Source organism: Chenopodium album, chromosome 9, assembly GCF_948465745.1.
Source record: "Chenopodium album chromosome 9, dcCheAlbu1.1, whole genome shotgun sequence".
Taxonomy (NCBI): Eukaryota; Viridiplantae; Streptophyta; class Magnoliopsida; order Caryophyllales; family Amaranthaceae; genus Chenopodium; species Chenopodium album.
In genome coordinates this window covers 62,184,778-62,328,211 of record NC_137842.1, presented here as the reverse complement: position 1 = coordinate 62,328,211, position 143,434 = coordinate 62,184,778, and the positions used below count along the sequence as shown (strand labels likewise).

General features: G+C 35.6%; 11 protein-coding genes, 1 non-coding gene and 1 pseudogene across 16 annotated transcripts; 7 read left to right on the top strand and 6 right to left on the bottom strand.

Annotated features, from left to right (window-relative positions):
- Window positions 1–14,618: 14,618 nt before the first annotated feature.
- Window positions 14,619–16,592, bottom strand: LOC145557889 (uncharacterized). The gene is made up of 2 exons (XM_081619067.1): window positions 15,545–16,592; window positions 14,619–15,439 (listed from the first exon to the last, which is right to left on the bottom strand). Exons 1-2 carry the CDS (start codon window positions 16,590–16,592, stop codon window positions 14,619–14,621), a joined length of 1,869 nt encoding a protein of 622 aa, XP_081475193.1.
- A 14,795-nt stretch (window positions 16,593–31,387) lies between these two features.
- On the bottom strand, window positions 31,388–33,169 carry LOC145557888 (uncharacterized). Its single transcript, XM_081619066.1, has 4 exons — window positions 32,984–33,169; window positions 32,460–32,646; window positions 32,207–32,343; window positions 31,388–31,507 (listed from the first exon to the last, which is right to left on the bottom strand). The coding sequence occupies exons 1-4, from the start codon at window positions 33,167–33,169 to the stop codon at window positions 31,388–31,390; spliced, it is 630 nt and encodes a 209-aa protein (XP_081475192.1).
- A 3,691-nt stretch (window positions 33,170–36,860) lies between these two features.
- LOC145557887 (serpin-Z2A-like) lies at window positions 36,861–39,296 on the top strand. Its single transcript, XM_081619064.1, has 2 exons — window positions 36,861–37,358; window positions 38,463–39,296. The coding sequence occupies exons 1-2, from the start codon at window positions 36,861–36,863 to the stop codon at window positions 39,294–39,296; spliced, it is 1,332 nt and encodes a 443-aa protein (XP_081475190.1).
- Window positions 39,297–44,602: 5,306 nt separating this feature from the next.
- LOC145557886 (serpin-Z2B-like) lies at window positions 44,603–47,626 on the top strand. The gene is made up of 2 exons (XM_081619063.1): window positions 44,603–44,968; window positions 46,829–47,626. The coding sequence occupies exons 1-2, from the start codon at window positions 44,603–44,605 to the stop codon at window positions 47,624–47,626; spliced, it is 1,164 nt and encodes a 387-aa protein (XP_081475189.1).
- Window positions 47,627–49,713: 2,087 nt separating this feature from the next.
- TRNAT-AGU (transfer RNA threonine (anticodon AGU)) lies at window positions 49,714–49,787 on the bottom strand. Its single transcript has one exon. It is a non-coding gene; the product is annotated as a tRNA-Thr (tRNA).
- Window positions 49,788–51,563: 1,776 nt separating this feature from the next.
- On the top strand, window positions 51,564–64,762 carry LOC145558673 (golgin candidate 5-like). The gene is made up of 20 exons (XM_081619981.1): window positions 51,564–51,804; window positions 51,926–52,131; window positions 53,882–54,849; window positions 54,957–55,028; window positions 57,025–57,099; window positions 57,456–57,570; window positions 58,379–58,440; window positions 58,535–58,582; window positions 59,575–59,859; window positions 59,977–60,036; window positions 60,146–60,229; window positions 60,334–60,399; window positions 60,470–60,568; window positions 60,667–60,885; window positions 60,990–61,104; window positions 61,172–61,392; window positions 61,967–62,026; window positions 62,105–62,218; window positions 64,182–64,256; window positions 64,348–64,762. Exons 2-20 carry the CDS (start codon window positions 51,987–51,989, stop codon window positions 64,381–64,383), a joined length of 2,919 nt encoding a protein of 972 aa, XP_081476107.1. The 5' UTR covers window positions 51,564–51,804; window positions 51,926–51,986; the 3' UTR covers window positions 64,384–64,762.
- Window positions 64,763–67,661: 2,899 nt separating this feature from the next.
- LOC145560073 (uncharacterized protein At4g06598-like) lies at window positions 67,662–73,479 on the top strand. Of its 2 annotated transcripts, XM_081621332.1 has the most exons (6): window positions 67,662–67,805; window positions 67,893–68,116; window positions 69,931–70,666; window positions 71,498–71,577; window positions 71,697–71,819; window positions 72,734–73,479. In XM_081621332.1, the coding sequence occupies exons 3-6, from the start codon at window positions 69,951–69,953 to the stop codon at window positions 72,943–72,945; spliced, it is 1,131 nt and encodes a 376-aa protein (XP_081477458.1). In that variant the 5' UTR covers window positions 67,662–67,805; window positions 67,893–68,116; window positions 69,931–69,950; the 3' UTR covers window positions 72,946–73,479. The 2 variants fall into 2 exon arrangements, with proteins under 2 accessions (XP_081477458.1, XP_081477457.1); XM_081621331.1 differs by having other exon boundaries at window positions 67,662–68,116.
- Window positions 73,480–74,580: 1,101 nt separating this feature from the next.
- On the bottom strand, window positions 74,581–81,110 carry LOC145560072 (magnesium transporter MRS2-4-like). The gene is made up of 4 exons (XM_081621330.1): window positions 80,606–81,110; window positions 78,822–79,264; window positions 77,368–77,646; window positions 74,581–75,038 (listed from the first exon to the last, which is right to left on the bottom strand). The coding sequence occupies exons 1-4, from the start codon at window positions 80,940–80,942 to the stop codon at window positions 74,760–74,762; spliced, it is 1,338 nt and encodes a 445-aa protein (XP_081477456.1). The 5' UTR covers window positions 80,943–81,110; the 3' UTR covers window positions 74,581–74,759.
- A 1,575-nt stretch (window positions 81,111–82,685) lies between these two features.
- On the bottom strand, window positions 82,686–89,684 carry LOC145560071 (cleavage and polyadenylation specificity factor subunit 3-I-like). Its single transcript, XM_081621329.1, has 6 exons — window positions 89,481–89,684; window positions 88,655–88,816; window positions 88,458–88,555; window positions 88,064–88,109; window positions 87,833–87,982; window positions 82,686–84,492 (listed from the first exon to the last, which is right to left on the bottom strand). Exons 2-6 carry the CDS (start codon window positions 88,805–88,807, stop codon window positions 82,855–82,857), a joined length of 2,085 nt encoding a protein of 694 aa, XP_081477455.1. The 5' UTR covers window positions 88,808–88,816; window positions 89,481–89,684; the 3' UTR covers window positions 82,686–82,854.
- Window positions 89,685–91,630: 1,946 nt separating this feature from the next.
- Window positions 91,631–105,969, bottom strand: LOC145557885 (protein FAR1-RELATED SEQUENCE 11-like; annotated as a pseudogene).
- Window positions 105,970–109,364: 3,395 nt separating this feature from the next.
- Window positions 109,365–119,308, top strand: LOC145560070 (putative plastidic glucose transporter 3). 4 transcript variants are annotated; one of them, XM_081621328.1, is made up of 15 exons: window positions 109,365–109,673; window positions 109,847–109,967; window positions 110,859–110,967; window positions 112,369–112,436; window positions 112,654–112,786; window positions 113,141–113,240; window positions 113,320–113,432; window positions 113,542–113,635; window positions 114,251–114,404; window positions 114,547–114,690; window positions 114,889–114,962; window positions 115,377–115,465; window positions 117,978–118,092; window positions 118,463–118,656; window positions 118,824–119,308. In XM_081621328.1, exons 2-14 carry the CDS (start codon window positions 109,877–109,879, stop codon window positions 118,640–118,642), a joined length of 1,464 nt encoding a protein of 487 aa, XP_081477454.1. In that variant the 5' UTR covers window positions 109,365–109,673; window positions 109,847–109,876; the 3' UTR covers window positions 118,643–118,656; window positions 118,824–119,308. The 4 variants fall into 4 exon arrangements, with proteins under 4 accessions (XP_081477454.1, XP_081477453.1, XP_081477452.1 ...); XM_081621327.1 differs by having other exon boundaries at window positions 109,805–109,967; XM_081621326.1 differs by having other exon boundaries at window positions 109,795–109,967; window positions 118,463–118,647.
- A 5,446-nt stretch (window positions 119,309–124,754) lies between these two features.
- Window positions 124,755–125,429, top strand: LOC145557884 (zinc transporter 1-like). Its single transcript, XM_081619062.1, has one exon. The coding sequence runs from the start codon at window positions 124,755–124,757 to the stop codon at window positions 125,427–125,429; it is 675 nt and encodes a 224-aa protein (XP_081475188.1).
- Window positions 125,430–128,107: 2,678 nt separating this feature from the next.
- LOC145560069 (zinc transporter 1-like) lies at window positions 128,108–131,344 on the top strand. The gene is made up of 3 exons (XM_081621324.1): window positions 128,108–129,013; window positions 130,676–130,825; window positions 130,963–131,344. Exons 1-3 carry the CDS (start codon window positions 128,387–128,389, stop codon window positions 131,266–131,268), a joined length of 1,083 nt encoding a protein of 360 aa, XP_081477450.1. The 5' UTR covers window positions 128,108–128,386; the 3' UTR covers window positions 131,269–131,344.
- Window positions 131,345–143,434: the final 12,090 nt, after the last annotated feature.

Genomic DNA, 143,434 nt, shown 5'->3' with positions numbered 1-143,434 from the left:
ACAATTTTATACTCAGTAACATAGAAAGTTCCTTTGACAACTAAACACTTTTTAAGAGTTGAAGATGATCGTCCAACAAAATTTATATATAGTGTTAATTTCATTATTTTGCTCATGTATGAAATCTTACATTAAATAATTATTTTAATTGAAAAACTTATCACTGCTAAATAATCCATATTGTTTACAACTAATTTCATGAATTAGCATCCCCTGTTACTAGAAAAAACAAGTTATATATTCTACATTTTTCCTCTAACATATATACGGTTACTAATTAATGTACTAACCTATTGAACAAATTAAGAAAAATAATTATTTACTTGATTACCTTTACTTTTTCACCATGATTTCTTATTACTTTTCATTAATGGTGTGTTTCTCACGTTATCTAATTCTCAAAAGACTTGTTAAGTGGGTTTTTTTTCCTCAAAACATGAATTTATTTTAAACAAATACGTACAATTACAAGGTCAACGCCGCTCTAATATTATAAATTCCTTTTTTGTAACCTTTGGAAGTTATAATTACCAAAAAAAATAATTACACAAGATCACTGTAAAGGTAACAATAAAAAAAAAATAAAAGGGAGAAACATTGCTTTTAAATAATCACGTAGCTCGGAATCGATATGTGCTTACCAAATATACTTTCTTATGTTACTATAAATCATAGTATGAATTTTTGTGTCGTTTTCAAATTTGTGCGTACCAAATATAGTTTCCCGAGTTACTAAAAAAATTTCTAATAACATTGTTTGAATATTTTGGGGGTTTTTCCGCCATTGTCGACGACCTAACACCATTTTCAACCACTACTGCTGTTGTCGCCCTTCAAATCTCCTAATTATTTATTAATTAATATGCCCTCGGTTACTTGTGTGCCTTTAACAATTATAGTATTCCAAAAAAAAAAATCCAAATCCATTTGAAATCAATAGGAAAAGAAGACCGATTTCACTACTTCAACTGAAAATGGGTATATTTTGCAAACATACTCGTTTACGAATTGAGGACGATTAATGGAGGAAGAATAAGTCAATTAAACCGTAAAATATTTAACACGATATATTTTGCAAATAATATATACACGTTTACATAATTAACTAGAATATACTGTATTTGAACACCTCCAAATCAAAATTTCATAAACTTAATTAACTCAAAATTTCTCAATATTCTCAAGTAAACAACGATTACTTTGTTCAATTAAACCGAATAATCCTTGCGCTGGATGTAAATTTAAGCTTCTGCAACTACAATGCAGCAGCTTCAAGGTTTTTTTGTTCATCTTCCATCAGGACTCCATCATCGTCCATTTCGGCCTTTCTTTTCTACCCTGTTCATCGAGTGTTGCAGAAATTAAAAAAAAATTAAATTAATTGCATTGGAAATGACAATTAATTTGAAATTCAAATTTCAAATCTAAAATTTCATTCAAAATTTGATTGAAATATCAAAACAAGTGGATTTTGGGTCCCTTTAAAAGAACCAATGAAATTCTGCCATGTCATAATGTATGCGTAGCTTTTTTCCCTAGTCAGGCCACCCGCTTGTAAAAGAACAAATTGACGCTCTTTATCACCGATCAAATAACTCTTACAATACATTGAATGAATTGTAAATCATGCTTCCCTGTGTCCCATACTTGGAAATTATTGTTTTGATTCTTGGTATATGATAATGAGCTTTGTGAATTTGTTGATCGTGATTTGAAGTTTAATTGTTTGGATGCCTAAACATGCGTCAATTTTGCCAACTATTTGTGAATATAGTGCTTGACTAGTTGATTTGGTTAGGAATTGTGTGATAGTTCCTGGTATGTCAAGGAATTTGAGTATTGGTTTGCAACTATTAGTAACGTTTGTATGGCTCAATATTATGCACATTGAGGAGGACGAAGGCATTTGTTCTCTTAGGTAGCCTTCAGACGATATTAGATACATTTGTTCCCTTCTTGCTACCCATATTGTTGCTTGTGCCCTTGTTATTGAATATTTAGCCACATTACAAGCCTATATGAGCCCCATTGGTTACTAGTCCCAAGCTTGGCTTGGGGGAGCTATTAGTTGGTGAGGTGAGGGAGTTGTGGTGTGCACTCTATTTGCACAATGTGGTAATAAAAGAAGAGTGATTGTTCTTTTGATATTATGATTGGAAAATATTGATGGATTGTGTTTCAAAGTTGAAATTTTCCAATGTGAGATAAAGAGAAAAAAAAAAGAAAAAAAAATTTGTTTCACATGTTCAAATGTTCTATGTGAAGGTTGCTCAAGAAAAAAAAAAGTTCAAGTTTGAAAAAAAAAAAAGTAGTTCAAAGTTTGTTTTAATTCACTCTATTTCCTATTATCATAATTTGTGAGTGAATATGTAAGTGTTGGGATTGTTGTTATGTACTGTAGGGGATTGCTTGGTGAATTTTTGTGGAGTTAAGTTGTGATTGGAGATGTTTTGGTCATTACTTGTTTTTGACCTTGAGCTTATTTAGGATATGGCTCCCTTAAGCATGACTTTTCTCTCACATTTTCCTAAATTTATCCTACCCTTTACCCTAGCCTTACATTACAAGCTTTAAAGACCTTCCGACCTTTGTGCATAAGAGTTGTATGAATGTGAAAGTGTTGTTTATCAATGTAAGTTATGATTTGACATATTTCGAGTCGACTAGTAGGTTGAGCGTTCATTTTTTTTTAAAAACACGCGAGAGTGTGAGTTGGGAGGGCATTGTTCACATATAAAGGGGTTGGTTGGAGAGCGATTGAGTACATCTTTTACTCGCCGCATAAATGAAAGTTGAGTGTGTGAGCACTAGTCTTGAATTCTATATGCTCATGTGGTTTGCTCTACTTGAACATTGTTGGGGAGGAAGAATGATTAGATGAATGAGATTGATTGACATTGAAGCATGATCATTAGATATGTCTTTAATCGTTTGTGCTTGATTTTATTTACTTGGGATGAAGCGTGTTTTATATGTTCATTGATGAGCTCTTTGCTTAGGGACAAGCAAGGGTTTGGCTTGGGGGAGTTTGATGTGTCCAATTTATATAGTGTTTTACCCCCGTCCCTTGGTCATAATTAGTAGTGTTTTTGGCTCTTTAGAGCCACTTTTATTACTAACTGGTGTTTTCTAATGTTTTTGTAGTTTTGCTTGAGTTTTGTAGGAAATTGCACATTTGGAGCGTTTTCGGGTTTTTCATGGAGCAACTACGAACATTAAAAGGACACGACCACCTTTGAAGCCCAGGATCGGTTAGAGCCGGTGATTAAGGGCTCGGTGTGTGATACCGGGGCATTTGGACCAAGTATTCAAGACCCGAAGAGAAAATCCGGATTGGGCCGAAGAATCAAGCCCAATCGAAGTCCAAGCCTCGAGGAAGAGACCGGGCCCGATCGGGCAAGCTTGCGCCCGATCGGGCGGGCGCGCAGAAGAGGGCACCAGCAAAAGGCGCGCCCGATCGGGTGAGCATTAGCTCGATCAGGCGCGGCTGCACAGGAAGACCTTGAAGAAAAAGGCGGGCCCGATCGGGCGGCCCTTCACCCGATCGGGCGCGTGTTTTTGGATGCACCTGATTGCCGAGATCTTAGTTTTCAATTAGGATTTGTTTTAGGGATGTTTAAGTACGATTTTTGTACGTAATTTTGATTTACCTTCTCTTTTAGACTTTCTCTCTCTACTTAGAATATTTTCTCTCTCTAAAATTCTCTCAACTTTGTTCTTAATTCCATTCCTTAATCCAGATTATTTTTGGTAACAATTTCTTCTCTTATAATTTCAGTTATTTTCTTTAATTCTTCATCATGTCTTATTTTATTGTTTTGATTAGTTTAGATTTAATTATGTGTGAGTAGTTTTATTTCTAGGGTTTATGGGGATCTAATAAATAATATGAATGGGTAATTTGTGATTGTTGATTATCAATGCTTGATTATTTTCCTATTGATTGATTTAATGCTATGCAATTAGGTTTGGCCAGATTTAATTGTATGAGTTTAGCAATATTGATTCGAGATTCGAGAGATGAGAATTGATGTTTAGGCTTAGTTTCAATAGGCAGACTAATTTATAAATGGTTAAGTCGAGATTCGAGAGATGAGATTTAATATCGGTAAATTAACTCTGTGATTGTAATACGTAGCGAAAGCCCTTTATAATCTGATTAATTGATGCATTGATGATTGCTTATTATGATTTACCCTGGAATATTGTTTATTGGTGAACCTATGCCCTAGGCTTTTCCTTCATTGATTTACCCCTTATTTTATTCCCTTCCAACTCTTACCTTTAGTAGTTTAATTACCTTTTTACAATAATTTGGTTACTTGATAATCTAGATTGCTTCTAATTAATTAGGAATAAATTGACTTGTTTCCTGTGGTTCGACCCTTCTTCCCTATCTACGTAGTTAGTGGATTTATGTTTTATTTTTGATTAGGAGAATACGACTTGAGCCTGTCACATTTGATTTTAGGTTTTTGTTCATAAAAAAATCCCAACAACAATCTCATTTATAAGTGTTTGCAAAGGACAAATTCCGCTTTGAATGGTTCTAAAATATGATTTACGTGGACTCAAATTGTGCAATTTTGTCAAATAAAAGAATGAGTATCAAGTTTGTAGAAGATGAAGTGGTCGAATTTTTTTTGTTCACAACCCCTGTTTGATTCAATAAATGTAATTAAGTTTTCTCGAACTTGTTTGTGGGTTAGGTAATGACGCAACTAAATACAGGTAATTACCTAACTACATATAGGTAATTACCTAACTAAATATAAGTAATTACCTAACCACAAACATATTAAAAAAAATTGCAAATCTTGATTCTAGATCAAACAGGTTTGTGAAAAAAAAGCCGAACTCTAAATCGCAGAGCATACCTCGTTATCTGATCCATTGATCGTTAAAAAAACTGAAAGATATGTGTTATCATAATACATGCTCCTAAGGCTAATTTCATCATCAAAACTATCAAATAACTTGATATTTACATAAAATAAAAATATCAATCGAACCCTAAAACGAAATTTGTATCAGATCATGGAAGCAGATTGATTTGAAACCCAATATATCCGATTTTTGGACGGAATTTTGGTCTGAGTTCCGAATAGATTATACCAGATTTTGGAGTACGTAATGAATGAAGACAAATGAAGAACAATGATGATATTTTATTTTCTAAATTTTAATTATAATTTAATTTTCGAAAATGATTTTAAAAAGATAAAAATAGGTTTTATAAAACTATGGTTACGTGTTTTTTTTTTAAAAAAATACATGTATTTACAATTATATGTACATGTATAGTAGTATATATAGTACATTTAGGCTATGAAAAATAAATTAAAAATTGACTAATCATAAAATGACACATCACCATGTTATGGTATATTTTTTGAAAAATAACACAATAGAATAATCGATGCGAAGGGCCATATATAAGAATTTGATTTACATTAGGATTCTTCTCATGAGAAGAGCTTCCTAATGTTTTTTTTTTCGATTGATCATTCAATAGTTCTTGTGTGTCTCTTGAGTTTATTATTATCAATTTCTTTTATTTTCTTGATAAGTTCATATAGAAAAAATTTCAATAACAACAACATAAGCCGGTTGAACATCTGGTTGTGAGGCCATGACAATCTTTTGGATCACACTGTGAATCACTCCTACAAGCTATGCCGCCCCTTGAAAACATCCACCTACTTGTTGCAATCCAACTTTATTGAGGGAATCCATATCAACTTCTTTACTCATTGCACCAATGTCTGTCGTCATATAGAAAAAGGTAAACGGTATTATATTATGCATTTGTCTTTCAAGAATGTAATGTAATTAAAAATAAGAACATTTCTACATTTATAAATAAATATGATTAGAAATGAGACAAATAATTTCATTCATATTTTCAAAGTTTTGACCTCAGATCGGGTCTTAAAGGAAGGGCTAAAATAACCCAAAACCTAGTATAGAGCAAAGCACGAAAATATGAAACTTAACGGAAATATTGAGGTGGTGATATCTTCTTTTATTTTTTTATTTTTTTTTGTTTTTGTTTTTGTTTTTGTTTTTGTTTTGTAGGTGGTTAAATAAAATAAATATGGCTAAATTAAATAAAAATTTAAAAAGTAGTGTTTTGAGGGATGATAAAATACAAAATTTTCTTATAATTAATAATAAGAGTAATTAAAAAAAATTAATAGATAAATCAAAATAAATAAGACCTACCATATGAAGAAATGACCAACATCAACTATAATGAAAAGGGTGACTGAAATTTTCATATTCCCTGCAGCCATATTGAATTTATATTTTCTCTTAAACTTCACAAAGATGAACTTATCAAGGCTTATGAATTGAATTATGACCAGCTTCTTTTATATCATTAGTTTATAATCTTAAATGATTTCTTTCTACTACTTCAATATCATTTGATTTTAAAAAAAATAAAATAAAATAAAGATTGATATCTAAATGATTTTTTTCTATTACCTTAATTAATATCTTTTGATATCTACACAGATTTTATCCATAATTCTACTACTTTAATATCATTTGATTTTAAATAAAATAAAATAAAATAAAGATTAATATCTAAATGATTTTTTTTCTATTACCTTAATTAATATCTTTTGATATCTACACAGATTTTATCCCTAATCCTTTAAAAAGAGGGAACTTCTCCAAATGAAAGGAATAGTAATATGAGTCACAAGTCAATGAAATTCACTATTCCTAAGTTGTAAAATTGCAAGAGTTTGACCAACTTGTATTTGGGTGCAATTTCATTTAATTTGTTGAGTCACCAAATTATACTTTCTCCCTAATTTCCTCCCTTCCATTCATTTCCCTTGAAACGGCTTGGATCTGAGCCTTTTGCTCTCAATTGAATCTTTTTTTTAACACAAAAGGGATAAACTTATACTTCCTCCATTCTTTTTTACTTGACCCTCTTTGAATTTTACACTATTCATCACCCCTCCTTTGACCGTGTTTTGTGAATAATATGTAAGGAAAAACATATTTATATTGGATCATTTTGAATTCGTCTCAATAACTACTATCATAATATATAACTTTTATATTTTTTAATTATGGAGAATTGAAGTTATTAACCGTTAAAGTTTTGCATTGGCAAGCGTGATAAAAGAAACAGGTCAAGTAAAAAAGAACAGAGGAAGTATTATATCATGAAGATGCTGATGATAGACATCATTGTTTATGCTAATTTTTGCTAAGTGGGATTGAGTATCAAAATCTAGGCTACGGATCAACTAAGCAAAATCAAATGTAAGGAAAAAACAAAAAGAGAATAAATGACACGAGGAATTGGTGACGCGGAAAACCCAATGAAGGTAAAAACCGCGGGTAGAATGAGGATCTACCAAACTTTCACTATGCAAAAAATAATATCAGTTTACAAGGTTGAGTGTATGGTGTGTATCGTTGGATGATGGCTATACTCGTTGCTACCTTGCCTTTTATATAGATGGTTTGCTAGGCTGAACCTAGCCGTTGCAAGGAGATAAGATCATGCCCATGATTTTTCGGATGTTGGTTGCTAAGAATATTATCCCTCTGTTTTGAACTCCATCGGACTGGCTTGGCTGAATTTGGACTAAGTCCTTTCTTATCTTCCTCCTAAGAAATAGGGAGCCGTTGTTTGACTTTGTCTTTCGTCGATATCTTCATCGTCGTCGAGCTCACAGCTTCGTTAGGGGGAGTCTTTGTCATTGACCTTCATTGACCGTCGTTGACTAACTCTTGCAGATTTTTACCCATAACAATTTGCCCCTAATTGCTAAAACGTGGATAACTATACACTTTTGGCAATTACATAATAAAAATGCAAAAATCAAAATAAACAAAAAAATCAAATAAACTTAAGATTTTTAAATTATCCGGAGGGCACTTTCGTCCTTTATTACGCACGTTCTTCAGGGCAGTTACTCCACTTCTCCCACCTCCTTACTCTAACCGTCACTTCAGTCTTTATTTACTGCAACACGCTTTGCGCTTCCCCAAACTTCCACTATATTCTACTCTTCTCTCTTTGCTCCTTCTTTCTTTTGCGAAATTTCCCCGGCGGTTTAGCGGCAGCGCACAGCGGTGTTTTCAAACTTCCGGCATCGTCAATTACCAGGTAATTTACTTAATTTTTCTTTGCATTACTCAATTTAAGCACGATGTCGAGCAAAATTCCCAAAATTAGAACTAGGTTTTCTCTTCGCGTTGTTGAAAAAAGAGGAACGGTTGTTTCACAGAAAGAATCAATGTCTCGGCAAAAATCGTCAATGACGCCCAATATGACGAAAGAATTTGTCAAAATGGCGGGCTTTCCTGACACTACTTTTGCTCATATCCTTGGATCTGGACAGTTGGTGGAAGATTGTCCACAGGGTTTCGTTGTGTTCTTCAAGTACCCTTTTGCAGAAACGGGGATTATGTTTCCATTTCCCCCTTTGGTTCGTTCCTTTCTTGAAGTTTTGGGCATTAGCCCCGGACAATTGATGCCGTCTGGTTGGAGGATCCTGTCGCTGATATCGGAGAGGACGAAGGATTGGGAAGACCCTTTCACTCTGGAGGATCTGGCCATAGGTTACGAGATAAAAATGGCGGAAAGTGGGTTTGTTAGTTTGTGCAAAAAAGGAGATAGGTTGGTTCTGAACACTGACGTGAATGACAGGGGTTGGAAGAAATGGTTTCTTTTCGTCAAGAGGTCGTCCTTAGGTGAGGACAGAGCGTGGTTGACGGAAGGATGGCCGGTGAAGGGTAAGTGTCTTTCCTTGAACATGCGTTCTTTTGGACTAAAGATGGCTAAAATTGTTTGATCTTGGTTTTCCTTGTGGAGAGTTGGATTTGGGGTTTCTTGAGACGTCGGAGGCATCTTCGTCGAACGTGAAGAAATTCTTAGCACTTAGTCCTGCAGTAAGAACTTTTGCGAGGAAGAAGAAAACCGTTGGTGATCAGTCGGGGCAGAAGCAGGAGACGTCGTCAGCTACTTCTCCACAAGTCGAAGATTCCGAAGAAACGATGTCGACTCGTAAGTTTCACGTTGTCGTTGCCTTATTGCAGCGTCGTTTATCGTCGTATGTTTACTCACATGTTTGTCTTGTTGGACTTTGCGTTGTGACAGAGTCAGCTGCTCAGGGTAATTGCCGTGGACGGAGCTTAACTCAGCAGGAAGCCAACCTACGGATGAGAAGAAAGCGAGGTCTGGCGTCCCAGGGACAGCAGCCGGCGCCTGCGGTCGAGAAGGTGGAGCCTGTCTTGACTCCGCCATCTAAGAGGACGGTTGATGAATTAGGGACTATCACGCTGTCGGCGACCCCTCCGCGCAAGCAACAGAAGACCGACGGCGAACCCCCAGTTCCCGATATCTTGATGCGTTTTCCTGCCAACTTCCTGGATCGTCGTAAGGACGATCAACACTCTTTGTTTCCCGCCCTGAATCAACTGCTATTTCCTAAATCCAGGGAGGTCTTGGCTGGATCGTCCGTCCCGGACATAGCCTCTGAAGCTGCTTCGGTTCACTTATACGTAAGTCTCTACTTTGGTTTAGCTTTTACTTGTCAAGTGTTAATTTCGTGGTTTGTAATTGAGGATGTGTTTGGCCAGTGTTTGCAAAACTCTTTGGTGTTGAGGGATAGGGTAATCGGGCTGGCTAAGGAGATGCAAAGGCTGGACGGCGCTGCCAAGAACAGTGAGGCTCAGCGCAAGACTGCGGTTAATGTATTCCAACTGACCAAGAAGGAGCTGGACAAGGCAAAAAAGAAGGTGGACGATCTGGAAAGGCAGCTACAGGTTCAATCGAAGACGATGGAGGAGGAAACTCAGATGCTCAAGGATCAGCTGAAGGAACAAGCTAAGCATTTGGAAGATAAGGTGGGGGTTATCGCTGCTAAGGACGAGGCTTTGTCGAAGGTTCAGGATGAGTTGGCATCGACCCAGAAGGAATTGGAGGATGCGCTGGACGACTATGTCGAACTGGATATCAAGGTGAGAGCGAAGCTGATGAAACAGTTTTTGGGTGGAAAGGCTTCAAAATGGCGTCCTCAAGAAGTAATTGATCGTTTCCTGGCTAACGGCGGGACACTTGACGAGCTGGAAGAGGACGCTGCGGTGGCGTCGACCGTGGATTCAGATCCTGGACCTTCTGTCACTATCGCTTCGTCTGTTGCTGCAGTTGGTATCCAGTCTCTCGTCGTCGAGGATCAGCCTGTGATTGCTGACGACCAGCCGTCTATTGTCGAAGATAAGCCTGCTATTGCTGTCGACCAATCCGTCGATGGTGCTGAGGAGCCACGGGTTGAGGTTGTCGATGACAATGTTCGAGCTGATGAGATCGTCAAGGAGGTCGTCGATGGGCTCCCTGCTGATGGTGCTGATGCTTGAAGGCCGTCGTCTGTGACGGTTTAAACTTTTGCTTTGTATGCTTTTAAACGATCTTTTGCTTTTGCTTCAGGAACTTGTATTTTGATTTGGTGACTTGTATCTTTTGTTCCACTTGAGGGCAAGTGGTTCTTTTGACAATTTGCTTTGTTTTTATATGCTAAGTATTCCTTTGCTTTTCGTTATTTGCTCAAGTTACTATATGTGGACGTAAGGCAAAATGTAGTTAAAATCTGTTTGCTGAAAATGATAGGTCAGAAATAAAATTGTTAAATTCCAAAAATTTCGAAAAACTTTTTATTAACTTTTAAGATAACATGTTTAAACAGTAATTGACGTTTTAAATACAGATGTGTAGCTACACAGTACGCTTTGTCGAAGACTTTGTGATTTTAGGCCTATCGTTGCATTGTTTGCCAATGCCCCTTGCGTCCCAGCATCGACGCTGAACCCTGAAGACTGGTTCGTGGCTCAGGTATCGGGTGTTTGGCGTCAGACGCTAAGGTCAGGTTTTGTCCCGGGCTTCGTCGTGCTTCGATTGTCGTTTGAACGACAGCTTTACTCATCTTTTTGAAGGATGTCTAACGCTTTACTCATCCTTAGTCAGGTGCTTCGTCGACCTCTGTTCTGCAAAACAGACATGGTTAAGGCACCGTTGGCCGTTGGCACGGCCAACGACCCTCCGATGCTTAAGTTAGTACACTTAGTCAAAAATAAAAACTTTAAACGAATGAAATAGGCTGAGAGTTTTGTTTAGAGCATTACCGTTTCGTTGACGAACGCTTTCGACTGTCAATTTAAAAGTAGTATTTTCTGAGATGAGTTGCGTTCCAACTTCGTGGAACGGGGTTACCTTGCTGGTCGGTTAGCCGATAAGCACCGTTGCCAATGACTTGGGTGATTTCATATGGTCCTTCCCATGGGGGAGCGAGCTTTCCGTCGGCCGGGTTCTTTGTATTCTGGAATGCTTTCCTTAGTACCCAATCTCCCAATTGAAATGTTTTGGCTTTGACATTTTTGTTGAAGCTTCTTGCGACGATTTGTTGTTGTGCTGCCATCCTGATTAGCGCTGTTTCTCTTAATTCTTCGACTGCGTCTAAGCTGTCTTCCATTTCCTCTTGATTTCTCTCCTCCGTCATGAGACCGAACCTTGATGTTGGGAAGTCAGCCTCGGCTGGTAGAACGGCTTCGCACCCATAGACAAGGGAGAAGGGCGTCTGCCCCGTCACTTCTCTCAGCGTCGTCCGGTTGGCCCATAGGACTGATGGGAGCTCGTCAGCCCACTTGCCTTTTGCTGCTTTTAGTCTTTTCTTGATGGCTTCCATGACGACTTTGTTGTTGGACTCGACCTGTCCATTGGCTTGTGGGTACCTTGGCGTCGACGTCCTCAACTCTATGCGAAATTTCTGCAAAAAAGAACGAGTTTTGTCGCTAATAAACTGTGACCCGTTGTCACAGACGATCACCGACGGAATTCCAAACCTGCATATAATGTTAGTCCATATGAATGTAATGACTTCCTTGTTCGTCACCTGTTTCAAAGCAACTGCCTCAATCCATTTAGAAAAATAATCGGTTAGTGCTAGCATATATACTCTTTGTCCTGGTGCCGCGGGTAGCTTTCCGACGATATCCATTCCCCACCTCATGAAGGGCTATGGAGATAATGTTTGGTGGAGGGGCTCCGATGGCTTATGGACGGTATTGGCAAACCGCTGACAGCTGTCGCATTTGGTCACGTATTGTATTGCGTCTTCATGGAGCGTTGGCCAAAAATATCCTTGTCGCTTCGCAATTTTAGCTAATTTTCTCCCTCCGACATGAGTACTGCATATCCCATCGTGCAAGTGGCTAAGGATGGACTATTGTTCATGCTTTTGGATGCATCTTTGGGATAACCCCGATGCTGATTTGTGGAATAGGACTCCGTCAATGATGTGGTATCGGGAGGCTTTGTATTTTAGTTTTTGTGATTCTGCTTTGTCATTGGGTAGGATATCTTTGGTCAGGTAGTCTATGATGGGTTTGGTCCAGTCGTCGTCGTTGTTAGCGTCGTCGACTGGTAGGATTTCTTTAAAGGATACGAACGACTTTTGCAAATGGACTAAGGGGATATTTGTGAAGGTGGTCTTTTTGAGGGCGGAGGCTAGGTTTGCCAATGCGTCAGCTTGGGCATTCTGGTCTCTTGGGATTTGGGAGATAGTAAAAGGATCAAACTGTTTGGTTTTTTCTTTGGCTATGTCGAGGTATGCTGACATTTTGGAGTCTTTTGCTGCAAAGTCACCTGTTACCTGGCTGACGACGAGGAGGGAGTCGCTGTATACATCCAAGGCTGTTGCACCTAGGTCTTTCGCAACGGTCATTCCTGCAATCAAAGCTTCATATTCTACTTCATTGTTAGTTGCTTTAAAATCACAAGATACAGACCTTACTATCATGTCCCCTTGTGGTGACTTTAGCACCATTCCCAGGCCAGCTCCTCGTTGGTTGGATGAGCCGTCGACGAACAAGATCCATTTACTTTTGCTCTGGACGTTGTTGATCTCTTCTACCTCTTTGTCGGCTATAGCTTGTAAGTCGGGGCTGAAGTCGGCCACAACATCTGCTAGGGCTTGGGATTTTATTGCTTTTCTGGGTTGGTACTCGATGTCCATCGTGCTCAACGAAATGCTCCACTTACCCAAACGTCCTGTCAGATCTGGCTTTCTCAAAACAGACTTAAGCGGATAATTAGTCATCACCACTACGTGGTGGGTTTCAAAATAGTGCCTTAGCTTTTTAACAGCAGTGATTAAAGCGAGGGCTAACTTTTCTAGGGAAGTGTATCTTACCTCGGCTGGGAGTAAGGTTTTACTTACATAGTAAATCGGAAGCTGCCCAGCTTCGTCGTCTTCTCTCGTCAGGACTGCGCTGACGGCTACAACACTGACGGCAATATAAAGCTGCAAAGGCTCGTTAGTTTTGGGTTTCGACAAGAGGGGTGGCGTCATTAGGTATTTTTTAAAATCTTGTAGAGCTTTCTCATGATCGTCAGTCCATTCAAAACCTTTATTTTTTCTCAAAACTTTGTAAAATAGATGACATTTATGTGACGATCGAGAGATGAAGCGATTTAATGCTGCCACTCGTCCTGTCAATTTTTGGGTTTCTTTAACATTTCGGGGGGATTGAATATTTATTAGGGCTCTGACTTGGTCAGGGCTGGCTTCAATTCCCCTTTGTGTTACTACATAGCCCAAAAATTTTCCAGCAGACACTCCAAATGAGCATTTAGTAGGGTTGAGTTTCATACCGTATTTCCGCAATACCTCAAAGGTTTGTCTGAGGTGATCGACGTGGTCCTTTGACTTCTTAGATTTCACCAGCATATCGTCGATGTATACCTCCATCGTCTCTCCTAGCTGGTCTTTGAACATCTTGTTGACTAGTCTCTGGTACGTCGAACCTGCATTTTTTAGTCCAAATGGCATGACTTTATAACAATATATACCTTTATCGGTCATGAAGGCCGTCTTCTCCTGATCGTCGGGATGCATTAGAATCTGGTTGTATCCGGAGTAGGCGTTCATGAATGTTAAGAGCTCGTGACCTGCTGTTGCGTCTACCATGGCGTCGATGTGCGGGAGCGGGAACGGATCCTTAGGGCACGCTTTATTGAGATCGGTGAAATCGATGCACACTCTCCACTTGCCATTCTTTTTACTAACGACGACAACATTTGCGAGCCAATCTGGATACTTGACTTCTCTTATTTTTCCCGTGTCGATCAGTTGCTGCACTTCGTCGTTGATGATTTTATTCCTTTCCGGAGCAAACTTTCGACGCTTCTTCTTGACGGGCTTATGATTTGGGTCGACGTTCAGCTTATGCGAGATGATGCTCAGATCTATACCAGTCATGTCTTTATGAGACCAGGCGAAACAATCTTTGTTCTCTCGGAGAAAGGCTAAGATGTTGTTTTTGAGTTCAGGTATTAAGTTGGCTCCGACACGGACGGTTTGATCAGGCTTTTCGGGGTCTAAAGGTATTTCGTCAATTTCGAGGTCGTTGGGATTGTCTGGTGTCGGGCCATGCTGTAATTGCTATGCGGTTCTCATGGTTGGTTTAAGGGTTGTTTTGTAGAAATGTTTGGCTTTGCGGGGTTCCCCTTTAATTTCTTGGACTCCCCATGGGGTGGGAAATTTGATTGATTGGTGGTAGGTGGAAGGAATGGCTTTCAATCGGTGGATCTAGGGTCGTCCTAATATGGCATTATAAGTTGATGGGCATTCGACGATGTTGAATTTGGTTTGAGGGTTTAGGCCTCCTGCATAGGTTGGAAGGGTTATGTCTCCTAGAGTTGACATGCTTTCTCCACTGAAACCGACCAGAGTCGTCGACCTTCTGGTAATGTCGCTATCTTTTAATCCCATGTCTTCCATGGCCCTTCTGAACAGGACATTTGCGGAGCTTCCTCCGTCGACCAGTACCCTTCGAAGCAGACAATTCCCGACGACCAAAGAAATTACCAAAGAGTCTTCATGCTCTCTGTTGATGTTGTTGACGTCGTCATCATCGAAAGTAATTGACATCGCTTCCAGCTTCTTTTCCAGGGGGTCTCTGATCTCGTCCGGGACATCTGCATTATCTATCGTCGACTTTGCGATCCTCTTTGCTGCAGAGTAGGTTAGTCCACAAATATCGGAACCACCAGTGATAACATTAACTATTACCTTAGGTACAGGGGGCTTGGGAGGTCCAGCTGTCGTCGTTTCTGGCTCACGGTGACCTGCGTCATTGCTTTTCTTTTTCCCCAATAGATGCTTGAGGTTGCCTCTCTTCAGCTGGAAAGCGACCTCTCTTCGCAGGGCATAGCAGTCTTCCGTCTTATGGCCATGATCGCTATGGAACTCGCACCATTTGCTCATATCCTTCTCCGATTCTGGCTTGTTGCTCTTTGACGGCCAGCGCACTTTGTTTCCTAAGGGCTCCAATTCTTTTACTACCGCTACGATATTCACGTCGAAGCCATACTTCGATATCTCGGGGTATTGGGGGGCGTCAAGGATATCTTCGACCCGCACAGCATTAACAGAGCGTGATCTACTTGTTGCCTCGTAAGGCTGATGCCGCTACGATCCTCTTGGGTTGCTTGGGGCCTTTCGATCGGACGAACTTCTGGAACTTGGGTAGGAACTGCGATTGGCGATATCTACGACAAAGCGCATTTGATCCACAGCTCTGGTCCGGACTTCTTCAAATGTTGAGCATGGATATTTGACCATATCTTTGTACAGGTCCGAGTCCGTATGCAATCCGCGGAGGAAGGCTTCAATGGCAATCCTATTGTTGACATTCTTGATTGAGACTTTCTCTTTGTTGAACCGAGACCAATAAGCTCTGATGGTCTCCTTGGGACCCTGGACGATCCGATACAGATCGCTCGTCTGCTTGTCGAACTGCCTACTACTTTCAAAATGGGAATAGAATTTGTTATCTAACATAGCAAAACTAGTTATACTACCTGGTTCGAGTTTGCCGAGCCACTTGAAGGCGGGGCTTGTCAGCGTCGCACCAAACGACTTGCACATGCATGCTTCCAAGCACTCGAACGGGATCGAAGCTTGCCACATTCTCTGCTTGTAGTACTCGACATGCTGCTCTGGACAGGTCGTTCCGTCATATAGCGACGTAAACGTCGGGAGCGACAATCTTCTGGGAATTCGGGCCAGGGTCAACTCGTCGCAGAGAGGGGTTGCTGCGAATCCATCTGGAGCTTCTCGCTGGACGGGGATCGGCACGCCGGGCATCTTTTTCATCATTGACAGGACCTTAGAGTTCTGCTTTTCTAAGGCAACCAACCTCTGGAGCAGGATTTCCGTCTGGTCTGGCTGCGGGCTACCTTGGTCGTCGCCTAAAGTCCGAATGGTCCCTTGCCCAGTATTCCTGACAGGGGGGTCCAAATTCATTTCTCCGTCACTGGATTCAGTATCAGTGTCATGGGGGGACTCAATGAAATCCAGCGATGGCATTCTGGGGATCAGGCCTAGGTGCCTTGGCCGGCGACGACGATTGCTCTGGGCGGACTCCAATTGCTGACGGAGAGCAGCGGCATCAGAATCTGATGCTTCTTTTTCCTTGCTGAGACGCTCATTAGATTCCCTAGTTGCTTCAAGGTCGGCTTGAATTTTCTCGTAAGCAGCTTTTAGCTGTTCTTGGGTCATTTCGTCGGCTGACATATTGAAGGTTTTGGCGAGGAATTTTTAGATTTTACCTAGTTGTAGCCCCACGGTGGGCGCCAAATTGTTTATGCTAATTTTTGCTAAGTGGGATTGAGTATCAAAATCTAGGCTACGGATCAACTAAGCAAAATCAAATGTAAGGCAAAAACAAAAAGAGAATAAATGACACGAGGAATTGGTGACGCGGAAAACCCAATGAAGGTAAAAACCGCGGGTAGAATGAGGATCTACCAAACTTTCACTATGCAAAAAATAATATCAGTTTACAAGGTTGAGTGTATGGTGTGTATCGTTGGATGATGGCTATACTCGTTGCTACCTTGCCTTTTATATAGATGGTTTGCTAGGCTGAACCTAGCCGTTGCAAGGAGATAAGATCATGCCCATGATTTTTCGGATGTTGGTTGCTAAGAATATTATCCCTCTGTTTTGAACTCCAACGGACTGGCTTGGCTGAAGTTGGACTAAGTCCTTGCTTATCTTCCTCCTAAGAAATAGGGAGTCGTTGTTTGACTTTGTCTTTCGTCGATATCTTCATCGTCGTCGAGCTCACAGCTTCGTCAGGGGGAGTCTTCGTCATTGACCTTCATTGACCGTCGTTGACTAACTCTTGCAGATTTTTACCCATAACAATCATCATCCAAAAAGTAGGAAAATATCCGTTGAAAGATAGCAACAGATCAAAAGCATGATAATCAGAGGGCATATCAAACCACTCTAGGTTATCCGAGTTTATCCTATTCCATATAATTGTCCTAATACATAAGATGAAAATATAAATTAAAGCAGTAGAAAGATAGTTGTTGATAAGAGCAGCAAAGGGAACGAGCAGCTGCAGGGGAACACTATGAATTCTGCATATCAGGGATCTCCAAAGCATAAGTCTGGTAGACTTCAGGTGGAGGGTAGGAGAAAGGGAATTTTTCTCCTGTCTTGTACTTTATTCTTCCCATGAAAGCAAGCTTGTCTGCAAAAAAGTTCACACATCTGTTTGCATGGAAAACACGAACATCCCAATTTCGCCATCTTCAAAAGACTTTGGATCTTTCAACATCTTGCTAAGGCTGTCAGCATCAGTTTCAAGCTTCTTGCTCTCAATTGAATCGATTCTAAGGTAAATTGTTTTTTTTTTCCTTTAAAGCATCATCGACTATCAATTTTACAATCTATGGTTTGCTTTTAATTTTATTTTCATTATTTTTAATTTTAGGTAACTGATTTATTAAGGTATTGCTGCAAACTGTCAATTGTAGAATAGTGTTTATCGAACCCCTAAATTAATTTTTATCAGTAGTTTGTTCACTACTTCAATTTGGAGACTAGGGTCAATCGCAATTCTATAGAAGCCACCAGATCTTTTTCTTTCTCCTGTTCTTCTTCGATTTTTTTTTCATTGTTTTCTTTCAATTTTCTTACACCATGCTTTGAATTATGAATTGATTGTTTTTTTTTAAAGAATGAATTGATTGTTTGTAGTCTTGATATATTTGAATTTTATGTTGGATGTTTAAGCCATTTGTTGATGATTATTTGATTTTTTTTAAAAAAAGAAGGCCTTTATATGTTGCTTTTAATTGAAAGTATCAATTTAAAATTGCTTTGATTGGGGGAGAGCAATTGTGTTTGTTGATAGGGAATTTTTCAATCTAATTTTTCCTCAATTTGGGAAATTTCAACTAATTTGCAATTCTGAATTGGTTTCTGATTAGGAGTTTAAGTTTGTGATGTTTCAGAAACACTTTGTTTATGTTTTAAACGTTTTAGTTTGTCTAATTTCAATCTAGAGAGTTGTCCAACTTGGGGGAGTGCAAGTGTGTATATTATTGGTTCATGCTAGAAAGTGTGTTTGATGCTGAATTTGAGAGGATATAACAATCTGTTTTAGATATTGGATCGCTCTTAAGACAATCTGTTTATAGTCAAATAGCCTAATATAGTAGTAGATCAATTTTTGCTACATCTAATTTCAGTTTTCGAATTTCTATGTTTATAAATTTGTTGATTTTATTTTACTGTATGAAATTCAAGGTTTTTTTTTGTTACAGATTAATGTTGCTGAAAATACAAATTTGTTTGTATTTTTGCTATCTCACACTCTTCATCATCATTTCACAAGTATACAACTACAAAACTAAGAATAGTATTAGCTTCTATAAAAATTTGATGTTTAAAACTTTGTCGTCCTCATTCTTTATGTGTCTTGAGTCACTAACTATGGCCTTTTCTTACATGTGACATATGTTTATAAGGTAAATTGGTGTATACTGTGTAGTGCTTATTGCTATGATGTTGAGTTGGTTGTCAACTGATTGGTGCATGAAGAAAAATTATTCCTCTATCTTTACTTTTTACAGGTTTTGGGAATGACTCAAGAAGCTGTAACGTGCTATCAGCATGCTCTTCAGGCACGACCAAATTATGCGATGGCATTTGGTGAGCTTCTAGCTATCTTTTATCTGCCTCAATTACTTCTATCATTTGTTAATAGTTTTGAGATTTTATAAAAAGTTATAACAATGATTTCTTTATTGTGATGTTCTGGTAGTTTCTCCCAAAATTGACAATGCTTTTTACACCCATTTTGTGGATGGAATTACGTTCTTTTTTTAACCCAAGCTTTGGAAGACAATAGCTAATTGCTTCCTACCGTTGGTCTAATGGATAAAAGTCCAATTTTTCTTCACAAACCACAGAGCTTGCAATTTAAAGTAGGCCCTGTCCATTGGTAGAAGTTTGTTGTGCTTAGGAAATTATATTAGCTATGCTCCTATTCCACCTTGTTGCACATAATTGACATTTTGTTATTCTAATTTTTAAATATCTTCTTTCCCATCTATTTTTATAGATTATCTTGAAAATATAGAGGTGGACACTTGAAATATTTTTAGTCATGCTACTGAAAATATCCTTTTATTCAAAGCCAATACCTTTAGTAATGAGTGTTGGTAAAATAGTTGTTGACATCAATAACAAACAAAAAAAAATTAGAACTTTCCTGGATTGAAGATCCCAAACTCACAGTCGCGCCGTGGAACAAAATCCACTGCCTTAGAAGCGAAATACGCCACCACCGGTACAAGTTTCCTAGTGACGCACGCCCCCCAAATTTAACGCAACTCTCTCCGTAATCCGTGCACCCGAACTCGAAGAGTGGGATTGCTCAAGAACTGTTCAGATCTCAAAAGGTAGGTTTGTGTTTTCGGCTAGAAAAGTGAATAAATCTCATGAAAGGTAAGACTCGTATTTATATGAGTCCCGGAAAAGGAAACACGCAAAGCAAACCGACCTAGGAAAAAAGGCGGGCCCGATCGGGCAAGCTGCCGCCCGATCGGGCGCGAGATCGAGTTTCTCCAGACGCAGTGTCGCGCCCGATCGGGCGGACACCGCCCGGTCGGGCGATCTGAAAACCCCATCCCGGGCGAGCCATCGGGCGAAGCCGCCCGATCGGGCTCGTCAAAAACTCGAGTCCGCCGCCCGGTCGGGGGAAGCCCGCCCGATCGGGCGCGAGAGTCCTCGTAGAAAAACTCTTGTCCGCCGCCCCGTCGGGCGAAGCCCGCCCGATCGGGCGCGAGAGTTCCCTATTTTTCCTTGACCATCTCCGCCCGATCGGGCGAGAGCCGCCCGATCGGGCGCGAGTCATCCGTTTGCATTACCTATTTCCAACAATCCCCCACTAATGTGAGCGGATCTTCAACATGAAATCTGAACAGTAAATGAAAGTCTTAGTACTTAAATGCTAGTATCCAAAGGTTTGAACTAACACATTAGTGCACAAGGTTTTCAACACTTCCCTAGTGAGTATCCTAAGATTTGAACTCCTAGGAGCGAGGAAGGGACCTAGAATGCACATACCTTGACTTTAGAGCTTAAGCAACTCCGCCAATCTTGGCCAACACTTGGGCTCTCATGAGTACTTCAGGAAAACAGTACTCCAGTCTTCCCTTGAGAGAGGCCACCTCTCGTACTCACGTAGGTGTTCATCCTATGTGTCACTCACACACGTTCCCAGCAAATTTAAAGGTCTTTCCCTGCAGGCTTAAACATGTTTAAGCACCTTGCAAACCAGAGAATTACATGCAATGGAACTAGAACATTAAGAACATAAGTTCAACCCTTCAACATTAAGAACATAACTCACTTAAGAACCTCCATCTATCCCTGCTCAGAAAACAACTGGGCTAATGACATTAAGAGATAAACTCATCCTAACAGAATCTAACTGGTAAAACTTACCACTCTTATAGAGTAATAGATTCAAACACATGATGCATATATTACAAATCCACATGATTCATGCCAATGAAACAAATAAACCAAAACAAGTTCCTGATTTATTAAGACCAATGTATCATGTCACATAGCTAGAATAGCTACCATTTCAAGTCATTACAACAAAGGTCCTAAACCCATACCAGTTGATGACTCCACCACTAGTCTACGACTTAGTCCTTTAGTAAAAGGGTCTGCCAGAATTTTCTCTGTTCGAACATAGTCCAACGAAATAACCCCATTCACAATAAACTGCCTCACAGACTCGTGTCTGACTCTTATGTGCCTTTTCTTACCGTTGTAAATGCTATTTTTAGCAACACATATAGAGGCTTGTGAATCACAATGCATAGACACAGGTGACGACGACTTCCCCTACAAAGGAATATCAATAAGCAAATTTCTCAACCAATCTGCCTCTTTTGTAGCAAGATCCAATGCGATGAACTCAGCTTCCATAGTTAATCTATCTATACACGTCTGCTTACCAGACTTCCATGAAACCGCACCCCCACTAAGGGTAAACACATAGCCACTTGTAAAGCTTGTTTCATCATTATCCGTTACCCAATTTGCATCACAATACCCTTCAAGAACCAAAGGATGGCCAACAAAATTCAATCCCCGAGACATGGTTCCACATAGATATCTGAGCACACGCCTTAAAGCAACCCAATGTTGCTCACTAGGACAATGAGTATAGCGACTAAGTCTACTAACAGCAAAAGCAATATCAGGGCGAGTGCAATTCATCAAAAACATCAGACTACCAAGCACCTTAGCATATTCAGTTTGAGACACACCGTCCCCCACATTTTTCACCAAAGTTCCAGAAGGATCAAAAGGAGTTCTCAATGGAGGCAAATCAAAACAATTAAAGTTCTTCAGAATTTTCTCCACATAATGAGACTAAGACAGAAAATACCCTTTCTTGGTTTTAGTAACTTTAACACCAAGGATCACATCTACCTCTCCCAAATCCTTCATCTCGAACTTTGAATTTAAATATTTCTTAGTTTCATTTATGACATACATGTTTGTGCCAAACAGGAGCATGTCGTCAACGTACAGGCATAATATCACACATTGCGCACCAAACATCTTAGAGTACACACATGCATCACTACCATTGACAACAAAACCAAAACTAAGAATAGTTTTATGAAATTTTTCATACCATTGTTTCGGAGCTTGTTTCAAGCCATTCAAGGATTTCTTTAGTCTGCACACCTTATTCTCCATCCCAGGAACTACAAAACCCGGAGGTTGCTCCATGTAGATCTCCTCCTCCAAATCGCCATTCAGAAAAGTTGTCTTAACATCCATCTGATGCACAATCAAGTTGTAAGATGAAGCTAAGGCAAACAAAACACAAATAGTGGCAATTTTAGTCACAGGAGAATAAGTATAAAAATAATCAAGGCCAAATTTTTGAGTGAATCCTCTTATCACCAATCTAGCTTTGAACCTTTCCACGGTGCCGTTGGTTCTCATTTTCCTCTTGAAAATCCACTTGCACCCAATAGCTCTGCTCCCTTTTGGCAGATCCACAAGCTCCCAGGTTCCATTTGACATGATTGAGTCAAGCTCACTGTTTACAACTTTCTTCCAGAATGTTGCATCCACTGAACCCATAGCTTCTTCAAACGATTTCGGATCTTCATCCACAACCTGTAGACACAGCATGATCTCATCTAGATCATCTTTGAACTCACCTAGATTTCCGCACTCTGCTATAAAGGCTGTTAGGAAATCAGGTCCAAAGCTTGTCTCCACTCTTTGCCTTTTACTTCTCCTAGGTTGAATATCACTTTCAATCCTAGGGGAAGTATCTTCTGGCTCTGCAGATGAAGAAACTGAAGAAACATTGTTAAAAACTAAGATTTTCTTCAAAGGAAATACCTGTTCAAAGAACTCTGCATCACGAGATTCAGATATAGAGCGATCTTCCAGACTCATAAACCTGTATGCGGCACTATTCTCAGCGTAGCCAATGAATACTGTATCATAGTGTTGATCTTAAGTTTTGATGATGACTCAAGGAACCTAAGCAAACCCATAGGAGCTTTAATTTTTGTCTATTAGCTTTGATGTACTTGGCAGGTTCTTATATGCAACAAGGTTCTAGAGTCAGAATGGAGCATGGAACAAGGTCTAAGGAAGAGCTGTGGATAAGTATAGAAGACAATCAGAAGCCAAGTTCCTTGAGTGAGGAACTGAAGCTCCAGAGTCGAAGCTTCACAGTATTTCAAGGAGTCTATTGTATATCTTTATTGTTTATTTTAGGCTTCTTGTATTTTTGCTAAGTACATTGTTAATTGATAGGATTTAAGTGGATTTAATTTTATAAAAGATTTTATTTTCCATACTTTCACTGGTTTTAATATTATTTCGAAAAATTATCTTTTTAGTCAAAAATATCTTATTTATCAAAGGATATTCTGTTTTGATTTTATCCTATTATTTTGGAAAATCTGACTTGGTAAAAACTCTTTTGAAAACGGATCTTTTACTTGGTCAAGGAGGTTGAGAAAATTAAGGGAGCAGTAAACCACTTCCTTGTATATGCTTCAGCTTGCTGCCTAAGCATCCACGAACTACACTTCCTAAATTAATGGAAGTTGTGGTGTAGTGGGAGTTAAGACAAACGTAAAAGTTTCAACTGCTTTCCTCCTGTATAAATAGGATTAGTTTTCTGTTTTGAAAAGTACACTTGAGCATTACAATTCTTAGCTTTTCTAAAAGAGTCAAAAATCCACTTAAGTCCTTGAGTGTCTTTGTACTTAGCATCTTAGAAGTTTTATCTTGAGTTGTATTGGGGTAGAGTTTGGGTAAACTCTAGAGTGTGTAATTGCTTTGAGTGAAGCAAGGAGAAAGAGAGAGATTCGAGAGCTTATCTGATTGAGGGATCAGTTGAGGGGGAACTTAAGTTCGTTGAGGAACTTGAGTTTAGAGTCTTAATTTGTAATAGGTTGTTTGCCCTATTATTATTAAGAGTTGAGTTTAAAATCCCTTGTGGTCGTGGTTTTTCTTCTTGATTAGGGCCAAGAAGTTTTCCACGTAAAATCTCTCTTGCACTTTGAAGTTTTTGTTTAAGTTTCTTTAAGAATTTCGCAAAAATTACCCTAGTTCCTCTAATACAATTCACCCCCCCCCCCCTCTTGTATTGTTCATTCGAGTCAACACATAGGTCCTATAACCTCATGAGCGCTTGAACGATGGATAGCCCACCATAGCTAGACACCCCCACACTTTCATGTGATTCAAGTTTGGAGCATAACCCTTCCATATTTCATATGGAGTCTTGTCTAACTTCTTGTGAGTTACTCTGTTCTGTACATAATTAGCTGATAGAACCACTTCACCCCACAAATTGTCTGGCAACCCGGAACTAAGGAGAATTGCATTCATCATTTCCTTCAAGGTCCTATTTTTCCTCTCTGCCACACCATTTTGCTGCGAAGTATACGGGGCCGATACTTCGTGAATGATTCCCTCACTTTCACATAAGTCCTTGAGGAAATCGGAACCATACTCTCCACCCCTATCTGAGCGAACTCTCTTTATTTTCCGCACCAACTAATTTTCTACCTCTGCCTTATACACAAGAAACTTGGACTCAGCTTCATCCTTCGTCCTTAAAAGATACACCTTTCTATATCTAGAACAGTCATCGATGAAGGTGATATAGTAGCGTTTCCCGCCTCTACTTTCCAAGTTCTTAAAGTCTGCTAAATCTGAATGAATTAGCTCAAGTGGTGTGGTCTCTCTCTTCGTGACAGATTTGTAGGGTTTCTTCACGAATTTAGACTCCGCACACACTTCACATTTTTCGAATCCATCTAATGACATATTTGGGAGCAAATTTAAACTTTTCATTTGTTTCAATTTAGTTGCACCAACATGACCCAACCTACTATGCCATAATTCAAAGGACTCAACAATATAAGCAGAAGTAGAAATCTTATTCATTGAAGGAACAGTTACAATCTCAAGAACAAATAGGCCCCCACTAAGGTAACCCTTTCCAACATACTCCCCATTATGGGTTAACACAAGTTTATTAGCATCAAAAACTAACTTAACTCCTACTTTGTTCAATAAAGCACCAGAAATTAAGTTTCTACGAAGAGAAGGAACATACAACACATTGTGAAGAGCCAAGGTCTTCCCTGAAGTCAGCTTCAGAACCACTTTGCCCTTTCCAAGTACCTCAGAGCTGCTCGAATTTCCCATGTAGACTTGTTCACCTTCCTTTGCATCTTCCATACTTACAAACAGGTCCTTGTTAGCACAGAAGTGCTTAGATGCACCAGTGTCCACGATCCATTCACTGTTGTTCTCAACCAGGTTGACTTCAGAAACAACTGCAGCAATGAAATCTTCATCCTCATTTTCAACCAGATGAGCATGACCCTTGATTCCTCCCCTCGATTTCAGATTTTTCTTCTTCTTGTTTTTGCATTGTGAAGCAAAGTGGCCCACTTCACCACACGACCAACACTTGACAGTGACTTTCTTCCCAATCTTACCCTTAGCTTGGAGATTTCCCTTCTTCTCAGAGCTCCCCTTCTTGGCATGATTATCACTTGTTTTCTTGTCAGAGTCAGCACCAGATTCAACAAGGTTAGCCTTGATTGCTAACACATTCTTAGGCTTAGAGGAAACATCCTTAAGCCTATTGGCTTCCTCAATCTTCATGTGGCTCACAAGTTCTTCTAGGGTTAGATCCCTCTTTTTATGCTTGAGGTGATTTCTATAATCAGACCAGGAATCAGGCAATTTTTCAATCCTTAAGCCTATTGGCTTCCTCAATCTTCATCCTCATTCTTCATACACATGGACTTGGTCCATTATAGGCTTTGTATCAACCAGTTTGAAATTCAACCAATTTCCAGTCACATACTTCTTTTTCCCAGCATCATTAACACCATATTTCTTCTCTAAAGACTCCCACATCTCCTTAGCAGATTTCATATTAACATACAAATCAAATATGTTGTTTTTCATGCTGTTCAAAAGATGACCTCTAATGAATTTATTATCACGATCAAATTTCTTGATTTCAGATTCATTAGCAATAATAGTAGTGATCCTTTGACTAGAACTAGATTCTTTATTCCCAGGAGCAGGAGTACTAGGAATTTCAATCATGGTATTGGTTTGCTCAATGGGTTTTGGAGCATCCCTAAACAAAATATAATCAATCTCTACTTGTTCAAAAGCAATCAACATCCTTTGTGACCATCTCTTATAATTAATTCCATCAAGAGACTCAACCTTAGACAGATCTAGGTATAGACGAGTTTGAGAATTGCTAGTCATGATATCAACAGAATAAATCAAATTATTTCGCTTCTAAATTGTTGGTAAAATAGCTGTTGAAATCGATAACAAACAAAAAAAAATTAGAACTTTCCTGGATTGAAGATCCCAAACTCACAGTCGCGCCGTGGAACAAAATCCACTGCCTTAGAAGCGAAATTCGCCACTACCGGTACAAGTTTCCTAGTGACGCACGCCCCCCAAGTTTAACGCAACTCTCTCCGTGATCCGTGCACCCGAACTCGAAGAGTGGAATTGCTCAAGAACTGTTCAGATCTCAAAAGGTAGGTTTGTGTTTTCGGCTAGAAAAGTGAATAAATCTCATGAAAGGTAAGACTCGTATTTATATGAGTCCCGGAAAAGGAAACACGCAAAGCAAACCGACCTAGGAAAAAAGGCGGGCCCGATCGGGCAAGCTGCCGCCCGATCGGGCGCGAGATCGAGTTTCTCCAGACGCAGTGTCGCGCCCGATCGGGCGGACACCGCCCGGTCGGGCGATCTGAAAACCCCATCCCGGGCGAGCCATCGGGCGAAGCCGCCCGATCGGGCTCGTCAAAAACTCAAGTCCGCCGCCCGGTCGGGCGAAGCCCGCCCGATCGGGCGCGAGAGTCCTCGTAGAAAAACTCTTGTCCGCCGCCCGGTCGGGCGCGAGAGTTCCCTATTTTTCCTGGACCATTTCCGCCCGATCGGGCAAGAGCCGCCCGATCGGGCGTGAGTCATCCGTTTGCATTACCTATTTCCAACAATGAGGTGAAGGAGTTATTATAGAGAGCTTGCAAAAAATTGTGTAAAAACCATCAGAAGGATTTATTTTGCAGAAAGAGTGATCCTTGGGATATCCACACATGCCTTGGGAGTTGGCACTGGAAACATATTTAAGAGTGGCCCCCTTTTTCTAACGTCAAATGGATTGTCACAAAATCTGGATGTTAATTTAGAGACAAGCAGATCTAAACTAAACAAGTTGATCATCATGCTTATGAATATGAGTCTCACAAGTTCGCACAAGTTTTTACGTAAACTCAAAGAATCAATTTACTCAACTCTTATTTAAAATAGAAGTACATTCCTATAACCCCTTATATAATAGGTATTCTTAAAGTCTTAAAATCTAGAATATTCCCCCAAATATATAAATAATAGATAAATTATACGTAGTACTTGCAAAATGTTAACTATCCTAATTTACATATGAAATTCATCATCATAAACTAAAAAGATCTGTTATGTTTATGCTATGAATACGCAGCTCCTTGTTTATGTTCTGTTGCCTTCAATTTCAAGGTGGGATATTTGATTGCACAAAGATTTTTTTTTTATTTTTTTTATTTTATTTTATATTTTTGGTTTCATTTATAATCTGAACTCGGTGCATATTTTTTGAAATTTCCACCAAAATAACTGTACTGTTTATAACATTTTTACTGTTCTTAAGTTGCAAAACTGCAAGAGTTTGACCAACTTGCATTTGGGAGCAATTTCATTTAATTTGTTGAGTCACCAAATTATACTTTCTCCTAATTTCCTCCCTTCCATTCATTTCCCTCCTTTCACGCTCTTCCTCTTCCTCTTTCATTTGATTAATTAATTAATAAAAAAATTTATCTGTAGTTTGTTCACTACTTTAATTGCAGTTGTAAACGTCAATTGGAGACTAGGGTCAATCGCAACTCTATTGAAGCCACCGGATCTTTTTCTTTCTCAAGAATGGTGGTGAGAAGGGGTCCTCTGCTACGCGCATTGTTGAGATCGAAGAATCACCTTGATAGAGAATATCCATAGAATATTCTCATCCTAGGTTTAGGATATATTTTGTATAAGATTATCTTGATAGAGAATATCCATAGAATATTCTCATCCTAGGTTTAGGATATATTTTGTATAAGATTATCTTTGATATCTGTACATATCTTATAGTTACCTAATATGATTAGGTTTCTCATTGTAACCCTATAAATATTGATCAATGGAAATCACTCTAATCAACGAGTTTATATTATCTCACATGGTATCACAGCTTAGGTTAGATCTTGGGATCATATACAAAAATTCTCACCCTGCCGGTGGGTTAGAAAATTAAACCCACCGGCGGGATATACAAAGTTTTTTATGCTTCCGCAAACACACATATAGATTTTTTTTTCTTTTCTCAAAGTTTTTTTTTTAGTTTTTAGAATCTTTATATAACCTTGCGGCTCCCACCAACAGTAGCAATCGCGAAATCCTCCTCCATCATTGTTGGCAATCGCATACACTACCGCCTTCCACTACTGGCAGTAACCACATCTGCCAACCTACTCCATGTGCCGCACTCTATTTCCACCTCCCCATGACCAACAATGATTCTTACATTGCCTCGTTGGTTTTTTTAACACATAATCACAGATTTTGTTTTGGTGGTGGTATATCACAATAAGGTCAACTTTTGCACATCTCTTTTGCTATCAAGTTAGCTCCTTTTATTGTTGCAGCACTTGGAATCTTTGTGGAGTATTACTTCTTGCTACTTGGTTTCTCTTTTGAGAATTGATTAATTTCAAGCGATGGGATTTAATCTTTTCTTGCGCAATTTTATTTGTTTTTCTTCAACTGTGATTTCACGTAGTAGTGTAGTGTCTTCTCCCCGATGATGGTTTGATCCCTTAACTTATTCTCTGGATCTGCAACTTGGCCCAAGTATATGCGTGACTCTTCTCCTTCAGCCTAAAAGCGCATATCTCTACTATACGTAGGTCCTGGTTGTTGCTTCTCATCGTCATCACCAGCACACGTCTACTACTTCTCTTTTGATCATGGGTTACTATACTATCCTTACCGTTCGATGCGTGATTCAGATCCAGTCTGAGCATCCGATTTTCTCCCGCTCTGACTGCGGGGGTGTGATAGAGAATATCCATAGAATATTCTCATCCTAGGTTTAGGATATATTTTGTATAAGATTATCTTTGATATCTGTACATATCTTATAGTTACCTAATATGATTAGGTTTCTCATTGTAACCCTGTAAATATTGATCAATGGAAATCACTCTAATCAAGGAGTTTTATATTATCTGACACACCTGATCAAAGAGCTGTAGTTTTGCGTCAGGTATAATATAATGTTCTTTTGTGTATACATTTTGTGTTTGTTTGGTTTAATTGAAGTTATGATATAGTAAAATGAGTAAATTACTTAATTTTATTAATTGGTATTTTGAAATGCTTTATAATATATGATTTTGAAGTATTTTGATGGATTGTTGTTGATAATTTGATGAATAATGGTGTTGGGTAATCCTAAGTTGAGTTACTAGACTATGTAATGTAGGTATACTTGTTTTTGCTGTGTTGATATGGTGATCACTGAGATTGAAAGTGATGAACTTCGAATCGTAGATAAGATATTGAGGTATGTTAACTGGTTTTTTGAGATGTTAGAATATCTTAGGTGGTGGTATATGAGATTTCCATTCCTCCAATTCTCCAATATATTTTATACCTCTGTTTAGCAATGCATTTTCTTGTCGTTAGGGCTGATTTATCCCAGTGATTCTAAATGAGATAGCAACTTTAGGTATCATTAAGAGAATATATGGCATCTTATTATCTTGTATTCTTGTATTATGTGTTATTTTAGTTAGGATTCATAAGTCATACCTTAATCGCAGACATAATTAGCTGTTTAGAAGATAAAGCAGTAAATTGGAATGATTTGTTATTATAATATAACCGGTTGTTCATCAGCTTTAGTAACAAGATGTTGCAATTTTCTTTTTTCAATCTAAATTGCTAAGTAGTACATGATTATGTTGAGTCAAGTAAGTGAAGAAGTTACACCGTACTTTTATCTGATCTGAGGCTTGAGCTGGCAAGCTGCATTTGAACTCAACTTAGTTCCACTTGAAGGTTGTATCAGTAACTAGATTATCTTTAAGACAGTATTATTTTCGACATTATATGAATTGTTTTCCATAAAGCAACCTTTGCATGAGTTCTTCAAAATGTATAGGTGTATTCTTTGTGCAGATCATTTCATTGAAATGCATGGCTGAAACATAGAGCTGCCTTTCGTGTGTACTTTTGTCTTAATCATGTTTCATTAGTCATTTAAAAACTTTTAGAATTAAGTTTTTAGCTTTTGATGATTTATCAACAACTACATTAAATAGTAATATTTATTAGGCCCAAATTTCCTTCCTCTGTTAATTAATTGAGGTTTAGTAATATGTAAATATCACATGTAATTTAACACTGAAACTTTCAACAAATTGTAGTGTTTTCTTTAATTTTTGTTGTTAATCTTTTGTTTGGTTTTCTACATATAACAGCGGAAGCAAAGAAAATTAAGAAGTGGAGAGGTCGTGTTTTTGCACTACAAGAAGCACTTGATAAGCTGCTAGAGCTCTGGTTGAAACAGCCATCCAAGGATGGAAAATGTGATACCTAACTTTTAAGATATAGGATTGTGGTTTAGTTTCTCTCTTCCTTGACTTAGAGACAAACCTATCTTCTAAATTTTCTTTCAAAGAGAAATAACATCCAATTTCAGCAGAATGATCTCAAAGCAGGTGATAAGAAAGAGCATGCTAATTGCTAATGGCATGTATAGTACACAATAATCTCTTTAGGCAAGATAGGTCAATTTCTTTTGACAATTTAATATCAGATAATCAACAACGGATGTTTCGGCTTAGGTAACACAACTAAATAGAGGGACACTATGCTATCGTATATATAGTGCTTCTATTTTCAAGGTTAACGTGTCATTGCAATATAGTTCTATACTACTTCCCGAATATGTATATCTACTATCTAATTATGCCTACTTTATTAAGAAATAACTACAATCATTTCCATTTACGTACCCTCATGACATTACATATGTTTTTTTTTTTTTAAAAATTTTATTGTCGTGTGTAAATAAACGAATAATATCTTACTAAGCTTGATTTTAGATTTGCAATTGATATTAATGGACTATACAAAACGAAAGAGAATGTATCAAAACTAATTTTATGAGAATAATTTATTTAACCAAAAAAAAAAATTAATAATAATTTGCATATACATATATATATATATATATATATATATATATATATATATATATATATATATATATATATATATATATATATATATATATATACTTGTGTATGTATGCAATATGCAATTAAACTAAAGGTACAATATACATTACATTACCTGCATGTTTTAAAGAGCTTGTTAAGATAGGCAATTCCTTGAGCTCGTAGTGATGTAATATTGTCAATCATTTCCCATGATTTTTGTATGCGTTCGTAACACTTTACATTTACAATCTACAAAAATATAAAACATTTTTAAGGATGCACTCGCTCGTTTACTAAATAACTTACACAGTTCGTTCATCCAACAAATTATTTATGATTCAAAATAAGCATTTTCTTAAAATATAGGCTCAAAGTCTCAAACGAAGTCCAAGAACATTGTAAAAGTTTGCAGCCCATTAATATATATCATTTACGTAGTATATTATTTGTTGTGTCATTCATTGTTAGTCCAACACTCCAACTATTATGATCTTACATATTAGGTATTAGTGTATTACTAGTTCTATATACGCGTTTCCCTCAAAAAAAAAAAAAAAAAAAAAAAAAAAAGTTCTACATACACGTGAAACAATAACAATAGTAAGTTTCATATATACTATTTTGATCTTACGTATTAGCTTAGTTATTACTAGTTCTATGTACACGTTGAACAATAAATTGAGTTTAGAATATCTTTAGGGAAAAAAAAAACTACTTACCTTAGCCTATTTAATTTCTCCTTAATTGTTTTAAAAAAAAAAAAATTCTCCTTAATTTCTCCATCACTACAATTTACTACGTATTCATTAAGTTTGGATAAATAATGAGACTTATTAGAGTGCCATTGATCAATATTCATAATTGTATAGGATAGTACACATTAAAAAAAAAAAACAAACAAACTACATTATACTCCGTACTAAGTAGAATAATGGTTGGATAATATACCTTATAATCATGGCTCACTGTTGAAAGAAATTTGTTCTCCCATGGCATATTTATATCAAAATAAAACATAGGAGCCGAGGAGGCTAGTGCTCCAACCGTAATATGAGGGTATTTGAGCCTAAACCATGCGGCTAACACTGTGTATATAGAAAATTACATAATTAATTAATATAATGTTTATAATATTATTATAGATTATATCAAAAATGTTAAAAAGTCAAATAATAATAACAAAAGCTAACTAATTACTTACTTCCAGAATAGGAGCAACCTATTACTATAACCGGTGCATGTTGATCTAATAATCTTTTTTTTATATCGATTATAATCTCCGCAAAATCGACTAATGCCTGTTCGGAAGTAAGACATCCCCGTACTTCTGCCTCTCCTAAGGCTATGTCTATAGATCCAAAAGGTATAGACATACCATAAAATCGATGCTGCAAAAATTTGAATTTGTTATATATGTAATGTACTTTTAATTAAAAAAAAAAGGAATAAAAAATATATTCTTCACAAGTACAAATATATAGTAATACTTATTTTACTAAAAAAAATCATTTCATTTGCTATTTAAAAGTGTTAAAATTTTCAAACATGTAATACTCCCTAGTCAATAATTAATTAGTGATAATAAAATAAAATTCCATTTTATTAGTACTATACCTACAACTAATAACATCAAGTGAGCAAAAAAAAATTACTAATAATATATATATAAATAAATTAGCTAATAGGAGTAATCAAATAGAATAAACAAAATTTAAATAAAAATACCTCAATGTATAGGACTAATGCCCTAAATTTTGGTGCTGCTTGATTAATAACTCCAATGTCTTGTATAATATAATCGGTTAAAGGACTTTCACCTCCAAAGTACACTATGAGAGGGTTTTTTGATTGTTGGCCAGGCCAATTAGTTGGGTCTAAATAGTACCTTTGATTGAACATGATTTTACTCATGTTCCCGGTACTGAAGTGGTCTAATGGTTGGGGAAAGGAAAATGGTTGTAGGCCGGTTGACATGAGCCCATTTATACGTATTACGTTAAGGAAGGTGATAAATATAAAAATGGATATAAAATTCTTTGAGATAAAAACCATACTTGATAATTTGGAGGGTCTTTTTTAGCTAGGAAATATTTGGAGAATTTAGAATTGAAAGAAGTGATAACTTTTATTGAAGTAAATTAAGAGAAGGAATTTTTTTGTAAGACTTTGAACTAGTTGTTTAGAAATTTTGTGCAAAATGCAAATGATAAGTAGACTAAGAAATTAAAAACCTAATGCTATTATATATATAGTAATTTAGAAAGTGAGTTTGTTTACTTTAATTATTTGTTAAATAGCATGTGTTTAATTTTCATGCTAAGTAATGTAGAAGGTGATGATTTCTCCACTATTTTATTTCTTAGTTATGCCGCTCCTAAGTCTTACCATTTATGAACTATGGTAAAAAAATTAAGAACAACTTATTGTATAGCGAAAACATGTATGGGAGTAATTAGCAATTAAGTGGGTTTATTTTTACTTTGTTAAATAACATGTGTTTAATTATCATGTTAAGGAACATAGAAAGAGAATTTCTCCATTATTCCACTTAGTTATGCTATTAAGTCTTACCATAGATGGATTATTATTTTTATTAATATGGACTCGTTGTGAAGAAGATCCTTTAAGGTTTAGTCAACACTTCTGTGCACCCTCAATGAAAGATATGGTTGATTATGTATCTTCTTAGTTCAATCCCTCGGTTGCGAGGAAGGATCTTCAAGTGCTTAGTGTTATCGTCACCCCTCCCATGGAAGGTAGCAACAGGTATACGTACGACATATATTATACTCCTTCTGTCTTATATTAAGTGTTTAATTATGTTTGGTATGGTTTAACTATATTTTGAAAAAATTAGGAGATTTTGCAATAAATCACCTTTTAAATTTTTTTTTTTTTTTTTTTTTTTTTTTTTTTTTTTTTGCAAATAACCACCTTTTAAAAAATATGTTGCAAAAGACTACCAATTTTAAAAATTTTGTTGCAATTTACCACCAGTTCAACGTAAAACAATTGATAAATTTGGTTAAAAAAATGGTAACTTGCAACAGAATTTTTAAACTTGGTGGTCTTTTGCAACATTTTTTTTTACAAGGTGGTTATATGAAAAAAAAAAAATTAAAAAATTGTTTTTTGCAAAATTTCCAAAAAATTATAATAATTCTTTTTAAAAGAAAATTTTTACTTTTATTTTATGACTAGTTTTGTACCCGTGCGATGCCCGGGTTGTTTATTGAATTTAAGATATATGTCAAAATTTTAAAATATATCATCAATACAAAATTAGTTAGGAATTGAAGTGTTGTTGTGACAATTTGCTATCTAGTAGGAATCGGTGGAAATGTTCGATTTAATACATAAAAAAAAATATAGCAAAAAATAAATAAAACAAAATAAATGTTCAAAACTCGTTGGGTTGACCCGGCCCGAACCCAAAACTTTGGGATAGGGTTAAACATTTCGTGACTCGTAACTTGAAATGACTCAATTCGAGATGACTCATGACCGAACCCTAATTGACAGAGCTACATAGTAATAATTCTATTAGATTGTGAAAAGTATTATTTTAACCGGTATGGATGTTTTACGCTTTGAACTACTTACTTCACTACAAAAAAATATTATGATATAAAAAATAAGTTTATATGATAATTTTTGTGAATTATAATCTAATGCTTTTTTTTGAATAAAATTATAATTCAATTTGTACATCTGAAATATTGGTATTTTATCGAAAATAAAACTATAAACTAACAATTTTATCCTAAAATTCTATCTAAATAGAAATCTAAACTAACTTTTTTATCTTATGAAATCTATTTAAATCTATCCTACGTGGCGCGACACTTGGCGAAAAATTGGAATGTCAAATGTCGCTGTCTCGTGACCTGGCTAAAAGTTTAGCTTTATATATTAGTTATTATTATTATATATATGATTATAAATTCATATCAACACAACGTAACTTAAAACAAATCCTCCCTCCGTTTTTAAATACTTGCTCCACTTTCCTTTTCCGACCGTTTTTAAATACTTGCTCCATTTCCTTATTTGGAAAGCTTTTACAATATTTAATTATTTTCTCTCACCTAATGGACCCACCATTAATTATATTTTATTAATTTCATGCTCTCTCTCCTCTAATTATCCCCACTACTTTTGCTTTTTACCATTTTTTATTCTTCCACTTACCCCATTATTACCTCCTTATTTTATTATTTTCTCCAATTTCTCCTAAAACTTCGCGGATGGAGAAATGGAGCAAGTATTTTAAAACGGAGGGAGTATCAATAAGGGTGTCACGTATAAAGTTGTGCCAAATAGATTTAAAATTATAAAATAAAATAAAAGTTTTATTTTATAAAGAATAATAATAGTTTTTTAAAAATATGGTTAAAACGCAAACCTTACCGCACCTACGGTTTGGTACGTTTTTTTTAGAAGTGCGGTTTAGTGCAGTTTGAAAAAATTGCATACAAACCGCAATTTTGCGGTTTGGATTACACACAGGTAATGAGAGTATAAATGTACGTACTAGTTTAGAACCCGTGCTATGAACTGTTTTACAGTACAATAATACTTTCATTATTCGTTTATTAAAAACGTATAAAACGAAATCATTGTTATTAAAAAAAAAAACATAAAAAATGTATAATAAACATTATATATATAAAACGAAATCATTGTTCGCAATGTGATCTAGAGAAGGAATTGAAGGCGTATGGTGTAATAATATTTTTAGTATTCGTAATATTAAAGCATACGCTTATTATCAATTAAGTTTTTTCCCGAGTTTTTAAAGAGCCACATAGGTTCTAATTTTATTATTGTGCTATGTAGAATTATAAATTTTAGTAGTAACCAATTAAATAAGAGATTATTAAAAATCTTTTATAATTAAATAATTTAAATACCACGTAAGCAAAATTGGCGAATGAGATTTCCCAATTTAAATTTAATTAAATATAAAATATTATCTTTTGATATTAGGAATTTTATCTAAATATATAACAAATTTTAGCACATAAATTAAATATACGTATAAAAAAAACTATATTTAAAAATTCAAACAAACCGTGCATCGCACGAGTTTCATCTAGTTAAGTAGTATTATACAAAATCACGTAACATTTTTATTTTTTTATAACACTTTTAATTTCCTTCCCTAAAAATAAGGCTAAAACTTAACAAACTTCTTTCAAAAAAAAATAAAAAAAAAAAAAAATAACAAACTTTTTAGCTGGAAAATTTTTTATGAGGTAATAACATGTTTATTGTGGGGATAATTTTGGGATTACTTTAATATATACTTCGTAATATAGTATAGTATAGTATAGAATTATATAGATAGATAGATAACAGTTTATTTTGTGGGCTCCCTTGAAAAAAAAAAATTATTATGCGGGCTATGGGCCTGGCCGCCTGGCCCTGATGTTAGAGATCACTACAAATTTTCAAAATTTTCTTTTAACAAATTATTTTAGGGTTTGAGTCTTCATTATCTCTAATCGTCTATAAAAACAGTTTTTTAGTTTTCATACGTTACATTTTACATAAACTCAGTTTTCTCTCTTTTGTTGAACCAATCTTTGTTCATACAAAAATGGCGAGAACAAAAAATTGTAAGCGCAGCACTGGAGGCAAAGCTCCACAAGGCATCCAAGTAGAAAAAAAGCCGTGCACTACACACCGTCGCTACTCGGTGATCACCGAGGGTGGGCGCCCTATCATGAACTTCAGCTTGAAAGTAGCCAATCATGTATTGCAAAAAAGTCTTACGGAAAACAACAATAGTCCTACAAACATGGTATTATCTCCGCTTTCAATCGACGCCGTGCTTAACATCTTGGCCCTAGGATGTCAAGGTCCGACGCTAGAACAATTGCTTGAGCTACTTGGGTGCAACGACGTCAATGAATTTAATGAGATGGCGTCGGGTTTAGCCGATGTGTTTAGGGAATCAAAGGGTGATGATGCGCCTGAAATCTCTTTTGCTAATATATTGTGGGTTGATAACAAGTTTCCTTTAAAAGCTCCGTTTCGAGAGGTTTTAAGGACTGAATTCAAAACTGAAGCTTGGCCTGTTGATTTCAATAACAAGGTAATTATTGTGTGATTTAAGTTATATTTTTTTGTTAGCCATGTTTTTTCTTTATTTGATTGTCATATACGTAGTAGAAAGATTGAGACTAAGGCCTATTCACATTTACTGAACTAAACCGATTGGAGCTGAACTAAACTGAAATTAAGTAAATGTGAACCGGCCCTAAACCATAAATCTTGAAAATAATGTACTGTATCAAAAAGCATAATATATTTTGGGACCATTAATTAGGTATGAAGATTTATATTGTATTTAATTTTACTAAGAATCAAAGTCTTTAAATTACTGATGGTCTTACGAGAAAGAAAATGTGGTGGGAATATATCCATGGATTGATAGAACCACTTATTTGGAACATTAAAGTCTAACATAATATTATAAATTCATTATATGAAAATTTAAAAGATTACAGAAGATATTTTTTTTAACGTGAAAAAATAATATCATAAATAAATAGCTAGATGATATACAAAATGTTTCATATATAGCAAGTTCACCCATAAACCATAAGTCATAATAATAAGTCAAATACATGGTATCTTTTGATATTCTAATACGGAGTAATTGTAGTGAACCTATGTTTTACGGGCTTAGCTATTCGAATAGCTAGATATTTGCTAATTTAAAGTTAAGTTAAATAAAATTTAATTAATTCTGACCTTCTGGAGCAATTTTTCACTGTATACTAAATCTTCTTCAATACTACCTTCGTTTCCTTTTTAGAAAGTTTTTTTTTTGTTGACACGTTTTCTTTTGGGTAAATTTTTTACCTTGCATTTACAAAATACCCCACTTGTTTTTTCATACTCTCTCTCCTCTCCTTAATATATGTGTCTAAATCAAACGCGTCAACTAAATAAAAACAGATGAAATATATTCCAAGTTTATTTATTTAATAATTTTTTTGTTTGTTTGTTTTGGATTTTATGTTTCTTGAGAGTTGAGCTAATCTAGCAACATTTTTGGTAACTTGATCTATGTATTCCGTAAAACTACAAATTAAATTTTATTTTGCTCTTATTAAACATTAATGTGTTCTTATTTTTTTTTAAAAAAATATGTATTATTAATTTCTTTAACATATTTCATCATTTTTTGAAGGATGAAGTGAAGCAAATAGTAAGTGAAGTGAATATTTGGGCTGAATCAATATCAAAGGGCTTTATCAAACAAATAATTTCGGAAAACATGATTGCTAAAGACACCATGATGCTATTGTTAAATGCCTTGTACTTCAAAGGAACATGGGTTAAAAGATTCAAGGCTGAAGAGACTAAAGATGAAGAGTTTTACTTGCTCAATGGAAACAAAGTTCAAGTCCCCTTCATTGAACAAACTCATAAGAGCTTCGACTATGGAACTTTCGAGGGATGTCAAGTCTTAAGGATGCTATACAACGAAGAAGAAGTCGAAAAGGGTGAAAAAGCTAGGAGCTTTTCAATGTACATTTTCTTGCCTGAACAAAAGGACGGATTGCCAAATCTAATGCAAAACATCAATATAGACGCGTCCATGTTTAGGGACAGGATTAAGCTCGAGAGTACATCAATTGACAAACTCTCCATTCCGAAGTTTAATTTTGAATGCCAAGTTCAACTCTCGGACCCTATGAAAGAGTTAGGATTAACATTGCCATTTGATAAGCATAACAAGGATCTTACGGGATTCGTTGACTTTCCGGTTAAAAGTCAAGGGCTTTTTGTTACAAATGTGGTTCAAAAATGTCGTGTGGAAGTTGATGAAGAAGGAACCAAAGCCGTGGCTTTCACCCGTGTTCATCTAGCCACAAAGGCAGCGCGAAGGTTAACTCCACCACCACCACCAATAAACTTTGTGGCGGACCATTCATTCATGTTTATTATTAGGGAAGATTTTTCAGGGGCTATACTTTTCGTTGGCACAGTGGTTGATCCTCAATCTACAAGAGTAAGATAATATTGCAAGCTTGAACCCTATATTCTCTTCTTGGACTAGCCATATTATAGTTTGTGTTACAATAATACTTTATTAATTGTTAAGAGTTTATTTTAGTACTAATTGTGGTCAGCTAATAATTGATTATTGCATAAAATGCTACAAAGTAGAATGCAAGTATGTAACATCAGTTTACTGTTTACCGTATCATATATTAGAACAAACAACTTAAACAAGTAATGCAGCGTGCATCCTTGCTTATTAAATTAGTACACAAAATGAAAGATATCACCAGCAGAAAATATGATTAGAGAAACTTGCAAAGTCGATGACTGAAAAATCTTGATATAATTAGAGAAACTTTACTATTGGTATTAGGAAATTTTGACTTTTACCATCTCACAAAAATCCAAAAATTGCTTTTACCACCTTCACAATAAATTTTTTTATTTTACCACTCCATAAAAAAATTAAAATTAGGTTTTACCACCATACCTAACTCCAGTGACGGGGCTATTTTTTCAATTTTACCCCAATTTTCCTCGATTATGTTGTATATAAAACCCAGGTCCCTCTTTTTGTCCAAAAATCCCTGAAATCAGCTTTGTTTATGCGAATTTGTTCCAAAATCCTCAAATATGCTCTACCCTAACAATCCTAGCATCCAATTGTTCCAAATTTGTGCTCGTTTAACATGGTTAAGAAGGAAACTGGAAGAAGTTACTCATTTCAGTTCATTTGCAAATACCATGAATTATTATGTATACTTTCACAATTCTTGTCTTAATTATGTTCCAATTGTTATGTTTGATTGTAAGTAGGACTGTTCATCGGTTCGATACCGGCCCAGACCGACTTAAACCGAAAATTAGAATTTTAAGAACCGAAGACCGGACCGATAAAGCTAGGATCAAACCCGGACCGAACCGCTTTGGACCAATTTAAGAATTTTGTTAAAAAAGAATTCTAATTTTTTTTAGTAATTATATGGAAAACTCGAAAAAGTAAAGGAAAGTCTACACTTTATCGTTTTTTTTTTTTTGTATATTTAGTACAAAAAACCTCATAAATTTAAAGTTTTCTAAGCTTATTAAGAATAATTTTAACTATTATTTAAGGTTTCATGCATTTAAAAAAAAATCAATCTGGTCCAATACCGATTTTTATAGAGTTTTGGACCGGAACGGACCGAAGGCCGAAAAAATACATTTCTAGACCCGAAGACCGGCCCGATTAACTCGGTAATGTAACTAGGGTTTAAGAATGATAATTGTGTTCAATTAGAAGTAATGGTTGACGCTGGTGGTTGTCAATTGCAGCCGGAAATGTCCTACATAAGTGTATCACCATCAGAAAATTTTGTGGTGTCACCCAATAGTGATGAAATTCAAAGTTAGGGTTTTACTTTATAGAGAGAAGAAAACAAATTGAGATTAGAGAGGTTAAATTTCAGACAATTTAATAGAGGAAGGTGAGAAATTGATTGCAATTGAATAGGGAAGGTGAGAAAATGAAGAGAGAGAGAGAGAGAGAGGGGGGGGGGGGAACCGGGGTTTTACCTTTTAATTTGGATGGAAATGTAAAATACTGGGGCCCACATCAATTTTTCGTCAATGGAGTTAGGTTGTGGTTGTAAAATCTAACTTTAATTTGTTTATGAGGTGGTAAATTAAAACTTTTGATTGTGGAGGTGGTAAAAGCAATTTTTGGGTTTCCTGAAAAGAAAAGAAAAAAAAAAGCAATTTTTGGGATTTTGTCAGGTGGTAAAAGTCAAAATAACCTTAGTATTAATTGATTGACTTAGGTTAAAATATTAGGCAATAAAAAAAAAATATTCCGTACTATGGACTTATGGAGTACAAAAGGTTCAATGTTTCTCTGAATTATATTCTTTCCATCTAATTTTTAGTTTTTTAACAATTTTTTTTTACATGCACATATATTTTTTCTTGATATATGTATATGCATGATATAATTTAATAAACAACTTTTTTTTTTGAGTTAAGCACACAATTAGGTACTCAATTGTTAAAAATTTCACCTTTTAGGTACTCAATTATTTTTACTTTGCTTTTGGGTACTGAGTTAAGAAATCAGGCCAAAAAAATTAAATCAGCCAAAGAATTCAGTACCTTGGGTTAAAGAATTTAGTACCCTTGGTTAAGTATGTGGGCCCCACCCGATTAAAAAATTCGCGGGTCAACCCATTTTTTTTCCCTTTCTTTTTCTTTATTCCCCTTTTTGCTCCTTTATTCTTTCCCATTTCTGGAAACTTTGCTGCGAACGTCGAAGAACAACGAGCAACCTTTGTGCTCGAATCTGGGGAAAACGACACCAAAAGCCGCCATTTTTTTGAGGTAAGCTCAATTTCTCATCGTTTATGTTGTTAATTTGATATAAATTTTGGATTTTTTGCCCATTTGTTGATGTTTGTTGCGACCTAGGGTTTTCGAATTTTGGGGTTTTTTTTTGAACAAATTGATGATGTCGATTGGTTGTGGTTTTTGTGTTAAATTTGGGTTTTCGAATTTTGTTTTTTTTTTTTTTTGACAAATGGTTTTGGATGAATTTGTTAAGCAACAATGGCTGATTTTGTGGCTGGACAGAAGAAGCAACAATGGCTGATTTTGTGGCTGGACAGAAGAAGCAACAATGGCTGATTTTGTGGCAGAGTTGAAGTACCAGCAGCAGGGGGAAGCATCAGCCCTTCTGTTTCTGTTTTTTTTTTTTTTTTTTTTTCTACAAAATCTGGCAAAACCTTGTAAAATTTATGCCTAAATAACATGCTCAATGAACCTGTTTTGTTGCTGGTTAAGCTGTTGTTTTTGATGAATTTTCTTGCTGTTTTTTATGAATGAATTTTGATGAATTATTATTGATGAATTTTGATGAATTTTCTTGCTGTTTTTTATGAATTTTCTGTCAGGTTCATGCCTCTTTAAATAGAGAAACCAACAGCTAGTTTCTTAGTCAAATTTAATACAATTTTTTTTATATAAATATTAATTTTTTAATCGAGTGGGGCCCACATACTTAACCAAGGGTACTAAATTCTTTAACCCAAGGTACTAAATTCTTTGGCTGATTTAATTTTTTTGGCATGAATTCTTAACTCAGTACCCAAAAGCAAAGTAAAAATAATTGAGTACCTAAAAGGTGAAATTTTTAACAATTGAGTACCTAATTGTGTGCTTAACTCTTTTTTTTTTTATAACGGAATTTAATAAACAACTTGAATGCAAAATATACTTCTTATATATTTGTCATCAAAATGATCTTATAAAACAATTTATGTTAATTTTTCCAAAAAAAAAAATAAAATAAAAAAATAAAAAAAATAAGTAAATAAATCTAAAGTATGTCCATGATTTGTTGTGAATGATTTTTGGCAAAGATAAATAAAAGATCTAGTATAATATTTTGATGGATTGTACGGAAGAGACTAGTAGACCAAATATTATCATATTATGCAAATATTCTTTTAAAATATTTTGGCTTAAAAAAAAAAAAAAAAAAAAAAAAAAAAAAAAAAAAACTAAAGACAACGCATATTATTTTATAATTGGTATGTTTTTAATTGATTCGTTTTGTTCTACTGCCTACTCGTATAAAATAGGGTTAGTTTGCCCTTTCAGGATTAGGGCAGAGTTAAAAAACGAGCTAAAAAAAAAAAAAAAAAATCAAAGATGCTGAGATTGCAACTCGCAAAATCAAATGGTCGTCTTGGGTTTGCCCGAACCAAATTTGTCGCAAGGAGAAAAGGAATTTCAAAATATGAATCATACAATGTTCATGTAAGTTCCTCATCATACCATTAATCTCTTTATTCAATGTTTTTCAAACAACAAATTAGAGTGAAAAAGTTCGTATTTTTTATAATCTATTTTGATGTTATTATACCTTAATAACATTAAACCTGGATTATTATATTGTATTATATATGAAGTAATGATTTTTTTTTTATTTATACAATATAAAGCTTTCATGTTCGTTTTGATCGGAGTTAATTTTACTAGTATCATTGCAAAGTTGGTGCATCAGTTGGTGATATTATTGGTGCATAGTACTTTTCTATGTTAATGTTTCATTGAGAAGAAACTAAATATGTTGTTTTTGCTTTAATATGTATTATGAACCCTAATAATGTAGGGTTCTTGTACTCAACCTCTTTTTTTTTATTCCGTTATTTTCTTGTTTTTACTAGGCTTCCAATATAATTGTATCCATCCTATTAAATTTGAACACGATCGTTCATTTATGTTGACTAATATTAACCGTTAATATAGATTACTTTTTTTTTTTTTTTTTTAAATAAGAAGGCCACAACATTTTGTCAGTTTCTTTTGCAGAGTAGGTTTTTTTTTGGCTTTGCTCCTTAATCTAATCTATCCTAGATCAATTAAGGCTAAGATATTAATTACGATTCCCCAAGCTTTACTAGGAAGCTATTATCTGATTTCCGAATCAATCAATTTGTGTAACACTAAGGGCCTGTTCACATTTATTGAATTGAGTTGAACTGAACTGAACTGAGCTGAAATAAATATTTTATGAGAGAGGGAAATTAGGAGGTAAGCTGAACTAAACTTATTGGAGTTGAACTGAACTGAACTGATTAGAGTTGAACTGAACTAGGCTGAAATTAAGTAAATGTGAACAAGCCCTAACTCCATTTTTCTTCATAAGAGATGAATATACATAATGATTTTTTAAAGATATTCCAAATAAAACGAACAATTCAAGATATTTTTTTTTTTTTTTTTTTTTTTTTTTTTTTTTTTTTTTACTGAGAAACGGACAGAGTTATGTGTCCCAAAATTGACCCTATTATATAAAGGATTCATATTAGTCCGTATAAAATAAATGGTTGGGATTTGATTTAATATAATGACTATGATTTTATTGTCTAATATCATCTTAATTTTTAAAAATATATATATAGTATACACGAAGGTTTAGTTGGAGAGTGATGCTATTTCGGTTGTCTACGGATTAAGACGACTAAAGGTTCATGATACGCTCCTTTCTTCCTTTTGCTAGAAGATATTGGTGCTCTCTCTTTGTCTTTTGATTTCTGTAAGTGTTCTCATGTAAAACGGGCAGGTAACACCCTAGCTCACTTAATTAGTAGCTAGGTCGGATTTTAGGGGGCTATGAGTATGTTTGTATGGGTCCTTTTTCCCAAAGCCTTACGACTTTGGCGGATATTGATTTAATATAACCTCGTCCCCGTTTTTATAACAAAAAAATAATTAAAAAATAACTCTAACATAGTTTCATTTTTTTTTTTTTTTTTTTTTATAAATGTAACCCGAGTTAAAAATAACATGGATTTCAGTTTAGAAGTGGCAAAAAAAGCTCTGAATCATAACTCATCATCAGTTAACAAAAACATGATTTGCTCTCCTTTCTCCATTAGCACCACCCTCAACGCCTTGGTTGCCGGTGCGAAAGGCAACACCTTGGAGAAACTACTTGGCCTCCTCGGCTATAATAACATGGAAGAAGTCATTGCTATGGCCTCTAAATCGGCGTCTGTTGTTAAATCAAACGGCGTTAGTGGTGGTGGACCGATAATTGCTTATGCAAATGGAGTATGGTTGGATAGGAAATTTTCTCTTAATAGTTCGTACAAAGAGTTTCTTCTAAGGATTTTCAAAGTGCAACCGAAAGTAGTGGATTTCCAAGCCAAGGTATAAGCCTCCACCCTTGTTTTCATATTAATTGCATTTACATATATTAGCTAGGGATTCAAAACTAAAAGTCAGTTTGATTAACCAAAAATATTAGATAATAAATTACTATCTTTGCATCTTTAAAAAGCTATTTCAATTATGTTTAAAATTTTCTTATCAAACAATTTATCATTGATTAAATAGGAAGAACTTTATTTTAGAAACAACTAGGTTAATTTCCGTGCCATGCACGGTCATAATTAAATTTTACAATAAATAAATATGGTGTTAATTCAACAATAATTTATCCAAAAAATTTATTTGTAACAAAATAACTTAAATTAAATATAAAGATTATTGAATTGGATTGTATAAAAATATATATATAGTAATAGAAACTTAGAAGACTTAACGTTTTATATAAGAAAATTAAATTATTAGCTTAGGTAATTAGGTTAGTACCCATATACGAACTCATATACATTTGTCCTTAAATTTTTGACACACTTTGATCGGCATAATATGAAATTTTATTTGAGTTCATTTTACTTTAGGATAATTAGTATTCCGTAATCAACTTTTTAAATATATTTTAGTTTGCTAATAATTAGAACAATTAGATTTAATTTTCCAATATATGTTATGTATGAAGTATACTATAACAAAATTATTTTGTTCTTATAAACGTTATGTATAGTTTTAAGATTAATACTCCGTAAAAAGTATGCTACCAATATGATTTTTCTTTAAAATTGATATTGATAATATTATAATAATCTTGGAAAACAATATATTCCAATAGCTTATTTTTGTAAAGCTATGTTAGTATTTTTGTAATTAAAATTTTCCTAGTATATATGTAAAAATTTTAATTGAGTAATATTGGATTAAATATGTTGTCAAAATGGAAATGACTATTATTATAAGTTATAAAATATATAGATGTCATTAAAATATGGCAAAAAAATTAAAAAGGAAAGGAAAAAAAAAAAGGCGGGAAAATTTTTAACCAGGAAATGACAAGTGTCATTCCTGGTTTCGCCTTTAGTATAAGTTATTGATTGATTGATGATTGATTGGATTAAATATGTTGTCAAAATAGAAATGACTATTATTATAAGTTATAAAATATATAAATGTCATTAAAATATGGCAAAAAAATTAAAAAGGAAAGGAAAAAAAAAAAAGGCGGGAAAATTTTTAACCTGGAAATGACAAGTGTCATTCCTGGTTTCGCCTTTAGTATAAGTTATTGATTACGGAGTAGTGATTAGTTTAGTTCTAAAATCAATTATTTCTTTAGGGTCTGTTCTTTTTAGATTATTTTCAGTTCGGCTCTAATAAGTTCAATTTATTTCTTAATTTCCTTATCTCATAAAGTATTCAATTAAGTTCAGTTCAGTTCAGCTCATCTCTAATAAATTCAGCTTAGTTCAGTCAATAGAACAGACCCTTAGTTAACTTTTCTATACTTTTCAATGTAGACCAAGGTTTCAAGCTAGATAGTTTGAAAAATACATACTTCATTGCATGATTAGTCAATGCACATAATTATATTATACGATCCTTTGTGATATACTGAATTACTGATCCTTAACTACGAAAGTAGTTATGGAGTAGTTGTATAACTTATTTTTTCTCTATTAAATCATGTCATGGTGTATTCGGAAATTTAATCATAATTTATAGACGAGAACACACCGAGCATCTTAGGATTGGTGACATACTGACATCATATTGTATAAACATTCCTGAGTAATTAAGCTTATGTATGTAGTTATGTACAAAACTGCTACGTATTTAAAGATTCCAAATTGGATAATTTTCTTATTAATTATGATGTATATATGACTGTATGTTTATTTATTCCTTGTGAAGCCTTATGAAGTAGTGAAGGATGTCAACTCCTGGATTAACGAACAAACGAATGGGTTCATTCCGAAAGTGTTATCTTCGAATCACACTTTCAACCAAGACATTGTAATGTTTCTAGCCAATGCATTATATTTCAAAGGAAAATGGGCTACGACTTTTGATTCATCCATGACACAAAATCGTCGATTTCATCTCCTTAACGGAAACACCGTGCAAGTTCCCTTAACGAAAAAGTCGAATTGCATGTATGAGTACGGCTCCTATAAGGGTTGCAAGGTTCTCAAGATGCCATATTTGGGTGACAGAAACGATAAAAGAAGGTTCTCTATGTACATATTTTTACCAGACGACACCTGTGGTCTCCCTAAACTTATGGAGAACATCACGTTAAACAACAACATGTTTGATGATGAACAAATCAAGCTCACCAATGTCAATATAGGGAACGTTTTACTCCCAAAGTTTAAATTCGAAAGCTCAATTGAGCTTTCGGGTGTAATGAAAGAATTAGGGCTAACACTACCCTTTGAGTATCCCGGGGAGCTTACAAAGATTGTTGATCTCCCATCAGAATTAAGTGATTTGATCTTTGTTTCGGATATTGTTCAAAGTTGTCATATCGAAACTAATGAAACAGGTACGGAGGCAGCGTGCTTCACCAGGAAACGATTTGCAACCGGGTGTGCTCCGCCATCATCCTTGGATTTCATTGTTGATCATCCTTTCATGTTCATGATTAGGGAAGATCACTTTGGCAAAATACTTTTCATGGGCACGGTTTATAATCCTTTACTGGATTAAGGCATAATACAAGGTTGAGGTGTTGAGCAAGGTTTTGATCTACTACTAATTCGTTAATCGTTATTAGTCCATGTAATGGTCTAGGATCATTATATGTATTTTAAGGTAACGAATTTAATTTTAGTGTATTACTATTATTGATTATACTTAATGCAGTTTGAGTTTTAGATTAGTTATAATTTTAGTGTATTACTATTATAATTAGTTATAATTATTTAATTTAAGGCATAATATGTTCAAAAATATTATTGTGGACCCGAGGTCTATACACACAAAACTGACATTATATTGAACATAGTGACCCTTATTTTTAACATAGTTACCTTTATTAAAACTATTACAACGTTTAAATATATTGTGAACTTGAAATACGACACTATTATCCTATTTTTAACATAGTGGCCTTTATCATTGATATTGATCGGTATATAAAATATTTCATTAAAAACTAACCACTCAGGCCTATATGTTACCAAAATGACTTTTATTTCAACATAGTGACTTTTTTTTTAAAATTATAGTAGCCCTTTTTTTTTTATTAATAACACAACCATACTTTCTCTATTGTAAGTGGTCCACAATAAATTAGTGTGAACCAGGTCTATTTAAGAATTTGTATAATATGTTTTGAGAATAATTTTATTTCTATCATATTGAATTTTAAATTTAAAAAACTTGCAAGTAATATATACTCCATTCGTTTCATAATGTTAGTCCCATATGGAATCAATCACATAAAATAAGAAAACAAATATATTTGGAATCTAACATTAAAGTACAACATATTTCATAATTAGTTTACCTTAATTAATTTTTTTAATTTTTTATTTGGAAAGCACAAGTCATAATTGCATAATTTTAGGTAAAAGTTTCCTTAATTAGAGTCAAGTCATCAATCCACAATAAATTAATTCCAAAAAAAATCAAGTCACAAATAAAATATATTCAATATGGGTAGAACTTTTTGAAATACCAAAAATAGTATATGAGACTAACATTATGAAACGGAGGGAGTATTTGTTTAACCAACGATTATCAATTTTCATTTTTAAGGGAGTTTACTGCGTAGTATATGATTTGTTGAAAATAATATTTTATTTCTCCACTTGTAAATATTTCCTTAAACGATACATGAAGAATTTTAGACGATATAGATCAATATACTACCTCCGGTCCAATTTAATTGCGACTTTGGGGGTGATTGCGGAGGTCGAGGCAAATTTTCCTAATCATGTTTATTGAAAGAAAAGGGTATACACTTAAGCATTAATCCAAGTAATTAAAACAAAAAACAAATTCAACCCAATTTTAAAAAAGAAACCCACCACCACCGACACCACCTAGCTATACAGAATCCACCCACCAGGCCAACACCACCACCTACCACCGAACCCAGCCACCCAAGCACCGATGAACCCAGCAACCACCAAACCACCACAGCCGAACCTAGCACCGCCAAAACAACCAACCCCGAAACAACCAACACGAAACCACCAACCCCGAAACCACCAACCTCGAAACAACCAACACTGAAAACCACCACAGCCGAACCCACCAACCGCCGAAACAACCAACACCGAAACTCACCGACGAGCTGAGCCACAATAACCTCCCACCTACCACCAAACCCACGAACCCACAAACCTAAAGATCCACGAACCCACAAACCCACAGATCTGAAAAAATAATAGGAATGGTTGAAGGAGGACGGAGAGAGAAAAAAAATGGGATGAGGAAGAAGATGTAGAAATTTGATGAATTATGGTGATGAGGATTGAGGAGGAAGATGAAGGTGGCTGGAATTGGTTTTGGTGGCTAAGGGGTTGATTTTGGTGAAAATAGGTAACTTAATTAATGTTGGGGTTAAAGCTAATTAGATAAAATCAGTTTTGTAATTAGGGTGTTTTTTTAAAAAAAAGTAAGAGTAAAATGATAATTTTACCACTAAAAAGTTACTAAAAAAGGAAAGAAATGGGAAAGTTGCAAGTAATGTGGACCGGCCCAAAAAGAAAATAGTTACAACTAAATTGGACCGGAGGTATTATATTTTTGTTGAAAAAAACCAAACAAAAATATTAGATACTCAATGCTCTCGTTGAGAGTCGAACTCAAGACCTCCCGCTTACTAAACGGGTGCTCTAACCAACTGAGCTACGAGAGCTGATTGTTAACAGGTTCCAAGTAAATATAATTATAAAAAACACCTTTTGGAGTTTTGGGTAAATGTGTAACTGTTTTAGCTACGTTTGATACGTTGCCAACTAAGAAAATTAATTAGTGCTCTAAATCTATATTTAATCAAATGGTCATGCAAAACACTCACGACCACTGTAACACATCAAGAGCAAGATGTCTAATGCCATGCCACCAATTTGTCGGCAAATTTCAAAGTTTAAACCAACAACCCAAAAAAAAAAAAAAAAAAAATATACTTATTGTAAAATATACTTTCTTTATCCTTTTTTTTCCCGATTGACTTAATACGATCTCATTAATTAAGGGATTGATCAAATGATGATCTGACCTCAAAATATATGTCATATTATTTTGTATGTTTAAGATGTGTGTCTAATCGATTTTATCTTTTGACCAACAATACATTGACTAATGTGAGAGATAGTCATGAACTACAATCATTAAAGAAAATTGAACATATATATGAAGTATAACAATTATAATTAACTTTATTTATTGTTAAAATTAAAGAGAAACGACACCAAGTTAGACGAGTTGTTATAGGCAAGCTAAGGTTCATTATTGTATTGTGTATGTTGTGATATATCGCTAAAAGAACATGATGCATGGTTGTTATCGAGTATTTTTGTTTGTTATGAATTATCGCAAGTAATGTCATACATATGATGAAGAAGTGAAGAAGGCCACAAGGCTAATTACCACACCTACTTGTGAGTTGTGAGTTGTGAGTTTGTGACAAAGATGACAAGTTGCACTACATGTCATTTGAAGTAGTGTTAAAAAAAGTTACATTTTTTTTAACAAAATTCATTATTACAAGTATACTGAAGAGAATTTTCCTTTATTATTTCAAACTAAATCAACATGTATAAGTGTCTCATTAAACGCTAAACCAATAGTAATTCAATTTGAAAATTTTAATTATTAGATGGTGGCGTATGTATATCGTATACAGTGCATTCGATAAAAATCAAGTATGCATAAAGCCAATGATCATAAAGATTAAAACAAAAGAATATAAAATCCGATAACATAACATCATTTTTGCTATAGCTATTATTCTATTATGTATGTTCATTGTAGTTAGTTTTCATGTTATTTGGTTTTAGATTAAGTGTTCAACGGATTCACAACGAACACTGTGCATACACTTCCACCATCATAATTGCAAGTAAAATCCCCATTATAAAAGCAAAAAAGATTAGTGAGAGTTTTCCAAAACCATATCCCTCAACCTAAATCAAAACTTACTAAACACAATCGAAATATTAATGGATATCCACTTAAATCCCTCCACCTAATAAAATGTATACTAATCCGTATGCTCAATCATATTCCATCAACAATATCAATAAACAAAATAGAACGCGAGTTATCTAAAATAGATAATTTAGATAACTTGTGTGTAACACGAGCACAAACTAGTTTCACAAATTCTTATGGTTGCTCACACCGTGTTGCCGGCCACCTTGTAAGTTACTTCGTTATTGTTATTGGGGTTACTCGATGTGTGTTACAAGGGTTACTTCGCCAGTTTTATAAAGGTTAATCGATCAGTGTTTTAGAGGTAACTCGATCCGTATTATAGGGTCGGGGTTTCTTGGTCAATGTTATAGATTTTATAGTCTTTTATAAGAGATCACATGGTGACCAGCCGCACAAAAAAACGTTGAACTAGTTTTAGTTTTTTTAACGGGTATAATTTTTTTTAAAAAAAAACCAAAAAATTCAATTAGTATTTTGATTTAACAAAATTTCGAACAAATTTTGCTGCGTAAAGTACGAGAGTGTCAAAAATTGGGTTGGATCCACCAACATCAAAAGTATTTCCAGAGTGTTAATTATAGTATCATCTTCCTTCTCAATCTGATCATGGTTGTATATTCCAGACTTCACACCTGAGCTCTCACCTTTCTTCTTTCTCTCTCCTCCCGATCTTCCGCAACATTATTGCCGATTTCCTAGATCTCAATTATTTCCAGGTTCTCAATCACACTCTTAATTTATTCATTTTTGTTTCTGTATTTTATTAATTAATTTGCACATTTGCATAATTTTATTGTTAAATAATGTTTGCTTGTTGCGATTTTGCTGTGATTTTAGGGTTTTGGGATGAATTTGGTGTGAAATTGTCGAATTTTGTGATCAAATCGAAGTTAGGAAGATGGATTGGTGGGGGAAAAGTGTGTCGTTGGGAAACTTGGATTTTTCTGGAGCTGTGAATAAGCTTCAAGAGAGTGTCAAGAATATTGAGAAGAATTTTGATAGTGCTCTTGGTTTGGAAGATAAGCCTCAGTCTGGCGATGAAGGTACTTTCACTTTTATTATAATTTCGAAATTTTGTATTTTGAATTTGAATTTGATTTGGATGTAGTAATGTAGTATTATTGTTTCTTGTTGAATACTTGAATTCTAGTGGGAATTGTGTGGTAATTAGATGCTTTGTTATGGAATTGATAATTGGTAGAATGTGGAGTAGATCAGAAAAGGTATGTGAATCCTGGGAATAGTGGGATCAAACCGATTAAGCTGTTGAACACGGTTTGTCTTCAGCTCGTTGTTCGATTGGTTTAGCGGGAAACTTTTATTGCTGCTTTATGAAGGGAGATTTTGGGTTAGGGAGTGTGTTTGGAACAGAAGACTTGTTGACATTATACATGGGTTAGTTGTATTTTGGAAATTAGGGGATTTGTCTGAGCCAGATGGAAGGGGCATTATGTAGGCGACACTTGTACAATGTGTTATAGTTTATTAGATGCTATGATTATATGAAAGCATGAACTACGACTCAAAACCTATAGTCAATTTGATTTCTGATACTGTAGTAGTTATAGACAGTGATGAAAGCATCTGCTATGTCTCTAATTCATTGTCATTCTGTTTTTCAATAGGAGCACTTGACGATTGATTTTAATTTTACTCATTTCTTTTGTATCTATAAAGTGTAAAGAGAAGGCTTGATCTCTAATTCGTTCGATTTAATAATTGTAGAATAGTGGTTTTCAGTTTCTTGATCCTTGCCCTTAGGATTTTTTTAGATCTATATCTTGATGTGGGTAAAGTACATTGAAGTAGTGGAGGTGGTGGTTGTTTGAGCCATCATCCCTAAATCCAATGTAATCCTGCCTCCGACCAGTAAAAAAAAAGAACAGAATTTCCTATATTTTAACAATACAATATGTAACATGTTGGTGGCTATGGAAGCGGAGAAATGAAAGATGTATTGAGAGAGGGGTAAGTCTACCCTACATCAGGCGGCTTTATTATGACTAGAATTGGAGACATTTGAAAAGCATTAGAAAGAGGCAATATGATAAGTGGATATATACATCCACGAAAGGATAGGTATGGTTGAATACCAATGGGGCTACAAAGGGAAACCCAGGTTCTGCAGGGGCAAGGTGTGTTGTTGGAAATATAGAAGAGCTATTCGAAATGTTTGCTATAAAGTGTGGGATATGTTCATGTACGAAAGTTGAACTGCTTGGAATGCTTCGTGGTCTTATTATGGCTTGGAATGGAGGTCACCATGACACATAGAGTCTAACTCACGGTTGACTCGGAGATAGTTGCCCCCTTGTTAGTGGAGCCTATTCCTCTCAACTCTCCTTATACTGATATCATTTGCCAGTGCAAAGCTCTCCATGATCTACGTTAATATCCCACCTGTTTTTGGAGCAGTCCTGGAGGACCTTCGAGCTGTTTTATTGGAGGACTTGGGGGGAAGTACTAGATCACGTATGGGGCCTGAAAACTCTTTCTAGCTGTGGAGGCGGAACAGCTGGATGTGTGATTTAGTAATCTGCTAGTTTTCTGTCTTTGCTGTTCTGTTTTGTTTTGGTTCGCTTTTTGTCTGCGTCTTTTCTTTTACAGTTTGTTTTAGTTTTCTTTTTCACCAAAAAAAAAAAAAAACAAAAAAACGATATGTACGTGTTAAAATTTAAAACTTGTCTTTCAGCCTGCACATTGAGTCATTGATTATCAGTGCATAAATGATTGTGTTATAGCAAGAGTGGGATGTTCTCAGCTGATGCTTCTTTTGCTAACTATTTGTATCAGTTTCTGGAGAACAATCTTCTTCTGGCAATAGAACTGCATTATTCAATCCTGTTATGGCATTTATGGGTCATAGAGGAGAGGAAAATGCAGATGAGGCTGATGACAGTGAAGTTTCGCATGACGAGGCAAGTGGAGAGAGTAAAGATGGTTTGCCAGAGATTTCAGAAAGCACTCAGGATCCCTCTATAGTTGAGGAGAAGAAAGATGATGTACCTGATACAGATGTTAAGCCTGCTGCAGAGTCAGTGCTTCCTGCTGATGAAGAGGGGGAAGTGAAAGAGCAAAGAGATAATGTAGCATCTGAAGCTGTAGATGAGGTGGTCACTTTGGCAAAGGATTCTGATGAAGTCAAAGCTGATGCACAGGAGCCTGCTACCCCACCTAAACAAACAATCCAGGATGCTGGGATAACAGATTCTAATAAACAGTTTGATGAGGTAGGGGTAGCTGAGGGGGTATCCCCAGAACATTCAGAATTAGCAGAAAGTAATCTAGCTGATCAAGTGCAACAACTACCTATTGATAATGTAATTACTAGGGAAGCTAGTGATGGTGTAGAGACAAAAGAAAGCGGGCAAGAGCTCGCTGTGGACAGAGATATCCCTAAACAAGAGGAAGTGTCAATTGATACTGGAAATCTGATTGAGCACTTGCAAACTGATGATAGTATTGGCATTGCTGAATCTGAAAGTCCTACTGAATCAGTCAATGATAGCGCATCTGCTGAACTTCCAAGTAATGCAATCCAGGGAATTGTTTCTGGTCAAGCTACTGAGGAAAGTGATTCACATGATACAACTATTGAAGAGTCAAAGCAATTCAAAGAAGATGAAAATGCTAAGGTTGATAGACCTGTCTCAGTGGCCAATGTGTCTGACTCTGCTAATGCTGTCCTTGAGCTAGAAAAGGTGAAGAAGGACATGAAAATGATGGAAGCTGCATTGCAGGGAGCTGCTCGACAGGCTCAAGTATGTCTTATATCTGTCATCTTGTGAAGAGGGTTGGACACTATAATTGTTCATAGTCTTATAAACTGATTATAAACTCACCAAATTCTCATTTTACTGTTTTCCAGACTAAAGCCGATGAAATTGCGAGGTTAATGGGTGAAAATGAACAGTTAAAATCTGTCTTGGAAGATTTTAGGGTGAGCTTCTAACTATGTTACTGCTCCTTTTCGCTCATATATTCCTCTGTTTGCTGTACCTTAGAGCAGCTCTGGGATCTGAAAAAGAAAACTCTAAATTAAGTTTTGGGGTCTAGGAGAAGAAAACTGAAAATAAAGTTCTGAAATATGTTTCATTTATTTTGTCAGAGAGATGGAAAATATCAATTTCATATTTTGTTTACTTAATTTTTGTTCCATTGACATTCCAAGGCTTCATTTTCATTTCTACCTTTATTACTCTCCCTCAGTTAAACAAACGCCAAGTAGCTCTCTTCTAGGTTTCTTCATTGGCTGGTTTTTGATTTTTTCTTCCTTATTGGGGATTCGTAGGGAAAGAACCTTCAATGCATCCTTCTAGGTTTTTGTTGCCTGGTGTATTTCAAAAAGACTAGTTAGTTTAAGGAGAACTTACTCCCCATGATACATCCTAAATTGAAAAAGATATTCGAAAAGATAGACGAGGTTCCCCCTGGTCTATTTAGGCTTGCTCGGCCTTTGTCACTTGCTCGTGCTTTGGTTTGATGTGGTGTATATAGAGGCTTGAGAGGACTATCAGGGAACTTGATAACCTAGCATAGTGGAGAGATGAGATTTCATATATGTGTTGGTATTTGGAGATCGATACTTACAGTAATAGGAATTAACAGGATCTAACTGATGTGCTTTAAAAAATGGTTGGCTATGAAATTGATATTGCCTTTAGAACCTAGGTCCTTTCCCACAGTTAGGTGCTCTTAGAAGTGAAATTAGTCTCCAAAGGAACATAAATGTGAATTTCATCTTTTGGTTTAGTAAAGTGGCCGACTCTTGGCCTGCCTCGTTGGCTTTACTTGTTCTCTATCTGTAGCATATGTCACATAGCCACATTAATACCTTGCATCACTGCATCAGTAATCTGCATTTGGTGAATTTATTTTTTGTTTCTTAGGTTGTTCATTGGATGTCAAAGAAAAGAATCTAGGATTAACTCTTATCTGTTAGAATATATGAGCTGTCAAGTTTAAAATTATCTGACACAGAATTTGTGCTGAGATTCTTATGTTGAATCAGCTTGTTAGTATTCAGTTATCATTTTCTTATTTAACTTATAAGCTTTAGATGAATGCTTGTTTGTGGAATTTGATGGCCTATTAATCCATACTCCATAGACAGAGATCTTTATCTTGATGTGTTAAATTTGTAAGGATAACTGTGAAACCGAGTATTCTTTGTTGTTGCATATGATCTGCTACATATATGAACTGGCTTACATGAAGTGGAGAATAGGGGGCTTTGGGCTGCCGACATTTGGAATTTATTTTGTGAAAAGTAACTGAATTAAGAGGCTTGAGGAAAAGAAGATTCATAGAGAATAACCTTACTAGCTCTTCATCCTGTAATTTACCGTGTAGTAATTAATTGCTTAAAAAGATTTTCAGCACAATTCTGTTCATATCTACTGGTCATCATTTTTTCTATATGAACAACGATCTATTTATTAAAATTTAACACGAAAAGTCTATTGGTGAGAGGGGTAAAGAAATTTGGCTGTACCATGTTTTTTCATGACATAGTGACAAGTCGGTAAAATACGAGTATTAAGTGTGAACTTTGCCAAGAATCAGATATATTATATATTTTTGAATGGGCATGTCAGCAACCCTTGCTAAATTATTTCTGCTGTAGGAATTGTAGATCTATTGCTTATATATATATATTTTTGAACTGTAGATCTATTGCGTATTCACCATGATTTGATTGAGTTTTGTAGGTCTTTCTAGGGTTGAAGTGTTTGTGTCAGCTATATTGATATTAGCATATAATGTAACTTTATCACACAAACTAGTTATCTATTTTCTTTATTTGCTTGATCAAAGAGGCTTATTCCCTTGCGAGAATGTTTGTTTTTACTTCTAATTTCTGGCTCCTTTTAGTTGAAGATGTGTTACTGTTATATTTGCTAAGTTTATCTAAAAACAGTAAATATCTATGACAGCGGAAATCCAATGATGCAGAAGTTGAGTCTTTGCGTGAGGAATATCATCAAAGGGTTGCAACTCTTGAACGTAAGGTACGGTTATTCTATTATGCACTAAACTCCAGGGTTTGCTGTTTTAATTATTTATTTAATTTTATTTTGACCGCCCCTTGAGTTTATTGCTTCTGAACTTTTCTTTTGACATAGTTTGATATTGTAGCTGTGGTTAATAAATGTTTAGGTTTGTCTTTGATTTGTCAGAGTTTATTATCTTATAACGGACTGGTACAGTGGTACCAGCCATTTGGTTGTATTACTATTGACTGAGGTTTCCTGACTTTAAGCTCTAAGTACTCCTAATTACTTTAGCAAGAAGACAAATTTTTTATTGTGCTTCCACTTTTGTTAGTAATTTTGCTTATATCATTTCTTCATGTGCATGATTATAGGTTTATGCTCTAACCAAGGAAAGGGATACATTACGACGAGAGCAGAACAAGAGAAGTGATGCTGCTGCTCTTTTGAAGGAAAAAGATGAAATTATAACTCAAGTCATGGCTGAGGGTGAGAGCTGAACTATGAGAAACTCTTCTCTTTGGTTGTGTACTAATATGATATCATTGTGGTTTGTCTTATTGCTTTTGTCCAAATTTTTCAGCAAAATTTTTACCTTCTTTGAGAAATTTTGACGAGGGCTCTTGTATTGATTTTTTTGTTATGTTAACAAAGTCAGGAATTTCAAGTAGCCTTAACACTGGGATTTCTTGGCTCAAAATCTTGTTAATCATATTGATGTTTCCAAACTTAAGCTAGAAGTCTCAGATTAAAGCGGTGAAGAGAGTGAGTTAGTTAAACTGAGTTGCATATTGTAGAAAATCAAGCCTAATTCAGGTCACCAAAATTTCTAATCTCTGAGTATACCAAATGGTAAGATAAAAGTTTAAATGGTAAGATAAAAGTTTAAATGGAATTTTTGACAATTGATTTAATGGCTGTTTGTCCACTAAGAGTCTTGAAAGGGCATGATGCTAAAAAAAGCGCAATGGGAAATTTTCTGTGTCTTCTTGTGTAGTAAGAGCCCATATTTATTCTAGAATGCACTATACAGAAACAATTTAATCATAAGTTCAGCTATTTAAAGGCTAACTATGATGGATCCCCAAAGAATGTACATGAGTTTTATATTTGAATATATCATTTGATCTTGATAAACAACTATATGTCAACTAAAGATGAACCTTTCAAGAGCTTCTCTTTGGAAAATTTTCCCTTGAATAGTTGAATCTAATTTTCTCTCCATAATTGTATTAGCAGCTTTCTGATCATATTAAATTTACTGTATTTATCTGTATCTACCTGTATTCCATGATAGGGGAAGAGCTTTCAAAGAAGCAAGCCGCTCAAGAAGCTCAAATGAGAAAATTAAGGGCTCAGGTTGTTATTCTATTCTCCTTTATTTTTTCATGTAAGCCAACCAATTATTGAAGGGTACTAATTTGCTATTTTCCTGGTTTTTTGTGAAAGCTAGATTAGAGAATTGGATGAAGAGAAGAAGGCATTGGTTACGAAGTTACAGGTAATTGATTCGTGGGTTACAATTCAAATGAGTTTAGAGTTTAATAAATTTCTTTTCTTAATCACTGATAAATCAGATGTAGTACTTTAACATTGTTATTGTGTGATGAAGCGATGATATGTGCAACAGTGCAAGCCTATTACTTCAGGATTTTAGGTATAGAGAACAGATGCTTTTTTGGTCTCTGACCCGACCACCCATGAATTGCATCACATTTTTTAAAACAGAACCAGCTTTTTAAATGCTTCAAATTTATTTCATAACTCTTATTTCTGTATCTCCAATCAATTTTATTATGTAAAATTGTGTTTCAGCACTTTTATTTTTGTTTTTAAGACTAAGTTTGTCAGTTGTGAGTCTATTTCTCTTCTACATATTATTATTTTTGTTGCTTTGACATTCAAATGTTTGCTTGCCCATTTGCCTCACCATGTTATGCTGTTAGCCTTACTCTTTCCAACTTATATGCTTGATCACCTTAAAATTTCCAAGAAAACTTGCAGTGTTCTTGTCATGATATACTTTTGCATGGCAATTGAAAAGTGCTTTATTTACACTGAATTCTAGCAGGGAAAAATTCTTTGCAACATTTTCATGTGTAGTGAAACATTAGATGAATCTGATATAAAGAAAAGCAAGAGTGTTTTCCCCCCCTCAACTTACATTGGGCCTCTATGGAGAACATGCAACTTTTTTTTTATAAACTTTTTCTTCATCTATTTCTTTTGGGGTTTGGGGAGATATCTAGGACAATATTTTAGGTAAGGATGGTAAAAGCTTCATTATCTCCATATTTGGTTTGGTAATAATTTGATAATAATAAATTATAATTCATTAAACTGGGTACACTTATTTTAGCAACTGTAGTATATATATATGCCATTTAACATCTCTGGTTATCTCCCTATATGATGTAAACTTTGGTTCTACAAGATGGTTCTGGTGGGATGTCCTGTTTATTCTTACTGAGCGTTTCTATTTGATTTGTGCAGCTTGAAGAAAATAAAGTGGAGAGTATAAAGAAAGACAAGGCTGCAACTGAGAAGTTGCTCCAACAAACGATTGAAAAGCACCAAGCAGAGCTTGCAGGTCAAAAGGAATATTATACAAATGCTTTGAATGCAGCAAAAGAGGCTGAAGCGTTGGCAGAGTCACGGGCCAATAATGAAGCCCGGACTGAGTTGGAGGGACGTCTAAGGGAAGCCGAGGAACGAGAAACAATGCTTGTCCAAGCGCTCGAGGAATTAAGACAGACATTAAGCAATCAGGAGCAGCAGGTTCTTTTCTAAACACCAGTGTGTATTTAATTTATCTGCAAGCTGATATTATTTTGCTTTTCCTATGAGGTACTGTTTGAAGATGATATGTTTGGTTTTTTCTTATTGTATATATAGGCAATTGCGAAGGAAGACATGTTACGCAGAGATATTGAGGACCTTCAGAAACGATACCAAGTCTGTTATAGTCTTGTTTTTTAAAACTTACCTTACTTGTGCTAGTTCATTCTGGTGACTGCCTATTTGAGTTTCTAACAATATTACTTATTTTCTTGATGCTTCTTAGGAAAGTGAGCGCCGGTGTGAGGAGCTTGTTTCACAACTACCTGAGTCCACTAGGCCTCTCCTGCGACAAATTGAAGCTATGCAGGTTTTTCCCCTTAATTAGAAATTCTTTTTGGAAAATGAAGGATGCAAATATGCTTACAAGTTTACAAGATTTCCAATATTATGTTTATTCTTCTTTGCTTGCAGGAGACGTCTGCTCGCAAGGCTGAAGCTTGGGCAGCTGTAGAGAGAACTCTTCAATCTCGGCTTCAGGTTTCTATTCATCTTCTAAACACCTCTACACAACTGTTATTAAGCATTTCTTACAAGCCTTCTTTTACAGGAAGCAGAAGCTAAAGCTGCTTCTGCGGAGGAAAGAGAGCGATCAATAAATGAGCGTTTATCACAAACTCTTTCTCGGATCAATGTTCTTGAAGCTCAGGTAAAGTTCCTATATCTTAGTATAGACAATAAATGGAATGCATAGCCTTTTGTTTATTTTGAAAAGAAGATGGTAGCTTATACTGTTACATTTTGTAGATTTCATGCCTCAGAGCAGAGCAGACACAGCTTAATAAGTCTCTTGAAAAAGAAAGACAAAGAGCAGCTGAAAATCGGCAAGAATACCTTGCTGCAAAGGAAATAGCAGATACTCATGAAGGTCGTGCAAAACAGCTTGAAGAAGAGATCAAGGGACTTAAGAGAAAATACAAAAATGAGTTGCAAGAAGCCCTTGCCCACAGGGAACTTCTACAGCAGGTTAGCATTTGGTTATGATTATCATCTATCATGTATTCTCACTGCATCTTCAGTGTTGCTGTTCACACATTCAATTGTATTGATTTGTTTTTGGATTATAATAGGAGTTAGATCGGGAAAAGGCAGCTAGATTAGATTTGGAAAAGGCTGCTCATGTACAGTCTTCTTCTGCGTCAGATCAAAGTCCAACAATGAAGAACAAATCGACACTTGAAAATGGTATCAATTTGTTATTTACCCGTAAAATAGTGACCATTTTTTTTCCTAATATAATTTACGTCTACAGGGAACTTAACACGTAAACTTTCAAGCGCCAGCAGTGTGGGTAATATGGAAGAAAGCTTCTTCTTGCAAGCTTCTCTAGACTCTTCCTCCTCTTTCCTAGACCGGAGAAATTCTGGAGAGGCTACCATGAGTCCTTATTACTTGAAGAGCATGACACCTAGTGCCTTTGAAGCCGCCCTTCGACAAAAGGAGGGAGAACTTGCATCATATATGTCTCGCCTGGTATGTTTTAATGCTGTTTTGACTTCAAGAGCCAACCTTTTTTAGTTCGTACTATTATAATAATAATGAAAAAAAAAATATTCTACTATTGTCTTGGGTACTTGAGTATGTATTTGAATGTATGAAAAGTCTCAACTAAAGAAATATCTGCTGTTCTCATGGTCAGGATCCCATTGACGTTATCAACACAAGAATATTAAATGGTAGAATTTGGTCACTTCATAGCATGTTGAGTTCTACTTATAGTTGTGTTCCCAAAAGCTTCATGATTTGAAGCTGGAATTCCTAGAGAGTTAAAAATTATGATGAACTGTTTCTCATGCATCACTTTTAACCTATCCATCTAGAAATTTTAAGAGAAATTCCCTCTTCACTATGGTGGCATGTTTGATCTTCTTACTTTTTAATGATTATATTATTGGAGAAGAATTCTCAATTTGCCAATTTATGGATCAAATGATGGTAATTAACATTGGTAGGTAGAAACCACTAGAGTAAAACAATTTAATGGCTGCACCAGTCCTTGTGTATTGTTTTCCCTGATTTCTAAATTCTAAGTTTTGTGTACTTATAGGCTTCATTGGAATCTATACGGGACTCACTTGCTGAAGAACTAGTTAAAATGACTGAGCAGGTTTGTTCAACTGTTCTTCCACAAACACATTATGGGTTCATGTGTTGTTGTCTTGCTTACTTTTTATCTGCTTTGCAGTGTGAGAAATTGCGGAGTGAAGCTTCTATGTTGCCCAGCATACGGGCAGAGCTAGAGTCTCTGAGAAGGAGACATACTGCCGCTCTAGAGCTGATGGGTGAACGTGACGAGGAGGTATGTTAATTATGCTACTTTAGTGCAGTAAGGAGATATGTGCTGTAGTGATTGTTATTTAGTTTTATCCTTTACTAGTTAAATGACACAATCATTATCAAAATGATTCCTTTTTTATTGACGTGACGTCCTTGTATATGGTGTGATGAACTGTTTGGAAAAGGTCTTAGTGAGCCAGTTTACCAGGCTGCTCATTCCAAGACATTAAGTCTGAATTTTGCAAACTTAGGTATGCTATAGCTTAAATTTTTGACCTTTTGAATTATCTCCCCACATTTGTTGGCGAGAGAATTGATTCAAGAACATTTTAGCAAAAATATATAGTATGGATTCTGAACACTTGCTCCCTGCCAAAGAATGTATCCATCTTTTAGATTGATCTAGTGGATTTTGGTTAGTGACTCTGGTTTCAGTTGAGCAATTACATTTTGTTTCCACTGAGTCAATTTTAGGAATTAGAACTACGCTTCTTAAAGGTGTTATACTTTTTTCTCCTCCACTCAAAAAACTACAATCCTCAGTTTATGTGAAATTTTTATGTTTCAAAGGGGCCAGTTTTTCTGGATACTAATCTCAGGGAATAAGGGTTTTATTTATTTATTTATCGATTTGTTTGTTTGTTTATTTATGTTTCGAGATCTAAATTGTTCTCGGGCAGTTCCTCCCCGTACATCTTATTGTTGCTTATATGAAGTGTGTGGAAACTAGAAAGGTATAATTATTATGGGATAAAAAGAGGAGGGGAGATGGTATTATGAGGTATGCCTAAAATTTTATAAAACAAAGTGAGTCAAACAAAAAAGAATGGGAAAAAGTTGAAAATGAGTAGAACAAAAAAAGAAAAGAGGGAGTACAAACAAAAGTGTCCAGCTAATTGCCAACTTCTAATTCAACCAAACATGTTCTACATTCACTTGTCAAATAAGCCCTCAATTATCAATTAATAGTGTTACTAAACAAGCTTATTAGTTTGCTACAAATATGCTATTTGTTGACAGTTTTAAATTTTAGTTTTTAGTAAAAGTTTCAAAATACAATTTTTATGTTATAATTATTAATTTTGTTTATGACAGAGTCCAGAATATAGTTCAGGAATAAATTTAAATTTTATTCAAAAGCTTTGAATATATGAGAGAGTTTTAGCAATTCGAGTTGAAAATACTACTATTTGATAATTTTCACAAAAGTCTTATTCAAAAGCTTTGAAAGTTAAACAATGTGAAGTAAACAGTAACATTTCTTCTTTATTCACACTCTCTGGACTGGCTAAGATTTTGCTGAAAAGAACTGCAAAACCAGTTTGATGCTATGAGTAAATTTTTTTCCCTGGTTGATCAAAACTTAAAGGTCTCTCAATTTCTGTTTTATTTTATTGCTGCATCAAAATTGGCCTTCTATAGTCCATTGCCTGTTATACAGTTTAAACTTTGAAGGTTATTTATTTATTATTTTTCAAACAGATTTCTACTTATGCTAGAATACCTTCTAGCTATCTATCAGAATTAACCTTACTAATTGTTGTTGACGAGTAGTAAAGTTTTACTTCGTATATAGCATTGTGGTATTGTCATAGACTGCTAAATTACTATCCCTAGAGATCTACTTGACAATCTTGCTGAAGCTACCATTAAATGGTCAGTCCAGTGTTCTGGGCCTATTGTAATGAAAGATAATGCTAGAAACAGCATGATTTATGTTGGCCTGAGTTTGAGCAGCCTACTACAGTCTCAAGTAGGAAATGAGCTTTTGGCTTGATTTCTGCCCATCCTCTCTATCTGCATATTTTGGATAGATACCACTCTGCCTCCTCCCCCCAAAGTCATTTTTCTCAGTCCCGTGTTTTTTGCAACTTTGAGGTATTATTTGTGAGGCAAAAAATATTCCAAAATTGCAAAAAATATGAAACGGAGGTAGTAATACATTTAGGAAAGTGCTTATTATAACTATATTTTTTGCTGTTTAGCTGGAAGAACTTCGTGCTGATATCGTGGACTTGAAAGAAATGTACAGAGAACAAGTCAATTTACTTGTCAACAAGGTACTCTCAGCCTTGTTTGTGTGGATCATTTTATCTTCCTTCACAATTCTTGCAAATTCATGCTCTATTTATACTTGTATATGTAACACAGATTCAGATGCTAAGTCCACAAATGGGTGTTGCATGATCATTTCAACCGGTGTCTGTATCAAGCTTTTCATCCATGGGAATGTAGTATCAATCTCACAACTCGCCAAATAACTGCAAGTCCAAGCATTTCAATTTATCTGAGTGTTTCAGGAAGAATCTACGTCCTCGCTTGATAAGAAACTGTATTGATGTATACTAACTGTTACCCTTAGGAATTCAATACTAGTCACTTGTAGCATAATTCCAACTAATTTGGAAGAGATTTTGTGAGAATTGGGGTGTTGTATTGTATAGCATGAATACCATAAGGATTGGACTTTATATTTTTTGGGGGGTATTACTCAATTGTATCTAATTATGCAAAACTGTTACATCTTCATTATTTACATTACTCATAAAGTGAAAGGTTAACTTCATTCTTTCAGTAAAGCATGTAAGATATGGCATCGGTTGTTTTGCTTCGTTCTTGCATGAACATCAACTTAATCTGCGTTTGATTTATCTTAGGAAGATATGTATTGCCTTGGTTATAAACTTATAACGGTGTTGTTACCGAGCTAACAAGTGCCGCGATAAAACTGATATGGAATGCAGAAACAACTATTCTGCATATCTGCCAGTCTTCAGCAGTCAAGTAAAAGGGTATAACCTCCTCCCTCGTCTCTCTCGAACACCGCCCGCCACTCCAGTAGCCTCGAAGACTTTTAGATTGGGTTGGTTGGGTGTTGATCCATTAAAACAGGGGTTGGTTTGGTCTCATTAAAAAGAGGAATTGGTTGTGCTCATTTCCACCTTTATCCGGACACTTTTGCTATAAAGGTTGCGTTTCTCGGTCTTTTTTACGGTCAATTTTGGCTAGTCTACCAATACCACCACTAATCCACCACCCTATATTTTTTTATCTATTCTTTTGGCAGTTTCCCTCATTAATTTATTCCCTAAATCTTTTATGCTTTTTGGTTCCAAAGACAGTGTGGATCTTTAGAATCAATATACAAAGAAAACTGTGAAAGTCAACGTCTAAAAAGTCAATGCCTCAGTAATAGCCTAATAGGTACTTGTAGTAATATAGAAACTTAAAAGTGAGATAATTATTTTAGCTTGTATAAATGTAAGTGTCACATGAACTAACAGCTAATTGCCAACATTTACTTTAACTAAAAATGTTTCATAAATCATAATCATGGGTTTAATTACCCAGTTATCGACAAATTGTTTTCCTAACAAGACCTTAAAAAAAGTGTTTAAGGCTTTAAGCGATGTATAACTCTACCACTAGATACGCTATTTGCCAATCTACTTTTTTTTTTTTTTTTTGAAAATTTGCAAGTGTTAAGTCAAAAATATAACTATAATGTGAGCTTATTATTTGTATCATTGAAAGAATTATAATACCACCTTGCTATAAGTGCTAATAACATCATACACTCCAGGCTTACAAAAAAAAATATAACCATAATGTGAGCTTATTATTTAGTAGCTTCATGTTCCGAAAAGTACACTTAAAATAATTAAAACTTGTGGTTAAATGTACTTTAAATTAGGTATTCTCAAATGAACAAGTATGTATTTAAATTCATAAATAAAAAACCTCTTTGCACTATAAAAAGGTTAAAGGGGTTGGTGTTATTGTGGAGATCTAAAGCAACAGTAAATCAACACAAGTGGGAAGTGCAACTGGCAATGACCAAATAATTGTTGAGTTTCTAAGGAAGTTGGAAAACCAAACCAAATTATTAGCAGGAATTGACAGAAGATAGTGACAGAGTCATGCTAGTATTAAACCCTTTATTATTTTATTATTAATCCTTTATTAGTTTATTATTAATTAATAATACTCCTACTATTAGTTGTAAATTAAATATTACTCCATTTTTTAAAAGATTTTTATAGGAATTTTTATTTGCAAAACATTCTGACAGCTTGCAATTGTTGCAAATGACCAATCTTATCGAGTTTTTACTATTTTTAATGGCGCCTGTTTTTTTTTTAAAAAATAATTAATTCAATTCCAGCCGTTAGATAACAATATGTACAGCCTAGATTGACTCACACTACTTACTATGGTCCCCACACTAATTAAAAACATACTCTCTTGATTTAATAAGTGTTACCGTTTGACTAAACACGCATGTCGAGACACGAGTTTAACCCTTAATTTATCTAATTATATGTTAATAAAGTCATTGAAAATTTTATGATATGAAAGTATACTATATAACGATTCCAACAGGTATTATACAATAAAATTTGTATTTTATATATTAGTAAATAAATCAAGTCAAAACCATTATGTGAATAGTGAAAAAAGTCAAACGGTAACTCTTATTAAAACACAAAGGGTGTAATAATATTCATTATTACTTGAGATATGTATAATAACATATAAGAAGCTTAAAAATAGAAATATATATTGTACTACGTAGTTTAAACACTGTTATGGACACATAAAGTAACATTTGCAAATACGCTTTATGCATTATGCATCGATTCTCTTTGTTTCTAATTAATTACAACACTTCTCCTTTTCACTCCTTTCTCTCACTTGCATCACTATTAAAGTCGAGAAGAACCAACATTCTTGTATTTTTTTTTTAAAGAAACATTATTTATTAATTAATTCTTCCATAACATCTCTAAAAATCATTTTTATTAATCCTATTTCCACTAACAATCCTCTCTTACCGATGATTATCATCTCGATCACTAGTCTAAACTTTACAATTTCTTCAATGTACTCCCTTCGTTAACATTCTTGTATTTTTTTTTAAAGAAACATTATTTATTAATTAATTCTTCCATAACATCTCTAAAAATCATTTTTATTAATACTATTTCCACTAACAATCCTCTCTTACCGATGATTATCATCTCGATCACTAGTCTAAACTTTACAATTTCTTCAATGTACTCCCTTCGTTTTTAATTGTTTACACCATTTCTCTATGTGTTAGGTTTTAGTATAAGCTTTCCAAATAAGAAAATAGAGTAAGGCCCTGTTCTCATTGACTAAACTGAACTGAAATGAATATTTTATAAGAGAAGGAAATTGGGAGCTGAACTGAACTGAGTTGAGCTGAACTGAGCTGAACTGAACTGAACTGAACTTCAACGTATGAGAACAAGCCCTAAGTATTTAAAAATAGCCGTAAAGGAAAAGTAGAGCAAACATTTAAAAACGAAGGGAGTACCGAGTATATGGTAATCGCTAAGCAAATTGTTGCAATTAATATAAAACGGGAAAAAAATATCATAATCTAATCAAAATATCACGTGCTAAACCCCATACCAAAAAAAAAAAGAAAAAAAAAAAAAAGCTCACCCTCTCCAAAAACACCAAGAACCTCTTTCTCTCTCCTCCCAAATACACACTCTCTCTCTATTCCACTTTCTCTCTCTATCTCTACTTTTCCGGCGACTAATTTTCCGGCGCTTAACTTTCGACGCTTAATCTTCTGGGTAAACTTCTTTCTCAGCTAAAATCTTCATTTTCTCTCTCTTTCTTCTTCGTCTTCTTCAATTCAACTTCTCTGTAAATTTGCTCAGATCTGCAACTCTCAATTTTTCCGGCGATTTTCTCTCTCTTCTTTCATTACTTTTAACCTCCGACGGAATCTCCGGCGAGCTCAATCTTAGTTCCGTTGGAATATTCGTGGAATCTTCTGAAATTCGTGTTTTTCGGCGTTTTCCGATAATCTTTCATCATCGACCTAACCCTAGCTCCTTGCTAACAATTTATTGATTTGTTTAATCGGAATCTTTTCTTCCAGGTATTTAGCGTTTTTTCGTAGTTTTATATTTTTTGAAATTCAGCTTTTTTAACTGTTTTATTGATAATGTAGGCTATATTATCGGCTTATCTTAAGAAATAATTGTGTTTTGCAAATTTAGAAACTTAAACACTTGGAAATGGAAATTTTTGCTGTTGAATTTGAATTTAGGTCAAATTTTTGGCTTAATTTTAGGGATAATGTAGGATTTATAGTGCCAAGAACCCTAAAATGATGAATTGGGGTGGTGGAATTGATTTTCAATTGTTCAATTGAGCTTGTTTCGAGGAGAAAGATTTTTATGGGTCAATTATGGATTTACCAGAAGTTACAGGAGTGAATTAAAGGCGTTTGGCTGCGAAATTCAGCCTTTTAGTTGATTGTTAGTAATAGTTGTTACTCTAGCATTTGTTTGATATTGATCATTGATTGTCTCATGGATTTGAATGCCTACCAGCTTTGGAAAACCATGTCCAAGACTCTCTTTCGGATATAAAAACAAAGAGTTTATGTTAAAATTCTGACAATCTAGTACGAGTACACTTTCAGCTAAGTGTGGTGGGCTGGTGGGATTATGTTGGTGTTTCAGTAATGGAAGAATTGTTCTATTCTGGGGTCTTCGATTTTCTTTAAACATGCCTTGACTTGACTTAGGACCTGTTCTCTTACGTTGAAATTCAATTCAGTTCAGCTCAATTCAGTTCAGTTGAGTTCAGTCAATGAGAACAGGCCCTTATTATTATAAAAAGAACTCACTATCCAAATGAAACACTCTATGTGCGGTTCCTTTCAATTGGAGCCTGCCACTCAAACAATGCTACTCCTATTAAGCCTAACATGTTCTTCAAAATGGTTACCCTGACATGCAATATTGAAATTTGATTGTGATTTTAGTATAGTGTATAGTGATTTGAGTATTAAGCTGAAGCTTGAAGTTGATGGGTGAGTGTTAGAAATATAGTGTTAGAAATATTGAAATTTGATTGTGATTTTTTTGTTGGCTGTTTGACAATTTTTGAACAGCAAACAGTGGTGTCTCTATATTAAGTTGCAGCTGTAGCTTCTAGGCTTGACAAATATGAGAAATTATACTTCAACTATAAGCCATGTGAATTTTGTATTAGACTTCTTCCATCCCTAATGAATAGACCACATCCTACTCTTGGATTGTAATAAACTATATAGGTTTAGTTTAAAAACTTATAAATCATCCATATCACCCTTAATGATAAAACTAAGTATGTGGCATGGTGATGTTTTAATAAGTTACAAAAAGAAGGACCGCCATGGTAATAAAACCCAATTCCTTAAAATTGACCTTCAATCTAATATGGCCTATTATTTAGGGACGTATAAGGAATACCGGTTAATATACCTTTTAAGCCTGCAAGGTTTATCTTGTTGATTTTGAAAGATAGGAGGATTCTAGTGGTAGAGATGAAATTTGAGTGTAGTGTTTCCTACTTCTGTGATGCAAAAGGAGTGATGCTGTAATGAGTAATGACAAAGTGGTTGACAGCATGATTTAAATTAGTGATGCTCATTGGTGCAGTGGCTATTATGCAAATAATGGTCTATTGTGTATCAGCTACCTTGAATTCATTTATGGATATTACTTGATTCTATACTTGTGAAATTATGTGGAATATGCAGAATAAAAGAGACACCTGCTGTAGTTGTTGAATGCTAAACTCTGTAGAATGATTTTTTAATTCATTTGGCATTCTTAACTATTATGAGCTAGATCCAAATATTCTTTCTTCTCCCAAAGAAATTTCATATATTGATCATCTAACAAAACTATTACTTTGTAGGTAATTGTTGCACCTAGGATATGTCAAATCCCAAAGGGCCTGCAAATTTCAGAAATCTGATGCAGAATGGGAAGAACTCTCTACTTCCCCCTAAATGTCCATTTCCCAGCATAACCTCATCTTACTCTGATTATGGACCCAATACCAGTTTGGGTTCAAAACCTACCTCAAAGTGCAGAGATGGAAATGCTTATCATCAAAGAACTTCATCAGAGAGCCTTTTAGATGAGCAGCCTTCTTGGTTGGATGATCTTTTGAATGAGCCAGATACTCCTGTTCGCAAAGGTCATCGTCGTTCATCAAGTGATTCTTTTGCTTATTGTGATGCTGGCAGTATGCCCAGCATGGATTATATGGCACCAATGACGGTGTCGCACGATGAAAACATTCAAAACAAGTTCAGACCTATGGTATCTGCTCCATTATGGGGCTCACAAAACTTTGATCTTAGCAAAGAAACTCCTCAAGGGTCACTCTACCATGACCTTAACTTTTATGGGAAACGTAAGAACAAGGCATTGGAAATGAAATTGGTTCCTGCAAATCATACCAGTGGCTTGCGTTTATCAAGGGATAACGCCGTGACCCAAAGTGTAGGAGGGTCTGCAGCTCCACTTGAAGCAGATCCAGTTCCAGCTGAGAAGCAATACCAAAGTGACTCTGGTATTGCCTCTGAAAAGAAAGATGGTTCCCATGCCAAAACTCCATCTGAAAATGATACTAAACGTGCTAAGCAGTAAGCCTCTATCTCATTAATAATTGTTACTGACTATAGTTAGCGGCTCTCACCTTTTGCTTTCTCCCTTATATGCCTCTTCTCAAGCCCCTGAGTTAAAAAGGAGAGAGAAGAAAGAAAGAATAAAGAAACTCAAAAGTAATATTGTATTGTTCACCTTATCATTCTTAACTCTAGTTTTTTGTGCTAAGTTCCTTGTAGATTGATAACCATTTAAAAAAAAAAAATTATCATCCCTGTCCCTTTTTAGATTCTTGTTTATAGTACGGCCTATTCTTATGCAACATGCTGAACCTCCTATTGCTTGAGTAATCACATAGCTGAAAATATATGAAGCTCTTCATTTATCATTTGGTGATCTATTGATCTGTGACCTCAAACAATTTTCCGTTGTTTTACATGACTGATAAAGTTTAATTTATTGTTTGGTATGTACTTTGTTGAAGGTTCTTTTGTACAAGATTATGTTATCATGCTATTCCCTAAGCTAAAAAAGATAAGAACCATAGACAATGTTAGTTGCTAGGAACTATGTGTAGATCTTCGTTGATGAACCTTCTGCTTGCCCTCATGTAATTGACTGACCCTTACAGGGTGTTTCTTACTTTTATATTTAATTAATAATTAAATTAAGATTTGAGTAGCAGTTCATAAAGAGAAATCAGATGGTATATATATATATATATATATAGGTTCTTTCCAATGTTAATAGCTTTGTAATTTTTTGAACATCAATTGTTTTAATGTTAAACAACCTGCTTAGGTCTGGTAGCTGCTAATTTGACTGCTATATTGAGAACAAGATTTTTCTCTGAACTTTTCTTAATGTAGGCAATTTGCTCAACGTTCGAGGGTTCGGAAGCTTCAGTACATAGCTGAGCTGGAAAATAATGTACAGGCATTACAGGCAAGTTTTTGTTTAGTAATTTACCAAATCGGTCCTTTTCTTCTCTCCTGTGCAATTATGGGAAAGGAAAAGGTAGGTCAAAGGCCACTGGTTTTATACTTTCTTGTCTAATTTTACAGGCAGAGGGGTCTGAAGTTTCAGCAGAGCTTGAGTTTCTTAATCAACAGAATCTAATCCTAAGCATGGAGAATAAAGCTCTTAAGCAACGTTTGGAAAGCTTGTCCCAGGAGAAGCTCATCAAATACAGTAAGTGTTGTCAACTATTTTGAAGATAAATAAGCTCTCTTTTGTAATATGGTGATGTCAAAGATTGTGATTGTCAGACAAGCTGCTTAAGCTAGGTCATAATTTTGTTAATCCAGTCTTGTCTCTGTTTTCTGGTTATGCTTGATTGTTTGGAAGCAGTCAGAAGCTTGATGCTTGTATACTAGAAAAATCCTCTTATAACTTTTTTTTATTATTATTTATAAATCACTTATTGGAGTGGGGGTGAGTTATTTTTTGAATTAGTGGATCCTAGGGGTCACAGTGCAAACGACATGCTGAATGATTTCATTGGACTTGTATCAGTTATGGGAGAGATTTTAGTTACTAACTTACTATGATAGTTGATAATCTAATGCATGATGTGTATTGTGTGCCAAATTGCCAACCCCTCTCGCATATTGTGGGTCCAACCGTCCAAGATGCTACCATTTGATGTCACATCATACATTTTTTTGAGGCTGGTCTGCTGGTATAGAGTACTCTGATAAATTCATGAATGTTGAATCTTGCTTTGTTCTCTTCTGCTAAGATCGCTAAAATTTTGAAATCTCATTCTTCACTTTGGCTCTTCCTCTAGTGAATTTATAATAAAAATAGTACAGCCTTTACTTAAAAGTTTTGCCCTCATAATAAAGAAGCTTGCTGTTTTGAGATTATGTATCATTTCTTGCTAATTGCTACTTTGTGTCTTTGTATGACTTTGTAAAATTTGAAGTTTGTCTGGAGCTCCCTGTTATTCATAAGCAATTCTGAAGAATGGTAAAAATATTAGTATATTATATTGTATTTATATTGATAACATAAAATGGCCATTTTCTGTGCTATGCCATGTAATTGCTGCAATCGATGAGAATTGAGTTAAATAGTGCTAAGAAAGCTCATGTTGGTTTCAGTGGAGCATAAAGTTTTGGAAAGAGAAATAGGCCGTCTTCGGACTTTGTACCAACAGCAGCAGCAGCAGCCACACCAGCCACTTCAGCGGCCGTCATCTAGCCACAGACGTACAAATAGCAGAGATCTTGATTCACAGTTTGCAAATCTCAATTTAAAGCATAAGGAGTCTAGTTCAGGCCCTGACTCCTTCAGTGGTCCAGTTGGTATTTGAACCTTGGGATTGTCAGAGGAATTTGTATGTGCTTTGTGTCCTTCAATCACTGATGCCACGTTTGTTTAGCTGTCATTTCTGCTGCAGGATTGGTCCCTTTTGACGTCAAGGTGGCCCGTAGCTCGGATAACCTAATTTCTTCTTTCAGTTTTCATTTTCATTGAATTATTATTGTTTTGTGCACCTGGTGGCCGTCACTGGAATGGAAGGAAATTCTTTTTCCCAGGGATGTCTTGCCTGAGGTGGTTAAGGGGAGGGTATTTGTCTCGTGTGATGTAGCAATCACTAATTTAAGAATTTGTTTATCCCATTGTTTTTGCCTTTTGCGCATAGCAATTGTCAGATGTAGAACCTTGCAGAAAAGCAGGAGTGGAATATGGGAAAGTTACCTGTAAGAGTATGTATTACAGGTTACTTGTAATGCATTATTGGTGAAACAGCTCTATAGACTATAATGAGCATTTTTACTGACAATTCATCCTTGTTATTTAGATGTAAATTGTTTAATGTGCAGTTAAAGTAGTTCTTGTTTGAGGCTTGGTCTGATTTGTCTTCCTTCTTCCCCCTCTTTTTTTATTTTATTTTATTATTATTATTATTATGATTATCATCATCTCGGGTTGGTGATGACAAATTTTTTGGCTCAATTGTTTGAAGCGTAATCTGTGTTTTCAAAAACATAACTTAGCTTTAAAAGAAACAACATGTGCGGCTATGCCTCGAGGTTTAATAGGCCTGTATACCTTAATTTGGATGCTGTGACTATTTCATATGCAAGTATTTAATGTGCATTTAAGAAACTTACTCATAAGTACATATCTGGTCTCAACTCCTGTTGTTAAGACCAGTTTGTTTCAAGGATTTGTGTAGGTGATACGGAGTTTTTGATTAAAAAAATACTTGGTCTTTGAGGATTCTTGCCCTTCTATCACTGAAATTCTACAGATCAATGTTTAAGTAAAAGGTCCCACTGCGTCCATCTTTCCATTTATGTCATAGAGGTGGCAATCTGGTCATTCAAATCAATTTAAATTAAATTAATTTGGGTAAGACTTGCTTAGCCTTATTTTGGATTGGTTCCTCATTTTTATAGCCTATATGCTTAGTTAATAATTAAGGTCAGGTCAAATTGAGCCAAGTGATTTTGGATAGAATCCGTGTTTCAAGTTGGGTATTGAGTATAGTTCAGTTTTTCCAAGTTGATATGTTTAGATTAATATTTGGTGAATTCATTAAAGGTCTAAGTGAAAATTAGGAGAATTTAACACAGTAAAAAAATTATACACCGTGTTTGTTCTAGCTTCTAACTAGTCTGCAGTCCCTCTGCACTTACAAATCAAGGTGAAAACCAAAATCAAAGACGCTAACTGAATCGTTGCAAGGCCAATCTTTGGTTATCTTGGTTAGTCACTAGACCAATGCTCCGCCCTATGTTTTCTCAACACTCAACAGAACCAAATTCTGCCAGTGAGTAGAATTGAGCACATGAATCTACTGTCAATACAAAGATCCACCTGTGATGGATTTAACTGCCAGCCCAGTTCACTAGAATTTTTTTTAAAGAGAAGCACTATACTTCAGCAACTTAAAAAAATAGACAACAGAATGGCAGTATATATATCATAGACAGAGACATGTAACCTCCAAATAATTCAGTGTTCAACGGAGACGGATATCCAGTAAGAGGTTTCATTTTCCTCATCAAGGTAGTTCTTATGCTATACATGATGGAATATTTAAAATTGACAATTTACCTTGAGATAACTATGCTCTATGGTCATAAACAACAATTACAATGTAAACAGGGTCAAGACTCAGGAGCCAAGTAGCTTTTTCCACCTGGCGTATCCTAAAATCAGGAGAAAAATCAGAAAAGAAAAGGCAGTGCCACCTCCAATAACGTAGCCAAATATACCGTTTATATTATATAGGCTACATGGTATATTCATGCCAAAAAATCCTGCTATGAGGGTATCAAGTGCTATTGCAAATGATGCAATTGTCAGATTGAGCTGCAATTGAATAAGTTCGTTACGCTGGTTGTCAAGTTGGATATTCACATAATCTTCCGTATCGTCAATGTATTCCCTTACCTGCAGCATATACATGGTTATCAGATAACTAAAAGAACATAATGACCCGCAAACACTTCTGGGAATCATTCTTAGTAAGGAGAAATACAACTCAGGACAGAAGAATTAAGCAGTTTGGCATTTTCAGCAGTTCAATTTTAAGTGAGACGAGAAAATTACAGATAATTTAAATTAGTGTTAGTCTGCCACAATTCTGACTCTGACAACTCAACTCTCTCCTAAAAACATACAAATTACAAAGTGTGTTGAGTTGTTGACAACCACTATGGTCAATGAGGTTCATCAAATGGTAGTTTTAAGACTTAGCTTACATTCAATAAGAAAACAAAATCATCATGCGTTAATTACTCCCAGAGGTAGCAATCACATTGTTCTAGGTCAATTTTATTCGGCTAATACTCGTTCAGGTAAAATCGGGTCATTTTATGTTCTATTGCCAATATGTAATTTTTAATAGAATAATCATTATTAAAAACAGTGATTACTAGGTTGGTTCGAATAAGGTAGAGTACGGTTTTGGGTGGGGTAATCGGGCATGGTTCAAGTTTTAACAGGTATAATCGCATCTCTTACTCCCCCAAACAACCCCCCCCCCTCAACCAACCATAAAATAAAAACGACTGTCAGAGGAGGGATTAAAGCATTACGGGACACGTCGCATCAACACCAAAACCTACCAAGATTCATAGATCACAGTATTTCATTAAAGAACCTACATGGCTACATCAAATCAATAGATCTTTTAGGAATCGTTGCACAGATAGGTGCGCATATTTAGTTAATTATTTATATTTATAATAATGACAAGCAAATGCCACCAAAATTAGCAAAATGTCACCCTTAATATATAATAAACTCTCACATGCCACTTCATCAAATAAAATAAAAAAAAAATAAATAAATAAATAAAGAAGAGATACCTTTTCTGATTGCTACATCAATAATAATTTTAATCAAATATCAAATTGGTTTCCTTAATCAATTTCGATCAATCACAAATTTCAGCACACCTAATCAGAATATTGTTGATACATCATACATACTCCATCTATCCCTCTAAAATTGCCCCAAAGGTTAATTTTTATTTTTCGAAGACTTGGTTGAAGTTTTGGCAAGTGAAGTTGTTCTTTTGTCATTTTCTTAGCCTGTATCTCTTAGCAAACCCAATGGGACAGCAACAAGAAAACTGGGATAGTATAAGAGGGACAGAGAGAGTGCTAACCAAAGATCTATCCAGCACTAGCTAACCAACCAGCAACAAAATATTTAAAAAACCAAAAAAATAAAGGACCCCTAGGTCCCCTACAGGCAACATCACACCAGGTCCATACAAGTAACGGCAAAAGAGCATACATGGTGCTGCCATATAAGCAGCAAATACAGTGAGAAAAGGAGCCCCCTATTCCACTTGTCCCCGGCCCCCACAGTAAATTAAATAAATAAACTTAGTGCAGCTCCATAACAATCTGTCAGTTTTCATTTTTTAAAGTACACCAGCTTGGAATTTTAGGCCTAATGATTGTCCTCCCTCCTCTCAACAGGGTAACACAGATGAAGAGCTTCTCCACTAGACCGCGCCCCCCCCCCCCCCCCCCCCCAACCCAACACACACACACACAAAAAAAAAAAAAAAAAAAAAAAAAAAAAAAAAAAACACCCAAAACATGGATGAATGTGCCAGCTTTTTCTCCATCTCATTCTTAAGCTGTGGAGTAACTTCGTCAATTTTCGGACTCCATTTTGACTTTTACAGACTTGTTTCAGTCATAGAGAAAATCACCTAATATACTCCTCTTGTTACCAACACCATTTGCGAATATTTTGTCCTCGTAAATTGTAATTGATATGTAATCCTTTAGTCTAATCGCCTTTACCAAAATTCCCAACCCCCTCTCTAGCTATCTCGCATATAGGAATTAGTCCCAAACTCCCAACTCCCATATTTTTTAGAATAGCAAATACCTAAGGGTTTAAAAAGAGACTTTACAATACTTTATGGATTATAAGAGATTAAGAGCATACACAAGACATTAAAAACATAAAAATATGATGATACCCTCCTGCCCCTCTCTTCGCCTTTTCTTATCACAGAAAAGAAAAGGAAAAAAAAAAACCATACAGAATTTTCGCAGGTACCAGAAAAATCAAGATGAAACAATGCATATACAACCTTACATCCCCTCAAAAGCACAGGTAAAATTACAATTGCTAGCATACCTATCTCAGCACACAAATTACTTCACCAAAAAGAAATATATATATATACGATTGCATGTAAACAGAAAAAAAAAAAAATGCTATGGACTTCCACAAATAGAGCAATACTTACAGACAATATCTTGTTCCTAGTCCCATCCAACTGCATGAAATAAGCCTCCAGTAACATCTCAAGATCTTCAACATCATCATCCCAGTAATTGCTGGTCATTATACTTCCACTCCGATGAGAGCTGTTCCGATGAAGAGCATGTTGTGACGGGACAAGGGAATGTGATGCAGCTGAATTCATTAAAGCTTCGGATTGTTGATATTGAATCAACTTTCTCGTAAGATATAGATGAGCCATATCTTCATTATCATCCAAAAGATGCTCAATTTCATCTCTTACCTTGAAAGATTAGGATTTAAACTTATTCAGAAGCTGAACACAACAATACAGCAGTAAGATAATATGAAGGATTGTTGACAAGAAGCTATTGATTAAGCTGAGTAACAAAAATATATGTACAATCCATCATAAAATCAACACTGTAGCATCTTTACATGTATATTATAGGTTAAAAGGCGGATTAAGATGTGACCACTGACCACAAACATTGTACATCCAAGAATGTAATAATTAATGATAAAACTCATTTAATATATTTGTCGAAGGATCTACCATAAAAATTGAAAAATAATGGATAAAAGCAAAGATTGTGACCAAGACAAGTGACAAAGACACGATGTAACAGCTGAGTTCAGAAACAGCAAAAAAAAGTGGCATGTAGGCTGCAGCAAATAACCTTTACCTTGGCTTTAATAGACACAATAAATTCGTGAGAATTGCAAAGGACATTTACCCCAAAAGTCTGATCCCTAGCAATTTCATAAAAAGATAGAGTTTCCAATATCTAGCAACTTTCATGAAAGATAGAGTTTCCAAATAAAATCTGAGAATAAGTGCTGGCAAGGTGGGCAACTAATGAACAAGGTACAACATATTCAGCATTGCAGCACAGATACTCTAACAAAAGAAATATCACAATCACACTACACAGCACTGCCAAGAACTCAAAAGACAACTTGCCATAAGTGTATTGGCTGTATTGACAGAATGAATCAAGCTTTAGGTGACATTGAATTTGAAAAGCAAATCCACGACGTCCAAAAGGTATCTAACGTTCCATCTAGTAAGAAAGCATCTAGAAGAGAAATTCAAGACAGCGGACTAGAAAAAAGAGCTGTGACCTACATAGAATCCTACACAAGTAATCCCCATGAGAGCAAGAGCAGTGAGCACTCAAGTTGGGAAGTTCATACTCTGACTTCAGTATACAAATATAGAGATGATATAGGTGTATTTGTAAACAGATCCTACAGAGGATGAAAGATTAAATAAGTTTGATAATACTCTTCTTTCCCGGCTATTAATTTGGCTATGGTTCCACAATGATCACATACTAATTCATCTACATCACAACATGCCTACTAGACAAGAAGTAATATGAAAATACTTTCACTGTACAGAAAGGTATCCAACTGTAAGATTTAAGAAGCATAGCTCAATTCAGCGTGTATTACCTTTTGCACCCGAGCAAGCAAGCGGGTGAGATTACTCTTCAAGCTCCTCACACGTTCAAGATTCTTGGTACTTACGTTTCGAGCCAATTCATCCAACACAGGATAAGCATGCTTCTCAAGCTCAGCAACATTGGAATCCAAATAAGAACAGACCACCTCTAAGGCAATTTCTAGCACCTGGAATTCAAATGGAAGCTCCTGCTGCTCACCTTCAACAGCTTCAGGGGTACGTGCCCACTGCGCCTCAGTGGAACGTACTTTATTATCACGATCATTTACAGGTTCTGATTTATTCATAGCCTGATTCTTATGAGGAAGCTGTTGCCGAAGCTGATCCACGAAAGGAAGAACCTCCTGGCGAAGAGGCTCAAGTAAAAGCACCTCTTCAGCAGTTACTATGGCCTTGATGAACTCTAAATTGACAACCATGGCTCTTTCTCTAGCTGCCAAAAATGATACAGGAAAAAAAAACATTACTGAGCTTGATCCTCCTAATCATCATCCTATAAGATTTAAGTCAACAATTGCGTGTAACAGCATTGTTTACTTATACTACTATAAGACAAATTCAAATAGAAGGAAACTTAAGCTTATAGCAAAACAGCAAACCTATTATAAACTTACAACTCATTCATGTCAAAATTAGATCAAATCATACCAAAGTTTTGTGCAGAGTTTCCATTTACTTGTTACCAAATATCTTTGATTGCTTATATATAAATGCTTTATTAAAGTTTTGATTATACACATAGCCAAATCTAACAAGATCCTGCTACATAATGTTTATTATAATACATAAGTGCAAAATACGGTCAAAACTTAGTCAAATCAATACATCTGACCAGAAATATTTGGACTAAATGAGCCTAGACCATTATAGTTCAAACCATTATACCTAGATTCTGATGAAGAGAACAAATCCCTAATCCTGGCTTACTCACAACACTAAGTTAACAGGTCAGCCCATTGCTCATTTATTAACCGACAAATGTAAATAAGATAGTTTCTTTACCCACTATAATATGTCAAATGATGGAAATACTCCCAGTGCCTAATATACTAGTCAGCCTTATTTTGCTATCTTAAAGGAACAACTGAAATACTCCCTCCCGAACAAAATGAGCAATAAGATTATATCCTCTAATCAGTAATGAATGCATATTCAACCAATTTTCTTGCATAACACACTTTCAGTTATATCTTTCACGCCTTCACTAGCTGATTAGAAATCACTCCCCGCGCCCTAAGTATGTGTAGTTCGAATCAAGACCGGTTAGCTATTGCATTGGTGTTCTAAAGTGACAAGCAACAATATTTTTCCAATCCAAAGAAGCAAGCATTAAGGAAATTTATTAGTTGATCAAAGTAACAATTGACAAGTAATTAGAAACAAAATCAAGATACACAACTCCCAATTTAGAACAAAATTAAACCCGTGTTAGTTATTCTATTGGTATTCAAAACGCGCTAAACACATTGCATTAAGTCACTCATTAAGTGGACACCTACATCAAAATCCAGTTATAATCAAATTTGCATAATAAAAAAATAATAATTCCACAAGATTATACTTATACCACTATGGTAATTAACGATTAGCTCGCGATTAGACTGCGTCACACTAATTTATTGCGAGACATTAAAATTCAAACTTACCTCAAAAAACAAATAAAAATAGATCAGTCAACCATAAAATAAAGTCTAATAACCTCAAATTTACGCAAAACAACATAAAATAAATCAAAATCATCACAAAAAACCAAACAAAAAGATGAAATCAATACCAAGAATATTAGAAGATTGAGAGAAAACAGGCCCAAGAATCCTCAAATCCCTCGCCGGAATCCCAACTCGCTTAATAATCGAACTCTTATCCCACTCAAACAACTCCGACTCACCAAACTTATCGAATTTCATCCATAACCTCGAACCTCCCATCTTCTTCTTCACTTTACTACTACTCGCAACGACAACAGCGTCGGCGGAAGATCCGGCAACTTCATCGGTTTTCGACGTCGGAACAATTTCAATTCCCGATGTTTCCGGCGACATCATCGCCGGAAGTTTGCGATTCCGGCGACGAGAGAAACTCCGGCGGAAAGAGAAAGGGTTCTTCCCCATTCTCTCTCTTCCTGAGGAATTGGTAGACTTTCTCTCTCCTCAGAAAGTGGGATGATTGCGTGAATAATCTGAGTTTTTTCCGACGGGTCGGGTTTGTCTGCCATCAACTCCAACAAAAGTCGCCGAATATATTTTTTGGGTGTTGGTTTAAAAATGGATTGGATGTGATTTGCGCAAGATAACTACTTTCCTTCCACCCTAATTTTTTAAGTTGGGAGTTTTGGAAGTGGACCATCTTCTGATTGTTCGTTTTCGCCGGGAACTGTTTGCGATAATACTAATTCCGTTAATTTTTACTCCGTAGTTGTAACTTTGGAATATTTTATATCTCACAAATAATACGTTAAAGTAACTTTGGAATATTTTATATTCTCTTCATTTTTCTTTCAAGTGTCTCATTGACAATTTAAACAATGCTTATGAATTATATATAAGAAAAAAAAAATTGAGTGCTAGTTCGAATCGTTGTAATGAATAGATTATTAATATTTAATTATTATAATATACTTATTGGTGATTTAAGATTTTATTGGTCAAAGTTCTGCATCAGCATGTGTGACATGTGATGCGTGCTAAACTCCAATTAGGCACTTACAACCAAGGAAATATAAAAGTATATGTAGTACGAGTAATATAGAAAAGAGGGAGCCCCGTCAAACTTAGATCAACGAAGTTTGTTAATCTAGTAGTCGAATTGTAAATAAAAACAACAATGCAAGCTCAAGTTCATATGCTGAGTTAGATCATCCCCTTTTTCTCTAATGAAATAAACCCGGCCGTCACCGCCACCTTCCTCCATCTTCTCACTAGTGAAGCACCATTTCCTCCGATATCCTCCATTTCCTCTCCAAAACCCACTACCGCCACCACTGATCTCCCTGTTTCCTAGTCGAAACCCATCATCGTCGCCACCTCCATCTCTTCGTCAACTTGCCTATCAACCATGAAGCACATCTTAAACGCCACTTCGTGGCTGTAAATTGTCCGTCTTACAAAGAGACACCCTATTAGCAGAGTGTGTAAAACTATAAACCGACCCGTTAAAACAAAAAGACAAAGCATTTTCGGCGAGTCTGATGGCTTTGTCGCCCCTTCTCCTACTTCTACCTCACTACCTACATTAGTAACTCAAACAACACCCTAATAGCATTTTTAGTAGTAAATGACAACTATATCCCCAACTTAATGAGAATAAAGTCAGATATACCCCTTGATATATTTTACTTAGCTTGTTTATAAAAAAATATAAACTTATTTTTATTTATTTTTTTTAATTTTTTTTTTAATTTCGTACCTTCCCAGCCCCTAAATCCACCACTTCAACATCGTCGTTGTCAAGACGAAGAGAAGAGCATTTAGAAAAAGGTCCTCAGCCATAGTGTCGGAGATCAGCATCGGTGATGGAGGTCAACTTTCTTTCGAGGAGGAAACCCTATCTTGCAAGGGAGAGCGTATGGGTTTTTTTTTTTTTTTATCAAATTAAATAATTAGGATAACTACTTCCACCCTATAACAATTGTGGATAAATCAGCCATCAGTTTTTAAGAAATAAAAAGTACTGTACTACGTAGATAAATTGACCAAGTCTTGGTGGAATGGCAAAGCTATCCCTTATTTATTAGCTGAAATGACCATACTACCCCTTGATTTACATCTTTTTGTGTATCAAGCTTATAAACTTATTTTTCTCGAATTAGAATGAGGTGAACTGTAAATCCTTTTCATTAAATTAACAAAAAGAGGGGCAAAACAAGCTGCATTGGTAGATAAAATGTACAACAATGGACATTTAATCTGTCCAGAACAAAGTTAAGATCAAACAAGATACAGACTCACCATAAATACTCTAACCTGTATACCACTATTGACTTCTCAAATTAAAATAAAAAAAAGTCTAGGTGTTAGTAGTTAGCTACGCAGCAGGAAGAGGAATAGGCTTGACAGCACTATGGATACGTCGGAATGCTGTTCTAACTCTTTCCTTCAGCCCTTCATTCTCACTCTCAACATCACCACTCTGTTTGTCAAGATAAGCCACATTGTTGTCAACAGTGATCACCAATCTCCCATCTTCACCCAACTTCACATCTCCAAACAGTGATACCAGAAGTGCATGGGCAACCTTCTGCATCTTCTCCTGACTTTCTTGAGTTTTTTCAGACTCTGAATCAACCACTACTTTAGGCATCTCTTTGCTCAAATTTAGAACCATAGCCACTATTGAATCTGAAACCATGTCGCAGATTGGATCAGCTGACCAATGGAGGGATACATGCTTTTCTGACTCCTGCTTTATAGTAACAGAATCATGTACCCGTAATGTTGGAACATTAGAATCTTCATCAACCCCAGATTCAACACTCTCATATATCTGCTTTAATCTGTGCTTCAAAACACCAAATGCACCAGAATAAGGAATGGTAATCCGTTGGTTAACATTAGCTGTGCATAGCTGAGAAAATAAGTGAAGATCTTCTGGGGCCATAATCTGGTAAGTGAAGCCTTTCTTCACCAATAAACCACTCACAGTTTCACCAACTTCAGGGGTTTTCTCAGCGAGCCTTCCTATGGTTTTTGCCATTTTTTCAGAACTAAAATACATTTCAACAGACTGGCAGTTCTTAGGAGACATAATTTTGGTATTCTGATCAGAAAACAAGTCGATGAGACTCTGTTTAAGCCTTCCCATTTGAGTAGCCTCTCCATGAACAAGTATTATGTTGGGAGGCATAAGCTCTTTAAGGAAAGCACTTGTTTCAGAATAATCAGCATGAGCAGAGAAGGATATGTAACGGACCTGCATATTAAGAGGAGCAGCAAGACCGTTCATCAGGGTCACTTCCTTTGGTTCGTTTAAGATGGTTTTGGCCAACGTCCCTTCAACTACATACCCAGGAATGACACATGTATTTTTCTTGTCTGTACACCACTTGTCAAAAAGCTGTCTGGACAGCCCACTCTGAAGCCCACCTGGACTTGCCATCACCACTGAGGGACCGACATCATCAAAATTCTCAATGCTCTTCAGTGGAGATATGTGCTTGAAGTCAAAGGGGTTTGAACTTTCAAATTGGCTGCGGATCCTGTCATTCATAGCATTTATGTAGGTCTGATAGACAGCCATGCATCTTTTTGCAAGAGGAGAAGCATAATATATGGGGATGTTGTGAAGCTCAGGGTGATTCGACCAATACTCATCAAGAATTAATAACAGTTCTTGAGCACGACCAAGAGCAAATGCCGGAATAAGAACACGGCCCCCTTGGGCAACAGTAGAGTGAATAACATCAGTGAAGCGTTTCTCTCTCATGTGCCTAGGTTGATGTAGCTGAATACCATAAGTGGATTCAATTATACATATGTCAGGAGAGAACTCAGGAGTCTCAGCACAACGTAAATGTCTGTCTTCTTCACGGGAATAATCACCAGTATAAAGCACTCTCACTCCGGCAATGTCCACCATGAACATGGCTGCACCAAGGACATGACCGGCAGTATAACACCAGAAACGAATTCCATTTACTTCTAAAGTTTGATGAAAATCAATAACCTACAGATGATATGATACATTATCAATGTTGACCATATCACTATGTCAGAATGCATTTCAACATAAAGACTCTTAAATACGCTGCATGGGAATGTCTTAAACAAGTCATCAATGGACAATATATGGGTAGAGTGAAAAAATAAAATCAAGCTAATAACATGCTATGATATTTCGCTACAAAATTAAGTAATCAGATTCATTTTCCCCAGGTAATTATTCATGATGTGATTGATAAATAATGGTTGTTTTACAGTTCCATCCTACAGCATGCTTCCTCAAGATGTCCATGCTTCAATTCTTTTATAGGGGAACTTAATCATGCACAAAGAAACAAATAAAAAACATGGATTCGCAGCACAAACAAAGCTTAGAGAGATCAAGAATATTTTATTTATATTGTCATTATTTTGACAGGAGATCATGATGAATGTATTCTTACTGCAACATTGCTAATCACTGTTGAGTGTTAACTAGTAACTTCCAAATGTGAAGTGAAATGTAGTAAAACACTAATTTTACAATTCCAATATAAAATTTAAATGATTCTATCTAACACTTAAGTGATAGACCCAAAATTGGGCCAGCCCATTAAGGTTTATCACCGTAGGTCCAAGAAGAGTCAAGCTCACGAATTGGGTCCAGGACACAAACAAATCAAACACAACGGTAAACCAGCAAGAGCAAGCAACAGAAGTGGAGGAACAAGGAGAGCAGTAGCAATTGTCAAGGAAGCCAAATTGGGAAAGAGACAAGCTTGAAAAGGATGAGACACCACTTTGTAACCATGGCAAAAAGATTGATGTTCCCTAAGCTTTGTAAGTCAACTAGTATTAGTTTTAGGGTATATTGGAGCTTGAGTATAAATTGCATGGTATGTAGTAATAGCCGTTTTATCCAGAAAATTGTTGAGAGAATTCTCATGAGAGTTGTAGCCTAAAGCTACTTAGAGATTTATAGCCTCAAGCTATTGCTATCTTGTAATCTTTTGACCTTCCTGTCTAATCAAATTACTCAAGCTTAACCTTAATTTGCGTTAATTAGTCTTAATTACATTGTGTGAGAAGCGGTTCTTGACAACTTACCATTATTAACACGATATTTGGATAGAAAGATTTGAAGTTTAAGGGAGGAAAGGCCGAAAGGGAAAGTAAGGGATTAATTTTCCATTGTTGGATGATAAGGGAAAAGGATTAGAGGGATCCATTTTCCTTTATCATTTAATAAATCATATCCCTCCATTCGGGAAATTTTGAGAGGAAAATTGAAGCTCACTATTTCCACCCCTCACTTCCTTTTCTCTTCCCTCGTTTTCCCCTTCTTTTCTTTCCCTCTACAATGCTATCATCATTTCAAACTTACATTCACATTTCCAATAATACTAGAATTTTGGTGGTTTTGTCACCTTAATTCAAGTGCAAAACTCCAAAAAAAAAAAAAAAACTTAAATACTACCCCCTATATTATCTTTTATTATTTATTACTTCCTCTGTGTTTTTTAGATTCATCACCTTCTAAAACAGGGAGTTTCAATATAGATCATCACTTTCCTTTTTAATTAATAAACTCTCTTTATCTTTCTCCTATCAAATGGGTCTATTATTTTCTTTTCCTCTAACTCTCTCATCTCCAAAAATAGTGTAGGAGGCCGCAATTTTTAAAGTAATGCAACTAAAAAGAAATGGAGGAAGTAGTGAGAATTGAAAAAAGTTAATATTCTGAAGAAAAAAAACATCCATAACTATAACTCCAAGCTCCAACATCTAATTTATTAACATTTGTATATATTTGTGAGCAAGAAAAGGGGTCTAAATAGTAATTTAACCAAAAAAAACCAAAGTGCGTCATATAAATAAGGCCAGAGGGAGTATTGGTACTTTTTTCAAGTTATACTTAGGTTTCTGAATTAGTATAACAAAATGCAAAAAAGCTAGTACAGCAATAATGATAAATAAACAATAATAATAAACAATGATAATAATGACAATGGCAACAGTAATAATATACTTCCTTTGTTCTTTTTAAGTTGACACATTTCTTTTATGACGTATGCCAATGCGAAACTTCAACCATAAATATCTTTCAATGAATTAAACTTATAAAAAGTTGGGCATTTTGAATATATGCAACAACGCGAATCTAACAAAATGCCACATGAGACATGACTATAATCTATCTTAAGCATAAATCACAAAAAGATTGTTAAAATTGTGCATTTGAAATTTTGAATAGCATCAAAAGTTAAAACGTGTAAACTAAAAAAGAAAGGAGGAAGTATATAGAAAAGCTAAAACAAGCCAAGGGGAAAGGGTTGAGAAAGACTATTAGAAGGCATAGGTAAAAGATAGCATGCAAACAGAAAATATATATAACACATAGATGACATAGTCCATTAGTCCCCTAGTTAGAAATGAAAAATATATTTTTTAAAAAATCTGTTAAGACTCTTAGTTCTTCCGTTGTTCCAGAGAACAATTGCCCTAAGCACCGTAAAAGGCCTTAAGCGTGTTGTAGCTATAATGTTGGCATTCATGACTTAAGACACCATGGATTCAATCCACACGGCTACAACTAAGTACCAAGATGGTCAAAAGAAGTTACAGATACAAGAAGAGCTAACCCGTAAGAAAATGGGTAAGTTGGAAGTCGAATAGCCAGTATAAAATCCTATTTGCCGGTTAATTATCTGTTAGGAAAAGTAAGCCATGTGGAACTCTATTGACTATGAAAGTGCGGTGACTAGTAGATCATTATTTCAATATAAGTTTATAACAACACCATCAATTCAATATGCTTGAGGGTGTTTGGATAGAAGAGGTTTGGGGCAAAAAGAGAGGTTTGAACTTTGACTAACTCAAAAACCTGTAATATGAGTGTTTGGATCATTGGCTGCGGGGATTATAAAGTTTTGAGTTCAAAAGGCTAATTTTGAAAAAGCTACTAATATCAGTTTTTTGATGATAGGTTTGTGGCAGTTAAAAAGATATTACTCTTCTATCTTAAAGCTGATCAAATAATACTAATACCAAGTTTGTTCGAACTAATATTCTAATAATAGCTAAAAATATATGATATATCCTAACTGATCATTTTACACAATTAAATAGTTATTAGCTTGCAGCTATTTACCAAACACTTTTACATAAATAGCAAGCAACTAGTCAAACCAAACTAGCTCATACAAACATCTAACAGGAGTCACAGCTAACCTTGTTGCCAAATAAGGCCTTCATCTTCAGAAAAGCAATTAAGATACTAAACTAATTTTTAAAACAAAGACGGAAAAAAGAGGCAATTCCAAAACAATGATAACATTCCTATGCAATTTGGAGAGAAAACCAACCTCAATTCTGTCCATAGAACGAAGAATATCTTGCTCATCAAACAGCATGTCTTCAACTGAAACTTTGCTGACTTTGACATAATCAGACAAAAGAAGTCTGTAGATAGCTTTAGTTGCATGAGTCATATAAACTTTGCCTTTAAATGTAGTCTGATAATAGAAACAGAGAATGAGTTAGTACAAGTAGAGTGTCCTCTGAAGTATATAATTACAGATCAAGCAAACACAAACCTTTTCCAAGAAATATGGAAGAGATGCAGCATGATCCAAGTGAAAGCTGCAGGTATGATGCGGGATCAATGGAATGAATCAAATATTTAAAAATAAAAAAAAAAATAAAAAAAATAAAAAAAAAAAAAAAAAAACAACAACAACAACAACACAGAAAAGCAAGATGCAACCAAACAAAAACAGGAGTAATAAGAAGAACACTGTAGATTTTTAAGTAGAATACAACACTGCTAAGTTGGTTGTAAGGTATAGAGAATGGCCTATTATCTTTAGGCCTTACCAACAAGACAACAATTGGACAAAGGTAGAATTCAACGCATGCAAATACCTTAGCAAAATTAAAACAAAGTTGTATGTCTGAACAAATCAGCTGAAAAAGGAAAGAAAAACATACTGAGTAATCAGAAGGACGTCAATTGTTGAAGGATCAATTTCATCAAAGTAAGGCAAAGCAGCCATTCCAGAATATGCAGGGTGAATGCCACAGTCAAACTGGAAGGAAGATAATGAATGATTTAAGTAACCAAAAACGAGATAAGGTATTAACATTTAGTCCCGCTAACAGAGTAGAAGTTTGTGAGCAGTCTATACCATTACAGTCTTCCCTTTGTAGGACATATAAACACAAGATCGTCCCACTTCACTTCCAGCGCCTAATGGGGTTATAATAAGTTGATCTCCTTCTCTTGTGGCTGGAGAATCGCGTTTTTTCAGCGATGATGGTGGCTGACCAGTTGACGCCATATTTAAATCCTTCAACAAGGACAACAACGATCATATAGTGTTTTAAAACATCACATAATACTCACTTCAAACTCAAACATGCAACAACTATAAACCTTCCCATTTGTTTCCATTATATTTCCTTTCGATTCAATACAATAACCGCACTCTCGGGGATGACATGGTAAGAATTTGAAACACTATTCTCACTTACTTGCTACACTACAGAATGAATACTTCAGCCAATTCCTACAAAGCCCGGTTTTCTATTCAATACAATATACAAAGCTATGACATTATGCATATTGGCTAATCTCTAATTCCAATCCAAATTTTTGACCTAAATTCATGTAATATAGGGTTCAACCCCGAAAAATCAGAAAGTCTTGAAACCAATCTTTTCTAAAACTTAGGTGTAATTAAGCTGAAATCAGTGTTTGTAAATATACAATTCTACTTCTACTATCAATAAAAGTAGACAACAACCCAAAATTATGAAAACATTTTCATTCATGCATTTCACCGAACACTTGGTGTGCAACTCAAATAATGTAGTTTCCTAAGCTCAAAAACAATCAAATATAATCATTAATATCCATTACATAACAACAGTCCATATCGAATCGTACTCAATTTACAGCGATAAACCCTAATTAGAAAACCTAAGTGATCGAAAATCGAAGCATAAACTTACCAAAGCAAATGTAAGTGGTGGAAGTGGCGGTGAAAGCAATGAAGAGGTGATGGTAGGTTGTCGACGGCAATGAAGACGGTGGTTTTTGGATGGAATGAGATGAAAGAGAGGAGAGAGAGAAGGAACCCGCGGTTGAACAGAAAAGTAGGCTAGTAGTGCCGGGCGCCTAGGGGAGTTCGGATGAAACTTTGGCTGAGGGTCTGTTCCGAAGTGATTCGAGGTGAATTGAATTAAATTGAAATGAACGGAAGTGATTAGAGGTGAATTGAATTAAGCAAAAATGAACTGAATAGAACTTAATTAAAGTGAAGTGAAATTAAGCGGAAGAGAACAGACTCTAAGTTTCGAATTTGCTACGGGCAAAATTTTGTCCTCTATTTGTGTTAATGGTTAAAAAAAAAAAAAAAAAAAAAAGCCCCGGGTAATCTCTGTGGGCATTTTGGTAAATAAATCGATAAGTTTATCCAGTCATCATAAGATTCATAACTGTAGGACCCGCTTTTATTGAAAAATTTATTGATTTATTTATCAAAATGACATGTGGTAAACAATAATTGTGTATCTCGAACATGAACATGTATTTGCCTATAAAAAAAACGATCCCGCTAACGGGCGCCTTGGGGCGTTAGTTAAGGTATAAATATTTAGGAAAAATACATTTTAATAATCCCAACTATGGGCGATTTACCTACAATAATCCCAACTAACGTTTATTCTACAATAATCCCAACTATTAGGTCAGTTTTCCTCAAGCAGTCCCAAACCGGTCAACAAAAGTCAACAACCTATTATTGAAGGTTGTTTGACACGTGTCAGCGTGTGAGTGGTTCTAAAAAAATTAAATAAAAAAAACAAAAAACCAAAAAAAAATCCGGCAGCCACCATTCCAGCCCTTAACCACCACCTCCACCTCCTGCTGCAACCCTAAAACACCACCTTCTCCAGCCACCCACGCCGGAAACGACTCCCAAGACCAGCCGCACCCCCGAAATCGGCCAAAACACCTAAACTTGGCCGTGAAACCACCAGCAGCGGCCCTAAATCGCACCAAAATACCTTTGTGCCACCGCAAAACACTAGGGCCAACCCCCAACCCCTCGAAAAATGGCCATCCGTCTCCCCTAACCCTCAAAAACGACCCTCCTTCTTTCCCCAACCCTCGAATTCGCCCCCATGGGAAGTTTCAAGGGTGTAGGAAGGGAGGAGGAGTGGTTGATTTTTTTTTTTTTTTGAATTGATTTTCCGGCGAAGGGGTTGTAAGGGAGGAGAGTGGTTTTAGGGGGTTGGGGTTGATCGGGGGTGTGTGTTTCGAGGGTAGGGAGGGCCGACCGGCCGTTTTCGGGAAGTTAGGGAGGTGGTCGGCCAGTTCCAATTTGCTGTGGGTGGCTGGGAACGGCGGTGGTTGGCTGATTCGATTTTTGTTTTTTTTTATTTTTTATTTTTTTTTTTTTTTTTATTTTTTAAATTTTTTTTAAATAAGCCAATCATGTGATGACATGTGGCATTTAAAAAACAACAAAAAAAAATTTTACCCTCTCAGCAAGTAACCGGTTTTTGGGACTGCTGGAGGAAAACTGACCCAATAGTTGGGATTATTGTAGAATAAACGTTAGTTGGGATTATTGTAGGTAAATCGTCCATAATTGGGATTATTAAAGTGTATTTTTCCAAATATTTATATATAAGTTATCAATTTATTAATTATTACTCATTTAATGTGATTATATGTCCATAAAACAATGTAGCAGAATCAATTTTCAATAGATTAACATTTAATGCTACTTTTCATTTAAGATATTCAATTCTCCATGATCTCATATATTTCCCATGAGTAAGACAAGGATACAAGAGTAGTATTATTATTAAGAGTTTACATTTTTTTTTTCCTTCATATCATCTCTCTCTTTCTTTTTTTTTTTTTTTTTTTTTTTTTTGGTGTGAAGAAACACTTCATAGCTATTGTAAAATGTAGTTATTTTTTCCCCATTTTTTCCATTATATTGATTCTTACTCCAAAAAAATATGATTAGAAGTAATAATAGAAATTAGAATACCTTAAAAAGTGCATAAAAAAGAAAATCAACAACAATACTCAGTATCTTAGTGCATAAAAAAGAAAATCAACAACAAAACCTTAATATAGTTCTCATCTAATATTTGACTAAAAAAACAGGATTCAAATCTTCGCTACACGCAGCAACTTTGTTCTTTTTTCTTGGTGCATCATCTGTAATATTTGCATTCTCTTTATCCATCCAACAATTGTTTGCATAATGTCCCGGTTTCCTACACTTAGAACAATGTCTTGTTTGTTTTGCCAACTCTTTTCCACCTGTTCCAGGAAAACTCCGATACCGTGATGTCTTGGGGCGAGTAAAGGTTTACCGTCCAATTCAATGCCTGCACAGTCAGCACAGATTAACTAGCCCGGGGGGTTATCCGGGAATAACCGCTCCGATGCTAAAGTTAGTGATCTGGAGAAGAGAGAATGAAGAGAGAGAAAGTGATTATCTAGAGAGAGAAAGAAAAAGATTGTACCTTGTTATGAGAATGCGCCTGGGTATATATAGGGGGAGAAGCAAGCTGGTGCCACCTTATGACGATCGGTGGCAAACCGACCTTATACATAGCAGGTGCCTACGTGGCCGAAAGCAGCTCTCCACGTGGCCGAGAGGAATGCCGTTAAGAGTATTCGGGTTTAACTAATTAGGCATGTGAAAGATTTTCTTTTCGGCCTATTTACACTTCTGTCGGCAATATCCCGTACAACTAGCCCCCCAAGTGAGGACGTCGGTAAAACCGGTGTTCTCACTTTAGCAATTCAAACTGAAGACCGTTAGCAGTGAATGGGTTTGAAAATCAAGAATCTCGATTTTGCTCCCAAAGTGAGCCAAGTACCGATAGTACTTTGCTCAGTTGACGCAAATGGACCTGGGTAATCAAAAAATCTCCGATTTGCCCCCATAGTGAGCCAAGTATCGATAGTACTTTGCTCAGTTGACGCAAATGGACCTGGGTAATCAAAAAATCTCCGATTTGCCCCCATAGTGAGCCAAGTACCGATAGTACTTTGCTCAGTTGACGCAAATGGACCTGTGTCTTAAAAAATTAAAAATTCTCTTCTTTTATTTTTTATTATATTTTTTATAAAATTTTTAGATAAAAATTTAGGAAACATAAAATATTTGCATCGTACAATTGGAAATAGGCGGGAAGTTTCCAAAATTGTAGTGGGACACGTGTTGCGAATTTAAGGGAGTGCCTAGTAATGTGTCGGAATTATAACCGTGGGATGTCATGCAATAAATGTCAAATCAAAAAAGTCATTCGCTGAGTATATATATGAGAAAACGAACGGTTGATTCTTTATCTAAGCTTTCAAAAAACAAAATTGCGAAGTAAGGAACCTCCATCGCGTTTTTTCGTCGTCTCCAAATTGCAACCCAGTGTACTTTGTTAAAATTTTGCTGAAGCTGCGGCAATTTCTTCACTTCAGTAGTTCGGTGGCTTGACTAGTACTTTGTAGAGGTAAAAAACTCAACCTATTGTCCCTGTTTGTTATTTGAATTTTTGGTGTGTTTCGTATGCGTGTATGGTGGGTTTTTAGGTATTTTGGTGTTTTTGTGTGTTTATGCCTGAATCTGTAAAGAATTATACTACGGGTAAAGCCATTGTGGCTGAACCGTTTATACCCTTGTCCTCAGCGCCCGAGAAGGAATCTGAGAAGTTTTGTTGGCGTTTTAGTACTACCTTGTTAGAAGACGTTGACATTGTGGAGATTGAATCCATCAGCATACTTGACGAAAGTGACTCAGACATTCTCATTGACGAGTACGGTTCTAATCTTGGGAAAATAAGTGTTAAAAATTCAAAAATGCCGAGGACCAAGCGCCCAAACATCGGCTCTGATCAGGCCGAGAGTTCCCTTAGACGTCCTGGGAAAGAAGTGCTAGAGGAAGCCGAGACAGAAGGGTCTGATGTTCGAGCTGAAGATGTTGCCTCCGTTGAACGGAGTATAAAGTCTGAAAGAGAAGAGGGCGAGGAAGAGGGTAGCAGTCATGGAGAAGAGGAAGAGGCAGATGAGGAAGACGAAGAACTCAGTGTCAGCAGTGAAACGGATGAGGAAATTAATGAGGACATCAATGTCGGCGAACAAGTAATTGCCGAGGAAAGCCTTGATGAAGGCTATAACTCAGAAGATGATGATGCCGTTTATCGGCAACCGTTGCAGCTCTCTGATGAAATCAAGGTTACTCAGGTAACGGTAGATGAAGCTTGGTTAAGAACAGCTGCCGAGAAGAACTATTGCGGTGTCGGCAAGAGATTTTTCCGCCTTCCTGATGATTATGTTCTTACCCTTCCCGAGTCGGGCAGCACTGTTGCTGATTTCCCAGAAGGGCATATTGCTGTTTATGCTAAGCACTTTGAGTTTGGTCTACGTTTTCCACTTCATCCTTTTATTGAAAAAATATTTAAAGCTTGGAATGTTTGTATTGCACAATTGACACCAACAACAATTCGTAATGTTGTGTCATTAGTTTGGGTCATGATTTATATGGACTTTCCGTTAACGTTGAATTTGATTCGCAAACTTCACTGGCTGAAAAAAGACAGCCAATCTCCAGGCTGGTGGTCTTTGTACACTGTTAATGGTAAACTTACAGTCTGGCCGAAATTGACCAGCTGCAAAATGTGGCAAAAACAATTTTATTTTGTTAAGGTTCCTGACACCTTTGCTTTGCGAAGGAAATTCTATCTACCTCATACTAGGTTTGATACAATTAGAGATAGGAAGTTAGGCATTCTTGAACGGAAAGCTTTTCGGTTCTTTGATTGCATGTATATTAATGAAGGTAAAAAGGTTAAAGTTGTTCCTAGAGAGTGGCTGCCCAACTGTAATTATATCCTGGGCAACGCTCCCCTGTCTCATATCGGTCTCTGCCATACTGATGCATATGGTATGATTTAAACAACTATTTTTAATCATAATTAATTATTCCATCTCGTCTTTTCAAATTTGCTTTGTTATCTGTTATGATTTATTGCTTTTGTAATACCTTGGCTACTCATTGAACATTATTACTTCTTAGTATTTCATTGGTATGTCCGTTATCCTAAATAATTCCATACCTAGGCTGACATCAATCTTATCGTTTTTACCAGGTCCTGAGAAGTTAGACAACGAGAAGTTAGGTTTGCACCCTGACGGCAGCGTTAAGCGGCAGTGCCCACCTAATCCTAAGGGTAAGTTTGACACCCTGCCCAAGTTTGCCAACCGTGCTCAGAAAGGAAGACAGAGAAGTAGGCAAGACATGACTGCATTGTCAAAACCTAAAGCAGCTGACGGGCAGTTTATACTTCCTCTTAGGAGAGGTGGCGGTGCCGGTAGATCGAAAAGGGCAAGCTCCGCCAGTGATAGAGAACAGGCTAAGAAGCCAAAATCTACTTCAGCTCCTGACCAACAAGCCAGCCAAGCCAAAGATTCAGCTGCAGAGACTAGGGTGATTGTAAACCTGGACGAGGATGCTACCGGTGCTGAGTCTGAGGCTCATGGTACCGACATACCACGTCCTCCGCCCATTATGACTGAAGCTGAGAAGGTGATCTCTATATCGAGGGAAATTCCTTTACAGCGCACTGTTCTATCTGGGTCGGCTGGCCCTACTGCTTTCGTGCCGGCCTCTGTATCGGACTTCATTGAGGTCCCCCATGTGAGGATTCCTGAAGAAGTCTCTGATGAATTCCACGACTTTCCTGTCGGCCATGCCAGTGAGCCTTGGCGCCCTTCTCTTACCGTAAATAGGGGTGAATCCGTCTATGCTGATGATCCTTCATCTGGCGGTAGTCTCGGGTGGAGAATGCTAAAAGATCTTCCAACTCCAGCCGATAGACCTACTGGCCGTTTTGCGGCTCCTTGCGGTCAGATGATGAATGATATCCTCAGGGTATGAGTTTTATCGGTTGTTATTACATTAGTACACATGATAATTTATTTTTCTGTACTTCATTTTACTATATACACTTCATTTTACTATATGCTATCTACATTTTTATGCCGATAACGATTTTTCTTTTTGGCAGACTGTCAACTCCGCTGTCGGTGTTGTGCATATGTACAGACATTAACAACGACAGGCCGACAGAGCGGAGGCGGTTCTTAAAAAGGCCGATGAGGAGCGCCAAGCTCACAAAGATGAGATTGATGGGAATAAAGGCAGGCTTAGTAAGTTGGAGGAAAAGCTGATCGATCATAACAACTTACGAAAACAGCTTGAAGATCAAACGCAGCTAAAGGCCCAGATTGAGGAGCTGCAAAAGAAACTAGAGGCCGAGAGCGCAGATAAGCAGAGAGCCGAGGATGAACTCTGACTTGCTCGGTTGGAGAGGCCTCTCATCAAACGTCGTGCCGTTAATCAATTTCTGAGATCTGACTTGTATAGAGATAAATTAGTTGACCGCTATACCGGCGGTTGGGTTGCTGCTCATCGGTGCGTTTGTAAGGCCGAGAACTGGGACGAGGATAGGTGGCAAACGGTGGAGGATGCTTACGGTGCTGACAGCCATCTCTCTCCTACCAGCTACGAAGAGTCATATTTTGAGAATCCTCCCGTCCTGGACACCATAAAAAACCTTGACCCTCACAGTCTTCCCGACGAAGATTTTGACGACGCCTTTCTCGCTACTCCTCCTCATGAGGACGCTGCAAAGAAGACGTCGGCAACTAGGGATTAAAGTTTAAATCGGTCATCGCCGGTTTCATCATGCGGCTCTTGTTCTCGTAAAACTATTTTGAAAAACACTTGTCTATTCTGACATATTTTAATGCTTCTTATTTAGGGAATATGATAACTTGTTTAAAGCACCTGTTTGGTGTGTGTATATTATTTTTTGGATTTCGTATTAAAATGTTTTATGACTGTTTCATATGATTGTTCTGTGCTGTCGTCATATTACTGTACATTTTCCAGTTTTACTAGCGTGTGTTCAACTGCTCTCGTAAAAACTGATGCTGATTTTGCTTCCTTCTTGCTTTATTTTCCCAAAGTTTGTTATCGATAATTTTGTGGTTTTATCTGCAACCTTTGGTGGACCGAGCAATGGAAGTGGATCAGACTGTCCATTCAACTCGCCTTTAGGCGCATTAGTTATCCAACCATCTCATTACTTGAATGGGTGTAACAGCTAACTAGGCCGTCTACACTTGCATATCGAAAGTAAGCACATGGTCCCATATCGTCTCACAAAATGATGCTTGTATATATATTATTGTTGCCGATATAAAAAACGCACCAAAGTACAGCTATTTATGTTGAAAATCTGTACCTTATGAGCCTAAGTAGTTTGCCGGCTATATCTATAACAGGAAAAAGTTTTAACTTAAACTAAAATTGTTTACACATAATACTTCTTAAGCACAGCTGCGTTCCATACATTTTTTAACGGTTTCCCTTCTAAGGTCATAAGACGGTAGGAACCTTGTCTTACAGTTTCATAAACTTGATATGGACCTTCCCAATTGGCAGTAAGCTTGCCGTCGATGTTTCCTTTCCCTGTTGCTGCCGTCTTTCGCAGTACTAGATCCCCGTCTTGTAATGGCCTGTAGTTGACACGTTTGCTATAGGCTTTGCACATTCTATCTTTGTAGGCCGCTGACTTAATTTCTGCCGTCAGCCTAATTTCTGGTAGAAAATCCAGCTGTTGGCGTAATAGTAGGTCATTTTGATCCTCGCAGAAATGTTGAACTCGAAATGTGGGGAGCCCCACCTCTGCCGGTATCACCGCCTCTGAGCCGAAAGCAAGGTTAAAGGGTGATTCGCCAGTTGTTTCTTTTGTTGTTGTCCTGTTTGCCCATAACACTTCAGGTACGAGCTCTACCCACAAGCCTTTGGCGTCCTCTATTTTCTTCTTCAAACCGTTTAAAATCTGCTTGTTAGCGGCCTCTGCTTGACCGTTAGATTGAGGATGACAAACTGCAGCATAGGCGAATTTTACTTTGTATATGGCTAGAAAATTCTTAACTGGGGCGCAGTCGAACTGCGAGCCGTGATAAAAAACCATCCCCATCGGTAACCCAAACCCGGTGAAGATGTTTTTCCAGATAAACTTCTTCACCTTATTTGCCGTTATCTTTGCTACCGGCTCGGCTTCTATCCACTTCGTGAAGTAGTCTATCCCCACTACCAAAAACTTACGTCCTCCTGTGGCTGAGGTGAATGGGCCGACAATATCCATTCCCCATTGTGCAAATGGAATAGGGTTGAGGATAGGCGTTAAATCATTAGGGGGTTGATTTATTGTCGGTCCATACTTCTGACAGTTATCACATTTTTTGGCGTAGGCCATTGCGTCTGCATTCATTGTCGGCCAGTAGTATCCCCTTTTCATTGCTTCTAACGACATTGATCGGCCGCCTGAGTGATTTCCGTAATCGCCCTTGTGTATTTCTTCTATTAACCTCTCAGATTCATACGCCGTTAGACATCTTCATAACGGTAGGGAAAAACCTCTTTTGTATAACATGCCTTGAAACATGACGAACCAGACACTATCTTTTTTGATTTTTTGTGCTTCATTTCTATCTGTCGGAAGTACGTTTTGCACCTTATAAGCCAAAACATTATCGTATCATTCATGGCTCCTTGCTACGCAATTCACCTCTTTTACTACTTCCTTGTCTATGCTCCTTTGATGCATGGTTTCAACCATTACTGTGCGTTCTAAGTCGTTAAGGCTCGAACTCGCCAATTTTGCTAGTGCACCTGCTTGGGTATTCTCACCACGGGGTATCAGATTGATTTTGAAGTGATCAAGCGTGGTTACTATACTTTTTAGCTGGGCCAAGTAAGCTATCATCGTTGGTTCTCGGGCTTCGTAATCGCCGCTGAAATGGCTGGCTACTAACTGTGAATATGTGAATATCTCCATCCTTTTTGCCCCTGCTGTTATGCATAACTGAACCCCTGATAGCGCCGCTTCATATTCGGCCTCATTATTAGAGGCCTTGAATTTGAACCTTATTGCGTATTCAAATACGTCCCCCAGTGGAGACGTCATGATGATACTTGCCCCCGATCCAGTTGAGGCCGAGGAACCATCAACTGACGCTTTCCACGTGCCGACTGCATCTTCCTCTTCAGTGTAGGAGGTTTCAACTATGAAGTCTGACAGGGCCTGAGCCTTGATCGACACTCTGGGCTTATAAATCAACACATACTCTGATAGCTCAACTGCTCATTTCAGCAGACGACCTGAAGTTTCCATTTTTTGAAGAGATTTCTCGAGTGGTTGATTTGTCAAAATTTCGATGGTATGTGCATCAAAATATGGTCGCAGTTTTCTTGCCGCTATGACTACTGCATACGCGGTTTTTTCAATTAGAGGGTACCTTCGTTCTGCTGCATTTAGCACGTGGCTAACAAAATATATGGGCTTCTGCATTTTCTTTCGTTCTACTAGCAGTACTGCCGCTACCGTTTTCGGGAAAGCCGAGATGTAAAGTTGTAACGTCTCTCCCGTTTCTGGTCTGGCGATCGTTGGCAGTGATCGCAGGTGATTTTTAACGGCCTCCAGCGCTTTAATTTGCTCTACCCCCCAGACAAAAGTCTTGTTCTGACGGAGGATAACAAAGAACGGTAACGCTTTATCGGCTGACTTGCTGATGAATCTAGTCAGTGCTGCCATTCGACCGGTTAACTTTTGTATGTCTTTGATGCACTTTGGCTGTGGAAGACTGAGGATAGCTTCAATTTTATCGGGGTTTACATCTATTCCCCTTTCACTGACCATAAATCCCAAGAACTTTCCAGATTTGACGCCAAACACACACTTCTCGGGATTTAACTTCATTCGATATTGTCGCAGAGTATCAAAGGTTTCCTTCAAGTCTTCTATATGTTCCGTAGCTAAACGGCTTTTTACAATTGAATCATCCACGTACACTTCGACATTTCTTCCTTTTTGGTTTGCAAAAACTTTATCCACCAACTTCTGGTAAGTTGCCCCTGCATTTCGCAACCCGAAAGGCATGGCCTTGTAACAAAAAACTCCGGCATCAGTGATGAATGCCGCTTTGTTCCGATCCGGCGGGTAAAGGCTGACTTGGTGATATCCGGAAAAAGCATCCAAAAAACTCAGTAATAATGCATGGCCAGAGGTCGAGTCGACTAGGCGATCAATTCTTGGTAGGGGATAGCAGTCCTTTGGGCAAGCTTTATTTAGGTCTGTAAAATCAACACACATCCTCCACTTTCCTGACGGCTTTTTCACCATAACGACATTAGCTAGCCATTCAGGGTATGTGCACGGCTCTATGAACCCTGCCGCTAACAGTTTGTTAACTTCTGCCTGTATTGCTTCAATTTTTTCAGTGGAGAAGCTCCTTTTTTTCTGTCTCACCGGCCTAGCTCGCCTATCCACGTTTAGCTTGTGTACCATTATTTCTGGGTGAATCCCTGGCATTTCGTCGGCTGAGAAAGCGAAAACATCGGCATTCTCCCTTTGGAGCTCAACTAGGTGGCATTGCATCTCGGTGTTCATATGAGATCCGATTTTTACTGTGCGATTTAACACCCCTGGCTGCAATTCAATTTCAATAGTTTCTCCTCCTAGTAATGGTCTAGGGACAGTTATGGGCCTTGTATCAAAGTTTGTCATTGCCAAGTCATGGGCTGCTTTAATGCCGTTACGTAGCATTCCCTTGCCATTGTCTTGTAGGGAATTATAGGTACTACGCAGCGGAAAAAAAAAACATGAATCATATTCATACAGTACCTAATCCCAAGATCTAATGCATAACACATAAAGAACATATAATCGTACCTTTGAAGCGTGATTCCACGTGTGATTGAGCAAGAACATTGGGAGATAAAGAACCTCAAGCGTGATTCCTCTACTTGGTCCACGGGCACAGATTAAGACCTCCACTAATGCTAGTTAGTTGCAATTGAACCCTTCAATTGACCTTCTATGGAGAAGTGCGAGCAACGAACCACCATAAACCACCACGAACCACCACACGCGCCACCAAGGGTGGCCGGCCGTGAGTCCTAAGGGGAAGGAGAGGGAGCCGTGAATTAGAGAGGGAATAAGGGTTTTGGGATTGGTTGCCTTGATGTCAAAATTCACTGTGTGTGAATTATGACTACTTGCTTGCAACCCTAGGCATGGATCTCATTTATAGATCTCATCTCTAAATAAGAGCCCATGTCAAAAGCCCAAAACTTATTTCCAATCTAACTATGCTAGCCCAATCCATTTCATGATTAGTTAATTGCTCATGAGGCCCATTAATGGGCCTCTAACTTGCTTAACCCAATACCCTTGTGTGTGACCTCATAGGATCCATTCTAGCGGGCTTTGGACCATTCGACTAGCCCAAAGATCATCTCTCATAGTCTAGCAACAGATGATGACGCCCCAAGAGAACGAACTTATTATCTCCATAATAGTGATCCTTGATATATCTAGTAATTGCACTTATCGAAGACACAACTCCTTCATGTCTGACTTCCTCTAATACGTTCTGTCTTGCCGGCATTAGAGACATATACCATTGTAAGGTGATATGTGGAAACAACAGCTTGTGCATCATGAATTAGTGGTCGGCCAACAATGACGTTATATGCTGACGGCACATCGACAATTAAGAACTCGGTCATTACATCTCGGGCCGTTGGTCCTTCTCCGATTCTGACTTGCAGAACTATACAACCTTCAAGTCTAACGGTAGAACCATTAAAGCCAATAACTGGGTAAGACAATGGTGTTAGGTATTTCCGACCTATCATCATTGCATCGAATGCCCTTGCGAACAAGATATTCGCCGAGCTACCTCCATCTATCAGTACACGCTTGATATCACACCCGCTTATCGATAATACCAGCACTAATGGGTCATCATGGGGAAAGACTACACCTTTGGCGTCGGCCTCAGAGAAAGATACAGAGGGAATATTATTTGGCCGAGGTCGTTCATCTATCCCTAATGCATTTACTATGTGCTTATATTCTGATAGACTTTTCTTGGCACCGTTAACAGATCCTCCATGTACCGGTCCTCCAGTACCTCAATGGTGATTTTTCGTCCAGGGGGTGCAGAGCCCTGCCGGTAAACCCTGGCGTTATCTTGCCGGTAAACGTCGTCTTGTGCTGACGAGTCTCCCGGTTTGCGATACTCTGTCTGTCTTACCGGCTGATAACCCTGCCGGCTTGTACCTGCTTGCGACCGGTATTGAGATAGATGTCCTTTTCTAATAAGATCCTCGATGTTCTCTTTCATTTGGATACATTCCTCAGTGTAATGACCGACATCTTTGTGGAACATGCAGTACTTCTTTGCATCTCGGCCTTTCGTTATCATTAGTGTTGGCCGACTCCAGTCCTCCTTGTGTTGATTTATAGAATAAATAGCTGCTCTGGGCGTGTTCGATCAGTTGAGTATAATTGCTATACCGTCCTAGGCTTCTAGCCGGTCTATTTACTTTTTGTTGATTTTGTCTATTGACCCCTCCGTAGTTCTCGGGCGATGATTGAGTATTTTGCCTCCGGGACGGCTCCACTAACGCTGTTTGATTTCCCGCCTTTAGAAGTTCCTCACTCTTAATATAGTCATGGGCTTTATTAAATGCTGCGCCGAGATTGGGAAAAGATTTCTGTGCCATATACTTCTTGAAATCGCTATCAGCTAAACCATTCATCAAGGCCATGACGGCTATTTCCTGTTGTAGCCTTGGTATAGTGTTGGCCTCGTTATTGAAACGCCGAACGAAGTCCCTCAATGACTCGTCCCTTCTCTGCCTGACGGACATAAGCTCTCCTGAAGTTCTATGTCTCGCGCTGTTTCTTATATACTGACCCGTAAATAACTTAACTAGAGTATCGAAGCCATCTATGGATCCAGGTTCCAAATTAGTGAACCAGTCCGACGCTGCTCCGACCAGTGTTGTAGGAAAGACTTTGCACCATACAGCGTCGGTTTCTGTATACAACAACATATGGCTTTCAAATGCCGCAATGTACCTTTTTGGGTCACCCCTTGCCGTCATACGTGCACGACGGCATTTTGATCTTTTCCATTTGTTGGTCAAGAACTTCCTGTGTGAAGGGTGACGTCCTCGGACGGACTATAGTTCGAATTACGTGTCTCGACGGCCCGCTGCTAGCCTCCTGCCGGTACGATTCGGATTCACCCCTATTCACGGTTTGCGTGAACTGTCGTTCAGCTGGCACTACTGTCTCCTGGGGTGGTGGTCGTGGGGTAGGTTGCGGGTCAGCTTGATTGAACTGATCTTCAAGATTAATGACTACGGGCTTTATCTGCCTATCCCGGGGCTCCTTCACGGCCGCTATCTCGGCTTCTTTTCTCTTCCGGGACATTGCTTTCATAACCTTAGCTGTTATCTCCAGCTCTTCTAGAGTGAACTCTCCCAAGGGATCAGGAGTTGTGGCTTGAATTCTTTCCGGTGTCCGCGGTATATTCGTAGTGTCCTTATGCAATAGGTGGGTCTCATCCTCCACCACTATCTCGGGCATACTGGTGTTTGGGGCACCGCTGTCATAATTTCGGTTTTCCGTTGCCGGTATTAACGTAGTTTCATTGTCTCCTTCCATGACTGTTCGAGGTCTTTTTGGACGATAGAAGTTATTACTATCCCCTCCTAGCGCCAATTGTTCCAGGAAAACTCCGATACCGTGATGTCTTGGGGCGAGTAAAGGTTTACCGTCCAATTCAATGCCTGCACAGTCAGCACAGATTAACTAGCCCGGAGGGTTATCCGGGAATAACCGCTCCGATGCTAAAGTTAGTGATCTGGAGAAGAGAGAATGAAGAGAGAGAAAGTGATTATCTAGAGAGAGAAAGAAAAAGATTGTACCTTGTTATGAGAATGCGCCTGGGTATATATATAGGGGGAGAAGCAAGCTGATGCCACCTTATGACGATAGGTGGCAAACCGACCTTATACATAGCAAGTGCCTACGTGGCCGAAAACAGCTCTCCACGTGGCCGAGAGGAATGCCGTTAAGAGTATTCGGGTTTAACTAATTAGGCATGTGAAAGATTTTCTGTTCGGCCTATTTACACTTCTGGCGGCAATATCCCGTACACCACCCACTTGCCGTTTATTTTTTGGTCGTCCGTTGGGCTTCGACTTTGGAGGACATGAAATATCATCATCAATTACTAACTCATTTGATTGTATAATTTGCTCATCTGGAACTTGATCAATTGAAGTGGTACTTCCATCAAGGCGCCAACGATTAGGAAAGTAAGTAGATGGAACTTCATGACAGTCCTTTTGAAGAAATACTCGCAGTATGTGCCTACAAATTATCCCTAAGAACTCATACTGCTTGCAAGAGCACATTGCAATGTTCCCATCCCAAAACACTTTTCATCGACTTTTTTCGTTTGCATAATATCTAACCGAGAAATCATACCCACTACTACAAATGATAGAATATTGGCTTGACCTGCCACATTCTTCCTTAAACTTCTCATAAGCAAATGGAGTGAGCACTTCAGAAGCTTGTTTTTCCAAAGGTGACTTGATTTTTAAAACATTTATCTTGCTAAATGCCAACATATTATCATGTGATTGTCGTTGGATAATCTCACGAACCGCAACATCAACCTTAAATTTAAAAAAGTTAATTATTTATACTACATCAAATAATATACTTAAAGAACATATATTTTTTTTTTCCAAAAAAATAAAATAAAATCTAGATAGGAAAAAAAAAAAAAAAAGAGTTTACTAACCTGTTTAGCAAGATCTTTTAAAGTTGAAGTAGACGAAACAAATCTCTTGAAGAAACCATTAATATACTCAAATCTTCCTGTAGTTCTCATTCCTCCAAAATAATAGCTTCGAAGGTATGATGGAGCCCAAAATTCTTTGATTTGGTATAAACCCTTAACATGTTTATTGTCAAGCAATTTGTATTTGTTAACAACAATGGGCCATTGATTCTCAAAATCTTCAACGGTCTCTAGCTTATAAAGCGTGTAAAAATCCTTACAACAGTCTTGATACTTATCACGCAAAATAAATGTGAACCAACAACTAAATTTTGAAGTGATATGCCATATACAAAAACAATGTTTAGTGTGTGGCAATTCTTTAGCAATTGCTTGGGTCATCCATGGATCTTGGTCTGTTATGATGGTTTTTGGTGGTTTCTTCATTGTAGCCACAAAAGTCTATAAGGAATAAAATCAGTTATTAAAATTAATCCTATATAAATTGTCATGAGTATATATGATAAGAACCATATATTAAATGATGATATATACTACGCCAAATGCTATTAGAATATCACATTATCACAACAATATCACATTATCACAACAATATCTCATAAATGGTCTAGTAATATATGATAAAATTTTATCTTAATATATATGATAATTGCTAACATGTAATACAATATGATAATTTTATCGAAGGTATGCTACGTTTGTTGTTATATTGTTAATGACTAGCCAAATATAAATATAGTTTGCCAATATTCGATTGATAAGGTAGCACATCAGCACATGTCTATCAACAAACTAAAAATAAGATAGCACAAGATTAAATAATATTTACCTTCATTAACCATTTAAAAGTATCTGTAGTCTCATTCTGTAGCAGTGCACATCCAAATAATATTGTCTTCCCATGATTATTAACACCGACAAATATTCCCAACGGCATGTCATATACATTTACTTTATAAGTAGTGTCGAAAACTACAACATCCCCATATTTATCATACCACTCAACTGATTGAGCCGGACACCAAAATAAGTGCTCCAATTTCCTCTCATGATCAGCTTTAACAACATATTGGAAGTTGGAATTTTCTTCTTTACAAGATTTGAAATATTGCAGTAGATTGGCTACATCATCTCCACAAATTGATCTTCTCACTTTAGTAAAAAGATTACGGATATCTTTTTCAAGAAAAGGTAACTCTCCGTGTTCTAGATTTTTTTCAAGCTCGAGAACACGAATAATTTGTCTCACTGTAAGACCGGCCTCCTTTAAGATAAGAATATGCTTCTCATCTTCTTGACTTATCATTCTATTTGCCGGAAGGAACCACACTTGTGATTGAGATAAAAGAGGATGATTATGCTCTTTTGTAAATGTAGTTACATGCCATTCTTCATCAAATATTTCATTGCATCTCCTCAATTTAATACGCAAATGAGCATTGCAATTACATCTAGTGGATACTCTCTTTCTTTGCTCTTTGTTTGGGTCAATTTCCTTTAGTGGTTGGCTTCGACTACGATGGCAATAGAAATCATGCGGATGATTTTACCATCTTGTTTTTTGGTTCGATCTTTTCGAATGCTAAAACCATGGAGGCGTGCATAATTTTGGTAGAATACCCATGCTTCTTCTTCACTAAGAAAAGTTTGACCCACAAATGGCTCAAGCCATAAGTTCGATTGATCATGATTTTCTTCTTCATATGATGAAGGTTCATTCAAATCAAACATTTTTTATTTTCTGTTTTTGTTTTTGACGATTTGTATTTGATGGAGGTTCATATGATAACCATGAAATATCAATTTTTCATGTTTATGTTTTTGACGATTGGAAGAACAGTGATATACATGTAAAATAACTGTCTTTTTTATCTTCCATGAATTAAGGAGAGTTATGACAGTAATTAATTTTGGTTTGCATTCACATTTCACATAGTACTCAGAGTATTTTTTTTTGGGACAATAAGAAATATTTAATACAATAGTAATAAATGTGAGAAAGACAATGCATCAAATATTGCTCTTATCTAGTGCCCCCGGGGCGCCAATTAGCTTTTGCCTAAAAAAAATGAGGAAGTCCCACTCAATCTCTCATGTATTATGCTATGTTTACTTCAATTTATGAAAATATAAGATTGAATAAAATAAAAAAAAATAAGTTATGACAATCTTCACAAATTCTTATACTCTGTATGTGGTTGGCCATACCGTGTGGTCAGTCGTCATAAAGATTATATCATATGTGTAATAGGGTTACTTGGTTTGTGTTAAAGGGGTTACTTTAGGGGAAGCACCGGTTACTCAATATGAGTAACAATTTTTGTTACTCAAATGACATAAATTGTAAATAATAGTGGATTTAACAATAATTTATTATTTTAATTTTGTTGTTGATCAGTCACCCTCCTTCCTCCCCTATCCTTCCTCTATCCTCGTCCTTCCTTCCCCTCTTCCTCCTCCCCCCTTTCTCAATTTTAATGGCAGATTTTCACCAAGAAATCATACAACAACCCAACACCACAGCAAACCAAGCCCACTATTTCCAGTGTCCCTTAAGCAGCTCCACCGTCGAATCAACGAAAACCCTAGGTAAAAATTAGAGAAATAAAGGGCATGGTTAACCCATAAGGGTAGGTGTTTAAAGTTTTCTTGTTAGCTTTCCCTCCTCCATTGAACCTGCAACCGAAAGTGACTGGACAACCATGGACAACGAAGCAACGTAACGACACACGATTCCGCAACAAAGGCTAACAATGAAGGCCGACTAAGCAATCAGAAACCTAGTTCAGGCTAAATTAGGCTAACAAGGAAGGTTGATTAAGTCACCAGAAGCTAATAACCCTCAAAAGCTACTTCTATGGTGAAGAACAAACTCCATGCTTCAATAGAGAATTTTAGGGCACTGGCAAAAAGAGGCATGAGAAACTAGATGAAAATGGTGAAAGCTGAAAAGGGGAAAAGAGGAAGGAAGTTACATTATTGTCCAAACTTTATTAAGTGAAAAGACAATTTTTACCCTTGAGTAACACAATTTGTTACTCATATTGAGTAACTTGGATTGACTCGTTACTTTGTCAGTGTTACAGGGGTTACTCAAACAGTATTACAGGTCTACTTAGTCAGTATTACTAGAGATAATTGGTTAGTGTTATAGGGGTTACTTTGTTTATTTATAAGTGGTCATACGATGTGGCCAACAACACACAAGACGGGTTGGACAAACTTTAAATGTTTAATTTTTTTTGACAAAACACACTTTGTTGTTTTATGTGCGGTTTTTTATCGCTAAATATCATTTAATTTTGTGCTGAAAAAAAATTATGAAAATTATATATTAAGAAAATCTATACTATATATGATACTAAAGTAATCTACACACTTGGCATAATTTTGTGAAAATTTTCTCTCATAAGATGAACTAAACAAACGTTAAAGGAGTACTTAACTTTAAGATAGTAGATCCGATCCCTAGGCTGGCTAGCTCACCGGCCAACTCAACCGAGCCCACCACAATTCATGCTAGATTATGGCGATCGTGCCTCGCTGGTAATTTGGAACTTAGACATGGCATGACTAGCCCGTGACCGGTTTAGGGACTATAAATATCTATTACGTAGTAGTTAAGCATAATGAGATTAACAAATTGAGTTTTATGATCAACCCATCATTCACTGCATATGTAGCCAATATCATAATTTACAAAAGCGTAAGAATTATTGGATTTTTACTCAGGATAGCCCGTGGGCCACAGGCTTTGTAACGGGAGCTCAAAACTGATTCACGTTTATTTCGACATTCTTTTCCTCCACAGTACCATTATGTCCAACTAAACTAACTTCAAATCATTATCTTAAATGCAAATAAAATCTAGAACTGAGTTTATTGCCCTAGTTATCCTCTTTGTATTTTATTACTTGCTCCATTTCTCCAAGATATATATGCCGATGTAAATAGTTGATCAGTATATCTTTAATTATCAGTATGCATAAATTATAACAATTGAAAATTAATACTTTATTCATTGAGATAATTCCAAGACTATATTATTTCATTAATCACAACTATTAATCAAGTAAGTCAAATAAAATAGTGCAAAAATGCAGATGAAACAAGTAATAAAATATAGACGGAGTAGCATAAAACATTAGCTCTTTGTCGGTTTGTCCTCGTGGATCGATTCTTGCTTAGGAATAAGTTCATGATTTAATTGCATTATTTTGTTCTTGTGATCAATTTTTTTTTATACTACCTTTGTTACATATTATGTGCAACTTTTGAATATTTTATCTCACAAATAATGCCTAAAAGTTGCACATAATATATAACGGAGGTATTATTTATAAATATACTTGCACTTAAATTGTTCAACCTTCTTTGTTTTTTAACTGCATAATTTTAAAGTCTGATTTTCCAAACGTAAATGTAAATTACATTTATATATGTAAATTAAATTTAATATCATAATATAAATTGAGACGAAGCTAGAGTGCGTTCAAATCACCTGAATTTTACTTATATGATATTATCCGAACTTATCTGAACTTATTAGACTTTATTAAAACCTACCTCGAATATTAAAACTTATTTTTCCTGAATTGAAGAAAAGTAGACCAAGGCCATGTTTGGTAATTGACTTTTTAATGGTTTTTTGGTTAGCTTTTGGCTTTTTAGGTGGTCAAACAGCCAAAAAATATGTTTGGTAATTGGTTTTTTAGTCAGCGAAAAAGCTGGCTTTTAAGCCAAAATGAAAAAGCTGTTTTGTTGGCCCATAAATTATCTAATAAACAACCAACAACTAATTTACCAAACATTTTTATAAACAGCCTGCTTAAACAGCCATTTCAAAAGCCATTATAAATAGCCAAACATTTGAACTAGTCAAACAAGCTAAGTGAACCAGCCGACAGCCAACAACCATTTGCCAAACAACGCCCAAGTAATGCTAACAAAATGGCAGTCGACACTCCACTTTTCATGAAAGTCCACTTTGAAAAGTGCAGTGACAGTCCCACTTCCACTCCAACTATCAATTGACAACTTGCCAAATCCATAACCCTCATGTAACGCTATCAAACCTCCCTTCCACGTGTTAATCCTCAATTACACTACAGATCTTCCGCTCTAGATTTCGTAAGCGTCAGTCGCTCCCCCATCCCTGTTCTCAACACCATCACTCCCATTTTCTCTCTCCTCCAAATCTCATTTTTTGTCACTTATTAATCTTTCTTTTTCTTATTTTTTTTTTTTAATTTATGCTAATTTCTACTTTGCGTATAAATAACTCAAAAAAAAAAAAGTCCATAAACCTCTCAAATCTCTCACCTTTCCTTCACTCTCCCTTCACACCGACTTCTCTAGCTTTCTCACGATCCATTTTTTCCTCTTCTCGTGCTCGAGATCAAATCTTGTCGACATCACTATTCGCCGAATTAGAGGTACGACATTGTTGATTGATTGAATGTGGTTGTTTAATTTGTTGATGATCGTTTAATTTTGATGAAACTTTATGTTTCGAAGAATTTTGATTATTGTGTTTGTTTGATTTGGTTGATCAAGTGTGGATTAGAAGGAGAGAGAAAGTGTATGTAATTTTTGAATCTGAATCTAGTGAGGGTATTTTCGTCAATTTTCGGCGGAAATGCGAGGACGTCAAGCGGTTGGAGATGCTGCTTTGTCGACTTACAAACGAGTTGCATCTAAAGATGTAGATGGTAATTACACTAATGAAGGTAATTTCTTAAATTTTTAATTACATTTTAGTAAAGTTTTTTGTTTGAGAATTGTTTATATTTTGTTACAGTGTAATTAATACGAAGTAACTTTAATTAAGTTTATATGTTTGAATGTTGAATTATTAATAGTTATTCTGATTGCTTGCTAATGATTACTGGCTAGTTTAGTTACTTTTAATTCCTAATACTAAGCCAAAATATGTAGTTTGTGATCAATTTTTTATGTTATAATTTGCAATTGTATATTGCAAGTTGGTTATTTTATGAAGAAATTGATGTTATTTAACATACATTACTCTTATGATAAAGTTTATGTTTACAGTACTTCTATTAAATGATACATGTACCAATGTATGCGATGCACCAAATAATTATCTAGTGCATTTCATAAGTTTATACTCCTTCAATTTTTATTTTTAAAGTGCAACACTTTGAGTAACTTAAGTTTTAGGTGATTAGAGTTGAATTTGTTAGAATTTTGTGTAAGCGGAGTTTGTTAGAGGCTTAATTATAATAAAAAAAAAAAGAGATAATGAGTTTATAGATATTGCACCACTAAATCACGCATTGATTGGTATAGTTAATATTTCATTTAACATTTAAACTTAATATATTCACTTTCAGCTTTATATGCATCATTTTTATTCGCAATATAATTGAAGGGTAATGCTATATGTAGCCCTAAGGGCTATATATAAGCATTAAATACACTCTTTGAAATTGTATAAAATTAGGAATTTATGACAAAAACATGCGTAAATCAGTGTTATTAGTGTATATATTTTGAGAATAAAGTGCCTTCCTCTTTGGAATGTAGATATAGAGTTGTGTGACCTACTGTTATTTTTGCATCTTTTGGCTGATTGCTTTTTTTTTTGTTGCTTGTAGGTCGTCTCCAAGGTTTGGGGAAGGAAGGCGGAAATCCTCCATGGTCAAAGTCATTACCTCATATTGTCATTGCTACCATCGCATCATTTCTGTTTGGATACCACCTTGGGTATGTGTTTTTTCAAACTTGTGTGTCTGTGACAGCATATATTATACTTCCTCCGTTCTTTTTTTATTGCACCATGAGAGATTTCACGCTTGCCAATGCATTACTTTAGCTATTAATATTTCAATTATACTTTTGTAAAAATTATAAAAATTTGATAATTGAAAGTAGATTTTGAGACGAATCTAACTAGATCTCACATGACTGTGTTTTTCCTAATGGATAAATCACAAATGATGGTCAAAGAAGAATAAGTGAATAGTGTAAAAGTCCTAATGGTGCAATAAAATAAAAACGGAGGAGGTAACTTTTTTTTTTTTTTATTTTTTATAATTTTTTATTTGGGGGTGGGGGAGAGTTTATCATATATATATAGGCTGTGAATGTTTGGGGAAATCTCTAACGAGTAAGACCTATTCATCTGATAGATGTTTGAATTGAACACAACCATATTAGATAACTAGGAAAGGGTTTGGTGCATCAAATCAAACTCTTTTAACACTTGCTATGAGTATATGGCCTAGTTTACCTCATTAAATGTCTTCACCTCAGGACATTTTTACTGAGATGAAGCTGTCGTGATTGTTGTGCTGAAAGCCTGAAACTTGAGGTTCCATCAAGAAATATTGTGAGAAGAACTTTTTATATTTCCGTTTTAAAATGTTTTTCCAATAGTAGTTATCATTAATCTGGATCAAGTTCAAAGTCAGCAAGCCGAATGGAATTACGTTTTTTAGTAAAAGATTTTCCAATTTGATTGAACAAAAAATTAAAATTTTCAAAATTTGGACTTTGGTAGTTGCATCTTAATCCAATTATCAATAAACCTTTTTTTAATGATAATTGTTCTACCTTTTTTTCCCCCTATTAATCTAAATCCAATTCTCCATATACTTAATTTTAATAGCAAAGGGATCCATATTGTCTATGTCTACAACTTGTCACCATTTGATTTCTTTAAAACACAATTTTTTTCTGAATTTTTTTTCCCAACATTGTTATATTCAATTTGGACTCGAATTTGAAATTCAAGATGTTTTGTTTTCGGGTTAGGATTGGAGTGAACCCCAATTCAATTGGGTAATCTGTTTTCTTGTTCTAGGAATCATAAGAGTTAAGTGCATTGTTTTAGTTATTTTGATTTGTAAATTCTTAGTATGCGTTCTTAAAATGTTAAGGTGTTAAATATTTGGACATGGCCTATCGAATATACTACATATATTATCAAAGTCTAGCTTCTTTAAAAGGATGAAACATGAAAGAGTATGATGAGGGGGTTTATTGGTAGATTTATGGGTTGATGACTGAGTGCATTCAAATAAATTCTGATAATAATGAAATATAATGTGCTTCTTGTGTTACTGAAACTTATATCTTTATTTGTTTGTTTGTTGTCATATGCAGAGTAGTGAATGATACACTAGAAAGTATTTCCATTGATCTTGGCTTCAGTGGCAATACCTTAGCTGAAGGTAATCATATATTCTTGGCACGATTTTTATTTTTTATTTTTATTTTAAATTTTCTTAGAACTACCTTTCTTATACAGCTTGGTTAATCTTGTATCTCTAGGTAGTTGAGGAACAATGTTTTTTATTGCTGATATTGGAGTCATGGCAGCATACATTATATAAACTTTCTGAAAGATTTGTGTAAAATTTACTGACACTTTATGATTATTTCTTGTAGGTTTGGTTGTAAGTATGTCATTGGGTGGTGCATTTCTTGGATCTTTATTCAGTGGATCAATAGCTGATTATTTTGGCCGAAGGAGGTCCTTCCAATTGTGTGCATTGCCTCTGATGGTTGGGGCCTCAATGAGGTCAGTGCGATTGATGAGATGCTATACTCCAGCTTTTCTTGTCTTTGACTAACTTTAGTGCTGATGCTTATTTCTCTGCTTGAATAGGGCTCCATTATTATTATTATAGGTTTTCTCGTCTTTGACTTACTTTAGGGCTAATTTGGATGCATCTATTATCAATTTTTGAGCATTACTGGTTTCTTGTTTCTTGCTCTCGTTGGGATGGTTTGGGGAGAAAACATTAGATTAAATATGCATGTTACCAAATCAATTAGCTTTTTTAGGATTAGCCTTTTTTTTTTTTACTAACACAGTTGTTAAGCTGTATCATTGTTTGACATCTCATATATAACCTTATCCTCAATTGTGCAGTGCAATGACAAGCAGCTTGCCCGGCATGCTTACTGGAAGGTTTCTTGTTGGAATTGGCATGGGACTTGGCCCAGCTGTTGCAGCTCTATATGTGGCTGAGGTGCATTAGATGTTTCACTTTAGCAAGTCTATGGGTCCATTATTTTCCAACAGTTTGAATCATGTTTTGTAAATTGCAGGTTTCACCAACATATGTTAGGGGTACGTTTGGAAGTTTCACCCAAATTGCCACATGCTTGGGACTTATGGGGTCCTTTTTTATTGGCATTCCTGCCAAGGATACTAAGGATTGGTAAGAAGAGCTTAAGAGTTTTGAGTCATGCTCATATGAGTTTTCAGTTTCTCTGCACTGCTAGTTTTGGACAAAACAGTACATATTTAAAGTCTGCTTTTGTTGTCAGGTGGCGTGTTTGTTTCTGGGTATCTGTGATTCCTGCTGCAGTACTTGCTCTATCAATGGAACTTTGTGCAGAGAGTCCTCACTGGCTCTTCAAGGTTTTGCTTCCTCATGACCTCTGACTTTTCAAGATTTTACTTTTTCCTAACTCCCTTTCCTCCTAATTTGGGTCATGCTTTGAATTAGAATGCCTTATATGGCTTTGATTTCTTTTATTTTTTGCAACGTTTTTTATTTTTAATATTTTTTTTAAAGATGATATTGGCTGTTGCATGCTTCAAGGTAGAATACTTCAATACTGGTTCAATCACCATCGTTAAAAAAAGCCTTTTGAGTTTTGACAGTATGTGGTATTGGGAGTAAGATGCAGCTTCTTGAAAGAAATAATTCAAGTAGATACTTGTATAACTCAAATACTAAAAATGCTTTCATTTATGTTCGAGTGTGGTGTGCAATTAAAAATCCAATTTGAACTAGCAACTTATGTCACATATTATTTACGCTTCATACATCACACTGACTTTTTGTTTGTCATTCCTTCATTCTGATTATGAGGCTGAAATTCCTTTAGCTTTATATCAACAACCATATTTGTGTTTTTGATTCACTGTAATGATGTTACCTGTAAAGTTTCTTTGTAGTGTGGTTTGATGTTCACACTCAACCTGTGGGACTTTCCCTTATGAATTCAATATTTTGTTGGTGTGACACAGAAAGGAAGGAGTGCTGAAGCTGAATCTGAGTTTGAGAGGCTATTGGGAGGTTTGCATGTTAAGAGTGCGATAGCTGAGTTGTCAAAGTCAGATAGAGGGGAAGAGGCTGATACGGTCAAATTCTCAGAACTATTTTATGGTCGACATCATAGGAGTAAGGCTTTTTATTTGGTTTTGACAGTTGTAGACTTGTAGTTGACCTTTGTATTAAATCACTTTTTTACAGAAATTTGCTATAAGCTGATGCAGTCAATATTTCACTTGTTCCAAATTTCATATTTTCCTTCATTTTGCAGTTGTTTTCATTGGGTCTGTCCTATTTGCTTTACAGCAGCTGTCTGGTATCAACGCTGTGTTCTATTTCTCATCTTCTGTTTTTAAGAGTGCTGGAGTTCCACCAGATACAGCAAACATGTTTGTGGCAGTTGTAAATTTATCAGGTAGACACTGCTCTCATTGCTAGTTTCACCTTTCATCTGCCATAAACATTCTGAATTTTTTTTAGTTTATATGGGAGTGGAGGGTTGGGCTATCTAAGAAATAATAATATTTTAATCTGGATTCCCAGATACACATGCAAACTCATGTGATTGGTTATTTATCAACATTTTACTGACATATTTAAAATTATGCTGTAGGATCATGCACTGCAACAATACTAATGGATAAACTAGGAAGGAAGCTGCTGCTTCTTGGTAGCTTTTTGGGCATGGTAAGCCGATGTATTAACAGGCAAATGGATTGCATTGATGTGAAAATTGTAGTAATATGCCAAGCTAGTAAATTCTGCTACCTCATTGCAACATCTTAATGAAAGAATTTGCCTTCAAGCCTGAACATCACTTTAACTCTTTAAGCATAAGACCCTTGTTTCAAAAAAAATGTGTTTAAAATCAGGAAGTTCAGATATTTTTGTTTTGCTTGACTAATATTTCTGGTTGTTCGCATTTTTGCTTCCATCACCAGGAATGAGGTGAATTACTAAAATATGTGCTTTTTGTTGCTATCACTAAAATATCTATTGATGATTTCTTGATTAGTTTGGGTGTTTGGGTTTTTGCCAACTGCTGAAGTGCTTGTTCTATTTAAATCTGACCTTGACCAACCTTTGTCTATTTATGTTCAGGCCGTGTCATTGTTTCTTCAAGTAATTGCTGCAAGCTCCTTTGTATCACGTGAGACATCAGTGTACCTGTCTGTTGGAGGCGTGCTGCTGTAAGTTTCCAGTACTTTACCTTAAATTAATTTAGTAATTATGTAGGAGGCTCCGTTAGGTTAGAATGTAAAAAATAGAGGACGGGGTTGGATAAGGCAACATGATTCAAGAATTTTCTAAGTCGGAAGATCTTTCTTCCCTAGTTATATGACTTTCATCCCTGGAATTCGCTCAGCAGTCCAAATCCTCTGAAACTCTGAAAGTTCATAGCCAGATAAATCCAACTTTTTCTTCGAGTTTAAAGTATGAAATTCCTATTTTATTAGCCATCCTAGGGTTTTGGAGAGAAAAACTGTCTCAAAATGCCCTTTTCCTTTATTTTTTATGGAAAAGTTTGAGGATCATGCAAGCAGGCTTGATATATGGTGCTTAAATTTTCTTTTCCAATCATTCTGGTTGATGATGAATACTGATAAACCATAAATTGTTTATGCACCATGGGGACCATGCTTCAAAAAGAATTTACTGTTCAAAGTAAAAGAATAAATCAAAGAACGTAAATCATCATACAATATATAATAAAGAACATACAGTAAAAAGAACATATTTAAGTATGTGGTTGTTACTATTTTCAGTATTTTAAATTTTAACTTTCAATGTAATGACTATTTACCTTCAGATGGTTGATTTGTTGAACAGTAAATAGTCAAACATGTGAAAATTTAACTAGGTCACTTTTTTTTAAAATGTAATTCATACAATATCACATCACATCTATTATTTTATGAAGTTCTTGGGGCATCAGGAAAACTGATCACCACTTACCACTACCCAAACCTAAGGCCACTTAGCACTTAGATTCAATTTGTTTAGAATGACTAGCATGTCACTAAGAGTCTAAGAGAAGTAAAGATCTATTGAAATTTATTTTGAGGGATTTAAAGGTCTAGAAATTTGTAAGAGAAATCTCACTTTTCATAAATCAACTGACTGCTTATATATTAGTAAATGAGAGACATATCAGTAAATGAGAGAACTCCCCTTTTTATAGTGCTAGACTGCGCATTCCTTAAACAAGTAGAATACAGGAGATCTTCTACTCTTACTCCTAGGACAAGAATACTACCAAAAATGGGGAACAGGTTATGTAAATAGACTCCTAATATACCTTCCTAAGTTGAGTTTAATTTAAGTGAAAAATCTTTTGCTTTCTTGCTTGAACGCCTAAACTTTTTTAATCATTCTGATTTTGTAAACTGTTTAATTATCTAGAATGGTTCATCCTAAGTTGTACAATCATAATACTCCGTCTCACATTAAAAAAAAAAACCCCATTTCTCTCTTATTGTTTGTCCCACAAAAAGCTTCCCAATACTCTTTTGACTTTAGTCTACATAATACTACGTATGATTATATCTTTTTCTTTGATCATCTTTGTAAATTGATTTTCTCTCTACTTTCTTATAGCATTATGTACCCCACTTTCTCACTTCAATTGATAAACAGTAAACAATGCTCACTATTATATTTGATTCACGTATAATATACAAAACTCCACCACCAACGCCCTCCTAAGACTACATGCCCAAGACAAATGGGAATTTTTAGTGGGATGGAGGGAAGTTTTTTGTTTTGTTTTGTTTTTTTTCTGTTTTTTTTTTTTGTTTTTTGTTTTTTTTTAAAAAAATAATAATATTATTATTATTATTATAATTACAAATTGCTAATGTTGCCTTTAAAATAACAAAAGAATGCTCTCTAAAAGAAACCAGCGTGATACATCTATGAAAATCAAATTATTCTCTGAGAATTGAGAAGTGCAATTTGGATTTGGTCTTATGTATGTATAGTTTATGGACCACCACAACTGTTATTTTGTTCATTTGCTTGTCCAAAAGAAATTTCAAAGACAAAAATTCTTGCTCTATCAAGCAAATAGGAATTACCTTATCTATGATAAATATTTTTAGGCTAAGCAGCATCTAATAGAATGAATTTCACCTATACATAAAGTGGAAGTTAGGTAGAAGACAAACTAATGGTTTGATTGGATAACTTTTTATACGTGCTTTGCATTTTGTTATGTTTCCACTTACAGGGCCATCGACCTTGTACACCCTTGCTGTAATTACATTGTTAAACATCAATAAACTAGTGACTTAGATGGTATGCTTAAGAAAAGGATGATAGTCCGTCTCTTGTTTCTATGGGGTTGTGGCCCAAATCCCTCAGTTATCTTGCTCATTGAAAGGGGCCAGCCTGTTGTTTCAGAAGAATATAAAGAACTGGTGATTTGTACCATGTGTTGAATTGTTGGATCTAGTAGTTATATTATAAAGGCACTTCAAACTTACCCTTCTAAAAGAGGGATGATCCGAACTCCATTTTTGCAATGGGGCAAAATTAATAAGAAGAATCTTACTTCTTGGATACTCAACAATTTCATGGACCCAATAAAATGCTGTTCAAATAGCAGAAAATCTCTCCAAAAAATATATAATAGAATGTTGATGTGCCTGAAGTTTGTTGTCCAATTACCTGGTTTTCATTTTGCTTTAACTATTTTTTCAGGGTTGTTCTAACTTTTTCTCTTGGAGCTGGTCCTGTCCCTAGTCTTCTCTTGTCAGAAATGTTTCCAAATCGAATAAGAGCAAAAGCCATGGCTTTTTGCATGGCTGTTCATTGGGTAATGTGCTTTATATTGTGTCTCCAATCTTTTAGACTACTAGTACTACCTTTAATTTGCTTGCTTTCTAATCTCTTGTTCTGTTTTCTTCTTGGCAATTAACTTCTTTATGTACGCGTAGTTGTGTTTGAAGAATTTTAAGTATGTGGCCGTATGTGTCCTGTCATTCCTGTGCATAATCAAATAAAGATCATTGCTAAGATCAGATTCATGCTCATGACTGGATAAAATCATGTAGTTTAATGGCCTAGTCATCTGCCATTAATCATTATGCTAATGTTTAATGTAGCTCATTTGTTATATGTTTTCCTCAGATTTGGTTAGCAAGGATGTAACCTTTTCGCTAATTAACATTTATATTCATCTGCAGGGGGTAAATTTCTTTGTTGGCCTTCTGTTTTTGCGATTACTTGAGCAACTTGGGCCAAAGCTCTTGTACACATTCTTTGCAACCTGCTGTTTGATAGGATTTGCTTATGTCAAGAAGAATGTTTTGGAAACCAAGGGAAAATCACTTCAGGAAATTGAGCTTGCACTTCTTCCAGTTTAATGAAGGTGTGACTGGTGAGAAGTCCTTATATATGTCTTTGTTCCATTTAGACTTTAAATCCATCATTATTGCATCTTTTTTTCAAATTGTTGCCTCTAGAGGTGGCAGTAGATTACCGTCTCACCAAACCATCGTTTGTCTGAAATGTGGCTGGCTGACCTTTGCTTTCTCATATTGGCAGATTTTTTTTTGTTTCTTCATGCAACGCGTGGAAGTGCTGCTACCAATTTATGACGTGAGAATCGCACAAGGTGAAGTCTGTACTGCTACATTATCTTCATTCATTGAAGAACCAATTTTGGCGTGTATAATGCAGTGCCCAACAGCGTGTTATATCAAGCGTTGGCATTCGTGATTAGGTGCTTGTGAAAGTCAATTCTGGTATATATCATAAGAGCCTCTCTGCCCACTTATATTGTTCGATCGAATTTATGTGTATTATTAGTGATCTAGGGATAGGAAACTAGGTTATCATTGTTATTGTGTTAAACTTTTCCTTTCTTCCACCATTATTTTTTATACTAGGGGAGTATGATTTTAGGGTGAAAGAAAATCTCATTTATTAAATTTTGTGAATGAAACATTCGGCACTAGAAACTGGGAGTTGTATGTCATTTGAGGCACATATTTATACTGGGTATAAAAATAATTTTAATTCTTGAGGTATACACTTGTGAATTTAAAACTTTCTGGATACAGGAAGATCACCAAGATAACTAGTTTTTGTTACAATGTAAAGAAAATGTAGGTTTCTGTTTTATTGAAATCAATTTTAGGGATTCTCAAAGTTTTAACATATAGATTGAGAACTTCAGTGCTTGCAGATGGCAGTTCGACCAACTTTTCTGAAGCATTCTATTAGTTAAAGCTTGTACTCTGTATCTTATAGCAGTTCATGCTTACATTATTCCATCAGTACGTTCTGTTTATACGCCCTTAATTTGTGTGAAGTTTATCTTGACTGGAATATTGTGTACATTTAGAATTCTAGTTTTTTACTCCGTAGTTAATTGCTTTGTGTTTTTTTTTGTGTCCGATATTATAATTGTCGCATTGATGGTAAATACAACTATTAATTTAGCAACATGATAACTATCCGGAGGTAGGAAGTTCTTCCTTTCTTGGTCTAGCTCTATATATATAGGCCCAAATCAAGCATTTCATTGAATTTCATGTCGGCATTGGTAATTTTTCACCTCGTGTAATGGGTAATACGGAGTAACTAATAAGCATTGAGATGGATTGGCATTAACGATCCTAAAAACATTTACTCCCTCCGTCCCTAAATTACATTTCTATTTCTAGCATTTATTCCTCACATAATAGAGGAAAACAGGAATGTAATTTAGGGACGGAGGGAGTACTTCATATTCAAAATTAATTGTCACGTCTGTGAAAATGTGAAACAAATTCTCTGTTTTATAAAATCCTTCTTTCACTACTTTGTCTACTTATTTGGAGACCAGAGTAAAGTGAGCATATACTTAATAAGAAGCTGGTCGATTGAGATCAGTGCCTCAGTGGTTATATTCCACTGGTGCCAAAACTAAGCATACGTGAGAGATTAATACTAATGATGCATCATATAACCTATTTCAATTAATACTAGAGATTAATACCAATGATGCATCATATAACTTATTTTCACCAGTGAAGTAAGGGATTTTTCTATCTGGCTGGCCACATTGTGTAACCGAGGTTACTCGAGTTACTCGGTTAAAGGTTACTCTAGTTACTCCTGACGGAGTAACCTCTCAAATCTCAAGTAACCCTTGACCTAGTAACCCCTAATGAACCCCTCAAGTAACCCCTCACCGAGTAACTCTTGACCAAACCGCTCAAGTAAACCCCTGACCAATTGACCATACCCCTCAAGTAAATCTTGACCGAGTAATTCGACTTGAATGAGTAACTCGAGTAACTTCTGTTGAGTAACTCGAATAACCCTAACCACATGGTGTCACCAGTCACATATAAAAATTTGTGAGTGTAGTTTCCTGCAACAGAATTGAGCATTGTAAATTTCAGAGAGGTAAGGGATATCAAAGTCTGGGAATCGCTTTCTCAGTTACACAATGATATTCTAAGAATGCGTCCATGATGCTCAACAACGTATGTCCACGAGTGAAGTCGACCTGTTGGTCAATCTTCGGAAATGGGTGGCAGTCCTTGGGACATACAGGGTATAGTACTTTGTTAAGGTTAGTTAAGTAGCATTCTTAATTGAAGCTTGATGATCGTGAAGCTTCTGCTTCCACTACTTGGTGGAAGGAATATAGTGAATAATGGGTGTGAAGCCATATGCTAGAAAAACTCTTTCAGCTAATTGGTTGATTGCATCTTACCAAAATACCAAGGTTAGTATCAAACTCTTTCGGTGTGTTTATGTGCTTTTCTTGTAATAAAAAGCTTTCCTCTGTCGAATAATAATGGCGAATCGGAGACACAACTGAGCAAGAAGTAGTTCATCTTGTCTAAAAGAGGATTTGAAGCCTCAAATGACAAGAAATCCATGGATTTCACTTCAAGCTAGGCAGGGTTCATGAAGGTTTAAAAAGAAAGCAAAGAAGGCAAGGAGTTTACTTTTTAAGTTTTTACTATTGATATTGGGTAGATTTTAAGGTATAGATCTACCTAGCAAAGTCTATCAAAAGATTATTATAGGTTTAGGAGATACCTATGTTATATTTTTAAATAGCAAGCACGCAAACAAGAAAAGATAATGATAACAGTTGATTGTACTGATAAGATATTAATTATAAAGTTGTTTTTAAAGTCAGACTTATAACACACACAAAAAAAAAAAGTCTCCAAAATATCGAGAAAAAGTCATACATGACTATTTACTATTTATTGTTATTCTTTAGTTTGATGATTGTTAGCGACTTAGCGTGTTTGATTCTGTCACTATTATGAGAGAGTCAATCGTATAACCAGCTGTATATGACAAAGACATTTCAAGTTACGTAGATATCATAACACGATTCAAAAGCAAAAGAAAACCAATATTATAACAAGATTACAACTACATTCCTATCACTAATCACCAATAAAAAAAAAAAATAATTATTTTTGTAAAAATAAACAATGATTGTTTTTGTAAAAATAACACTATTAACCATTCAATGCTTGCTCACACTGATTTTTCAATCTTTTATTAGTTTCCAACAATATTCACAAGGACAAACATTGACATATACAATTATAAGTCATTCTATCGACATAAATGTTGACTTATCGAATATAAAAACGAAAATAAGGTAATTATAAAGAAGAAATACATGTTTAATTGATGAAATGACGACATTATGTGAACATACTTCACTTGTTTTGGCTAGTCAAACTCCGAATTTTGGACCACTTATTTTATTCTTTGCCAGATTAAAAACAGTCTATTATTATTAATATAATTTGTTGATTTTAAACAGTATTATGTCATATGTATTTTTTTTAATTTGTGACAAACTATTAAACTTGACTCGTCCCATCTTGTAATTGTGATTATCATACAGTAAAACTTAATCGTGTTTTCCTTTTTGGAAAGAGAGGGAATACGTCAGGCAAATCCCAGGGAGATTAATGATGATGTACCATAATTACTATAAAAATCAACAAATCATTACCTAATCCATGGTATATGTATACCATGCAAATTGAACTTTTAAGATATGCTATGTAAAATTTTGTAAGTTTAATTGTTGGTCAACACTGTAAAATTTTGTAAGTTTAATTATTGGTCAACATTTAAAGTTAAAATCTTAAGTCGCTGATTTAAAATTACCATAGCAAAAGGTTTAATGTTTAAATTAAAATCCCAAAAGGTAAAAGAAGCAAAAGGAAATGATAACTTTGTAGTCAAAAGAAGAAGTCCTGTCTTTATTTTTAATTTTTAATCTTACTTAATTACTTGTTACTTGTATAACTAGCTAGTTGTACATATGCAGTTGATCGATTCTGTCGCTTATAGGAAAAAGTCATCTATACAGTTACGCGTAAATGCAAAAGATACGTACATATTTATCCAATTAAAATAGAAACCAAAAGGTTATAACATAGACAATACATACATAAACGGATAAATACTAAACAAAAACAATATTTTTTTTAATCCTAAGAAATAATGATACAAGACAACTAGCTAATTGAAAAATGGCTATGAGATTATTGAATGTATAGATTATCAATTAGTTGGAGTGCTGTTGCATTATACGTAGTACTCCGTATTAGTAGTAGTATTATATAAAATGAGATTGAAAAAATAAAACCATAATCGATCTAAGCTAATTAGACGGCTTAATCAAAATAATTTATTTAATATGAATCAAATGACGACATTCTTTCGACACTCTAGCTCTGTTTTGGGTAGTCGAATAAACAGCAGAATATGGACCACTTGATAATTCCTATGTTTGGTTTTGCCGGTTTCTGGTTTTTCGTGATTTGTAAGAAGCGACTCGTGTACTTTCTCGCAATTTAATACTCCTACTTTGTTTATGTGACTTTCATCCTTATGATTTTGTAATTATTGGTGTACATTTATCAACAAGTACTCAGTTGGATCTACTCGTATATCAAAACTACACAAAAAGTTCTACCTGCGCGCAGAAAGTTAGATTTTGAACTATATGTTAGATGTCGTAAGCCTTTAGTTAATTTAAAAAAGTTAAGTACGGAGTATATAGTTTTAAAAATAAATTATTTAAGATGTGTGTGATTTAGATTTTATGTGTACGGTTCCTCTATTTTAAGTTGAATACCAAAATTTTTAATGTTACCAGGCTGAACTTCTATTTCTAGCTGTATACTAAATTATTAATTAAATGTATATGGCAAAAAAAAAAAAAAAAAAAAAAAAAAAAAAACGCAAGAATTCAATGGTTTAGCTATTACTAGGCCACTAGTTTACTCTCCTCCGTCTAGAGATACAAGGTTCAATGGTTTTGAACTTTTGATGAATTGAAAATCCATGACCTTAATTTGTTTTTAATCAATTTTCTTCCTTGGAAATAGATTTAAAGTAAGCTAAAAAGCCCTATTCTATTCCTAACAAAATCGATCCAATTAGAAATAACCTAGCTATTTCAAAATCAAAATGTACTTAAAACTTGTATAATTAGATAACATGATTTAACTAGAATAGAAATGGTTCCGAGTGACTTGACCAATTAAATCCAATATGACATTTTTTTTTGACAAGGGTGAGAATCAATTCCAGGGTCTCCTAGAATCGGGAGGGAAGGACTCTAACCACTTGATCTATCCCTTACTCTCAATCGAATAGCTTATGCTTAAAAAAAATAATATCAAACTTTTGAAGTATTTTAAGCTATTTTTTTGGTGAAAAATCTGTATACTCCAAAGTACATGTGACATAACAAATTAATTGGCTTCAATGACAACTAAAGTGGTGTGATCATGGTCGTTGTTTGCTATCAATGGTGCATAAAGACATGGTCACACCTGCAAACTTTCTTTAAAAAGTAACAATTGCGTTGTACTATTTTCTGAATTTGTTAAGATATTCTGAGTTAAGGAATACTCCGTATTTAATTTAACTTTGTATTGAGTAGCTGTTATTCAATTTTACAGTACACATGAACATACACGACATTACAATTAAGTTGAAGCCATAAAGGATATAGCTGCAATAGTGAGACTTTTTTTTTTTTTTTTTTTTTTTTAATTTTTTTTTTTTTACTTTTATTTTTATTTATGCTAATTGATTATATCCTATAAAATTCTTACATCCGTATTTTTAGTCGATACGTATTTCTTTTTAGGAAGTTTTAGTCGACTCATTTCCTTTTTGAGTGACTTTTATACCTTGTATTTACTAGCGTACACCAGTACACCACTTGCATGTTTTATCATTCTCTCTCCTACTTAATTAGGTATGCCTAAAATTGAACGTGTCAACTAAATAGAAAGTGAGTAAATAATTAAACATTCAAGTACGTACATTAACATAATTTATGTCTCATTGTCTCAGCTCATTCAAAATCCAATATAAAAAGGTGACAATAATGACAATCATTATTTCCCTCATTGATCTCAACATAATTAAAAGGTACAAACGTTGACAAATCTCAAAAGCTCCCTCAAACAACTAACCATGGTGTCAAAACCATCTAACATAGCTCTCATCATTCTCTCCCTCTTCTTGCTCTCCGCCACCTTCAACCTCGTCGCCGGCCATAGCACCGAGAAGAAAAAGGAATGTACCTGTCTAAGAGAAGACAAAGACGAGCATGCAGGAGAAGTCGTCGATAAAAGTGTCTTACATTATAAAATTGGATCAATTGTTGTCATATTAGTTGCGAGTGCGCTGGGAGTTTTTCTCCCCATAGTGGGGAAAAACATCCCAGCGCTTCACCCTAGTAAGGGTGGATTCTTCCTAGTAAAGGCATTTGCGGCAGGTGTCATCCTATGTACCGCGTTCATCCATATCTTACCCGAGGCCTTTGAGAACCTAACTAGCCCATGTCTCGGTGAAGATTCACCATGGGCTAGTTTTCCCATCACTGGCCTCGCCGCCATGGGTGGGGCTATTTTGACTTTGATGATGGACTCCATTGCTATGCGCCATTTTCGTAAGGCTCATGGCCTTGATGATCACAATGCCGCGGATGAGGAGGCTAAGGATGCTCACCATCATGTTCATGGTTCAACTAGTTTTGTCCCAGAAGGTCTAAGTAAAGCGGAACAAGTCAGATATAGAGTCACTTCACAGGTAATATTTATACATATTGCTCTTTTTCTTGATGCATATACCAGTAATAATGTTTAATTTGGAGTACATGTGCTAGCTGTAACGGATACAAGTAAAATCTCTTTAAAAACATTAACAAACAAGAACACGATTTTATTTTTTTTGAAAAGGCAAGAAGAATAAACGTTAGGAAGCCCTCCTCACAAGGGGAATTCCTAATGTATAGAACACTAATTTTATGTGGTTCATCATTAAACATGAGTTAGCTTTGTGGCTATATGTCCACAGATAAGCAAGATTAAAGTGTAAATTATTTCTAGCTGTGGAAATAGGCTTATATAGTCTTGTCAAAAATAATACAGTACTACGTAATAATAATAATAATAAAAAAAGTTTATAAAGTACACTTAAATTTTACGGAGTACCTGTCAAGAAATAAAAAAAATAAAATTACACGTAGTAAAAAGTAATAAGTCTAGGTTATAGAAAACCATAGCTCATAAATGAAATTACTCAAACATCCCCTTGATAGTAATTTGACGGGACTAATTGATTCAAGTCATATTTTAACGGTATATTTTATATAAATTTTATTTTCTAGTTAGGATTGGTGTTGACCGTTTTTTATGTTGGCTCTGCATATATATATTTAATAATGATAATATAAAAATATGGTCTTTTTATCTGTAACAAATTAGTATTAGTATAACGTGGGTGCAACACTGCAACTAGACATAATGAATGAATGCAAAGGACGGAGTATCTTGCAATCACCTCGTCCTCCATATCGTCGAGGGTTGATCTGATGTGATCGAAACAAGCCTTATTCCCGAACATGAAACCTAACACAAACGAGCTAGCTACCTTGAATATGGATAGAAAGGAAGGATACCCTAGACGATCCGATGATTGAAATCGTACGTGCAAGCGGACCTTTTCTTTCCTTAGATCACGTAGTCACGTCGACTAAAACATTTTCAATAACGTGGACTATGCATGTGTAGGGAGTTGCATTACATATTTAGGCTCTGTTCTCTTCACCTTAAAAAAATAATATTAAGTAAAAATAATTTTAGTTCAGTAAAAATAAGTTCAGTTCAATAAAATTAATTTCATTTCAATAAAAATAAGTTCAGTTCAGTAAAATTCAGTTTTCTTAAAGAAGAATTATAATAGAAAATCAGTAAAAATAATTTCAGTTCAGCAAAAATAATTTCAGTTCAGTAAAAATAATTTAAGTTCAGCAAAAATAATTTCAATTCAGTAAAAATAATTTCAGTTCAGCAAAATTAAAGTGAATAGAACGGGGCCTTAGTCATAAGTAATTTTTCTTGTTAGCTTTATGTCATCTGCAAATTTTCTTCCCAAGTATGCATCAAAGTCACCAATCTCCTTGGTCCTAGGATATTTCAGGCAACCGAGCTAACACCACGCATTTTTTGACCAATTTATGTTCCCATGACAATTACAGTGTACCTAAGTATTGTAATAACGTAAGAGTCTTCAAAAAAAAAAAAAAAAAAAAAGTGTAGATACACCATATTCTATACTACGGACTTACGGAATAAGACCCCGTTCTCTTCACCTTATTTGTGCTGAAGTGAAATTATTTTTAGAGAAACAAAATTATATTTGCTGAACTTGAATTATTTTTACTGAAATAATTTTTGCTGGTTTTCTATTATAATTCTTTTTAAGAAAACTGATTTTTACTGAACTGAACTTATTTTACTGAACTGAAATTATTTTTACTGAATTAAAATTAATTTTACTGAACTAAACTTATTTTTACTGAACTAAAATTATTTTTACTTAATAATTTGAACAAGGCCTAAGTTGTATATTCCATTCCTAATTCCTAAATAGTCATAACAGCCTAAGGACCTGTTCACATTTACTGATCTGAACTGAGCTGAAATGAAATGAATATTTTATGAGAGAGGGAAATTGAGAATTGAACAGAACTTATTGGAGTTGAACTGAACTAAATTAAACTGATAAGAGCTGAACTGAACTGATGAAATTAAGTAAATGTGAACAGGACCTAAGTTTAACACTATTTATATACGCGAATTAATTGTTGATACATATCAATATGTCATTCAAGTATTCAACTGCAAAAGGTTTCTTTTATTTTTTCTTTTTTGAAGGGAAGGTTTATTTATTTATTTATTTGGAAAAGAGGAGTTTTTTTTTTTTTTTTTTTTTTTTTTTTTTTTTTTTTTGCAAAGCAGGAGATTGAATGTACATAATCGTGTGATTTACTCTTTGCAAAATTTTATTTTATCATTTTTTTTTTGTTGTGAAATTCAGTTTTTAAATAAAATTGCTTTTGCGTTGTTCTATTTTTCATTGCACCAATTAAAATAGAAAGCTATTCCGTATTATTATTATTATTATTATTGTTGTTGTTGTAAAAAAATAGTGAATTAAGGAAAAAAAAAGTGAATTCTTGAAAAGATATACGTAAAGAAAAACTATCAAATCAAAGGTTAGCATTGAATATTTTGATCAATTAACAGCTATTATCCTTTCCAAAACAAAAAAAAATCTTATATCACATAATATACACACAATGTCGACATTCTTATGTTGACTAGTAGAAAATACATCAAATTCGTACTTAGAAAATTAACAGAATCTTGTTGTTTATTGAGTTAATGGCGACATTTGTGAACGTTATTTCTTACTCCTGTTTTACGCTCTCTTATACTTCCTATTTATATTATTTCATTAATTTATTTTTCAAACTCAAAAAGCTTACTCTCATGTCACTATCCCAAAACTAAGATCAAAAGTCATAGATATAAAGTTAGTCCATCATACAATAATGATGAATTTCATATAAAAACACATACATTATACTACATAATACTCTCTTTTTAGTATCTTCTTTGACTAACTTTTAGGAAACATAGAACTCCCAAAACAAAAGTTGTGAAATCCGAATCAAATAAACCTTCTATTCACACACCAAAAAAACCAATCACAACAACAAATAATTCCTCATTTGAGATTCGAAAAAGCCAAAAATAATGTTACTAGGCAAGAAATCTTACTACGTTATTTTGGTTTCCATTGTCCTTGTTTTACCAATTTCATTGGTAGCGGGTGATTGTACGTGTGAACGTGATGAGGTTACGGGCAATAATAGTAACAACGCGGCCTTAAAATATAAACTCGGGGCAATTGCCGCTATACTAGCGGCAAGTGCCCTAGGAGTATGTCTCCCTATAGTAGGAAAAAGTTTCCCAGCGTTACACCCCGAGAGTAATTTATTTTTCCTAGTAAAGACGTTCGCGGCCGGGGTAATTTTATCCACGGGATTTATTCACGTGTTACCCGACGCGTTTGAAAGTCTTACTAGCCCTTGCCTTAAGGAGAGTCCGTGGGGGAAGTTCCCCTTCACCGGACTCGCCGCTATGGTAGGGGCTCTAGGGAGTTTGATGATAGATGCTTTCGCCACCGGACACTATCGTAGGGTCCACTTTGGGAAGCCGACCGTGGCGGCGAGTGTGGATGAAGAGAATAGTGGTGATCATGCCGGGCATGTACATCTTCATACTCATGCTACTCATGGACATGCCCATGGTCCGGGTCCAAGTGCTACCCCTGAAGGGTTGACTGAATTAGATCGTATCAGATATAAAGTTACCTCACAGGTAAAATTATTATAATATTTTTGTGATTGTTGTTTAATTTAATTAATAAGTGTTTGAGGAGGTTAAGATCAAGTTGAATCTATATAATATATAATATACCATCTATATAAATATAATATTAGAATTTTTTTTCCGTACCAAAAAAAATGAATTCGCATTTTTTTTTATAAAGTATAATATAATAATATATCCGTACTAGTTATATAAGCATTAATTAATAATTATATATAAATTGAGAATTTATGACAAAATTACGCGTAAATCAGTATTCATTCTTTCATTTTTTAGCTTATTTTTTTTAAATAAAATAATGTGTTGTTTTATTAGGAGTTTTTATTACGGAGTAGTTGGTTAAAGTCCACACAAAAGTTGCAGGGAACGGGGGAATCGGAGTCGGCAACTATGAGATTTTCATAGTTACATGAGATTTTGTGCACATGGTTGAGATTAATTGTGTGTTAATTTAGTCACAACTAATTAATTTCTATAAAGATTTTTTTTTTTGACAGATTCTATAAAGAATTATTGAAAAAAAGATAGATATAATTGATAATTCCATATTTTTTCATACATGTCGTTTTTTATTTGATTGAGATGTTATGAATATTAATATTCATTATCATTATTATTTATCTTTATTAATACTCGTATTGATTTTTAGTGTAGAAATTATAATTGACTCAGTGTAAATAATTATTTGTAATAAGTTATCAAAGTTGATTCATAGTGTAAATAATTATTCGTATAATTGATTAGTAGTTTGTTGTTGACTTGTTGATGAAATCCAAGTGAACTTTCTTGTGATTGAATTATTGATGAGCGAATTATTTATAAAAAAAGTAAAATTAAATAAGGACGTACTCCCTCCGTCCCAAAAAGAACGACCCATTTGGCCAAAATTCTGTCCCAAAAAGAATGACCCATTTGCATTAAAACATCCACCAATTTGCTACAATATTTGTGCAAAATTAGCTTCCCCATATAAAAATTTAATTTTCCATGTTATTTTATTACTTTCTCTCTCTATTTTTTTACAAACCCCATGTAAATTTATCTTTTCAATATACTTTTACTTAATTTCCTTAATACCCGCGTAATCAACTCAAATGGGTCGTTCTTCTTGGGACGGAGGGAGTATATGTACTATGTAGTCATACTGTTATAGTATAGGGTCAGTACTCAGTAGGCAGTGGGTTTAATTATTTAAGGAAATTAGAGAGGCCGAAAGTACTTAAGGACTGGACATTATAACTTTCAACTTGTCTTTAGTACTATTGAGTTTGATAGGCAATTGAAAGGAACATAACACCTACATATGTTAACATTTTTATTTATTTTTTTTTTTTATTTTTTTTTTCTTATAGGTACATTTTTGTGGATTATTATACATTTATAATGTACCATTAAATTACAAGTTGTCTTAGTAGTACTTTTTGTGTGCTATTATGTATGTTTAGTGGTACTTTTTGTTGATTATTTTCTCGTAGAATAACTACTACCTATCACCTATTATGTTGTAGTGGTACATTTTACCATCCTACTCCGTATATGTTTCTACAACATATATCCACTATGCGCCAATACTTAACCCATTGCTATATCTACTCACCTATATTTACTACCGAATTTAAAAATAAAGTTATTTGTTGATTCATTGTTCAGGTGTTGGAGATGGGTATTGTGGTTCATTCAGTAATCATAGGAATATCACTAGGTACTTCTGAAAGCCTTGACACCATCAAGCCTCTCATGGCAGCTTTGTGTTTCCATCAATTCTTCGAGGGTGTAGGACTTGGTGGATGCATTGTACAGGTAAATTATATTTGTACAACACTTATATCTATGTTATAAATTAAAATATGCTAATGTATGCATGATCATATCATAATGAACATTATTTTTCTAATTTGTGCATACTATATATGTATGTATCCTTGGTAATCATGTAGGCAGCTTTCAAGTCAGCATCTACGTTGTGCATGGCATTGTTCTTCTCCCTTACAACTCCGGTAGGAATTGCAATCGGAATCGGAATATCTAATGTCTATGATGAAAGTAGTCCAACAGCTCTTATTGTTCAAGGGTTGCTAGATGCGGTGGCGGCCGGAATTTTGATTTACATGGCACTTGTAGATCTTCTAGCTCAAGATTTTATGAACCCTAAAGTTCAAAACAACACTAGACTTTTCTTTGGAGCAAATCTTACCTTGCTACTTGGTGCTGGTTTTATGGCTGTCTTAGCTATATGGGCTTAATTTTTATTATGACTTTAAACATTTTTGTGACGTGATCACTGATTATATTGATTTTTACCTCTAATTTTTTTTTTAATTGTTATTATTACTTTTTTTTGAGTGTAATCAGGTGATGAGCTACATATATTTTTGTAAGTATCATATCATTAATTACATGTTTATATTCCGTATGATGTACCATATATATCCGAATTTTGCATCTAAAAGATTAGATCATTTTCCAAAAAAAAAAAAGAATAGATCATCACAAATAAGTGCTCCGTATTATTTTTTTTTTGTCCAAAGTATATTATTTGACAAGCTCATGCACCGTGTACAAACAATAGCACCTTCATTCGTTTGTACAATATGTGGTAATTTGGTGATGAATTGAGCAAATTGATTTCGTAAAATTTTTTGTTTTAATTGACTGAGCAAAGCTTGCATTGTAAGAATTAAAAAGAAGAATTTGGTAAATATGGTCCAAACCTTCACATTTTCTCTTTAAATAATCTCACTTATATTTAAATAATTTGAATTTTAGATTGTATTCGCTTTTATTCCTCATCTCTCAAGAACCCCCCCCCCCCCAAGTTGTTGCCACTCCTCAACCTACAATCTTGAAACCCCTCCACCTCCTTTTACATCCACCCTCAAAAACCCTTATGTAGAGGTGTTTTAGGGTTAGGAAGGGGAGAGGGGTGGAAAATTACCTTTAAATGCTCCAAGTGTTCGCATGCCCGAGCTGTAAGTCCAAGCAAAATTGGTTGTGCCTAGGAAGTTGTGTCGCTATTGAATTTAATTTAAAAAAAATCTTGTTGGAATATAGAACTCTTTTAACTTAAATTACTTTTCTCGTCAAAAATAAAAAAAACTTAAATTATTTTTTATTTTTGAATTTTGGACAACCCATAATAATTGGTTAAAATTTTGGCATGCTTTGAATTGGCTTGAAAGAGCAGGTTTTATTGCGACATTTTTCTTTTGTTTTTTTTTTTTGCTCGAACTTGGTCCTGACCTGGTCTACTGCCTTAGCCCTAAAAAGAGTCTCTTTTTTTTTTTTTTCCAAGGCTTGGCCCCATGGTTAATAGCTTTAAATTCTTCCAATGGCCACCAAAATTGTTAGAAAATCTAGAAACACCGACCACCGTTGCACCAAGTCACCAACAACCAGCCTCGATCTAACGGTTTTGACGACTAGCTAGCCACCAGCGCTGCGTTGTCAACAATGAGACATGTGTGTTTTTATTTTATTTAGGCATTCCATGACCATATATACATGATTAATTGATTATATATATCAAGGCCACTAAAGGGTGGCGCTACCTGCTTTTCTTAATGCTCAACCAGGGAAGCGGTGCTGCCCTTTGGTGGTTCTGATATAATTTATTAGGCGATTACAGATTAGGTAGTGACATGTTAACTATGGTAGTTCATTGTGTTTACAGATTAGGTAGTCATCACATTTTAAGATCTACTTCTATACCTCAAATTTAGACATGAAGAAGTTTTTAACCACAACATAGTTATGTCATACTATGTTCCTTGTGTTTGATGTCATTTTTTCTAAGTAATCAATTAGCAAATTTCTTCTGATATGGTCAATAATAATAAATGTAAATATTTATAAGCCAATCAAGCAAGGAATTAAGCTAGCTAGCTAGGAGTAGAGCTATACACTATAAATATATATCATATGTAATCAATGTAGTTGATGTATACGTAGAGCTACATATAATCAGGTGTATATTCTTATCCAAGTTTGTGTTTTTCGGCCCCGTTCCTAGAAATTTATGGGCCCTGAGCATAATGTCAAAAAAGGCCCTTTACGTAACATTTTTTTTTTACACGCAATAGCTTTAAATAAAAGACAATGAAAATAGCTTACATTATTTGAATAGTAAGTCTCCATACACAATACTGGAGAGTTTGCATAACATTTTCGGTAATTGAATAAATATGAAACGGTGTAATTGAAAAGATTAATATTTTGGAGCAAATACTCATAGAAACCGGAAGTTTAGAAGAAGAAGTGGAAGGCTATATTGCATTTTGTGGATGGAAGCGCTACAGCGACCAGATGTGGTGATGGTATTATTTGTCAGTCTCCTGAGGGAGATAAGTTTTGAATATGCAATGAGTTTTCAGTCTCCACCTAATTGACATCTAAGTAATTTAATGTTAATTGCTAACTAAATGCAGTAATTATCTTTTTAAAAAAGTAGCTTTTTTTTTTTTTTAACGAGTAAAAACTAAAATTCTATAGCTATGCAAACTGATTTTTTTTTTTTGGGCCCCTTTCTGACATGGGCACTAGGCGGTCGCACTCGAGGCCTACCCCTCTGGGCCGGCCCTGCCCTGGTGTTTTCCGAGAAGCCAATTGATTGATTAGGTTGGTGCTTTTTTTTTTTTAAATGGCTCGGGAATATATTAATAAAGATCAATATCCGCCGCTAAAGACAATAGGCCTTGGGAGAACATATCAGACCAAAACTTACAAATTTATCATACTTCCTCCGTGTCTTTTTAAGTGTTAATTACACTTACCAAATCCGGCCGTGTTTTAAATAAGTGTTACACTTATTTTTTTTGGCAAAAAGCTACATTAAAATATTATATCTCTCTCCTCTCATGGTCCCCACCCAAACCCACTAATACTTTTTTATTATATTTCTCCTCTCACATTCATTACTTTTCAATAAACTATTAACCCCGCTATCTTTCTTTTTCAAATTTTTAATACTCCAACTACCCCACTTACCGCTTATTTTATTTAAGTCAATTAAATTGTCTAAAACTATGTGCCGGTCAAAGTGTAATACTTAAAAAATCACGGAGGGAATAACCTCTAGTATCCCATATAGCCACAAAACAAGCTACTCCCTCCGTGTTTTGGAGTCATTTCAAAGAGATGAGGGGGAATGAGAGGGGGAATATAGATAATTCAAGTAAGGGGAAGTTGAGGGGGTTTTCGACGGCTTTGGGGTGGTGGTCGTGGCAAAAAAAGGGGGAAAGGGGATGAGGGAGGGTGTCTTGGGTGGGGGGAAATGGAGGCGGGTGGGCGTTGTGGGTGGGGTAAAGTGAAGGGGGTGGGGTCGCTGGCGCCAATCGAAGCTTCCGACACCGGTTGCCGGCAGGGGGGAGGGTGGCTAACGAGGAGGGGGGTGGGATTTAACGGAAACCGTTAGGGTTTCCGTTAAAAGGTAGTGCTTTTAAAACAAAACTTAAAACTAAGAGTTCGTTTGGCATTGTTGTGGTTTTCTGTTTTTTGTTTTTTAAAAGTATATGATAAGAGTCCCATAATGAATCAAAAATTATATAAACTTATTAAAATTATGATAATTTTGAAAACTAACAACAGAAAAGTGGAAACACCTTTTTCTTGTTTCCTGTTTTTGGTTTTTGTAATTGATTTTCAAAAAAAAGGAAACTGAAAACTAAAACTGATGCCAAACAAGCCTAGGTAGTGTAAAGTTATAAAAACTGACTACACATGCGCAGGGAAAGTATGCGTAAAATTCTAGTATTTTTCATGGTATTCTAACATGAAATTTCGGGCTAGCATAAATATTGGAAATAAAAAAAAATTTGGGGGGGGGGGGGAGAAAATGCCTGAAGAATACCATGAATTCCCTGACTCGACATTCTGATGGGTTCAGATGGTTACCACCCTTTTTTCTACAAGAAATTTTGGGACACTATCAACCTTGACCTTACTTCTTTCATTAGGAATATCTTTGAGGACAAAGCTATCCCCGCGAGCATTAATAAAACCCTAATAGCCATCATTCCCAAGATCTCCGAGCCTAAATCTATCTCCCAATTCAGACCTATAAGTCTCTGCAACATTGTGTATAAGATAGTGACTAAGATCACTGCCAATAGACTTCGTGGTTTTCTCCCTTCTAGGATCTCTCCTAACCAAAATAGCTTCCTCCCAGGGAGAGGCACCGAGACAAATGTGATTGTGGTTAATGAGGTTTTACACTCGATGAAGAAAAGAAAGGGGAAAAAGGGTTGATTTATCCTTAAATTGGATTTGGAGAAGGCTTATGATTAAATTGAGTGGGTTTTCTTGAGAAATGCCTTAGTTTTCTTTGTCTTAGACCTCCCTTCAATTGAGCTCATTATGTCTTGTGTTTTTTCAGTCACTTCTTCTGTCTTAGTTAATGGTATTCCTACTGAGAATTTTAATCCCTCTAGAGGCATTCGCCAAGGTGACCTCCTTTCCCCCTACTTAATTATTCAGCATATGTATGGAGATTCTTTCTCAGTTGATCCATAGGGAGGTAGATAGGAAAACCTGGTCTCCTTTTGGTATGGGTAGTAAACAAGTCCCCATTTCCCATCTTCTTTTTGCTGATGATATTCTTCTTTTTGGGGAGACTTCTCTTGAAAACATTCTTTCTCTTAAGGACACCCTTGATACTTTTTGTGCCTTTTCCAGTCAAACCATTAGTGTGCTTAAGAGTAGAGTTCTGTTCTCTAGAAATACTTCTCAGAATGATAGAAATCTCTTCTGTGATGCTACGAGCTTTAGAGAGACTGATGACTTAAGCCCTTACCTTGGTTTCCCCATCTCTAGTAGTAGACCTTCCAAGAATAGAGTTAAGTTAATTTGTGACAAAATTCTCAAGAAACTAGATAGCTGGAAAGTTGTTATGTTATCCAAAGCTGGTAGGTTATGCCTTGTTTCAGCCACCTTAAATACCCTCCCCAACTATTATATGCAATGCATGCTTATGCCCTGCTCTGTTTTGAATTCCCTTAATAGTTCCTTGGCTAAGTTCTTATGGGGGAAGGGTGAAAATTCTAGAGGTCTCCATTTGGTGGGGTGGGATCACATTGCTAGACCTAAGGAGAGTGGGGGGCTGGGTATCAGATGCTTTAAGGCCTTGAATAAAGCTCACTTATTGAAACTTTGGTGGAGGATGTTGAATCAGGAGGGCAACCTTGCTGTTCAAGTTTTAAAAGACAAATACTCTAAACCTAATAATCAATTTAGAGCCTTTTCTGCTGGGTCTCATCTCTAGAGTAGTATGGGAAATGTTTGGGATTTGTTTAAGGCTTGTATTCAATGGGGGGTGGGAAATGGGATGGATATTTTTGCTTGGTCTGATAATTGGGTGGGTTCGGGTTCTCTTAGAAGCCTTATTCAAGGCCCCCTTTTAAAAGTAGAAGAGGACATGATGTTGGAGGAGTTTACAAATGGGCAATGGGATTTCTCAAAGCTTTCCTTTGTTCTTCCTGAAAATATTGTCAGTACTTATAAGAGTGTTCCTATCCTGGACCATACCCAAGGATGCCAAGACTTCATCTTTTCTACCCTCACTGATAAGGGTAAGTTTGATTTAAAAAAAACTTTAAACTTGTTTCAAAATGATTTTGGTGAAAGCAGGAAAATGGATTGGATTTGGGCTATTAATTCTGCCCCAAAAATCAAAATTTTCATCTGGTTGTGTTTTGTGGATAGATTACCTCACGGGGTCACTCTCTTTAAAAGAAGAATCATCTCCTCAAAAGCGTGTGCTCACTTTCAAGACATCCCTGAAAACTCTCTCCATGTTCTTAGGGATTGTGAACAAGCAAAAGGAATTTGGGAGCTTCTCCATATGCCACCTCCTTTCTTTTCTCTTACCCTCCAAGATTGACTTTTCTCAAATCTGACCCATAACCCCCCTTCTTCTTCTGACACTTTGCTCCCTTAGCAAACTTTATTCTCCTTCATTCTCAGGACACTACTAGAAAAGTGCCGTTTTTCGACGAAAAAATTCCTCGGAAACACCCTGTTGTCCGTCGGAAATAGGGTTTCCGACGGAATTCCGTCGGAATGTGTCGTCGGATAACCTTTTGTAGGAAAAATGGCCGTTTCTGACGAAATTTCCGGAAATCATGCATCGGAAGACATATTGGGGCCCGAAAAAGTCCGTCGTAAATTTCCGACGAAACCAAATCCGTCGGAAAATTCCGACGGAATTTCCGTCGGAAACTTCTACCAAAAAAATAAAAAAAAAAACCCACCCCACCCCACCCCACCCCACCCCACCCCACACCACCACCCACCACCACGTCCAACCCCCACTGCCACCCCACAAGCCAAAAAAAAAAAAACCCACCCCACCCCCACACCACCACGTCCAACCCCCCTGCCACCCCACAAGCCCTAAGCCAAACTCTAAGCCGCCACCACCACCTTAACCCATTTAACCCTAATCCACCTAACCCGAACTAACCCACCCACCAGACCCACCACGACCCTAACCCAATAACCTAGATCCACCACCACCTTAACCCATTCAACCCTAACCCACCTAACCTGAACTAACCCACCCACCAGACCCACCACGACCTTAACCCAATAACCCAGATCTACCACCACCTTAACCCATTTAACCCTTACCCATTTAACTATAGCCCACCTAACCCATAAAACCCACCACATCCAACCAAACCACCAGATCCGACCACCCACCTAACCCATAAAACCGACCAACCCACCTAACCCATAAAAACGAAACCACCACGGCACCAAGCCACCACAAAACCAAAAAAAAAGAAGACTCGAAAAACATACCTTTTTTTACTGAAATTGGCTTCGAATTCTTGAAATTTGGTTTTAATAGGCCAAATTCGATCATGAAAAGTCTAGATCTACACTTTTCATGGTCGAATTTGACCAAAGAAACCATTAATTCCGATTTTTGACCATAAAAACCCCAAGAAATAGAAGAGAAATAAGGAAAGAGAAGAAGAAGAAGATGGAGGAGGAGAGAGGAAGAGAAGGAGCGGAGGAGAGAGAGAAACAGAGAAAGAGAAGAAGTGGAAGAGAGAGAAAAAGAAGAGCGGAAGAGAGAGAACGAAAGAGAAGCTGGAGAGAGAGAGAGGAGGCGGATGAAAGAGAAGCTGGAGAGAGGAGGAGAAAACCCTAGAAGATTATAAAAGGCCGGGTTTTTTTTATTATATATAATCATATATTCCGACGGAATATTCCGTCGGAAATTTCCGACGGATTTTGATTCCGTCGGAAAATTAATTTTCCAACGGAATTTGCCGTCGAAAATTTCCGACGGATTTTAATTCCGTCGGAAATTAAATATTCCGACGGAAAATTCCGTCGGAAAGTGTATTTATACCGACAGATTTTTGTTCCGTCGTAAATTTCCGATGGATTTCCGACGGAATGTTAAAATCCGTCGGAAATAAACGACGGAATAAAAATCCGTCGAAAATTCCAAAGTTTACGACGGAATTTCGTGTCCGTCGGAACAATTCCGTCGGAAATCAGCCTTTTTCTAGTAGTGGGAAGCTATGACTTATCCGTAATGATTGTCTCTTTAACCAAAGAAACAAAGCCCGTGAGCAATCCCTTAGAGAGGTCCAAGCTTTAGCTTGGGAATTCCAAACCTCCCTAAGGATATGCTCGGGTGTTTCAACTCCTAATTCTACCTCTTCCTGCTGGCTTCCTCCTTTGCAACCAAACTTCAAGCTGAACTGTGATGTGTCCTTCTCCTCTGAGGGTGAATCGGCTGTGTAGACACCCATTTGTGTCTCCCCAAAACCAAACCCAGTGATGAGTACCTTTCTCGTCGAATCATAATCGAATGAAATGAAAGTGTGGAAAGTTTAGTGTTGCGGATAATTTTAATTTCTTTTCTCTTCTCTTTATTTTTGAAAACCTATTTAAAAAAAAACAGCCAATCCAGATTGGTTGGTCCATGATATGGGTCCAATAGTAGTGTAGTTGGATGGGGTTTGAAAAGAGCTTTCCAACGACATATTATAAGCCCAATTCCGATGAATATTGAGGAGGCAAATTATAAGATGCACCATGGTGCATATAGTTCTAGGTGAACCACCAATTAAAATATAATCTCTATTCTCTTTCCTCCTCTACTTTCCTAATTTCTGATTTTTTTCTCTCTTTTATTTTCTCTCTCCTCTATTTTCTCTCTCCTCTATTTTTCTCTCTATTTTATTTTTCTTTCTTTTGAATTCTTTCATCATCCTTTTAATTGAATTCCTTCATATTGTTAATCACCATAGAGTGAATTTCTTCATTACAATAAATTAAATTCAAATTTTGTTTTCTTCAACCTTCGATTTGAAGCTTCGTTAATGGAGTTTTACAATGAAGTAGTGAAGCTAAAAATGGCGTCGTCGTCAAATAGAAGGTGGTTAAGACGATGGTGTGATTATTTTTCACGAGATTTCATCATCTAAATCACCATGGCTAGGTTTGAGTTTTGAAATATGTAGCTTTCATATTCTTTTGATTTTTTTAGTGATAATTGTGCATTTTGTTATTAACAGTTCTGCATTTGATTATACTTTAGTATTTTGAACATTTTACGTTAAAAATTTGAACGTATGATACGTTTTCTGTAAATACATAACATGTATTTTTGGAATTTCGAACATCTTTATTATAATTATGAACATGCAATACATTACTTATGAACTTATTTTTGTTTCAGATCTATGTATTTTTAATTTTATTAAAAAATTTGGCATTCTCTGCTTTATAATTTATAAATATAAACATTTGGCATTCTGAGCAGTGTCTTCAAGTGTAGAAGTTTTTGAACGGTGTTCAGATGTTTGTGCTTGGGGTTCATAAGTTTAGATTTTTGTAGGGTGTTCAGTTGTTTATGATTGGGGTTCAGGTTTTTGTAAGGGTTCATAAGTTTTTGAAGGTTGTTCAGTGGTTTGTAGGGGTTCAGAAGTTTTGGGGGTTCAGAGATTTTTGAAGGGTGTTCAGTGGTTTGTGATTGGGGTTCAGAAGTTTTTGTAGGGGGTTCAGAAGTTTTTGAAAGGTGTTAAGTGGTTTATGATTGGAGTTCAAAGGTTTTGTAAGGGTTTAGAAGTTTTTGAAGGGTGTTCAGTGGTTTGTGGTTGGTGTTCAGAGATTTTTGTAGGGTGTTCAGTGGTTTGTGGTTGGGGTTCAGAAGTTTTTGGGGGTTCAGAGGTTTTTGAAGGGTGTTCAGTGGTTTGTGATTGGGGTTCAGAAGTTTTTGTAAGGGGTTAAGAGGTTTTTGAAGGGTGTTCAGTGGTTTATGGTTGAGGTTCAAAAGTTTTTGTAGGGGGTTCAAAGGTTTTTGTAGGGTGTTCAGTGGTTTGTGGTTGTGGTTCAGAAGTTTTTGAGGGGCTTGAGAGGCTTTTGTAGGGTGTTCAGTAGTTTATGGTTTGGGTTCAGAGGTTTTTGTAGGGGTTCAGAAGTTTTTAAAGGGTGTTCAGTGGTTTGTAGTTGGGGTTTAAAAGTTTTGTATGGGGTTTAGAGGTTTTTGTAGGGTGTTCGATCAGTGGTTTGTAATTGGGGTTCAGAAGTTTTTAACAATTGGTTTTTTCTTAGATACATCATCGAATTTCTTCTTTTTTGGTGTTCTGATGTTGAACATTTGATTAATTGTACAATTTAAAAACAAATTGTGAATTTAAACAATAAATTACTAACACATCTTTATCCTCTTCAGTAGGACCAGATAATTTTGATTTTCAACCAAAAAAAATTTTAAAAATTAATTTAAAAAATGTCAAAAAGACAATTATATAGTGGAATATAGATTCAACTTTACAATTTGTTGAATTATATTAGCAAATTTATTTAACATAAATGTAGGAAAATAAAAAAAGTTAAGTATTGTTTATCTTTTTGAAGGTATTTTCGTGTGTTTTTTGTCTTTTGTCATGGTAGCTTTCAGTTTTTAGAGAGACAAAAATGGTGAGAGGAGAGAGAAAATACAAAGGAATTCATTGAGGAAGATTTTCAATTTATGAGAGGAGAGAGAAAATTTTTAAAATGAAATAAAAATAGATATGACATTTTTTTTAAAAAAAAAACTTAAATAGATTTGACAGTTGGAGAGAGGAGGAACTATTATAAAAATATATAAAAAAAAAAACTTTGTGGGCTTCTTTCATTTGGGCTTCTTGTGTGTTGGGTGTGGATTGGGCCAGGTGCACCCTAGGTGCACCATGGTGCACATAATACTAATTGTATTGAGGAAGTTATGGCCAAATTACCGAACTGGGCCTGGTTTGAGCCTTATATGCGGCCCAATGATCTAGAGGAGGGCCTAATATAGATTTATCATTCCTAATGTTGTTTTAGTCTTCTAGATTCTTCTAGAAGGTTCTTCATTCCTAATTCAATTAGCATTGATAAATTGACTTTTGTTGACTTTTTAGAGTTTTAATCAGAATAAAAGAACGTTTTTGAGGAAAATACGATTTTATCCTCATGTACGGGAATTTCTATCTGATTTTAAGAAAACGCGTCAAAAACTTAGTCAGCGCCAAACGCCAGCATTAGCGCCTGATGCTAAGCTTGCAGGTTTTACGCGTCAGAACTCTGTTTTGATTTTTTATCTTTTTGGCTGATTTTCTCTATAAATAGAATTCTAAAAACTCCGTTTTCATTCACCAACTCTCATCAAGATTCTCTTGATTACTCTCTCTCTCTTTTCTAAACTAGCTTTTTCACAAATACAAAATTCTGCATTCATTAGATTTAGAAACACCTAGCCATATTCGAAGTTGCCTTCGCCCTAGACGTGAAAGTTTTAATTTCGAGGGTTTGGTCTCAAATCTTTATTTCGATTATTTAAATTATGATTGTATTATTATGATTCTAATAACTGGAAATTATTATGATTCTAATAACTTTAAATAAAAAATTATTTAAAGTTATTAGAATCATAATAATTTAATTGTTTGTATTATTATTTTCCTTGAAGTTAGTAACACGTGTGTTTTGTTATTAGAAAGAGGAACGAGACATCCAAGTAAGTACTTTAATGGTTTAATTGATATTATGATATAGAAATCATGCTTAGATTGTTATTATGATTCCTGATATCATGTTAGGATGTTTTTTCTAATTTGATGTTTAGGGTGACAACGATAAATTCCTAGTATCATGTCTAGGGTAACTTTAATATCAAGTATGATTAAAAGTACGATGCTTCCTATGTTTTTTGTAATATTTATGATTGTTAGTATCATGTTAGGGTTAAAGCTTTGATTTTAATTGTTTAGTGACATGCTAGAGTTTGTTATTAATCTTGTTAGTATCATGCCTAGGATCTTGCTATTATTATGCTTTAACATGAACATGAACATGATTATGATAATTATAATTATGATTATGATTATTGTTGTGTTGAATTATATAATTGGAAAATTTGTTAATTACTACCTCAGAAAGAGCTCACTTGTGAATTACTACCCGTAAAAAAAAAGTTTCTAATTACTACCCCACATTCAACATAATTGCACCGATTACTACCCAAGTGCTATTTCCGGTGACTTAACTCAACATATGACGTCATAACCCAAGTGTAACCATATATTAACCCAACCAAAGTTAAATAAACCTAACCCACCCAAAATTTTTAAAAAATTACCCCCAATTAATTACCCCCCACTTAACTGGCGAAAAAAAAAAAAGAAAAGGTTAATTCTTCTTTTCTTCTTCTGATCTCTTCTTCATCTTCTTCCTTAGCAAAACTCCATTAAAACCTAGAATTACAGTTCGTTTGCGAAGCAAAACCAGTGAAAGCTCACAATATTTGCCCTAACTAACAAAGTAATCTGGTTGTGAACTTGGGTTCCAATTGAATTTTGCAAAAAATGCGGAAGAACAAAGGAGTCACCATCTGGGCAAGCAACAAATCGTCTTCCTGGATTCTCTTTTGTCCAAGAGGTCATCAATGAAGTGTGTAATCCGCACCTACAAAGCCTAGTACTTGGTCGAGCAAGTTGCATACTCATCTTCAACCTAAACCAATTGATATTGAAGGTTAAATTCTGCTCAATTGTTCAATTGTGTAAAAAACCCAAATTTACACACAAAACCCTAAATAATTTGTTCAATTATCACAAGATCAGGGGAAACAAATCATTTACCTTTTCAAAAGTGTTGCTTTTGCAAGCAGAAATGCGCGAATCACCAGGAGGATGAACACTTACGTGATTTATAGAGGAAAGGATGAGAGAATTTGGGTGAAAGATCCGTTGAGAAGTTCAGTTGGCTTCTCTCAATTGATTTTATATCAACTAAGTTGTTGGGGTAAATTTCTTAGTTAATTTGTGTTATTTAAGGTTAATTAGGGGGTGATTAGGGGGTAAAAGGTTATAATTTGGGTGGGTTAGGTTTATTTAACTTTAGTTGGGTTAATATATGGTTACA

Excerpts from the sequence above, each read along its gene's own strand:
- LOC145557889 (XM_081619067.1), bottom strand. The coding sequence starts at position 16,592 with ATGACCCAAGAACAGCTAAAAGCTGCTTACGAGAAAATTCAAGCCGAC. Across the intron at positions 15,440-15,544 it reads TTCCTACCCAAGTTCCAGAA|ATATCCTTGACGCCCCCCAA; the intron begins GTTCGTCCGATC and ends TGCGGGTCGAAG.
- LOC145557888 (XM_081619066.1), bottom strand. The coding sequence starts at position 33,169 with ATGAGTAAAATCATGTTCAATCAAAGGTACTATTTAGACCCAACTAAT. Across the intron at positions 32,344-32,459 it reads AGGTTGCTCCTATTCTGGAA|TGTTAGCCGCATGGTTTAGG; the intron begins GTAAGTAATTAG and ends CTATATACACAG. Across the intron at positions 31,508-32,206 it reads CAGTGAGCCATGATTATAAG|ATTGTAAATGTAAAGTGTTA; the intron begins GTATATTATCCA and ends ATATTTTTGTAG.
- LOC145557887 (XM_081619064.1), top strand. The coding sequence starts at position 36,861 with ATGGCGAGAACAAAAAATTGTAAGCGCAGCACTGGAGGCAAAGCTCCA. Across the intron at positions 37,359-38,462 it reads CTGTTGATTTCAATAACAAG|GATGAAGTGAAGCAAATAGT; the intron begins GTAATTATTGTG and ends CATTTTTTGAAG.
- LOC145557886 (XM_081619063.1), top strand. The coding sequence starts at position 44,603 with ATGGATTTCAGTTTAGAAGTGGCAAAAAAAGCTCTGAATCATAACTCA. Across the intron at positions 44,969-46,828 it reads TAGTGGATTTCCAAGCCAAG|CCTTATGAAGTAGTGAAGGA; the intron begins GTATAAGCCTCC and ends TTCCTTGTGAAG.
- LOC145558673 (XM_081619981.1), top strand. The coding sequence starts at position 51,987 with ATGGATTGGTGGGGGAAAAGTGTGTCGTTGGGAAACTTGGATTTTTCT. Across the intron at positions 57,100-57,455 it reads TTGCAACTCTTGAACGTAAG|GTTTATGCTCTAACCAAGGA; the intron begins GTACGGTTATTC and ends GCATGATTATAG. Across the intron at positions 58,441-58,534 it reads TGAGAAAATTAAGGGCTCAG|ATTAGAGAATTGGATGAAGA; the intron begins GTTGTTATTCTA and ends TGTGAAAGCTAG.
- LOC145560073 (XM_081621332.1), top strand. The coding sequence starts at position 69,951 with ATGTCAAATCCCAAAGGGCCTGCAAATTTCAGAAATCTGATGCAGAAT. Across the intron at positions 71,578-71,696 it reads TGTACAGGCATTACAGGCAA|AGGGGTCTGAAGTTTCAGCA; the intron begins GTTTTTGTTTAG and ends TTTTACAGGCAG. Across the intron at positions 71,820-72,733 it reads GGAGAAGCTCATCAAATACA|TGGAGCATAAAGTTTTGGAA; the intron begins GTAAGTGTTGTC and ends TGTTGGTTTCAG.
- LOC145560072 (XM_081621330.1), bottom strand. The coding sequence starts at position 80,942 with ATGGGGAAGAACCCTTTCTCTTTCCGCCGGAGTTTCTCTCGTCGCCGG. Across the intron at positions 77,647-78,821 it reads TGCTTGCTCGGGTGCAAAAG|GTAAGAGATGAAATTGAGCA; the intron begins GTAATACACGCT and ends TAATCTTTCAAG. Across the intron at positions 75,039-77,367 it reads CTAGGAACAAGATATTGTCT|GTAAGGGAATACATTGACGA; the intron begins GTAAGTATTGCT and ends TATATGCTGCAG.
- LOC145560071 (XM_081621329.1), bottom strand. The coding sequence starts at position 88,807 with ATGGCGTCAACTGGTCAGCCACCATCATCGCTGAAAAAACGCGATTCT. Across the intron at positions 88,556-88,654 it reads ACAAAGGGAAGACTGTAATG|TTTGACTGTGGCATTCACCC; the intron begins GTATAGACTGCT and ends TCTTCCTTCCAG. Across the intron at positions 87,983-88,063 it reads TTCCATATTTCTTGGAAAAG|ACTACATTTAAAGGCAAAGT; the intron begins GTTTGTGTTTGC and ends TTCTATTATCAG.
- LOC145560070 (XM_081621328.1), top strand. The coding sequence starts at position 109,877 with ATGCGAGGACGTCAAGCGGTTGGAGATGCTGCTTTGTCGACTTACAAA. Across the intron at positions 109,968-110,858 it reads TGGTAATTACACTAATGAAG|GTCGTCTCCAAGGTTTGGGG; the intron begins GTAATTTCTTAA and ends TGTTGCTTGTAG. Across the intron at positions 113,433-113,541 it reads GCCAAGGATACTAAGGATTG|GTGGCGTGTTTGTTTCTGGG; the intron begins GTAAGAAGAGCT and ends TTTTGTTGTCAG.
- LOC145557884 (XM_081619062.1), top strand. The coding sequence starts at position 124,755 with ATGGTGTCAAAACCATCTAACATAGCTCTCATCATTCTCTCCCTCTTC.
- LOC145560069 (XM_081621324.1), top strand. The coding sequence starts at position 128,387 with ATGTTACTAGGCAAGAAATCTTACTACGTTATTTTGGTTTCCATTGTC. Across the intron at positions 129,014-130,675 it reads GATATAAAGTTACCTCACAG|GTGTTGGAGATGGGTATTGT; the intron begins GTAAAATTATTA and ends TTCATTGTTCAG. Across the intron at positions 130,826-130,962 it reads TTGGTGGATGCATTGTACAG|GCAGCTTTCAAGTCAGCATC; the intron begins GTAAATTATATT and ends GTAATCATGTAG.